The following is a 140,618-nucleotide window of genomic DNA, read 5'->3' on the forward strand; positions in this document are numbered from 1 at the left end:
GTATTGACAGACTTCCTTGCAGGATTTATGCAAGCAGTGGATTGAGGCCATCTGAGCCTGCAGACCTCCTGCCAGGGCATATCCTGGATTAAGGCAGGAAGGTGGAAATAAAAGGATGGAGCCCTCCTCCCATGTGGGGGGGATTTGCCCATATCTCACCGGTGATGCAATGATGCTCTGTAAGTCATTCACCCAGGACAGCTTCTTATCCTTAGGATATGCTTGGGATAGCCTTAGGAGATACAAAGTTCGAGAGCAGGGGACTCAGTGGAGCACGGAGCCTGTATCTCTTCAGCCACTGCTGACCCCAGTGTTTGCACAAGGAGGAGCAGAGCCCTGTTGCAATGCCAGCACTATTTGTGGGGTTATTGCAGTGAGACTGCTCCCTGCCCCTCCAAAACCTGTTCCAAACCCCTCGGTCCTGTACTGTGCCAGGAAATCTGGGATATGGGGAACACGGTGGACAAATGGAGGAGGCAGGAGTGCAGATGGGGCAAGGCTGAGCCATGTGTCAGCCCAGCGCCCAAAGCTGGGATGAGAAACCCATCCTCCCCTGCAGCAGAGTGCTCTGGAGGGGAGGAGAAGGGGTGAGGAGCCACTACACACATCTGAAGCATTACTGTTTGCATATGCTCTTCTGTGAAATCAGGGATCAAAAAGGAGCCTGTCCCAAAATGGAAGTATCTCCTTATAATAAATGTGTAATCCGTATCTAATATCAAGAAGGGATGGTCACCCCCATCTTAGTATCTGCAAGCTTGGGGTACTGAAGCTGTGGAGTCTTCTCTGTGGGTGGTTTTTTGTGCAAATACAAGGCAGGAGATGTTGTCTGTAAGAATCAGCCTGAAGTAAGACAGAGAGTCTGATTAAGAAGTGCTCAATAAGTCAAAAACATAGAATCACAGAATGGCTTGGGTTGGAAAGGACCTTAAGATCATCTAGTTCCAACCCTCTGGCCATGGGCAGGGACACCTCACACTAGACCATGTCACCCAAGGCTCTGTGTGCTACCTTTGTTTTGCTTGGAGAGCAGAAGAGACTGAAGAGGAACCACTAGCAGAGCTGTAGCACTTTGGGGGTGCAGATAGCAGAGCCGCTGCATAAAGTGCCTTGATACAGCAGGAAGGGGGACAGAAGAGGGGAAGAGAAAAGGGAAATGAGCTGCTGGGAGGGGGAAGCTGCCACGATTTGCTTCTCTCAGCAAATGCTTAATGCCTTCTGCAGGCAAGGAAACAGCCCTCCACCGCTGCCCTTCCCTGGCCCACGCTCACAGCAAATAGCAGGGTCATAAATCTGTCAGTCCCTCAGCAGAGAAACACCTCCCTCTGCATTCCTGTGCGGACCTGCAAAGGATTATTAGCTCAATATCTCCCTTTGAAATCAAAGTAAACCTCCAGAGCTCCTCATCTGACCCTGGCAGTGTATCAGGTCATAGAGCTGCACAAGTCTCCCTATAGTAACAGATATGATATGATGAGATGATACCATTTGCAGTAAAGAAAGAGTTGCATGAGACCCCTGCATCCCAGTTGCATGGGAGATTCCATCCCAAACATTCCCACCCTTGTTTTCAAGCCAGCTGAAGGACAGGGATAAAAAAGAGGTTAAAAACTAAAGGGGAGTAGCTCACCTCTAACTTATTCCTGAAAAAAGAAGTTTACCTTGCCATATTAGATTCCTATGTCCCCTGCAAGACCCAGAACATCAATCGCACATGTTCACCACGCTCTCTTTAGGTAAGAAGAAAGCTGATGTGATGCCAAATTCCTATCTCAGTTTGGTAACTCTGTTAAGCTGCTCCTTATTACTCTGCTTACAGACCTGATATGCAACGTAGCTGGTTTGGGTTTTTGTCCTCCAGCTCCACCTGCACAGAGCAGGAAAATACATACCCATTATCTTGTTACCCTTTGTCATCATCAGAAATCCATAATGACTGAGGCCCAAAATACATTAAAAGCCTTTGAACTGATCATTTACAGAAAATCACCAGCGTCATTGCAGTTGGGTATTTCTAGGGGTTAGTGGGTGTCACGCTGCATGATGCATTTTATGATACAACCAGGAAAGACAGAAGAGCAAAGCCGGAATATCCACACTGGTATCACATATCAACACTGTAAGAAGCTCTATTAGGAAACCAGAATTTTCTCATGTACAGCCATGGTGAATATTAACAAACACATTAGAACTGATCCAAGTTCTGGCTTTTTGCTTTGTTTGGTTTGCCAAACAACAACAACAATTCCGTAAGCAGAAACAGACATCATTTCAGGCATGATGTATGCGTGTGCTTTGGGAGAATGAATGAACCCCTGACATTACAAAACCCATATTCAGGTCTCTGGGCTGCTCTCATTCAAACCACTGGGAGGACCAGGAGAGGAAGCGGGATCAGGACAGGTTTCAGTAATCTCCCACCACTTCCAGTTTACCAGCATTAGGAGACTTTCTCTTGCCCTTCCACCTCCGCTTTCCCACTGGCCGTGCTCTCGGGCTGGGTTGGGGACTCACATCCCTCCTCATTTACCTCTCAGCCCTTCCCTTCCTACAAAAGCCACCACCCCTGTGCCTGAGTTTGAGCCAACAGCACTGGGTCTAAATCCATGAGCAAAATCAGCTCATGGAGCTCATGAGCCCAAAACCCCACATTATTTGGTTTGATTTGGCTTGTTTTGGAGGAGGTGGGAAGGAAGTGGGGGAGCAGCACCCTCCAGATTCCACGTCCAGCTTTTCTTATTATACATGACACAGGTTTGCTAAGGCATTTCAAAGGCCGGGTCAGGGTTTCCAGCAGCAAATGTGCTTTAGGGAGAAACATTAAGAAATAAAAGATGAAAAGCAGGCTCAGAGGAGAGGAAATCAAAGCATGTGGGAAAGATCAAGGGGCCAGAGCCATGTACTGCGACAGCTGTCAGAGCAGAGGTTAAAATCACAGCGACACTATATTGCAGAGAAGAAACCCGTCATGAGAAACCCATCAGCTTAGATTAGACTTCTTTCCTCTAACACCTTGGTGCATCTCAGAGAGCAGCATGGTTTCTTTAAATAACCTACATGAGTTATATTGTCCTGTGGGTTAGGGAAAGCATTCGGGATATGTAAAGACTCAGCCTGCACTCAACCATTCCCCCTCCCATGCTGGAGCATGGGTGTGTGTGCACCAAGGACAGACAAAACCAGTGCTGCTCTTGCTGTGCCCTCCTCCAGGAGAGGGAGATGATGGGGGAGCCCACCACGAGCCCCCCAGCATTTCATCCTGTAGAACAGAGGAGTGGCAGCACATCTTCTCTGGCTACATGTCCATATGTACCAGGCGAAACACCACTAAAATGATGGTAGCTTTGTCTAGCACCCAAAGTGAGTCTCCAAGGAACACCACTAGAGCAAGCTGGGCTCCAGATGCTTCTTTATAGCTGAATATATGCATTCCTCCCTCTTGGGGTTTAAGACCTAACTAAGCTTTGCAGTCAGCTTTGCAAGAGCTACCCTTTCTCGCTGTCCTTGTGACGAATGATGAACCTTTGAAATTAAATAGCACAGCATTTGCATGTTGGAGGGCAATATAAATATAATAACCATATATAAATATAATGCACTCAATCATGGTTTCTTATTTATCTGCCTGTCCTTCAGAGCTGAGCAAGGTGTGAGCTCACACCCTGCCAGGCCTGAGCAGACAATCCTAGGATATTCCACTCAAGGAAGGGTTTTTTTCGCTTGGCAATGACGGCTGTTAATGAACCCACACATGGGTGAGAAGATGGAGAGCTGCTGATGCTGCATAGGAGGGCTCCCTCCACCTTCCTGCATCCCTGCTCTCCCTTCCTCCAGACCTGTGCCACTGCGATTCCACTGATTTCCAAGTCTCCCATCTCAGTCCCCTACAGACAGTACCAGTTTTTTGTTGTTTTTTAGATTCTATTGACAAATAATGCCTCTAACCACGCAGATCTTAGTGAAATATTATGCCCATTATCTGCATGTGTAATTCTGCTGATTTGTTGGAAAATCAAGCTCCTTCATGCTGATGGCAGAATTTGTCCTTAGACTGAGAAATGATGGCTGAAGGGAACCGAAACAATAGGATTCAACAAGCATTTGATTCCAGAGGGTTTCTCTCCAATGCAATTCCACAAACAAAACTAACGATGATGATAAATGACGTAAGTGTTAATATTGTATCTGAGAAGAAGTTAAATTGCACAAGCCTCAGGAGCTAAAAGAATGGTTTAATTAAAATCTGCTTGTGTCAGCCTTCTCCTCTATGTGTATAAGCAAAGCCTGCCGGGAAAATCCTCCTGCATGAAAGACAATTCCCTCCAAAAACTGGAGAATCCCCAAAAAGTTATAGTCAGAAAAGTAAGAGGAAGCAGTCGCTTAAGGCTACTGGCTTCATCCAGAGCCCTGATAACTGGGACCAGCCCCTGCTGTCCCTGGGGCAGGGGAAGCAGGCACCTTCACAGACCTCTTTGTGTCTCCCCTCTCTACTTCTTGGGGCTCAGGATGGGGAGATGCAACCTCCTTCCCTTCCTGGGAAGCTTTTAAACACCATTCTGTGAGTGTGCATGGCTCCAGGGATGCTCAGCTCAGAAGCCAGGAGTGCTCAGAATAATGATATTTGCTTCGATACCAAATCACTGTTAATTTTATTTGCTTCCTGTGCCTCCAGCATGTTCTTGCTTTTCTCAGCATCCATGAGGACTTGGAACATGCTCTGGTTTTTAAAAGACAGCAGTGACTATCATCGAACATTGGGTGAACATCAGGCATGACCTGCTGCAAACCATCTCAGGTGAGATGGGGAGGGAAGAGACAGAACATGTGCCTGCAAAAAGCCCTGCAGAGATGGGGGTGAAGGAAGGCAGAGCAGACCTGCCAGGTCTTGCACTGTGAGGAAACAGCTTTTATTGAATGGGCTGTGGTGCATGGGGGAGAGCAGATGAGCTCTGAGGTGCACAAGCCCTCTCCTGTGTCTACCTATTGCTGTTGCAGCTCCGGTTTCACCCCATGGAGGACAGGCTGGAGAAAAACACCAGCAAGTCATGGCCAGGAACCAAAGAGGGGTTCCTGAAACCCAGTAATTTCCATCTATGATTATTTCCTCTAGGCCAAGAAATGCTAAAATCATATAAGGAACAAAACATTCCCAATGTAAAGCTGAGGAGCAGAAGAAGTTATGGGAGCGACTAGGGTCGGTCTCAAAGAAGCCACAAGCAAAGGGACCAAGCCCACCTCAGCCTCTGCCTGGGGCTGGCAGCAGCACAGACCCAAAGGATGTGAAAGCCTGAAGCAGCAAAGGTGAATCCAAAAGGCTGTGGTATCCGCAAGAGGATTGCTTGAACCTCAGTAGGCTTCTGAGCAGGAACAGTTTCATTTGACTGGGGACACCAGAAAGGCCACAGTTTTATGTGAAGAGTCTGAGACATGTCATGATGGTGCATGGCTTCAGCTGTTGAGTTTGGGCCAATTAACCTTGCCAAGGTGAGAACCAAGGGAAGGGGAAGACTTCTAAGATGACACTGCTTTGTTTTGTAACCCTTTGCTAAGCTAGAGCAAGACTCCTGGAAATACCCATATCCAGCAAACAGGAGTCATGCCAAGAGCGTTGGTGCGACTGAGAGTTGGTGAGACTTTCAGAGAGGATCTTGTAAACACACAAGTTTTCTTCTCCTGCTCTCCTGCCTCAGCTGTACATCTACCTTTATGTATTTCATAGACAGGTTTTGACCGTATTTGATAGAATAGTTAGGGTTGGAAAGGACCTTAAGATCATGAGACTGCCACTCTTTGTTTTCAGAAGCTGTGCATGATTTCAGACCAGAGGATCTTAAGATCTGGGACTTGATTTCACACACTTTTCTGTTGAAGAAAGTTATAATACCAGATGATATACTGCTGAGTTCTTGCACAATGAAAACAAACTTGTCTTGAAATGATGAGATTGCAACATCTGAATTGATTTGCATGATTATATTTGGCTGAAACAAGAAAATATCTGTTCTGGTGGGGTTTTTAATTATTCATTTGCAAATGTCACAATTAAAAAAAGCTGCAAAGAGTGGAAGTTGTGTGTAATGGGAATTGGGTAGTAATAGCATACTGAATATTAGATGCTTCTGCCAAAGGATCACATCTTCCGGGGAAGCTGGAAGAGAAATTCTTATGGACATCCTCCAGACAGTGGAAAAAGATGCAACATGAAGGACTGAATTTCACTTGAGTTTTGAAGCTGAGTAAAGAAAGGCAGAACTGAAACCAATTTTTGCATTGTAAGACATATTTGCTTTTAACCTCTAGAAAGCCACGTTTCATCTCAGAAAGGAGACAGCTATAACCAAGAAGTCTTTGCATACAAAAGGAGTGGTCTGCAAGGTCTGGCAGGTCTGCAGAGGAAGCTGGCAGCAGACACAAGAGCTTTTAGACAGGTTTGTGGAAGCAGAGGAAGAGTTTGATTTAATATTAGAGAAAGACCTGCCCACAGAGACATCCAGAGAAGATGAACACACGTTACTGTGGTCCTCATAGGGAAGAAGATAAATTTTTTCTCACACAAAGTCTGAAAATCCCCCCACTCTGGTGGGACATGGACCTTATCTAGTGCAAGGATCAATATTTATGTGGATCCGTCGAGTTCTCACTTTTCCTAGTGAAGACACCAGTCAGTCACCAAGAAATTGTATCAGCCATTTGAAATCTCACTGAGCTGAAACCTGGACAGCAGAGTCACACTGCATTTAATTGCTTTACCTTTGTTCCCCAGAAGGATCCAGATGACACACCTAATTTTTCAGTAATACAAGGTCTTCTACTATTACTACTTTTTGATGCCCAATTTTGGTTAGCTGGGATTAGTTCCCATAGATGCCAAGTGAAGGGCTCGTGTTCCTCAGCGGCAAGAAATATCTGTCCAAATTTCACTTTAGGTACCTAAAAATGAATTGAATCTTTTGGCACCTAGCTACTGTTTTTCATAATATCCAAAGAACAGACACAAATCCTGTTACCAAACAGATCAGTTGTTAGATATTTTTACCCATCTCTACCATTATGATCTGAAATTGCGGAGAAAGGAACACATGTTTTATGGCATGTCAGTCTAAATATTATTCAACAACATTACCCACTAAATTATTTGTTGGCTCTGTTATATGCCTTTGCTCAGCTTCTCTTCTCGGAGCCAGTACAACAGCAGGACTGGAGGCAGCTATGTATGTGTATAGGTGTAAAGACTGTTCTGTCCCTGGAGAAAGCATCGTCTTGTCAGGCACAGCGTATGTCTGCTTTGTGTCAGGGCAGGAAAGCTAAGGGTCCCTTCTGCTACTGCTGTGGCATTCTCCTGCTTAATTAAAGAGTTACAAAAAAGGGCTGATTTAAACAGAGCAGCTGGAGAGCTGTGACCACTGGTGTATGGAAAAGAGGGTGACAGAACAGAGATGCATTCAAAATGTAGAACTGGTCCCAAATTACAGGAACCTGCCATTATTCTTGGAGGGGTTTTAGTCTCCATGTGGAGTCCTTACCCAAAATAAAGCTTCGTGTGCGTGTTCTGAAACCTGTAAAGCTCAAATAATAGCATCTTGTATCTGATGCTCAGGCACTGAAATCAATGACAATGTCTATCGGGAGGGACCCCAATCATCAAACACTTAGGCCTGGCTGTGCCCAGTTGTCTCATTAGGCGAACTAATGGCCCAGATGATTTGGGTTTTCTGACACTGCTGGCACACTTCTTTGTGGTCTAAATGCTTCCATTAAAAATAATCAAGAAATAAGCCCTTTCTTCTTATGGTTTAGATAAGACTTTTCTAAAGTTCAGTATGTAGGCATGTTGGCTAGGGAGAGGCTGAATGCTCGTATCACTGTGTAGCTGGACTATTGCCAAGCCATTGCCTTTCAGATATGTATTTTGTGTTGTCATCTAGCCTCAGTGTATTAGGTATTATTATGTCTCTGGATACAACAGTCCCCAACCTATGGGACTATGGGACAAGCAAGAAAAGCAAAAGCAAAGATAAACACCGTCACGTCTACAAGGAATGGACTCTGGAGGTCCCAAAATAGCTATTCTGCTATCTATTATATTTGAATATAATGATATATATAGTATGTATATATATACTTATATATAAATAAAATCTATAAAGTTTTGGATTTCTTGAGCTCTATGTCTCTGAGCAAATATACACTCATGTTTATGGAAGACTTGGTTCTGATTCACAGGCAGAGTCCCCAGGGTCCTACAGGCTGCAAAGTGACTTCCTGGGATCTGATGAGCAGTTTGGTGCTGTATCAGTCTCCTTAGGAACAGAACTCTTATTTGGCCACTAAAACTAACCCCAAACCACTATAGCACAGGGGATCCTCAGTAAATACAGTGGTCTCAAGAGGCAATCAAAACTGAGCCAGGATTCTGATCATCTTCTCATGCTCATCTGTTGTCAAAAGCTGGAGCAAAGGGCTGCCACAGCTGATAGGGGAAAAACAACCTCATGGTTAGAGCTAGACTCCCAAGGCTGTGGAAGCCAAGCATGTCACTCTGGCTGAGGTTATCCTGTCTGAGCTCTCTGGTTGGGAGAGCAGTCAAGTCTTGCATGGTCCCAAGTTTTAATGTGGTCCCTGTGAAGCCATGTGTCCTTTCAGGTACCCTGAGCTCAGCCCTTCTTTCCTAAGGAGAATCATAGGATCACGGAGTCACAGAGTACTTTGGGTTGGAAGGGACATTCAAAGCTTGTCTTCTCCAACCCCCCTGCAATGAGCAGGGACATCTTCAACTAGATCAGGTTGCTCGGGGCCACATCCAGCCTGGCCTTGAATGTCTCCAGGGATGGTGCATCCATCATCTCTCTGGGCAACCTGTGCCAGTGTTTTACCACCCTCATTGTAAAGAATTTCTTCCTCACATCCAGCCTGAATCTCCCCTTTTAGTTTAAAACCATCACCCCTCGTCCTGTCACAACAGGCCCTGCTAAAAAGTCTCTCCCCATCTTTCTTATAGACTTTCTTTAAGGGACAACACTAATTGCTGTTTTCCACTTGGACATTGAGAAGTTGGCTGTAACTCTTTGGATATGGCCATGCAGACAGTTACTTATACATCTAATAGTCCAGCCATCAAATCTGTGTGTCTCCAAATGAGGGGCAAGAATTTTGGGGCGACCATACCAAAGGACCATACCAGAAGTCCTGGTAGATGACAGTAGCTCTTCTCTTATCCATGGATGCAATCACTCCATCAATAGAAAGCCACTTCTATGGCCACTAAGCAGGCACGTTTTGCCCTCGGTGCAGCCATATCAACCTTTCTCTTCTGCTTTTGCTGCTGGAGAGGGGTGGCCATGGCAGTATCAGATGGGTAGACTGCTCAGCAGCCAGGCCTGGATTGGTAAGAATGCACAATATTGACAAAGTTTGCTTTACCAATGACATGGATGCTGTTGCTGAGCCACAAACAGCAGAGCTGCGATGTGTCAAGTCATAAATAACTCATCATGAGGAAAGTGTGCACCGTCTGGGCATGGAGCCATAGCATTCATCCTTAGATACGCATTCAAATCAGCTCCATTAGGATCATATTCTTCTGTAATTACTCCATTGATTCAAACTGCATCTTATCTCCCCCTGAGAGCTGTGAACACCCTTTAATTTACTGAAAGGCAGAAGGGAGGAGAATGCTAGCATAACATCCATGCTGCATTCAGGGCGAGGCTGTGGAGAACATGCAAATGGGGCATGAAAGCCTACAAAGGCTGAACAGCACCAGTTCTGCAGGTGCTAAAGTCAGCAAAAGCAAAAACCTGAATGCTAATGGGTTGCCAGTGTTTACTTACACAGCAGCACCCCAGGACCCTCGTGCTCACCATAAGGGTATGAACTCTTCAGTGACCTTGGTCTGTTCTGTGTTGGTGATGAAACCCAAAACCTGTCAAGTTTCATGCAGTCTCCAATTTCCTAGCGGAGGTTTCAAAGTGCTCTTGTTACAATATCTTGTTTTCAGAAGCACCTTTCATGAAGCTTTACAAATTCTCCTCCTTAATCCCCTTTAAGTGAGGGTCTCGTGACTTCTAAGAGCTCCCTGGAAGCTTCACTATTTCTATTACTATTATTGTTGGCACACAGGAGGCTCATTACTACCAAGAGCTGCTGGAATAGGTTTCGGGGTGAGAGAGGGCATGAAGGAAGCTCTTAGGCTGTCCTTCATCACTCTGCTATGCAGGAGTTGTTGCAGAACAGCAGCTGAAAGCTGCGTGATCCCTCTGCAAAAGAATAACCCAGCTGACGCAAGATGAGAAGTGAAGGGGTAGGAGCTAAAAGAAGGAAAGAAAGGAGAAGAGCTTCTTGTCAAATAAACTGCACCATTTGGGTTAGGGTCACATCTGGAGTAGTTACCTATCAACTAAAGCAATGCCATGTGAGAGATGGAAGGGAAGATGCTGATGGGGAGTCCTGCAGGCAGAAGAGGGCTGGTGGTGCTCGCTGGTCTGTGCAGAGATGTGCTAACCACCCTGCTGTGCATCAGGATGGGACACAGGGTCTCTTTGACCAGAACTTGCTACTTCTACTACTAGGATGGATTTTATTCTGCATATGTGCAGGCCACAGAAGTAAATGAGTTGTGTATTGGCCCAGGATGAAAGGCTGCACTGCACAGTGCCATTACCTCTGCGTTTAGGTGGGAGTGGAAAGCAAAGGAGAAATGTAATGAGAAAGTCTGGTTTCACTTAGGTGCTGTTTATATTGAGAGTCAAGAACTCCTGGCCCACACACATGCTCCCCATTCAGCTGCCAGCTACAGAGTCAAGATTAAGAGGAAGAGATGAAGGGAAAGCATTATAGTAGCATACACTACTAAGAGAGAGTTTGGTGGTAAAGCACAAGGAAACAGTCAAAAGAAAATGAATCCTTTCCAAGGACTCTCTAAAGCTTCTTGGAGGGCTCTTGCCAAGTCACCAAGCCCATAAACTCCCAGCTGAATTTGCCAAAGTGTTAAAATGTAATTTAAATAAATGACAACATATTATTTGAGGTGCTAAGCTCCTGCAAGCACTGAAGGAGTCAAGGGTGTTAATGTTTGTCTGGCAACCACAGTGCATACCTGAGTGCCCAGTTTGAGCACTTTGAAGGGATGGGGTTTACCCTCTGGATTTGATCTGCTTAAATTAAAGCAAATTTGCACCAGAGTTAAGTTTGGAGAAAATAAAGGTAGCTTTTGGTTTCGTGCTGGAGAAAAGACTGTTTCCATATAACTCCCACAGTCACAGTGATACAATGATGGCAATCCTCTTCTAGTGAGGGGTAGGGTGAAACCTTTACAAAGGTAAGCAAAGGAACCAGTTGAGTATCAACTAGCTGCCATTCACCAAGTACTGCTGTTAATTTCCTGCTCGTTTTTAGCTGCTATCTGGTCATCAAAATACCTAACAACTCCCACAGTGTACTTGGAATGCTTCCTTTAGCAGCGGACACTCAGGCCCCCGGGGTCATCCAGCACCCAGAGAGAGCTGAACACAACCTCTCTTGGCTGTTTTCCCAGGAGAGCACAAGCAGTGCCAGGAATTCTACCAAGGATTGTGACCCTAGGAGCTGGTACTACGAAACCATGAGTACATGTGAGTCGGGCTGTGAGAAGTCCCATTGTTTTCAATGGACTCTTCATATTTTCCATATATTTATGGAGTTCACCTATAGGGTATTACTTCAGTGTAGGGCTTCACCTAGGCAGCTACTGATATGTTTCCTCCATCTGAATGTCCTCATCTCTTGCAGTCCTGTATCTCCATTCACTGAGCACTTTTCCCCCCTGTAAACATGTCATAAGTCACGATCAGGATGTGTTTTACAGTTGATCTGTGTGGTTATAAACAACTGTGCAAGGTGTCAAGCAGGGAGGAATCAAGCTCTGAAATCCTTGATGTAAAGCACTACTTGAACCCCTTAGACATACACCAGACCTATAAACTGGCCAGAGAAAGACCTGAGGAACAAAATGAGGATGATAATAGACATTTATCTTCTGTGTGGGGAGGGGTATTCATGAGGTTTCTTTTCAATTTCACAGAAAGCTGCAATCACACCTTTGAATTTGGGAGTCTGTCATCATTATTTTCCCACTCAGATCAGTTCTGGTCCAAAGCCTGGTAAAGACATTGTGAGTCAATATGGTACCAGCGTATTGATTGTTGATGTCCAGAGACTTGAAAATGAACTTCACTGGGTCAAATCCACTCACTAGCTTCTCTAGCCGAACAACCTGACTAGGGATCACAAAGGTGCCAGTGAAAAAGAGGTGAAGTTATGCATTAAAGGCTTGAAAGTAGCTATGAGGTCCTCTAAAGAGGTCTATGTACCCTAAACATATGACTGACATTTTAAATAGGAAATAACAGGTAAGACTGACTTCAGTGAGGCTCCCCAGACGCAGTGGGAAGCACAGCTCACTTCATCAGTCATATCATTCCCAGGATCTCTCATTTAAGGTCCCAGCTCCTGACTTTCTGGTGTCTCAAACAGCTTGAAAGGGAAGAAATGATTCCATGATGCAGTGGATGATGTTTGGGTTTTCTTTTGTTTTGGAAGAAAACCCAAGCTGAACTCTACCGCTAGTAGAAAGGGTCACTAATATGCTTTTGTCGACATGAAACATTTATTGGAGCTGTAACACAGTTGCTGGTTCAGAACAATAAGGCTTTCTCCTAAGTTTCCACCCCAGAGTTTATTAGTTGCTAAAATCAGACTTGGAAATAAAATATGAGAAAAATATTCATGTTTTAGCTGAGATTGAAAGACTGAGCAAGCAAGTTTCCGTGTGTAGTTCTGGCAGCTTTGATTTATGGCCTTGTAAAGTCTGATAAAGACCCTCCAGGCAGCATAAAAAAACACAGAAGAATTAATTCTGTATGTGTCAGAATCAGGACAAAGATGCTACACAGGGAGAACTTCACTGACATTTAATCATGTTTTATTACTGAAGCAAGCTCTAAATATTAAAATGACGATCAGTCATTTACAAGCACATTGCAGCCACAGTGGTTCGTGACCAAACAAGTCCAACTCAATCTCTTTGGTAATTATATTAAAATCTAATTTTTGTGGGGATCATGTTTATATGGGATTTAAGGTTGGCTCCATCTGGAGCAGATGCAGTCTTCTCATAAAAGGAATAATTGATCAAATTCTGGATTTGGTTTCATGCATGCAACTCCATTGTAATCCAAAATATGTGACTACGTGTCCCAGTGGGGAGGGTCAGCTGGAAGATCTTGTTAATTAGGATATTATGTGCTCAGATTAGAATTTTGTGCTGCTATTAGAGAAAAATAGACTGATCTGCTTGAAAGGGATTACACTGACAGGTAGACAGCAGGTCTCTTGGTGATGGAAGTTCTCAGTGTATTTGTCATTAGCCCCTTCCTGATGTCATTTTGAAAATGAAAGACACAAAAGAGTATGAGCATTTTACCTGACGTTACTTCAGCTTTTGTTGAAGAATTGGATGCAAGAACATGAATTAAAAGGCTCCTGAATAGGACTGTGAGATTCTTGTGCTGACTTAGCATGTCTGCCTTTTGCCATTTAGTAGTGATGTGTTTCTTTACTATATAGATTTCAGCATGATTGCATAGGAAAGAGGAAAAATTTTGTCTGTCTTATAGCCAGAGAAACTGAGATACAAAAGGAAGTTCAGGTTCATCCAAGGAGGATGGAAAATTGTATCTTCTCCATTGGGCCTCATTGACTCCTTTAGCAATGTCTGGACATTGTTATTTCAGGACAGGAGTGAGCTCTGCTTTGGGGACTGAAACTCCAGCCCTTGTTCTAAGGCAGCCCAGTGCTTTCTTGTCTCATTTCCTCCTTCCCACCATCCCACCAAGGCCACCTATACCCTGCTCATGGAGATCCTGTGCTCCTCTTTCTCTCCTCATGGCATGTATATTCCCACAGCCCTGCATTCCAGTCATAGAGTCACAAAATCCCAGACTGGTTTGGGTTGAAGGGACCTTAAATCTCATCCAGTTCCAAGCTCCTGCCACGGGCAGGGACACCTTCCACTAGAGCAGGTTGCTCCAAGCCCCTGTGTCCAACCTGGCCTTGAACACTGCCAGGGATGGGGCAGCCACAGCTTCTCTGGGAACCCTGTGCCAGCGCCTCAGCACCCTCACAGGGAAGAACTTCTTCCTTATATGTAATCTGAATCTACCCTCTCTTAGTTTAAAACCATCACCTCTTGTCAGTTTAAAGCCATTCCCCCTTGTCCTATTGCTACAGGACCTTGTAAAAATTCCCTCTCCAGCTTTCTTGCAGACCCCCTTTAGGTACTGGAAGTCCCTTCCCATCAATGTATACCAGATGTCCTGTATACCCCCACTTCCTTTTCTCTCTATCTGATGAGCAAAGGCAGGGTGAAGTGGTGGAAGAGCAGACAGGAGCAGAAGGAGGGGAGAAATAGTCACAAGTGGTGTAAAGCCAAGAGCACCACTGGTTGAGCTGCTGTCTCAGAGACAGCAGAGACACCTCAGTCTGATTGCGTTTCCTCATGCTTATAAGCAGCGTACATGCAGCAAGATCCATACATCATACAACCACAGAAACATTGACTGGATGGAGCCTCTTGAGGTCTCTTGTCCAATCTCCTGCTCAAAGCAGGACTTATGCCAACACTATGTCAGGTTCAGCCAAGTCTTGAAATCCTCCAAGCACAGCACCCCCATCACTTCTCGGCGACCTCTTCCTATGCTGCACTACCTTCATGGTGAGAAAGCCTTTCCTTAACCTTCCAGGTAAGAAACCCTTTCCTAACATCCAACCTGAACCTCCCAAGAAAGGCAAGTGAAACTGCAGAAATGTGTTGGTGTGGGAGACCTTGATAGCATCTGGTCAGGATCCTTCAGTGAGAGCCGGACAAGATACACTTACTCCATCCCCATATAATAGTTTTCTTCAAAATCTCACATGAAAGATTGATCCCAGCACCTCCACAGTCAGCTCTGCCTTTTACACTGAAGCAAATTACTGCTCTCAGGCAGCTCCAGATGTTCCTTATATTCTACATAGGGGCTGTGGTTGAGGGCAACAGGACTGAAACAGTGGTCTACAGAGCCCCCAGCTCTGGTAAAAGCAGCATAACCCACCTGGAAATCCTGATTCTGACCACGTTCTTAATTCCAACAGATTTATCTCATATGAAACCAGTCTTCTTCTACAAGAAGGACTGATATCTTTGCCAGACACACTATTACCTGAGTGCGAAGGGGAAGTGAGGAGAGGCACTCTGAATAGATGTGATTTGGCAGGGAAATTGGTAGAGGAATGGGCTAATAAATACAAGCTGTGGTATTAAAAAGTTGAGTCACACATATGGCTTCTATTCCTCAGTGTTTATCAGGGAGTGAAAAGTGTGCGATCTCCAGTTACCTAACCAAGAGAAAATGAGAACAGTGCTATTGGCCCATTACTATTCATTATTTTAGTAGTATCAATGGCAAAATACCCAACTTTTTCATCTTCTCGTTCAGGCAAGAACAAAGTGAATTCAACAACTCAAAACTTTCCTGTTTCCTCCAAGCACACACAAGCTAAAAATAAGGTGGAAAAAGGATTCCGTGGTCACCAGTGCGACAGTCTTGAGGCAAAAATGCAGCATTCACTCAAGTCAGTGGGAAAAAAATGCCTGTTCATTTCAAGGGATTTCGGATCAGGTCCAAAATAAGTAGGGATCACCAAAAGATACGAAGATGACTGAATGAAACATACTGTGAAAGTGCTCGGTATTGTTGCAAATGTCCCCTAAGGCTTCGGATAATAGCACAGGAAAGCTACAGCTGTCATATTGTATTATTTTAGTAAGAACAGCCATTAGTCCTTCCTTGCCTGTGTGGCAATCAATGCAAGATAAATGCTCCTATGGATTTTTTTATCTTCCCTGTTCATACTTTGTTAAAGCAAGCCAATTCTCTTACCTTGTTGCACAGTGACTTCTAGGGCACTCACCTTTGGCACGTGGATGATGGATGGTCTGGGGATGTGAGTACAGAGTGCAATAACATCATGGCTTAGCTCCTTAGCAGCAAACACTGGTGACTCCGTGGTGGCAGACGCTGACTGAGCAGCAGTATGATTGCTAGAATTGCTGCTTGCAACCTTCTGTTTTTCAGAGCATCTGATGCCTTTGAACATCTCCTCGCTGTCCTTCTCTCCTCCGTGCTTGATGCTGCTGGCTGCTGGAGCAGATGGCTGCAGGCACACTGCTGAGGTTGCCTCCGTCTTCTCCTCCTCCATGGCTAGAGGGCTTGCATTGGACTGGTCAAATGGAGTGTTTTCGTGTGCATTTCCAAAGCAGGTGAGCAGGGCTGAGCAAGGGAAGGGATGCATCTTGGATGACAGGTTATCGGATCCACTTAGCCTGCTTTCCACATCCGCATAATCAACAGGCTGCATTCACATCCAGAGGAGCACCCAAAACGAAAGCCCAGACATAATGTCATTCCAGCCTTCTAAGAGACAGCACCCCCTTTCCTGCTGTCAGGAGCATTCGGAAGTGGGATGCTACATCTTCTCCGTCCTCCACCCAAGTCAGCCCCCTATCTCCTTGCCACCACCCCCTGCTATTGTCTGCAAGGCAAAGAAGAGCAGACACAATAAGAACGTTTGCAAGCCTTGCATGCTCTTCTTCAGAGCTGTCAGCAGCTTAACAAAGCCCTCACAATAGCCCCATAACCCTGGCGGGCTATGGTTACAGGAGCGGATGCTACAGCACCAGGCAGTCCTCAATCAATAGTGCTGCGGCCTCAAGTTACCTGGTGAAAGAGGCATAAAGATAATGTAGCCCGAGCTCTCCAGCCATAACAGCATCAACACATGTATCAGTGTCATCATAACAATAGTATAACTGGCTCCAGTTACACCACTCAGGTATTTGTAGGCAATAAAACCCCAAATCGTTCATCTATCACTGACTTGGATCTAAACGTGCTTTCAGGCTCTGGCTGAGCTGCTCATCATTAAGAAGGGAAAATGAGTGGCTGGTCAGGGAGGTGCAGTGTAGGCACCCCATGTCCTGCCCAGCACATAATCCTATGGCACAGGCAGGATCCGTCCCCACAGCTCCTCTTCCAGCCATGCAGCATCGCCTCTCCCACCTCCTCTCAAAGGCACCTGCTGTTCTCCCTCAGCCCCTTCTATTCCCTTGGGAAAACCAGGGAAGCATCCTACTAAAACTCATCTGCCATCCGGTGGGTGTAAAGGAAGACGTTTCCTTTTCCAGTGTGCAGTGGCTTGATGCTGCTGTTGCAATACAAATATGTGAGTAGTGAGGGAAGGAGGGAGAGTTTGTGGTTACAGCATTTGCCTCCAGAAAATCCCGGTTCCTTCTTTTTTTGTGCTGCCACAGGCTTCCTGTGTGATAGTAGGGATGTTATTTGATCTCTATCTCCATCTGTAAAAAGGAGGGGAGTAATCACTTCTTTTTTTCCACCCACTATACATATCCTGTCTCTTTTCAAAAGGTTATAAACTCTTGAGGGCGGCTTGCTCTTATTTGCTTTTAAGCTGCTGGTACAAAAGATATCCAAATGCAAACGTGGCATCTACCTGCTAATAGCACCTCAAGAGAAATTTTAGGTTTCAATCATCTTTCCCAACAAACCTATACTCTTACATCTCCTTTTCTAGCCTGTTTTTTTGCTAGATGTTGGATGCTTGTCGTACCCTCCCTGTGGCTGTGCCTTTCATCTTACTGCAAGGCTTGACACTGAGCAAAAATGCACTAGGAAGAATATATTAATCTCAAATACATTAAGATCACATATTAAGAAACTCATGTTTCCAGTAGCTCATCAGGAACCAAAGTGCAGAAGGTTGACGGTTAAATTCCCATTGGGTCAATTGTCAGTGCCCAAAGCAAAACAATCTCAGATCCCTCATCCCCAGTTAACCTCGAAGTGCTCTTTGGATCTCTTCCTAACCAACATGTCTTGTACATCAGCTGGTCTCAATGGCTGGTGTTGGGTTTTAGAAAGGTCTGAAATGGCCTTCAGCTTGAGTAGCTATGCATTTTAAGCTGCAGGGTCTCTTCTGTCCTGCATCACTCCCTGGTTTGTAAATACTACTGGGGTGGGGTGAAGGCCATACAGCTCCTGGAGTGAGAAACATGTACCTCGTGACCCAAAAAAGCTTGAAAAATGTTAGGAGAGGATCTGACAGTGCTGAAAGAAAATCAGAGGGGAAAAATGTGCTGAAAACCTGGAAATTAAGTGAAATGTATTATCTGTATTACAATCATGGAAGAGGATGATTTTGGTTCAGGGTCCATCTTTCTTCAGTTAAGGTGAAAGTATCAGCACCAACCTCAGTATTTCCGTTCAGCAAGTGCCAGGGGACAAAAGGCTGGCTGTGCTGATATGCAGTGACTTCGTCTTGCTTTGCATCCATCAAGGTGGACATGGATGCCTCTGGAAGTGGATCCATTGCAGTAGATCCATCTTGCACCCACCTGGATGTCCTGCTCTTCTGCACAGCACTATCGGTGCCTGCTTTTGGCAGCAGGTAGATAGATAGATAGAAATTCAGGTGGGGCTTTTTTTCCTCTTAAATTTTAAATCACTTCAGTTCTTTTCTGGATTTGACCATGGGTGCTTCTTCCCCTCAGTTTCTAACTTATCAAAGGTAGATAATAGCACTTCTCTGACTCATGGATGTTAAAACATTGTGAGTTGTGAGTATCAGAGCACTGGAAGCCTGACAGGATCAAACTCTCCAACCAGGGAACGTCAGAAGCAGAGGAAGCACCCACAACCCTGGGTATCTATTTGAGTCTTACAGAACCATTGAGGATGTGATGCTGGACCTGCATCACAAAACAAGATTTCCCATGGGATTTCTGGTGCCTCCATTCAGTCCTGGTCCCAGCAGGACAACAGGCACAGGAGAAATGTTTTCCAGAAACTGCTGAAATATTCATACCCTTGGAAGAAGATCAGTTTGAGTCTAGACATAAACATAAGTTTAGAAGTGATCTTCTTTCTTGTAAAGCAAGTCCCTTCTAAGTACATTTCCCTTTACTAATCCTTAGGCTTCATGAAGTATTATCCTATGACGGGGCTAGATATGGTACTGCTTGGATACATGATGTCTTATCACATGAGAATATTGACAAAGTCATTTCACCATGACTGCATTAAACAAAGGAGCTCAAGTGCTATCAGCATGTCCCGAAGATCATGGATATTGATTGCAAAAAGGCTTTGTAGACCACAATGGCTGAGATTTCAGTAGTGGATAGACACCAGGCTAGGTACAGACCCATGCACAGGGGCCAGCTGAGCAGTGTAGATGGCACTGGGCACATACCAGACAGGTTTGGTGGCTGTGAGAGGCCAGACTGAGAGGCAGGACTAGACAGCCAAAGAAATAACTGCTTTTATGTGGGAGCAGCATTTGGTGGTTAGTTGGGAATAGCAATTTCAAAGTGATGCACAACTACGACTTCGGGCAATATGACACATCTTTAATTACACAGAAAGGTGTCCTTGGAATTAAAATAACTGCTTCAGCAAGTCAGTCAGCCAATGACCTACATTCGGTTCTCTCCAGGCCTTCAGTTAGCCATGCCAGCCTTTCTTCAGCTCTTTCTGAGATCCTTGTGAGTTTATAGGGATGCAAAGACTAGCCTAAGGTCACTATGCAGCACAGATGAATGCCTGTGTGAAGATGGGTTGTTCTAAAAATCAGGTGTCTGCTTGTATTACCTCTGAGGAGGGAGAACAGTGTTCTATGAGAGCCACAGAGAGAGGCTTTTTCAGTCAACAAAAAGGGCTAAATTCTCCATTATAATTCCAAGAGAACTGATCAGGACAAGGGTAATTAACCCACGAGTCTAAAGAACAACATAAGAAACCTTCACAAGCCCAGAATGTCCAAACTGAACCGGTGGTGACATCTAAGAGGTGATAGCCATGAGCCCCAGCAGTTAGACCTGGGCCCAGTCTTCTCACAGCCTGAGGCTAGTTGGTTTTGGCTTAAGCCCATCACTCCAGCTAACGCTAAAGACACGACTCAAGGTTTCTCTCGTTCAAGCAGATCTCCTTGCACCAATCAGCCAAGCGTGCTGACTATATTTTTATGGGTGTTGAGATATTCTTAGGCCAAGTGACAAGACTCGCTTTATCCTCCCTGAATTTGCTCATAAATTAATGATGAGGTGCAATGTACTGGCTTAACGCCTCAGCAAGTTGGACATGTCGAGTAAATGGAGAAGGTGAATTTCAGCCAACTCTTGACCTGTCTTCAGCATTATTCCTTCAAGAGATATTTTTCCTTCACGTGGTTGATATTATACTCCTTTGTCAGCAGGAGACATGGGGTCAGATTTAGCTCAGGTGCCTCATGCTTACAGCAAGGACAAAGCCTAGCTGAGCTGCTTATCTTACTCTGCAGGAACCAGTTTTACAGCATGTCATCCTGTTTTTGTTTTTCTACGTTGTCCCTTCTCTCCTCACCACTGAGCCCCTACAGCAGCACTGACTCTCTAAACATCTCCCAAACCCATGTCTGCCTGATGAGGGTTGGCAATGCTCAGTGTTCCCCAGCATCTCTTCTTCCTCATCCTGCCATAAGCTCCAGCCTGTGTCTGCTGCCTCTGTGCTGCCTGCAGGAGTATGTTCATTGCACTAAAGTAAGTTGTAGGTTAAATCTGAGCGGGTGATGATCAGTAGAGCTTCACTGCCTCCAAGTTATGGAGGTCTGAAAGGGTGATCAGAGGAATTAAATCTGGTCTCTACCTATCTCCTCTACCTCCTTTCAGGCTGCCCAAACTTCAGCTGAAAACCACCTGAGCTTCTGGCTTCCCCTACTTCACATATACTTTCTATATACACATAATATGTGTTCTATGGACAAAAGTGAGTAGGATGTGAAGAGGTGTATCTAAACCATGAAATACAGCTAGAAGCAAATTGGCACTACTTAGATGGAACTTAATAGAAGGGAGTTAAGACAAGGGCAATATGATGGCAGAGAGACCAGTTCATAAGGGAAGGTTTAAAGAGCTCAACTGAACATGCAACAAGAAACCAGTAAGATAAGCAATAAGATAAGATCTCTGTGTTTATCTGAGAAGCATGTGGATTGAGGTTAAAAAAGAAGCTGATTACGGCAGCCAAAACACTCCCTAATAACTTCAGAGTTTCTTTCGTCTTCTGTTTTACCTGCTATTAGGCATCACTGAGAGTAGGTGACAGGGTCAGTGGAACCATTAGTGTCATCCAGTTATGGCAGAACCTGTGTTTCTAGACAGGAAAAATATACACTTATTTGCAAAAGAATTTATTTAATAGTAAATCAGTTTTTAAAAACACACAGGAAACTTTTTCAGTTGTTTGATTAGTGTTTTTTTTAACTAATTTTCTGAAATTTCTAAATGTTTTGACACTTTTAAGACATAATCCCAATGTCTGATGTTTGAAGAATTCCATCTAACTCAACAGCTCAAAATGGCCCTTTCTGTCAAAAAAAACCCAACCCAACAAACCAAAACCAGATCAAACAAAAAACAATATTCCGTTGGAAATCTGAATTCTGAAGATTGCAGAACTGTTCAGTCCTGGAGGCTGCAAAAGCCTCCTGCCTTGGAACACCCAAAACCCAACAGGACTGATGATCAGCTGAAAGTAGACCCTGGTATGCCCCAATCTGTCTTCAAAGGAAGGGTTATCATTTTGGGGGGCTGTGAAAATGTTTATCCCATAAGGGATTCATGCTGGCCACTGAGTAGCTGGGGAAAAAACACAGGCAAAAAGTAAACCTAGCTGATGAGATTGCAGAAGGCTGGAAATGAAGGGCTAAACTAAAGTCCTTTTCAACAGATTGTGTTGTCCTACTGCAGAAATAAACACAGGACGATTCCCAAAGTTGGATGGATGGACACATAGAATCATAGAATGGTTTGGGTTGGAAAAAACCTTAAGACCATCTAGTTCCAACCCCCTGCCATGGGCACTCTTAATATTAAAGAAAGTCATTGTTCAGGTTTTCTGGTTTTGGTCATGTAAATTGTATTCATACCAAACCAAAGTCCTGGGCCAGAAAGCCAGAAGCTTTTGTAAATCAAGACTTGATTCTGCTGCTGAAATGGATACAACAAAGACGATGACAAAGCTATCTTCCTGCTGGGCATCAGTGAAAGCTGGGAAAATCTGAAGGCTGCTTAATAAATAATTCTATTGCAATAAATGCTACCAGTTTCTGAGGTGGATTTAGAGCCTTGTTCTTATAGTTGATGTAACAGCAATTGAAATAAAACTTCTGTCTGAGCACAAGTTGTCCTTGAGACAGGAGCAGAATCTCTTCTGTCGGTAGTTTAAAGGATTCAATATTAAAAACCATATTATTGTTCTAAAATGTCCTTTCATGCGCTAATGACACTTGAAGCTTTTAAGCCAGAAGAACATTTTAATATAATTGACACTTTGTAACTGATCAGCTTCATTTACTTTCTGCTCTTCTCTCAGTTACACAACCAGCCCTTCCAATCTCATACATTACAGCAATTTTCCGTTTTCACTTTCACCCACTAATGTTAACATGGCGTGACTGCGAGCATTATGTAAAACAAAAGAGCGATGACAGAATACTTCCTTAGCCTCAGTGGTTTTACTTCATGGAAAGAATCCTTTTGAATTTACAATAAGCACCCTAGCCTCCGTGCGGCCCTTTTAAAATAACACAAACCTGCCAAATAGCCAATTTTTAGCAATCACCCCAAAAGCCAGGAATAAAAGACAGGGGATTATCTTGTTTGTGACTTAGAATCACAGAATAGTTTGGGTTGAAAGGGACCTTTAAAGCTCATCTAGTCCAAAACCCCTGCCACGGGCAGGGACACCTTCCACTAGAGCAGGTTGCTCCAAGCCCCTGTGTCCAACCTGGCCTTGAACACTGCCAGGCATGGGGCAGCCACAGCTTCTCTGGGCACCCTGTGCCAGCGCCTCAGCACCCTCACAGTAGTCCTTATGTCTAATCTGAATCTACCCTCTTTTAGTTTAAAACCATTACCTCTTGTCCTATCGTTACAGGCCCTGCTAAAAAGTCTCTCCCAGTCCAGAACAGGCTGCCCAGGGAAGTGGTTAAGGCACCACCACTGGAGGTATTTAAGAGAGGTGGAGATGCAGCACTTACAGACACAGCAGTGATGGATTAACGGTTGAACTCAGTGATCTTCAAGGCCTCTTCCAACCTAAATGATTCTATGATGCTGTGATCTTTCTTATAAGCTCCCTTTATTTACTGAAAGGCTGCTCTAAGGTCACCCCTTAAGGAGCCTTCTCTTCTCCAGGCTGCCCCAGCCCAGCTCTCTCAGCCTGGCTCCAGAGCAGAGCTGCTCCAGCCCTCGCAGCATCTCCGTGGCCTCTTCTGGACTCGCTCCAACAGATCCTTGTCTGTTGTATACTGAGGACCCCAGAACTGGATGCAGGACTGCAGTGGGGGGTCTCACAGAGTAGAGGGGGAGAATCCCCTCCCTCAACCTGCTGGCCATTCTTCTTCAGCCTGGAAACATATCTTAGATACAGCAAGCACATCTCTGGACCCTCATGGTCAGATCCAGTGCCCTGGATCCATCATCCCAGCCATTTGCTCTGCTTGCACAGGTTGGCATATGGATGCAGCAGATTGCCAGATGCCCTTTTGGAAACGGGTGAGACAAAGGCCACTTTCCCAGTGGGGATTTTCTCAAACAACGCTGATTCTTCCAGCTTCTGCATCACTGGCATGGGAAAGGGGAGGGTCTCAGCCTTCCCTTCGCTGGTCTGCAGCTGTGTTACTGCTCCCCACAGCAACAGGCAGGCTCTGCTCTGGTATAAACAGAACTGCTGGCCAAGCCCAGGCTGGGGGAACATTCTCTGGCTGTCCCCTTCCAGTTGCACACCACAGATGGCTAATTAGGATCATGGAGAGAGGAAATCTGCTCTGTGGCCTTCTGTGCTGGGAATGGGCTCTTCGTTATGCAGATGAGATCTATCACTGTGTAATTCTGTCTCTACAGCATGAAATACAGGCAAACGGAGGGAGCCTGTGCGTTGCAGCGGGAGGACAGCACAGCATCTGAGGCTCCAGCACAGTCCCGTCCTCAGGGACTGACAATCTGGTTTTGGGCATGGATGAAGCAGAGAAATGGGGCATGCAAAAGAAGAGAGCGATGTCTGGGAGAAAGCAAGCTGCGCTTCCAGGTTCTTTTAATTCCCACTGATCTCTTCTTTGAACTCTCCCCCTATCCACCTAAACAATATCATTACTGCTATTTAACTTCAAGGCACCATCATTACCTCTCACCCTTAAAATTGCTTTTTGCTGTATGAATATGCTAATTACAATGTGACAATTACCTCTCAGTATAAATTCACTCAATTCCTTTGGCTGTGTCACTCCTTAACTGACCAAGTCTCTGTGGCTAACAGAAGGATCTGCAGATCTGGGAGCCACGAGGAACCGTGCCAGGTACCCTGTGTCACATATGGGCCGCGCAATCTCACTCTGAGATTTCTGATGCAGGGAGAAGTACTTGTATTTCCTTCTCCCTTCACAGAGGCTTGAAAATACATCATCAGATATGATTTCAGTCATATGTTGTTCTTCGTGTTCTGTATGCTTGCTGAACAAAACCTGGTCTTCATCTCAGCGCAGCAGTGATTTGAATTGACCAGAATCAATTTAAAAGGGCAGCACAATGAGGTATGTTAAAAGTGAATAATCGCATTTTGGTTTGTATTTCCCTGTAAATCTTTGGGTGTTCTGTGGAATCACTGCAAGAATGTTAACGTTTCATTTACACAAAGAAAACCTCCGCTTTTTCCTCCGTATAAAGAAGTCACCTTTCTTGCTAAGAACAGTTTCACAGGAGAAAAAGAACTTACCAAAGCAATTATCATCTGACAAAATGATTACTTTGGTAAATGACCTTTCTTTTTTGGAAGCCTATTTTTAAAAACTCTGACTAAAACCTGCACTTGTGATGGCCTTGACCAGAGCTAAGTGATTAATCCAAACAGAGTCCTCAATCATTCTGCTACTTTCAATTTAACGTTGGCTACGTCTGCACAACACTTGGCTTTGTTTACTTTGCAACATTCTTGTTTGATGCTTCAGAAAATGGATAGTCATGCCTATGGCCAAGATCCTGCATTTAATCAAGAAACAAGATCACAGGATTGCAGAAAGGTTGAGGATGGAATGGACCTCTGTAGGTCATCTGGTCCAACCCTCTGCTCAACCTACAGCCAGCTGCCCTGGGCCATGTCCACATAGTATCTCCAAGGATGGAGACTCCACAACCTCCCTGCATGACCTGTACTAGTGCTTGGCCACCCTCATAGTGACAAAGTGTTTCCTCATGTCCAGAGGGAATCTCCAGAGCCCATGGCCTCTGGTCCTGTCACTGCACCACTGGAAAGGACCTGGCTCCATCCTCCTTTCACCCTCCCTTCAAGTATTTATATACATCAACATGATCCCCCTGAGCCTTCTCTTCTCCAGGCTGAAGTCCCAGCTCTCAGCCTTTCCTCATAGCAGAGATGCTCCAAACACTTAATCATCTTCACGGTCTTTCACTGGACTCTCTCCAGTATGTCCGTATCTTTCTTGTACTGGAGAGCCCAGAGCCCAGCGTTGTGCTGTCTGCCTGCATATGCAATACAGGCAGTTTCTGACCAACAGGCTGAAATCCATGTGTGTGTTGATGCAGTGCACTTGCTTAATGTTTGCTTATGGTGCCTGAGCTAAACACAGATGGTAGGGCTTGCTATTGCCTCTGCACCGGGGTTCTGCAGGCATTTCACTGCCTTGGCTCCTTGCTGAACCACCACAGGCGACGATCCAAAGGCATCACTGCAATATCCTTATACCTCATTATCCAGAACTCCAGGCAGTGGGAATGGTGACCCTGCTACAGAAGTTTTAACAGAGGGTTGTCGTTTTTACAGACACTGGGAAATTTTCCTAAGCACAGATGGCTCCTCATCATGGTGCCATGAGTCCTCTCTCAGCTGAGCCTGCAAGATGGTGTGTGATGGAGCTGTTGCCATTTAACCTCTGTACAGCTTCCACACTTCAGCTTTCATTTGTTTGATCGAGTCCTTAAACCTCTTTTCTTCTTCCCAGCTCCACGACAGGCACATGCACAGCTCAGTGGTGCAGCTTCCCACTGCTTGACTTGCCAGGGTTGGTTTTGCTGTCTGCCTCCGGCTGCCTGACTAAACAGGCAGGAATTCCCATCTCAGTGCCCACAATGCATCTAACAGCTGCCCTGCTCTCATTGACTGCTCTGATTTCAATGAAAATGGTTTTAAATAGCTGCTTCCCCTTCACACCCACCCTTCGACTTCATGGCAGTATAATCAGGTCATGATAAACCACAGCACGGGTGTGTTTGACTCTACCTTCAAGAACAACTATTTGGCAGGAACAACAGTCACGGGTGCATTCAAGGTGCTTCACACTGGGAAAATCTGGCCATTTAGTTCACATGCCTCAGATTTGTAACAGCCAAATTTAAGGTGTGACTGTTAAAACCTTATTGCAGGAAAACGTCTTCTGAAGATGGGAGGCAACAGCAATCCAGCATGTGATTTAGGTGTGAAAAAGCTGAGTCGAGCAGTTGTAGGGTTGTTAAAGGCTGGATGAAGGAGTTGGTACTGCTGTGGTTGGAACTCCTGGTTCCCAAAGGCATGTGAAAATGCCAGAATTGCAGATTTCACTTCAAAAACATGTTTCTGAGCCCCTGGGCTTGTAAAAGAGTATCTGAAGCCTTACCTTGGGAGTAATCAGTAATGCACTGACTGCTATGGCCCTGAGCGGCTTCTAGCAGGGAGGAGACAGCAAGTGCCCTTCAGCAGGGAGGGAACAGATCCTTCATCATGGCACAACACTGTGCTATCAAGGCAGTGTACCACACTACATCCCCCTTCTGCTCCGTAGCCCCCATAGCAGACACAAAGGATCACAGTATTGGTGTCCCACCAGATCTGGCTGCATGGAGCATGCTGGCGAGAGGAGCAGCAGGGGCTGCTGGGCTCTGAAGGGAACCAATACAACACATCTCCTGTGCCCAAAGGCACCTCATGCTGCTGCTCTGACCCTCCAGAGCTGCTGCTGCACAAAGAGAAAGGGCAGGCACAAGCAAAAACTGTTAAGGTGGCAGATTTTAGCAAATAGAAAAAGATGCCAAATTTGTCCAGCCTGAAAGCTGCTCAGTGCCCCCCTCCTGCTCTTACCCCGCTTCATCCAGGATATTATTTCATCTGGGATAGCTACCAATTTCATAGCTGCATTTTGAGATCCATTGCAATTGCCCAGGTGGCAGAAATCCCTCTGTGGAAGACTGAGGGGAAGCATTGTCCATGCTTCTGACATGGACCCGGATCTCTGCCCCGGCACTAATAACGCTGTTAACTTCCAAGGAGTTCTTGGCTCAGCTCAGCACAAAGGCCACCTCCAGCGCTCCCTACGAGAGATGGCTTCACCTATAGACATTGGCTATGAGCACTGAAAGGGAGGTCAGATCCCAGCCTGTGTCCTTTTGGCAGAATCCTCCTTTTATGGCTCACTTGCCAGCAACAGTAACTAGTGTTTCACAACTTCCTTCTCCACCACTAGCTCTATTGCAGGCAGACAAAAGGCTTTCTCTTGGCATGGGATGCTGGGAGACAGAAGGCACCTCTTTTGCCAGAGTCTATGAAACGGTGGTCTCAGCAGTAGGGAAAAAATAGCTTTTCAGGCTGCTGAGTTTGCTGGCATCAGCAAATGTCAACTTACAGAACAAGACAGCTCCAGAACGCTGTGGGCTGATGGCAGCTATTTCTGCATCAGTTGATCGGGTGCAGGAGTCCCACCTGGTACACAAAGCATTTCCACTCCCCTGTTTTGTCCAAAGGGAATATTTCCCTTCCTAATTGTAAAACTGCTACTGAAGCATGTCTGTGACTACTTGAGTGCTCTTCCCTCTGAATGATTTTGCATAGGAACCCCCACTGATGGAAACTGTTTGGGCTCTGCTGAGCTCATTTGACTCATGGCAACTGCAGGTCTATCTTTATGTGCACACTTGGCTCCATGCTCACTCCACAGGCAAATAAGTCATAGCTGAGCAGACAACAGGTCTTGAACCAGGATCTAAACATCTGTATATATTTATATATAAATATTTTTGTTACTGCTGAGCAGTGCTTACACAGAGTCAAGGCCTTCTCTGCTGTTGTCCCTAAGATTGCAATACTCCTCTCCCTCATACAAGAACTGCACTGGTGGGCAGACGGATTCAAGCCCTACAATTAGCTAAGGATAAGCCAACTGGTTTGTAGTGAAAATATAGTGCTTTAGTATAAAATCTATTGAGAGTCTTTATGGAGCACCTCCCATACGGAGACAGGCCAAGAAAGTTGGGGCTGTTCAGCCTGGAGAAGAGAAGCTGTGTGGAGACCTCAGAGCAGCTTCCAGTGTCTGAAGGGGGCTACAAGGGTGCTGGAAAGGGACTTTCATCAAGGACTCTAGGAAAGCACAAGGGATGATGGGTTTAAACTTAAACAAGGGAAGTTCAGGTTAGATATAAGGAAGAAGTTCTTTACTGTGAGGGTGCTGAGGCACTGGAACGGGTTACCCAAAGAAGTGGTGAATGCTCCATCCCTGGCAGTGTTCAAGGCCAGGTGGGACAGAGCCTTGGGTGACATGGTCTAGTGTGAGGTGTCCCTGCCCATGGCAGGGGGTTGGAACTGGATGATCTTAAGCCCTTTCCAACCCAAACCATTCTGTGATTCTATGATTCTATGTGCTTATCAGAGCATTTCAACCACATCTGACAGATTAGTTTCAATGTAGATCTCCTTTTCCTTTTTTCAAAGCAGATGCATCCAAATAACTTACAAATACATATATATATATGTAATTATCCATCCATCTATCTGTCTACCTATGTTTGTGACAGGAAATAGTGAAAATTCACTGCAAAATCAAACAAGACAGGCTCGATTCAGTGACCTCAACACATGTATCTAGAGCCATTTCAAACTCTCTCAGCTGAGACATGCACAAAGCAGCTGAGGCACAGGACCTCAAGGAAATGCACATCCATCCAGCCCAGCTCAGCATCCCAAATGGCACTGGGGATGTATGCTCAGTCAAGTGATTCAAGTCCAGGTTTTCCACACAAGACAAGGCTGCCAAGGTTCAGATGTGAACTTTTAGGCATTTATTAGTTTGTATCATAAGTTTGCTTTTTACCAATTTTTCCATTGCATTTCACCAATTGTGATCTGAGTCCTTTTTCTACCAGTGTTTGATGTGTCACTGAGCTACAGGAATAACAGCATATTTCAAGGTCTTCCAATGCATGAACTAACTTCTTTCCTAAGTACTTGTTTTATTTTGGTCCTCCAGCTAGTCGAAAGTAAGTCTCATGTTTTCCACAATGGGTCAAGTTACCAGAGGAAGGTTTCTTCCGGCCATTCAGGGACCTGCTGCCAGTCTCAGGCTTGGGGACCAGCTCAGATCCACCTGTCAAGGATGAAACTATTCAATCAGGACTCAATCAGTATGTCATAACCTGTCCTGCCTCCAACATCTTTCATGGTATGAGGGTGCCTGCGCAGCGCAACCCAGGATGGGAGACAGCACGTACCTTCCTGGTGGGGTTGGAAGGGATTCTGCTCACTCCCACAAGGGGCACAGGGTCTTTTTGAGGTAGAAACACAATGAACAAGCCCTCTGCTTTCCTTTTATAAGCCGTACCATGGCCATCTGCTGATCTTCCTGCCCCTTCATTTTCTGTACTTAAAATTAAGCTCACAGGCTCTACCTGTATACATGACAATATTCCTTTAAATGAGTAGAATGTCCTGGGGTACTAGGATTTTCTGGTTGTGTTGTTATCTATTGTATAAATCCCTGGTTTCAAGGGGTTTAAAGAACACCAAAATAAGAATAAGAGAGTTGAGAGCTCAAATTCTCTTGAAATCCGCTGAAACTTCAGTTTAGCAGCGTAAAATGAGGTGGAAAAGACCTTGGATATCTATAGATTTTGGCAAAGTATAACACACCAAGGTGGGAAGAGATGTATTTAGAGTAGGTCTCTACAACTACCTGAAAGGAGGCTGTAGTGAGGTGGGGTCAGTCTCTTCTCCCAAGTAACAAGCGATAGGACAAGAGAAAACAGCCTCAAGCTGCGCCATGGAGGTTTAAACTGGATATTAGGAAAAAATGTCTTCACTAAAAGGGTAGTCAGGCATCGGACCAGGCTGCCCAAAAACATACCAAAAAAGCACAAACCCCATGATTTTTGCTAAACTTCAATTTTCTAATAGAACTGCATTGGGAATCATAGAATGGTTTGGGTTGGAAGGGAGCTTAAAGCTCATCCAGTTCCAACCCCTGCCACAGGCAGGGACACCTTCCACTAGAGCAGGTTGCTTCAAGCCCCTGTGTCCAACCTGGCCTTGAACACTGCCAGGGATGGGGCAGCCACAGCTTCTCTGGGCACCCTGTGCCAGCACCTCAGCACCCTCACAGGGAAGAACTTCTGCCTAAGAGCTCATCTCAATCTCCACTGTGGCAGGTTAAAGCCATTCCCCTTGTCCTGTCCCTACAGGCCCTTGCCCAAAGCCCCTCTCCAGGTTTCTTGTAGCCCCTTTAGGCACTGGAGCTGCTCTAAGGTCTCCCCTTCAGGAGCCTTCTCTTCTCCAGGCTGACCCAGCCCAGCTCTCTCAGCCTGGCTCCAGAGCAGAGCTGCTCCAGCCCTCGCAGCAGCTCCATGGCCTCCTCTGGACTCGCTCCAAAAGCTCCACGTCCCTCTTACGTTGGGGGCCCCAAAGCTGGATGCAGTCACACATCGCGTTTTGTCAAGAGACTTCAGCAACCATCAGCAGACTGGGAATGCATTCATCTCCTAGCCTAAATCCTAGCAGAGCTTGGATGCAGCTCTTGCAATGTGGCCAGAGAGATTTAAAGCTGCCCACATCAATACATCTTGTGCTTGCGAATTACAAATGCCACTAGTGTCAGGCAAGCTTAAAATCAATGGGGAACCTCATATCTGCTCCAGTTGGGTATTGATTTAACTATATTGACTTAAATTCAAAAACAGTAAATCAACACAGCTTCCTAGCATTGACATAAAAACACAGGTTAAGGGTATTTCTATCAGTGTAGCTTGTCCTAAGAAAAACGATTCATTTTTTTCGCCCAGGTTTCCCTCTGGATATGGTTGGATGGTCACAAACAGGCAGGTGAGTTCCTTAAGACATACAAAATGCAACAGCATCACTGAAAGGAAGAAACCTCCAGGAGAGGCTGGAAAACTGGAAGGCAGTACATACATACCACTATGTCTTGCAAAGCTCAGCTGTCCTGTTTGCATATCCCCTGTGCATAAATAGGAATATGAATTCTGCCAGTTGTCTGCCAGTCTAAAATGAAGTAACTGAAGCCACTTGCAGCAGCAGTCTGAGGTTAAATTAAACCATCGTGGGACCTGAAGAGGACTGGATTCCGTGCCAACCTATAGTGGAAATTCCTTACTGGGTCTGAGGCAAAGAATATTAATAAGAAAATCAGAAGAGTGGATGCATACAAACAGTAGCAGTGCATAGGAAGAGGCAGGGTGTTTCCTAGCAACACCAGCTTGAGGCTGCTTAGTTTTGGTTAGCATTTTCTGACTAATAGCTGTGATTTTTATCTGTACTGCTTCTCACTCGCCTACCTGTGCTGAAAGAGAGAGAACAAGCAATAGAGAGCGTAGGATAGGATCCATCTGTGCTAGACTACATGTCTGAAGTGAGGTCTCTGCGTGTGAGGGACCTGCCAGCACTCTGAAAGCTGATGGGCTGAAAGCATCTCTTGAGATGCTCATTTCTGCCATGTGTGAAGTAGCTCAGACCTGGACCTTGTGCTTCAGGCACCTAAGCTGGGGCACATGAGTTCTCCACTGTGTTTTGGCACTTCCCTCTTTCCCTATCTCCATTCCATGTGCTCCAGGAATACCCCGTGGCTAATTCTGCTCTCAGTATCATCAATGAGAGACCCTTGACTTCACTGGTAATAAGGAAGAGCCTTTTTATTTATTTATGGATTTTGTCTGTGGCTTTATTTACACCATGTCCCCAGAGAATCATGTAGGAAACCAGCTTCTGTGTGTGTGTGTCTGTGTGTATGTACAGGTCTTGGCATATCGGGACCTCTGCTCACCTATTGCAAGGTAAATAATTCATGATTTTATGTCTGTTAGTAACCTTTTGGAAAAAGCCTTGTACTGCTTGGGTGCTACAAAAGCAATTCCTAATAAAAACTCCAGACATCCCTTTAGACTGTATCTATGAACAATACAGGCTTGATACCGGTGTCAGCTAAAGGTCTGACCTGGGATTTCTGCAGGAACACCTCAGGACCATGCCTTTAATCAGGCTCACAAGCTCTGTTTTCTCCATACAGACCCTGCTCACTTCTCCCCAGCCTGTCAGTGCTTCCAGAGCTCAGCCTCTCTCATCCTCCTGGAGAGCTCCTTGTGTTTTAAGTCCAGTTTCCTTTCTGCAAGAGGAAAGAATGTGAGAGATGCTTTAGAGAGCACGTAAGTTTTCACGTTGCCCTTAACTCCTCTGTGCTGCCAGAGAGGAAGAAATCCCCCACTTCATGCAAATGCTGTAACACTGGGGGTGGTGGAGTCAGGGGGGGCAGCTGTTGTGCCCCAAATAACATGGGTTTGCAGTACTGTGCCCTCCAGTGATCTGTCTGCAGAGGATTTAAAGCCAAGGACCAGGGCTTTGCCAGTCCATGGCATCTCTAGACTTGATGGCACCAGCTCCTCTGCCTCACTTCTTTCACCACAGTTTGGGATCTCCACAACCTTCCCCTCCCCAAGAGAAAGGCTGTAGAATAAATCTTAGTAGACACCAGGGAAGTCACGCAGGAGAATGAATCACAAGAAGTGTCCGGCCATGAGAAAAGCTCATGCCAGCCCTTGCATTTCACTAGGACAAAAGCAGCAGATCCAGACATGAAGCCACTGGAAATGCGGCTTCATTCAGTCCATGGGACTGGCTGTTTCTGTCCTACATTCAGTTTTTATCTGCCATGAAAAACTGCTCGGGTAAGAGGAAAGCAAGCAGGGTTTTGGACACACAAAGAAAGCAGGACCTGATTTAGTGAAGAGGGAAAAGAGATTGCATTTATTCGGGTTATTTAAGACTCAGCTTGTTAATAGCTGCTCAACTCGAACAAGCAACCTCTCTCCAAAGGAGTCAGCGCTGCTCCTCCTGCACTGCAGAGCTGGGAAGGTGCCATCACAGCCGTGAGTCACCCGGACAGGCCTCCAGCAAAGAGGCTCTGGCTGGGAGGAAAGCATCAGCACCAGACTCTTTCCTGGCTGTAAGTAGATGAGAATAGGGAGTAAAGAACTATTTATTTCCCTTTCTGCTTAGGTTTAGAAAGGCTAAGGAACAGAAAGAGTCTGCGGGCAGGGACACAGAGGGATGAACAAATGCGACTAGACAATGAGACCCCAAAGCCCAATAATTTGCTTTAAAACCTCACCCTGCTCTATCTGAGCTCACCAAGATGAATATCTGCTGTCTTAAGCTTTTCACAGATGTTCTGGGTTTGCATGGCAAGGTTTTGGTAGCGGGAGGGGTACAGAAGTGGCTTCTTTTGGAAGCTGCTAGAAGCTTCCCCCATGTCCAATAGAGGCAATGCCAGCAGCTCCAAGGGGGACCCACCACTGGCCAAGGCCGAACCCATCAGTGATGGTGGTAGCACCTCTGGGATAACATGATTAAGGGGGAAAAAACCTGTGCAACTGCAGCTGGAAAGAGGAGTGAGAGTATGTGGGTCACAGAATCATAGAAAACCATGAAGGGATCTCAAGGAATATCTGGTCCAACCCTTCTTGACAATGCATGACCTAGACTAGATGTCCCAGCACCCTGTCCAGCCAAATCTTAACAGTGTCCAACACTGGGGCACCCACCACTTCCCTGGGGAGATTATTCCAATGGCTTCTTCCACCTTTACCCATCTAATCTGTTCCACCCGGAGGCATGATGAATAAACACTCTTCAGCACAAGAGGAGGAAGATGAGCCACTGAAACCTCTGCATATCGCCTGGCCAAACTGATTCACTAAACTGTTTCTCTAAACCCCAGGGAATTCCTGTTGGTTTGGCTCATTTCTTCACTCTTCATTTGATTATACCTGTTAGTTCTTTGAGCAGATCTTGTCTTTTTGCTCTGTGGTTGAACAGCACTCAGAGGAATAACCTCTGGGTATGAGAACAGGCCAGGGAAATCCCCAAATGATAACCTGGGAAAATCCAGAGCTGAAAATGCAGTGTATCCCTTTCTTCAAAGGGTAGGCCTGCAGAAGAGATTGGTGCTGCAGATGTGTCTGCTGAGGTTGTCCTAAAACTGCTTCTTAGTGGAGTGACACTTGTCCCTTGTGTGCTACCAGAAAGCAGCATGCCTTCTGCAGCAGCTCTTCTGCAAACACCTTGGGATTCCCCTCCTGCTTCCAAAGAAGTGAGGAGTCCCTGCAGCACGACTGGTTAATATCAGAGTGTGGAGAGACTTTACAACGTGATATAATGTGAAGCCCATGTCTGTGCTGAATGAGAAGTCCTTCAGTCTCTGTAAACGTGTAGCTGTCCACAGAAGTGACAGCTCTTCTTGTAGAGGCAGCTCTATGGACCCAGGTCATTAAAATCAGAACATCACACGATACTAAATATTGGGTGCCTGCAATACCTCTGAAGCTGTCACCAAAGGAAGAACAGTGCAGTTGTTGGTCAGCATTGCAGCCTCTCTCCTCTCACCCCTGGAAAGGTGGAAGGGGACTTCAGTGCATCTGTTCGGTCATCTGCTGATGAGCTGCCAACAACTGTGTTAATTTTCCCCTGTTGTAATGGCTGTTTAGGGCCCCAGCCAAAGACCAGGGAAGCTGCTGGACAGAGTCCCATCGATTTCAGTGGCTGTCCAACAGCATGCAGCCATATATGCCTAAAATTAAACACAGCTCCTCCAAACTCACTTCACACAGGCCACAGGACTGTCCTCTGTTACTCGTAATTATCATTATTATTGTCATGACTGGATTGGAATTAATGCCCATGAGTGCAGATGGACAGATTTTTATTGAACACAAATTGTGCCATTTAACTGGGATTTGCTCAGAACTTGAAACAAAGGAGAATGGTTCCAGATGCTGTTCTTTTCCCCTTGCATCCCACAGCTGCTGACCAGCTTATGGGGTCTGCAGTGAAATCTGAATTTCTTCTTTTAAGTGAATTGTAAAATCTGTCCAAAAATTCTTCACGTACTGCAACAAGAACATAAAAACCTTAAGCTGAACAGCAGAAACTAGTAAAGCTTCCAAAGGAATGTTAACAAGTTAGCTAAAGATGGGGATCTTTAACACTCAAAAGCAAAGATATGACTGCTCTGTAGTTTAAAAAGAACTCTAATTTCATCTTTTAGCTTTATAGATAATGGTGGGTTTGTGGGAAAGGAAATTGTTCTGTCAGCTCTGCATGTATCCCATTAACACTTCCTTAATAAAAGGAGCTCAGAATCTATCACCACTTTGATCTCAGTTCAATAATGCTAATCTTAGCCTAGGTTTTAACATGGACATTTAATTGTGTTTAATCACCTTCTGTGAAAATCAATTTAGTTGACATGATACTGACCAGGACTGGTCAGCAGAGATAAGGAAGAGCTATGTTCCAGCTACTCCATCCTATTGCACTCACCTCTAAGCAGGCAACTAATTAATGTGGTTATCCTCATAACACCCTTGGGAAGAAGGGAAAATGCTACTCTTGGTTGTTGGGGATTTTTTCAGATGAAGAACTCAAGAAACAGTAAAAAGACTTCCTCAAGGTCACACAGTAAATCTCTGGAAGTGTACAGAATGAACATCTTGTTTCAGTCTGGCACCCTTATGCCTAAATCAGCTCTATGCCTAAAATTTAAGACATCTATTACTAACTAACCTGATGCTGATCACCACTTATTTCGATAGTTGCCTCTCCTTAAACTGCCAGTTTAAACACCACTCAGTTCTGTATTGAACTTGTCCTGCAGAGTATAAACTCCACCCCAGCGCTCAATGAACACCAAGTTTTCCACCCAGAGCATAAACATGAATTTGAGGCATATTTTACCATGGAGCTTGCCTGGAAAGCTCTGGGATTGCCTCACGGCACCCTTTGTAATTCATGTCATAACTTAGGTCTGCATTACTAACCATAACATTTTATATTTCCAGAGCATCCTCCAGCTAAGGATCTCAGTACACTTCCCATCTACTATTAAAACCTTTCAACTTTCCTGCAAAGTGAATTTGACATCATTTAGGGGGGTGGAAAAACTGGGGCATGGAAAGGAAAAAGGCCAAAAATTTAAAACAAAGTTATTTGAAGACTTTTTTATTATTTTCCTTTGAAAAAAAAAAGAAATATCATTTGTTTTTATGTGTAAAGTTCTCAGACTTGACAAGAGTAATAAAGTTATTCAGCCAACTGTGACCATCATAGATGTGCCTAGAGATGATAGTGCCTGATACAGTCTACTGCAGTTCTCAAAACAGCAATGAGAATTTCTTGTTTTATTAGCACAGACTGTCCATGCAGTTATCTGTGGCATGTTTTGTTCTTACTGTAAAGAAAATCATATATGTTTGATTTTCATAATAGCCAACAGAGCCTTGTCAAAGATGACGTGTGCTAGTTCTCTATTCTAGCTATGAAGTAGGTTTGCTCTGTTTCATTAGCCTTTAGTGCCTCCTTACTCCTGTCAGGAATAACCTGCAATAGGCTGAATGGCAGCAAAGAAGAACCAAACCAGATCCACTTGGATGAGGTTCATATTTTCAGTGAGATGTTGCTGTTAGACAAAGCTGGAGTCACTGGTTAATTCCCTTGGGATACTTCAGCATGGGTCAGCAGCTTGACCAGTGAACACTGATCAATGCCCCAGGGACAGGCTGGAGGTTTGGCTGTTTCGGGTTGTAAGAAATTCAGACTTTGTGATTCAAGTCTGTGATGTGGAGTGCAATAAAGGATGCTTTATTTGGCAAGCACTTATAGGTTTATAAGGAAAAGAGAAAGGAAACTAACATTCTTGATGTACAAGCAAAACCAAATAGATGTTTAATATGTTTTATGTCTTCTAAACTATAAAAAAAACTTTGATGTTCTCTAATAAGCACTCTGGTGTAAGTAAAAAAAGAAATAAATCTGGCTTCAACTTCCCTGCAAACCTCCTGAGCTGCCAAACAGACTAAATGCTGCGGGTGAGTTGTAGCACTGCAATTACATGCTGCGTTTATGCCACCTACAGGCGCTCACACCAGCTTTCCAACAGGTTTGCCTGCCAAACTTGTGTGCTTCTTTTGTGGACTGCTGCAAGAAGACTCCATAGCAGTAAGCCCTGACCCATGCAAACATTCTGCTACTAAAAATTAACACAAGTCTTTAACTAATCTGATCCACTGAACTTGCCTCTTTCCTATCATTTAGGTACTGTGATTATGAAGTAATGACAATACTGAAATCAGCTTATCCAGTACCTTTTGTAATGGGTGGCAACTACTAGAGTAACCTCAGAAATCGCCAATAGCCAAAATCCAGCAACTTTGGGGGTGATACACAAACAAACCTCCCAATAGCATGTACTCCTGTGCCCAAAATAAGCAATGCAATGAATGATGATGGTGTTATCACTTCAAGGAATTTAGGCAATGAGTTTGAAGAGCCTTTTTTTAATGCAAAAAAAAATATATCTTATGGATGCTTCTATGAAGGCAAGCGATGAGATGGAGGTTTTCCAATAGAGACGACAGTATCTCCAGTAGGACTGCAGAGTTGCATGCCACGGTCTTGGAGAAGAGTCTATTTAGGTGGTGAGGCACTGACACAGGTTGCCCAAAAAAGTTATGAATGCTCCATCCCTGGCAGTGTTCAAGGCCAGGTTGGACAGAGCCTTGGGTGACGTGGTCTAGTGTGAGGTGTCCCTGCCTGTGGCAGAGGGGTTGGAGCTGGATGACCTTAAGGTCCTTTCCAACCCAAACCATTCTGTGATTCTATGATTCTATTTTCAAGGCTGGGGAAGTGCCACCTGGGTGACCACTGTCCAGGTCCCCTCACTACTGGGGTCCTCCACAGCTCTGCAGAGAATCAACCCCACTGCCTCTGCGCACATCCCCAGGCTGGAGACAACCACAGGCCATGGTCTTGGAGCTGCCATCTCCAGCCTCCTCAGAGCTTAATATCCTGAGCTTTAAGTCAGAACATGCACAGGATAATCAAAAGAAGTTCTCTCATCCTTCTTTCCTCACCCCAAGGGACATTTTAGAGTTTATACTATTTAACAGTGCAAACAGTCTGTTGTTCAATAGAGATACTTGCTTCTACTTTAAATAACTCTCAGATGTTACTGCCTTTTTGTTCTAATCTCTGCGATTCTTTTACAGTCTGCAGCTACAGGCAGTGCTGAGGCATACATATCTGTATTCAAGGCTCTCAGGCTGCCTGGGAGCAGCTCTCAGTACAGAAGGAACTTGGGCAAACTCAGTTGTACTGTGTCTGATGGTGGCTGCTCTGGTTTTTGGATGGCTGAGATGCGCCACAAACAAGGAGAGAAGGGGCAGCTGTGATGCTGTGAGGGTTTGTGCCACTGCTTTGTCAGCTGGGAAACAATGCTGAGAGGTTTCTGCAGAGTATTTGGCTAACTCAGAGGTGAGTGTGTTGCAGAGGGAGCATGGTGGGATTGTTTGATGGAGAGCTGGACTTGTTCAGCCTGGAGAAGAGAAGGCTATGGGGAGGAGACCTTAAAGCAGCTTCCAGTACCTAAAGGGGGTCTGCAAGACATCTGGAGAGGGACTTTTTACAAAGGCCTGTAGTGACAGGACAAGGGGGAATGGTTTTAAGCCAAAAGATGGTAGATTTAGATTGGCTATTTGGAAGCTCTTCCCTGTGAGGGTGGTGGGACACAGGAAGAGGTCACCCAGAGAAGCTGTGGCTGCCCCACCCCTGGCAGTGTTCAAGGCCAGGTTGGACACAGGGGCTTGGAGCAACCTGCTCTAGTGGAAGGTGTCCCTGCCTGTGGCAGGGGGTTGGAACTGGATGAGCTTTAAGGTCCCTTCCAACCCAAACCAGTCTGTGACAAGGAAAATCTTTATTTCAGAATGATGCAGTGAGGTGGTACTGCAGGGCGCTTAGATTCCCTATGGAAATGAGAGGCAAATGAGCACCAGACCTGCAGCACTGCTGTCATCTTTACTGTGAGAGGCCACAAACACGAGGTGCCCTGCTCCCCATTAAGGCATAGAGAGCTGCTCTGCGCCCATAACAGAGCCACACAAAATCTGAGGAGCCCAGATGGCCAGGATGAAGTGAATTCTGTGTGAATGATGTTAAATTCCCCCAGGATTGATTATATTTTTCTTGCCCTGTGGTAATGCCAAGATGGATTTCTCCAGTAGAAGTACAACATAATGAGACACCGAGCATTGCTTTCAGACACTGCTCATACTGGGTTAAATTATGCAAAATCAGTGCTTCAGCTTGACTGCTTCGCTAATAACCACAGCACTGGGGTAAAAAACATATTTACACCATCTCCATGTGCTTCATTGCCTAGAGCTAAACCATGAGAGATGTTACTGACATAAAACACACCCCTCCAGCACAGGCTCTGTTCGCTGTTCTCCATTTTAACCCCTATTTTCTGTGCCCAGGCAGCCAAGAAGGCCAATGACATCCTGGCCTGTAACAGCACCAGTGTGGCAGCAGGGCCAGGGCAGTGACTGTCCCCCTGTGCTGGGCACTGGTGAGGCTGCACCTCGAATCCTGTGTTCAGTTCTGGGCCCCTCACTACAAGAGAGACATTGAGGTGCTGGAGCGGGGCCAGAGAAGGGCACCGGAGCTGGTGCAGGGCCTGGAGCACAAGTGTGATGAGGAACGGCTGAGGGACCTGGGGGGTTTAGTCTGGAGAAGAGAAGGCTCAGAGGGGACCTTATCGCTCTCTACAACTGAAAGGAGGATGGAGAGAGGTGGGGTCAGTCTGTTCTCCCAAGTAACAAGTGATAAGAGCAGAGGAAACAGCCTTAAGCTGTGCCAGGGGAGGTTCAGATTGGATATTAGGAAGAATTTCTTCACCATGAGGGTGCTCAGGCATTGGAACAGGCTGCCCAGGGCAGTGGTGGAGCCACCATCCCTGGAAGCGTTCAGAACACGTGTAGGTGAGGCCCTCACTGACATGGTTTAATGGTGGACTTGGCAGTGCTGGGGTAAAGGTTGGACTTGATGATCTTAAAGGTCTTTCCTAAGCAAGCCCATGACTCCCGGGCTCACATGGAGCTCACAAGCTCACACTCCACACCCCGACATGCAGCCAGCCCAGCCCCGCCTCTCCCCCGACCCTCCGCGGCCCCTACCCGCCACGCCGCCAGCGCCCGTAGTCTGCCCCGTTGCCATGCTTGATGACGTCCCCCCTTTAATTTTTCTCATTGGCTGCTCCTCCTCCCTCTAAGCGCGCCTCTCCGTGATTGGTTGAGGGTTGAGCGCTGCGCGGGTTTTGATTGGCGGCGGGGGAGGAGAAGGGAGCGGATTGGGCTGGCGCGCGGAGCACTGTGGGGCGGCGGGCTGTGTGGAGAGGGAGGTGTTCATGGCGGCCATCGGCGTTCACTTGGGCGCCAGCTGTGCCTGCGCTGCCGTCTACAAGGTGAGGGGCCCGGGGGGAGCGGGCGGGCCGCGGTCACCTCTGGTCCCTCGGTGCGCAGCCGGCTCACGGACGGTGCCTGTGTCCGCAGGATGGTCGCGCCGATGTGGTTGCCAACGACGCCGGGGACAGGGTCACACCTGCGGTGGTTGCGTTCTCGGAGAGCGAGGAGGTGAGGCTTGCGTGGCGTGTGGTGGGGTGGGGAGGGAGGGAGGGAGGGACGGGAGCTCGGCGCTGCCTGGTGCTCGCTTCTGTTTTCCCTTCTGTTCCGTGCAGGTTGTTGGCTTAGCTGCAAAGCAGAGTAGAATAAGAAATGTTTCAAGCACTGTAGTGAAGGTGAAGCAGATCCTGGGGCGGAGGTAAGAGAAGGGGTGTGAAAGGGAGCGTGAGGAGGGTGGTTTTCTCTCTTAAAGCAGGTCTGTGAAGTGTGGTCTCAGCACTGGTGTTGAAGGCGTTTTAATCTGGTGTGAGAGTAGTGACAGGAGGGTAAGTCACGTCTATAAAATTCATTTCATTATGAACTGCTCATTCTCTATTTCACTCTATGAATAAGGAGATGTAGGATTTTATGTCTGAATTTGCCTGTGAAAATCAAATCGTGAAATTTAGTCATGAGTTGCAAATACTCTTTTGATATACACTAAAGTTTCTTAACTAGACCGTCTTGTTATCTACATGTTTTTCTGTGGCTGAAACGCACTGCAGTTTTATTTGCATGAAACCTTGCATTGCTTTTATTACAACTGTGAAACACATTGATGTAACGTCTGTTGTGATTCTTTAGGTAGTGGAGCTGTGACAGTTTGTGCTCGCAGGTACAGTGATACTGGAACTGAACTTCTTGGTTCAGGTCTAGCATCAGATATGACAAAACTCAGTGATAACATGGCCATGTGTTAGAGCCCGTTCACTGAAAGGAGTTGACAAAATGATGTTCATTCTGATGTGTTTCTCAGCACTTTTCAGATGTGTAACTTTACACAGGTCATAGAGGATTAAGGATGGTCGGTTTATTGCTGTCACATTATTTCAGTGAAGGCAACAAAAATGCCACCAAAATCTTTCATAATGATTATTTGGGATAGCAGGTTAAAACAATGTGTTGGGGTTTGTTTTCCCTTTTCAATGTTTTTTCAGTCATTAGTTTGGGGAAGGGAATTTGAAAGATACCAGCAGTCAGAACTATTAGTTTTTCTTCTCGTATATAATTGCATTCTTGTAGTGGAAACGGGAATTTTGGTTGAAGCAGAACTTCATCTGCTGTAGATGTTATAAAGAGCATCAGCAAGATGAATTTGTGCAATTACCCTTGAGCATGTGATTGATTTTGCTATTTTCAATTTGTCTGGACAGCTCCGGTGACCCACAGGCAGAGAAATACATTGCAGAAAGCAAATGTTCAGTGAGTATGATCTATTTCTTTTCTGGCTTTCCCAGAATAGCTTGTATCATCTTATACTTTTGTTGTTGTTATTCGTGGCAGGCCATGTTTGTGTTCTGCAGTGAGGTCCATTTGCTGCTACATAGAATATTCCTCTTTATAAAATAGAGAACTTAACCATGTTCTGAGATCTGCCACCATAACACAGTCCAACAGAAAAATTATCTCTCTCTGCCCTTCCTAAAAGGGATGATTCTTAATATATCTGGGTAATAACATCATGGTGCTTCTTAGCAGGCAAGTACATTTTGTTCTAAATATTGGCTTTGTACTGAGTAAAACTTAATAGGAAAAGGAAGCCTGGAGTCAAATGCGGTTCATGTGAATGTCACTGTCATGTCTGATGGATAATGCAATTTATTTGGTGATCATTGATAGCAGCTTGGAAGCATTTATTCTCTCGTCCTAGAGTTCAAACACAGAAAGTATTTACACACTCCAGTGCTTTTTACTTTGAACAGAAACTAAATTAAACGTTACTTTTTGTTAGAAAGCAGGTTATGTGTCTAACAAAGGTATGTTGCTTTTGCTTACAGGTAATTGAGAAGAATGGAAAACTTCAATATGAAATAGATAATAAACTTATTACCCCAGAAGATGTGGCAAAACTGATTTTCAGTAAAATGAAAGGTAAATCATAAGTAAAATCATAATGTTTTAGTTTAAGCTCTCCTTATATTTTTAAGATGTGGGGTTTTTTGCTTTTAATCAGTGTGTTCTGCCTGTGTTTTTAAACAGAAACTGCTCAGTCTGCATTGGGCTCAGATGTGAACGATGTTGTTATCACTGTGCCATTTGATTTTGGAGAGAATCAGAAGAATGCCCTGGGGTAAGAGGATTAAGGTTTTTCGTGTTATTTAACATGCCTAGAGCAGACCAGCTGGCAGCTCAGCAGTGGGAGTTCTCCTGCTAGACTCCGGTCAAAACATTGGGATATTATTTGAACTGGGAAAATTTGAAAGCAGGAGATTAAATCCTGACTTTAGAAACTTTCCATGAAATTCACTGTTGTATCCAAAATGAGATTCTGAATCAACTAAAGTGAGAGGGAATTTTGGTATCGTCCAGGATAGAATGTCATTTCAGATGTGGATCTTCAGTGTCCCCTGGGAAATGCAAATAGTTTCTCAGCCCCTTCCATAATTTTCCATCCCTTCATATAACACTCACCAAACCAAGTGGTGTTACATGGCTGTTGAGGACTGTTTTGTCAGAGAGCATATAACAGAATACACAACCAGTATCCTACTTGGAAGTTCTGTTTGGAAGACGTTCTGCTGTAAAAGTTCCTCTGTGTGAAAACAGAAGCGGACTTTAAGCTCTGAATAATCATAAGCTGTTTCTTGCTTAACTGTCAGGAGATACTTAAAATGCATTTGAATCTGTTCATAAAACATTGGTTGCAGTATGTATACTGAAATTAATGAAACATTCTATTGCTTTGGTGTACAAGTTTAAAAATGACTTCAAAGCGGAGAAAACAACTTGCAAGAAAACATGTAAAGAAAATGTGAGAAGCGAGGTGCGGTGACTTGATTTGGGAGTAAAATCAATTTTTATAGCATGATACCTATTGAAATAATGTTCCAGGAACTTTTAAAACCACATCTGAAGAGAAGTTACCAAGTTTGATTGAGTGTGGGTTTTCTCGTCTTGAAGTTGAGGGGGGGGTTGCTGTTTTTATGGGGTATATAGACTGATACATCAGCGTTTCTTTTGACAATGAGCGTGCAGCAGATTCAACTACGTGAGGAACACTGTAGCAACTGAACATCTCGATACCTTTCTTTTCCAGTCACTTAGCTTTGTTAATACAGTGCTGTAAACAAGTTCTGAGTCGGTGGCATATGTAGTTCAGATGAAATCTTAATAGCATGCACAACTAGAGTGAAATCATTAAAATAAAAAGAAATGTTCCCTTATCGCAGGGAAGCAGCTGCAGCTGCTGGATTTAATGTTATGAGATTAATTCATGAACCATCTGCAGCTCTCCTGGCTTATGGAATTGGCCAAGATTCACCCACTGGGAAAAGGTAAAATCCTGGTATTTTACTTCTTAAATTGAAGCTGCTGTACTTAAGTCCTGAGAAATCTCGAATGAGGGAATGCTGTGTTGCCTTAGCAGTCAACACACAATTAATGATTGGAGGTTTGGTTTTTCTCTCAATAAAGCCAATAACAATTTAGAAGCTGTAAATCCAGAGTGGTTTAAATACCTTTGTTTTGTTTTTTAAGAATTGTCTTTAAAGATTTATCCCCAGATTCTGTCTTGCTCTTTAATGAGCTGATTGGCTTGAAGAAAAATCCGTCCCTTCTTAAACAGATCTGGGCATAGCTGGTTTTTGACTGAGGGAGATGGGGTCATTTTACATACACTAGCAGAACTAAAGCGTTGTTCCTGGGTTCAGAGGTGCTTTGGGTTTCCCTTAGGAGTATTCAGATAATTCACATGATTTTCAGACTCCCAAAGACTGCTGTCAGTTCAACCAGATGGGTTTTGTCTTGGCATTTTTTACCCTTCACATACAATTCTTGCCTATAGCCTTGAATGTAATGTTCAATTCTCAGTTGTATCACAGGAAAAACGTTGGCTGCTCTCACTGTATGAAATTCTCTATAGGGAACATTGTCAAGTAGTCAGTAGTACTAAAATGCATTAAATACACCCCAGATCAAATTCTCTTGACAAAACTGATTAAAACCTGCAATACATTATATGTCAGTAATGTTTTTAGACAGTGTATCAAAGTTAACATAGTTTTATATGGCTTATTAATGCTAATTTCATGGGTTTTTTAATATGACAGCAATGTGTTGGTTTATAAACTTGGTGGAACATCACTTTCTATCACAGTCATAGAAGTAAACAGTGGGATATACCGTGTGCTTGCTACGAACACAGATGATACCATTGGTGGTGTTTGCTTCACAGAAGCTCTAGCACAACACTTGGCTTCTGAGTTCCAGAGGTAGGTATGAATTCCAGGCATGTTGCTGTTAGGACAGGAACTTTGATGCTTGCTTTCAAAAAGATCATGTTGTCAGATGTAGCAGATTGTCTGTGAGTGAAGTGGCTCAGAGATACTAAAGGAACAGTCAGTTGTTGGGGGCTAAGGAGGAAGTTTGAGAAATACTTGAGTTTGGGTTGATGTTGCCTGAAGTTGGTGTTCAACTGCAAAGGCTCAGCTATGAACCACTTGGTGTTTCAGGTGATGTATGTGACTACAAGCTGCTTATGTCCGTTCAGTCACAAGCTTTTGGGGTGGCAGGGAACTCACCTGTGTGGGTTTTGTTTGATTTTCTTGTTGGCCTGAGGGACCACGAGGGGCTTGGGTCCTCAGACTGAAGTCTGTGTGGCACATCATCCTGTGATGAGCAAAAATGAACAGATGCATTACCATTAACTCCAGTGATCTCGAGGTGGTCGGTTGCATACTACCATAGAAGGAGACTGTTTGCATGAAACATACTACTTTGTTGAGGTGCCTCATGTTCAGTGTTCTCTTTCTTCTGCTCTGTGGTTAAAATTGGTTAACTTGCAGCTCTTTTCTAGCTATTCTTTGCAGTTGTGGGGGTTGCTCAGCTGAGAATCTGTTCAGAAAGACTCAAATCTATATGCTCAACACTAATGCCCAAGGTCAGGGTGTCTCTGCACAGTGTTCTTTGGTTGAAATTGAAAGACACTTATTTTTTTATGAGCTTTAAATAGTGGCATTGTAGGTAATACTAAAATGTCTACAGAAAAGCTCAATAACTTTAACCTGTTTGTCCTTTCAGAAAGTTACCCTGATCACACAAATTCCTGCATTTCTAAACTGATACCTCTTCTTTTTTTTAATGTAGGTCTTGTAAACATGATATTAGAGGAAATCCCAGAGCCATGATGAAGTTAATGAACAGTGCTGATATTGCAAAGCACTCTTTGTCAACACTGGGAAGTGCAAACTGTTTTGTGGATTCATTGTATGATGGATTGGATTTTGATTGTAATGTGTCCAGGTAAAGTCAATCTTGAAACTACTGCTCTATATAAAACTATTATTGTGGTTTAACCAGGACATCTATGCTTGAAATCCTTCTAGGTGGTATCTGGGATGTTCAACAGGATTTTATTTCTTTGATGCCATTAATTTTAGGAACAAGATAGAAGATCAACTTGCTTTCTTTCAGCTTTGTTTCATATTGATGGTTCTGTAGTAGTTAGGGTAGTAACACTAACAATATTGCCATAACGGGTAGAAAATAAAGTACAGAAAGGCACAAGGAGGCCCCATCTTTGGAGTCTGGTTGTTGATGAAAGGGGAGTAGATACTGTCATTACTCAAGGTAATTCCACCCCCTTACTGGTTTTGTTATCATAGAATGGTTTGGGTTGGAAAGGACCTTGAGATCATCCAGTTCCAACCCCCTGCTATGGGCAGGGACACCTCAGACTAGACCATGTTTCCCAAGGCTCTGTCCAACCTGGCCTTGAACACTGTTGCTGTTGGGTTTTCCTTAAACAAAGAAGGCTTTTGGACTCTTTCATCTAAGTGAGCTCCAGAGTGATAAGAGTCATGGACGTCTTGATTTTGCCTCTTTTTGACAGCTGGAGTAAAAGATGTTCTATGTCTTTTTGTTCATACTGCTGCGTCCTACTCTGAGCCTCTTCTCCCATGAGATGGTCTCTCATTGAGTGAGATGTTCAGCTAATTTCGTTTGCTCCTCCAGCCAGCAGCAGCTTTAGCAAAGTGAAACAGACTGTTCAATTCCAGAAGTGTACATCCACTGCTGCAGCACTTGGAGCTGGTGAAATAAGGCACAGTGTATTTGCCAATGTGAGAAGCAATACTGTGTAATTTGTTCTGGCTCAGTGCTGGGTGAGGATGCCAGTCCCATGGACTGGAATTTGACTTGCTGTATTCACACAGGGTAAAACTTCCTCTTCAGGCTTGAAAGAGCCTGAAACAAGCACAAATTTGGTTTTCAATTTGCTTACCCTACTGCTTGAGTGCAAATCAGGACACAGCTTGATTTGCCTCTGGAAATTCAAAAGGCACATTTGCTTCTTTGTGTCTCCATTTTAAAGGGAACAAAGCAGTTCCAGGATTGTTGCTTTTTTCCCACATATGGGTCAAGGCAACAATACTGGGTTTTGTCAAAACAGTACTGGGTTTTCTCTCAGTACACCAAAGAAGCATGAATGTGTGTTCCACGTAGGTGTTGGTGGAATCAGTAGCACAGATGTTTTCACAACAACAACAAAAATCACTTTGTCAAGATTAATAATTGCGAAATAGCGATTTAAAAAAATCCAACTTTTTAGTACCTGGTATAACTAGAAAACCAAAGTATATTCTATGTATTAATCACAGAATGGTTTGGGTTGGAAAGGACCTTAAGATCATCCAGTTCCAACCCCCTGCCATGGGCAGGGACACCTCACACTAGACCATGTCACCCAAGGCTCTGTCCCACCTGGCCTTGAACACTGCCAGGGATGGAGCATTCACCACTTCTCTGGGCAACCTGTTCCAGTGCCTCAGCACCCTCACAGTAAAGAACTTCTTCCTTATATCCAACCTGAACTTCCCCTGTTTAAGTTTGAACCCAGCACGCCTTGTCCTATCGCTGCAGTCCCTGATGAAGATACATTCTTTCATTTCAGGTATTTGTCTTTAATGGATGAGATTACATTGATTGAATCTTTATTTTTTTTCCTTGTAGGGCCAGGTTTGAACTTATCTGTTCCTCGCTTTTTAGTAAATGTGTAGAAGCCATTAAAAAGCTCTTGCAGCAAGTTGGATTTACAGCAGATGATATTAATAAGGTAATAATAGAAATCGCTTGTCTGGAGTATGCTTTATAACTCCACAAGAAGAATATTTATGGGGCCTGTTTTCTTTGCAGACAGAGGTAATTTCATTATGTGCTTAAGTATTTTTGCTCAGATCCAACAAAGTATATAGACTCAAGATCTTTAGAACTCTTATCTTTGCTTTGATTATAGGTACCTGAAGTTAAGTATAAGGTAGAGTTGGAGTCATAGAGTCAGAGAATGGTTTGGGTTAGAAGGGACCTTAAAGCTCCCCCAGTTCCAACCCCCTGCCATGAGCAGGGACACCTTCCACTAGAGCAGGTTGCTCCAAGCCCCTGTGTCCAACCTGGCCTTGAACACTGCCAGGGATGGGGCAGCCACAGCTTCTCTGGGCACCCTGTGCCAGCGCCTCAGCACCCTCACAGGGAAGACCTTCTTCAAAGTATCCCATCTAAATCTCCCCTCTTTCAGTTTAAAACCATTCCCCCCTTGTCCTATCACTACAGGCCCTTGTAAAAAATCCCTTTCCAGATGTCTTGTAGGCCCCCTTTATGTGTTAGTAACTGCTCTGAGGTCTCCTCCCTTGAGCCTTCTCTTCTCTAGGCTGAACAAGCCCAGCCTGTCTTCATAGCAGAGGTGCTCCAGCCCTCTGGTCATCTTCATGACCTACTCTGGACTCACTCCAACTGGTCCACATCCTTATGTTGTTGCTTCCAGAGCTGGACGCCTGTAAGAAGCAGCTTGGGGAGACTAGTACTGCATACAGTTATCAAGTAGGAAGGTGTACACAAGACACAACCTTATTTACTCCTTCCTCTAGGTGCATGACAGAAGGATGAGGGGCAAGCAGCACAAGTGACACCACAGGGAAATTTTAGATACTAAGAAAAGAATTTGTGAGGGTAATCAGAAACTGAAATAAAGGCCTGCAGAGTCTGTGGAATCTCTATCCATGGAGTTATGGTCCTGAGCAGCCTGTAGTAACTGCTCTTGTTCTGGGCAGGAGTTTAGACTAGATGACTTCTGGAGGTCCCTTCCAACTTGATGTTATTTTATGACTTCAACTTTTAAAAATGGAGCTTACTTCAGTAAGCTGTTCACTACTGTAAGAAACACATTTTTCAAGACCCCATTCAAACTTGCAAGCTATTTCTTTTAATTTCAAATACAGAATAACAGAAGTCAGGCAAAGATGGCATCAGTTTTTCTTCTAACACCTGCATATGGTAAAATATCCCAGAGCTGTTTGCATTTCTGTAGTGCACATTATGACCTGTCTCTTTTATCTGTCAGAAGAAAGATTTGAAATGATTAAGGCATGTTTTCCAGGTAGTCCTGTGTGGTGGGTCTGCTCGAATCCCAAAGCTGCAGCAGCTGATCAAAGACATTTTCCCAACTGTGGAATTACTGAATTCAATTCCTCCAGATGAAGTTATTCCCATTGGTGCAGCCATAGAGGCAGGAATCCTGCTAGGGAAAGAGAATCCTTTGTTAGAAGAAGAAGCACTTATTGAATGTTCTGCCAAAGATATTCTTCTTAAGGTAAGGCTAAAATGATTTATCATAGAAAGTTTTACTGCTACAATGAACGTAGAGCACTACTTATGCATGACTGATGTTAGAAGAATGGTATTGTTTTGTTGTTAATAATTCTACAGATTGGCTGTAGATCAGCAGTGCAGTGAGTCATAACTTCAGTTTATTGACAAAAAAATTGACAGGAAAAGCTGCCTGATTTTAAGGGGAGATAGATCGTGTCTTTGCTGTGTTGTAATAGCTGGTCTTTCACCTTTATTTATGTCAATTGCATTTATGTCCATTTTTTCACTTGCTGTGTTGATAAATGTGGCAGACAGAACGAACCTTGCATTTCTTTTCTCGTGGAGCACTGCTGTAACACTTCCAGCTCAGTCAAGTACTTAGACAAAGCATGAATTATCTTTTGTTTTCTTTTTAAAGGGAGTAGACGAGTCAGGGGCTGACAAATTCACGGTGCTGTTTCCATCAGGGACACCACTACCAGCTCGAAGGCAGCACACCCTGCACGCTCCTGGAAACACTTCCTCTGTGTGCCTTGAACTATACGAGTCACTGGGGAAAAGTCCCATGAGTGAAGAAGGTAAATTTGCACAGGTGAGTATATGCACATTCACATGCACCTTTAGTATCAACCAGTTTGAAATCGAGTAGATGTGAAAAGAAAACCTGCATCTTATCTCATCCCTACCAAAGCTTCTGGTTACAATATTAGAATGACACACGTCTCATTGGAAACGCTCTTTAAGCATTCTTCTATAAACGTGTTATGAAGTATTGAAGCTCTTCCAAACAAAATCAAAGCTTTCCTTTTGAGTTTCTGAATGTCTGGCTGTGTTTGATGTTTAGCACCACTGTAGTGAGCTCACCTGGGTGACCTGTCGTAACCAGTCATTCCAGTAGCACACATCTACAGCATTCTAGAAATAGAGCTGCTGGAGGTGGTGATTTAGCTGGTGTCTGTACTGCTGGTTACTTCTTGATCCTTCCAATCCAATCTTGATCCTTCCAATCTTCCTAGATTGGACAGGATCTTGGTATTAAAGACCACATTTGATTTGTTTCACAGTGGTAAGATGATATGATTAAATCCTCACCCAATATAATTGCTCAGGAGCCAACCTATTGGGAGAATATGGCTTGTTTGAAATGGTGACAATGAGCTCACCTTGGCCTCAGGACACTCAAAGCACTGGGGAGGGTCTAGATGGGCTTGAAATGGATGGAATACTTGAGAAAATTGTTATTCCACCTTAGTCCTGCCCAAAGATCTTCAAGGGGATAGGGAAAGATTGTTCCCTAGTAACTACAGAACTGATCCTAAGTAAAGGAACATGCTCAGCTCTTACTGTAGTCTGTGGGAGTTGTAGGTTGTATTTCCAGTTGTATTCCAGCTATCGTGGTGATAGATCCTGGAAGAACACCACTGAAACTGTAGTGCAGGTAGCTGGAAATACAGAGATTTGCACTACAGGTGAACAAAGTCCACCAGGGCATGCTTTGATGTTGAATTATTAATACGAGCTGCTAAACAGAAGGAATTGCTCACCTTGATTATTGCGTCGCTTCCATTAAGGATTGAGTTAAATTCTAATCAAGTTCTTTTTTGGTTTTAAATAGATTGTACTCCAGGACTTAGATAAAAAGGAGGATGGCCTACATGATATACTGACTGTTCTCACTATGAAAAGGTACCCCAAACACTTGCCGTTCTGCTGCTTAACTTCCTGTGTCACACTTCTGTCAAGCGTTCTTTTCTCTTGTAACAGAAGGCTTAATTTTGTGTCAAGAGATTTCAGGGTCTCATTGCTTACAGTGTCCTGTGGCTTAGCAGGGGTAAATTCTGCAGGTACCTTCTGCACGTTCATTGTTGGATTCCTAAAGAAATAACACAATTTTAGGGTGTATTTTTAGCAGCTTTTGAAGTGTTGATCAGTTTAACCATGCTTGAGAGCAGTCAGGATCTCAAACTTCCTGTGGAAGGGCGACAGGTAGCTCTGAATGCCCACATGCTGAGATAAAACTGAAGCAGAATCTGTATTAGTTGTTAATGAATCCATGAAGGACCTCTCATGTGCAGCACTCATCTGTGATGAGAACCTGTGGCTCTGTCCTTTCATAGGCAGGGTGGTTAAGCATGAGAAACAATGCCACAGGAAATAAGGCATCATAAATCTACTTTTTACAGAACTATCTGTTTATTACAGGGAAAATATGAAGTATTTCATGGCAGGGTGGGGAATGGGAATGATATTTAAGGTAAGAAAAATTTCTTCAGGACTTAATGGGAGTGCTTGTACTCATTTGAAATAGCCTCAATAGTTTAAAGATAGCAGAAGGTGGAACTCAGAGTACTCGGAGCATGTTTGGCCTTCTGAAGACTGCCCTAAAGTTCACATTGCTTTTCTAAATAGCATGAAAGTTCTCTAGATGGTGCCAAAAAACTAAATCCCTCTTTTCTGCTTGAGTTAATAACACTTCATTTCCTTATGGTAACTATCAGGTGTATTAATGCTCTACTGATAGACCTCACCTCAAATACCTTGTTAGTCATACAGAGATTTGCACTTAGCGTTGATAAGAGCAACATCTTGGGGATTGTAGGTGCAACTGTGGAGTGCAGAAAACCTGCATTATTATAAAGGAGAGGGGGTTTAGTATTTATTTTTTAGTACTTGGGTTTTAGTAATATTTAGTATTTAATAATGAGGTTTTAGTAATATTTAGGTGAAAAAAGACGGAAACTTCACTAGAACACATCTATTTCTATTTAAATGTGATGCGTGATGTCTAGGTGAAGTAGGATTCAGTACTGTCTCTAATTCTTGGATTTTGAAAATGAATGTTTTCCCTGCTGAAGGAGATCCTTGGTATTTAAAGACTGCTTCTGCATCTTAAAAGTCGAGTTCTCATGCTTTGTGAATATGTGCTTATTTGCTGGTGGTTGTTTCTCAGAGTTCTCAAGATGAATATTTGGAATAATATTACTGCATATTCTGTTTACAAACCTGTGCTAAATAAACTTGGTTACAATATTTAAGCATGTTCCTGAATCTGTTCCAACATCTGCAGAGAAGTTACATGCTTTAATGGAAGGCAAGTAGTGCATATCTAAATACTCCATAAACTAAACTCAGTTTCAACTTACTGAAGCATGTTCTTCCCTATATTGATAAATGTTCTTCCTTTTGTCTGCATGAAGACTGTTATTTATCCTCTCTGGAACATGCAGGAACATGCTATGTGTTGGGGTAGACCTAAACATACCTTTCTCGTTTATGTAGGGATGGCTCCTTGCATGTTACCTGCACAGATCAAGATACTGGGAAGTGTGAAATCATCACTGTTGAAGTGGCATCATAGTCTCTTTGGAAAGGCACCAGTTTTCCAAGTCGATTGTTGTCTTTGGTTGGCTTTTCTGCCAAAGCACTGACTCCGAGGTGGCATTCATGATTCTTACAGGACTGTAATACACTGAAATAAAACATTAACTTGCCACAAAGTCTGTTTAGAGGGGAAAGTGTGGTGCAAACTGTTAACCAAGACATGCAGACCGTGAGCATTGAATTACAGCACCTGGCTTAAAAAATGCCAAGGGCAAATCCTTTTGGTTCAGCAACACGCACATTATGTAGTCTAAAGGTTTTTCCTTAGGCTAATCAAGTCACGTACCAGTTAAACCAGAATATCTGTGAATTTAACAGCACAGCATTGAACCAGTGAGAGCTGGACTGCTGAGACTCCACTCTAACTGTACCAAATTCCACTGAGATCCTGTGTGGTCTCGATGTTGCCTGGAACAGGGGGTGATTCCTGTTTGCGTTGGCCTCCTGAGTGGGCTCTGGGATTTTGGTTTTGTTTGTTTTTCTGGAGTTACTGTAAGATGGATTTGTGGTGTTAACTGGAAAATGTGTGTAAGGGTTATGTGTGCTTATTTATGTTATTAATAAAATACAATTTTTTATGCAGATCCTGGCATCCTGCATTCTCTATGGCGCTGTTCTATTCCCTGTGTCACATAGTTGTTTGGATATAAACTGGCAGCTTTTCTAATTTAGTAGTAAGGAGATGGAGCAGGCAAGTGTAGGTGTGGGATTTGAGGGTCTGAGATTAATGGGCAGTTAATGGGCAACAGTTCAGCTCTGAAACTGGGATGTTAGAAGGATGTGGACCTGCTCAGGCAAGTCCAGAGGAGGCCATGAAGATGCTGTGAGGGCTGGAGCAGCTCTGCTCTGGAGCTAGGCTGAGAGAGCTGGGCTGGTTCAGCCTGGAGAAGAGAAGGCTCCTGAAGGGGAGACCTTAGAGCAGCTCTAGTGCCTAAAGGGGCTCCAGGAAACCTGGAGAGGGGCTTTGGACAAGGGCCTGTAGGGACAGGCCAAGGGGGAATGGCTTTAACCTGAAAGAAGGGAGATTGAGATGTGCTTGATTGAGGCAGAAGTTCTTCCCTGTGAGGGTGCTGAGGCGCTGGCACAGGGTGCCCAGAGAAGCTGTGGCTGCCCCATCCCTGGCAGTGTTCAAGGCCAGGTTGGACACAGGGGCTTGGAGCAACCTGCTCTAGTGGAAGGTGTCCCTGCCCATGACAGGGGGTTGAAGCTTTAGGGTTCCTTCTGAGCCAAACCAGTCTGACTCCATGTTACCTAAATCCTCAGAGACATAATAGAGCAAGGGTTGCCTGAATGGATTTGGAGAGACCAGTGTTCAATTACCCATTTCCTTACAGCCTTCCCAAATTGCCTTATGTTTGCAGAATGTATATTTCAATATTCTCCAATAGATACTGCCTTGCACAGATCTGAACCTTACTGCATTCCAAATGCCTATATTGCATGTCTTACCAGCAGTATATTGATTGAACTTGTGAGGCTTCCTAGAGCAGAGGAAGTGCTGGGAAGCTCCTGCCTCTTAGCCCACGGCCTTTGATATCTGGAAAACAAGCAAACAGCTCCCCCGCTCCTGTGCGAGCACAAAGGGCTCTTGCAAACCCGCGGGACCCTCCCTCAAGCGCCGCTCCCGAGCCGCGAACCCGCGGCCCCTCAGGGTGTCGTTGCCGCCAAAGCCTTTTGCGTGTCTCGGTGGGCGGAGCCGCGCAGGCGCGCCGCCGCGCTCTGCCCCCTTCCGGAGCGGGGCGGAGCCGCGGGGGTGTCCTTCCCCCCTCAGGATGGAGGGCTGGCGAGGAGGTGAGGGAGCGGCTGCGTGCGCGGGGGGCGGCAGGGCCCGGAGCCACTCGCTCCCGCTTTCCCTCCCCTCCTTCCCCCGGTGGCCGGGCAGCGAGGTCTACCCTTCTCTCTGAGCGGTGGGGGCCCTGCTGCTGGGCTCCACTCGGGGCCGTTGCCGCCTCCCTCCTTCCCTTTCCCCGTCCCGCTCTCAGCCACCCGGCCGCGCCCTCGGGGGACTCTGCCCTGAGGGAAGGCGGGGGGCGCCTGAGGTAACTATGGAGGGCGGGGGGACGGGAGAGGCGCCCGCCGCTCCCTGCGCCCGGAGGTGAGCGGCGGGGGGCGGGGGCGCTGAGGCGGGAAAGCCCCGCGGTGCCCCGGCCGCGCTGAGGGGGGGAAAGCACGGCCCTGCCGCTCCGCAGCTCCCGGGTCCCGCTCCGCGCTTCCCTCCCTTCTCCTTCCCCTTCCCGGCCGGCGGTGTTGGCCGGGAGCTGGCGCGCTCGCCGGGCGGATACGCCGCGTCCCTTTAAATCCGCCGAGCTGACCAGGCAGCCGGATCCTTCTGGAAGAGCGCTGTGGATCCCTTCTTTTCCTCGTCCGGTCACCATGGTTGCGTCGCAAGTGCTCGATTCCACTTGACTAACTGCAGATATTTGGCGGTATTACTGAAGAACGTGGCCGTAGTTCAGTTACGGGATGCTGTAATGGCAGGAAAATTGCTTGGTTCTTAGTGCAGCTTTCACCCACGGAAGTCTCTGCCCTCCAAAATGTTTGTTGTTCTTTGTAAATGTAAGTACTGAACAGAATAAAGGTGCAGGGAGGGAGTCGCTGAACGTGTTTCACTTCACCCGTTAGAGAAGGGTTGAGTGTGTGAGACGCTGTAGTTGCACAAGAGACTCGTGGACTGCTATCACCAATTGCAATGTGGGGGCTCTGGGATAAGGCGTAATGATTTCCATTCAGCCGAGACATTAAATAGGATTCTCTACCAATTTTCTTATTGTAGCTTGGTATGTGCCATGTCTAGCTTCACTTGAGACCCTCCAAGAATTATGTAGGAAGGAAAATCTCAGATGTAAATCCATTGGAATCACCAACAGGAGTCTAAAGAATTATGAGGTGGAATATTTGTGTGACTACAAGGTAGAAGAGGTAAGAGAAACACAGACCAATTTGATCACTCTTTCAGCTGAAATTCGGAAGCGAGCCGAAGGGAGCTTTGCTCATAACATAAAGCTGCAGGCTTGTGAGGACAAGGCTCTTGCTGACGTTGAATGAAATATCTTTTAAACTTTGAACTGTAAACAGAAAGCGGTACAACTGCTGCTTTTGGCATGCTGAAGGAAAGGTCTTTTTGTTTTCTGAAGCTCCGGAGATGTTAAGAGTTATGAAATGCTTCACCTTTGCATATCTAGAAGTTAAGCAAGATGCTGATGCTTTTAGCTTGTAGCTTGGTATGTATCACGATGCTTCTCCTTTATTCGCAGGTAACAGTCTGTATTCCTCGCTTGCCTGTTGTAGTCTGTTTGATGAAGAGTTAGGGCCATGTGCTGCAACTGGATTCCTACGGCTCGATGGTGCCAGTGAAATTCAGTCTCAGGATTTGGCCTTATTACAGTTATTTGGCCTTTTTTAAAACAAGTACCAGACGTATTATATACACAATATTATGTGTTTTGAATGGATTACTCTTTGGGGAGGACAGTTGATATGACAAATGGTGTTTTTTAAGAGATTTTCTTTCTGCTAAGTTGAGAATTATTTCTATGTGTGATACCACTGTGTTCTGCTTGTGCATACGAGTTGTACAGCTAAGCTGGCATAACCTTAACAAATGAGCTGCCTCCAGGTATGCTGTTAGCAATCAGAGTTCATCCCAGCTGTTTATTTTCCCTTAGAGATGATACGTAAAGTGTCCAAAGTTGTGCTTGAAGTTAATGTGCAAACAGAAAAGTTGATTTTTCTTTCCTTTTTCTCCCCAAATCTAATTGCTATGGGGACATCAAGGCCTTCTGCACTGCATGCTACTGCTTAACTCCAGAGCTCTTGTGTTTGTCTGTGTACTCTGTGATGCTGGATTGCAGCAAAATGAAACGTGGCTAAACTTGTGTCTGTTTCTGTATTTCAAGGGCACAGAATACTATCTTGTGAAATGGAAAGGATGGCCAGAATCTTCAAATACCTGGGAACCGCAGAAAAATCTGAAATGCCCATTGCTTTTACAGAACTTTCTTAGTGACAAGAACGAATACTTGTCTCGGGTGAGAGAAGGCAAAGCACTGAAAGTGAGAAACCATGTTAAAGCTTTGAATCCTGTGGTTGCAGATTACATTGTAAAGAAGGCTAAGCAAAGAATAGCTCTGCAGAGATGGAAAGAAGAACTCAACAGGAAAAAGAATCATAAAGCAATGATCCTGGTAGAAAACACTGTGGATCTCGAAGGCCCTCCTTTAGACTTCTACTACATTAATGAGTATAAACCTGCTCCGGGAATAAATGTGATAAATGGAATAACGACTGGCTGTGAATGCACTGACTGCCCTGCTGAGAAGTGCTGTCCAAAAGAGGCTGGATTTATTTTGGCTTACAATAAACAAAAGAAGTTGAAAATCCAGCCTGGCTTGCCCATCTATGAATGCAATTCCTTTTGTAGGTGTGGGCCTGACTGCCCTAATAGGATAGTACAGAAAGGTACACCCTATTCTCTTTGCATCTTCAGAACTAACAATGGCCGTGGTTGGGGAGTCAAAACCCTCCAGAAAATTAAAACCAACAGTTTTGTGATGGAGTATGTTGGAGAGGTATGTATTTATCTTATCTACATGAGTTATTTACAGTAAAGGGAATGTTGGGAGAAAATCTTCCTGAGCTTTCTCTCAGTTTTAACACTTCCACATAAGTCTACTTTTGAGTAGAGAAAGACAGTAAATAGGCATTGAAGTCTGCAAAATTACATTGTCCAGAATGTTCCTCCATTCCAGAGCAATCGTGAAACGTTCAATGTAAAGAGAATACTTAGCCCATATGTCACTAAAGAATTATTTTAGGCTCATGCCCTACTAGTATTTCTAAAAGCAAGTCCTTTTCTTTCATGGCAGTCATATTCTTCATCCTTCCCTCATCATCTTTATTGCTGGAGTTTTTGCTGTCCCCAGGCACAGTCATTGCCAAACTCCCCACCCAGTGTGTCAGTCCCTTCCTGTTTTGTCTGAACTTTTAAGGTAGTATATCCAAACATACTGATTATTTCTGATGAGCAGCAAGAATAAGACTTGTAGTGTCAACGTTACCTGTTTACTCAATCTCTTACTAGTTCAAACAGAACTGTAACATTACAAAAGACTGACCTCAGGTTACTCTTGAGGTTCTGTACTGCCCTATGTTTATCTGGTCCAACCTCTGCTCAGTTTCAGGGCTCCTGGCAGCCTCTCTGATCCAGTCTGCTGGTGTTTCTGCCACAAATCTGCCTTGCTACCAAGTCGACTCAAAAGAATTCCTTCTGTCCCTTCGTATAAATGTTTATGGTCTTAAATTGTCCTGCCTCCTCCCCCAGATATTCTCATTTCTCATGGTCGTAACCTCTCTTGTGAACTTGTGCAAGAGGTCAAAGTATTTCTGAGGGGTTAATGCAGAAAGATAATGGTGTAATTAATTTTGTTGCTTAAAGGAAAGAATGTGTATTTACACTTTCACCTAAATCTGCTTACTCCTTGCTTCTAAGTTCTCAAATCTGATCTGTCAGAAATATTTTGAGGGTTTTTTTGTCCGATTCCACCACATTTTGTATCTGTCTTGCTGCCAAATTGCGGTTCTTTGCTGAACGACAGCACATGTTGCTGCACAACACAATACATGGAACAGGCTGCAGATGAAGTTTTTTAAGCTGTTGCTGCTGTCAGAAGTGGCTGTAGTTCTCTTCTCTGGGGAGTTTGTGGATTTCCACCTTGTGCTAGTCTGATTGCATAGATTCAGCTTTGTCTTGTCAAAGTTGTCATGAACAGGATCTTTCATTGCAGCCAAAAATAGCAGAAAGATGCTTCTAGGGAGGGAGGAGATGGAAACTGGGCTGTAAATGTGACTGAGTTGTAAAGACTGATACCTGTCGATCTTTGCCTGTTCAAAGGGAGAAAGTTACATGAAGTAAACAAGGCTTTCTGGGTCTAATGCAAAAATTGTGCTTATAGAGACTTCAAGCAGAAAAAGTTGATTGCATCTGTCATCATCAGAACTCTTCACAGAAGGTGCTGATAGCTTTTTTTCCCCAGGACAAGGTAGTGCTCTGCATCAGCTGTAGGTAGATTACATCCAGAGGAGCCTCAGTCACTAACCAGTTCAGCTGCATGCGCATATTCGTTGTTCATAGAATAGTTTGGGTTGGAAGGGACCAACCCCCCTGCGATGAGCAGGGACATCTTTCTCTAGGTCAGGTTGGAGATGCAATGCTGTTTCAACATCAAAAAGTGACTGTGGGATTCTTTTACCAAGTAAAAACTTTTCTAACTTGACTGTGATGCTTGTTTGAATTTAGTAATAGTTAATAATATGATGCAGGTTTCTTTTTTTCTCTCTCTTGGTTTTTTTTAGGTGATTACAAGTGAGGAAGCAGAGAGACGAGGCCAGCTCTATGACAACCAGGGAAATACATACTTGTTTGATTTGGACTATGACTCAGATGAATTTACAGTAGATGCAGCTCGCTATGGAAATGTGTCCCACTTTGTGAATCACAGCGTAAGACCTTGTTTTGTACACTAAGAATTTGGAGAATTACCCTGATTGTGCCAGAAATATCTTCTCCTGCTGTAAACATTTTCTTACCGTAGTCACAGTGTTTTGGAGTAGTTTGTTTCACACCAGCACAGTCTGATCAGGTATAAATAGGAATATTTAGCCTTAGTGGGACTACCTACAGCAAGCTGGGAATGAGATGCTGCCCGAAGTGGGCACCTGGTAGGACAAGGCTTGTCACTGAACACAACCAAAACAGGGCTGGTCTGGGTGTGTTTTCTTCCAAGGAACTGAAAGAACTTAATAAAAGTACTTAATAGAAGAATCAAAGGTGACGGGAATTGATGCGTTATTGTGCAGCAGGGCAGGAGGCTGGGGCTATGCTGAATTTCATCCTTCAGACATTGGTAGAGGGGAAAGAAAAGAAGATGGCTATGCTTTCGTTGATATTTCTCTCCTGTAGATACCTTTTTCCCTCAAACTTAAACTTGCCAGAGAACTCGTAAGTAGATTTTAAACAGGACATTTTTGTAGTGTTTTGTTTTGTGTTTAACCGAAGTACCTAAAGCAAGAAGGCTCAGCTGCATTTGTAAAGATTCCTGAACTAAAAAATGTATTATTTCTCACAAATATAATGTTTGTGAGATATGCAGTCAGTGTTCTACAAATGCAGTAAATTCACATCTTCAGCTGTGAGCTGATGGTGCTTGTATTTCATGCAGGGAATTGCCAGGGAGAAGGATGAAGAAGAGTTGTAGATGCAGCCAGTTGCTCTTCACTTTTGAAATGGGAGTGAAGTATTCTCGCTCTAATTGTAAAATGTCAAACTTCACTTCTGATTCTTCAGTGTGAGATACATTTTACTGTTAAAGAGCAAAAAAGCATGCAGGGTTTAAGAGACTGTCCCAGTGACTACTGATGGTGCTGAGGCGCTGGCACAGGGTGCCCAGAGAAGCTGTGGCTGCCCCATCCCTGGCAGTGTTCAAGGCCAGGTTGGACACAGGGGCTTGGAGCAACCTGCTCTAGTGGAAGGTGTCCCTGCCCGTGGCAGGGGTTGGAACTGAATGAGCTTAAAGGTCCCTTCCAAGCCAAACCAGTCTGGGATTCTGTGATTTCTGACGCTTAATCCAGAGAAAATGATAAAGTGGTTTCCTGCTTAGTGTCCTTGACCCTCCTCCTGCCACCCAGCCCACAGTAGATCCTTCAGGAGCCAAGTAGGTTAGCAGCTGAAGGTAGAAATTCATGCATAGTATGAAAAGATTATTTCTGGCCTGGAAGCAATGTTTAAGCCTAAATACAGATGGGGAGTGTGTGGAGCTTGAAACAATTGGTGGTTTTTTCTTTTCTTCCAACTTTCATCCTTTTTATGGGTTTTGTAGGTGAATACTGACCTCTGAATGGAGCTTTAATTGTTCTGTCACTTTGTTGTTCTCATCTTTTGAAGGTATCTTCGTTTGGGTTTTTTTTAATAAGCTGTTGCATATAGTGTCTGTGCTGTGTAAAGGCCCTTCTTGAAAGGACTCGACTCTCAGCTGTGAATGGTCTCCTTCAGTGCTATTTCAAGAATGTGATTTGTTGATTTCAGAACATAACTTCAGACTTCGTTCCATCGCTGAGAGCAGAACCAGTTCTTCCTTTCCTGTGACCGTGGTTTACTTCAACGCTTCAGTGAAACTCAATCTGTGTTTTTCCTAACAGAAACTACATTAATTTTTGCCTTACAGTGTGACCCAAACCTTCAAGTCTTCAACGTGTTTATCGATAACCTCGACTTGCGTCTTCCTCGGATAGCACTGTTTTCTACACGAACCATCAAGGCTGGAGAAGAGTTAACCTTTGACTACCAGATGAAAGGTCTGCAGGCTTTAACGCTGTCCTTGCAGGAGGTTTGGGGCAGTGGTGGGCTTTGTTGCAGCTTGACTGATGATAGTATTTTAGTGGGGCACTGCATCTCCTTAAGACAGCGCTGGGGATTGTAGAGCAGCCATCACGCACTGACATGCAGACAAGATTGTACCCAGGAGCTTTAGCTTTTGGCTCCTTCAGCACTCTTAGCTCACAGCAAGGGGCTGTGGTCAGGATGCCTGCCAAGGCAAATTACAGGAATGCTCAAAGCAATGGTCAGCTACCATTAAAAACCCCTTTATTCAGATTGATACTTCAGTTAAACTACGAAGTAATCTGCTAGTTACAGAGACAGTAGGAGCAGCTGAGTTGCCTAAGGCACCATAGGTTTGTCTCTGGATTCTGATGTCTGTAGGCCTGGGTTGGGGATGTAGGTCCTATGGTACAGATGTTTAGGATGGAGGAAGTACAGTCCAAAGTTGACTGTTGTGTGGTTATGCAGAGACTTCAGGAAAAAAAGTTCTTGGCAAAATGACTTGGCAAATCACTGTGAGGGTGCTGAGGCGCTGGTACAGGGTGCCCAGAGAAGCTGTGGCTGCCCCATCCCTGGCAGTGTTCAAGGCCAGGTTGGACACAGGGGCTTGGAGCAACCTGCTCTAGTGGAAGGTGTCCCTGCCCGTGGCAGGGGGTTGGAACTGGATCAGCTTTAAGGTCCCTTCCAACCCAAACCATTCCATGACTTCATTATTTTTTTCCAGTATAGTAAAAACTTCTTGATGTTTAGTGGCAGGGCTGTCAGTGTGTGTGTGTGTGTTGGACTTTGCATGCAAACCATTTATTCACGATGTAGTGTTCGCCCTGCTGTTTTGTTTCCAGAGAAGCATCACTGTACCCCAGAGCTGTACCTCATTCTTGTAGAAGCTCTCTTTAAGAACTGACAAATTGATCTGGTTAAATCCTTAAAGCTCCTCTTTTTTTTGTGGTGCCTGTGGCACCAATGTTCAAGGCAGGCTGCACTCCCAGCTGCTCTGTGTGGGTACAGACCTGAGGGTGCAGGGCTTGAGTTTGCTGAGCTTTGGATTCTGGTGCGTGCACTGCGTGTTGTATAAGTAGCTGTAATGTGGGTGTTGGTAGAAGCAGAGTAGAGCTTCACACAGAATTCTTCTAAGAACTGGGGTGGTCAAAGGCTTGTTGAAGCCATTTGAATACCTTCGTGGCTTCCATCTGTCTTTCAGAACGTTCTGATTTGTGTTTATCATCTGTGTTGCAGGTTCAATAGATCTGACTTCAGAGTCCGCCGATGGTCTTAGCCCATCCAGAAAGAGGATCAGAACTGTCTGTAAATGCGGAGCTGTGTGTTGCAGAGGGTATCTCAACTGAGTTCGGGTATCCAGAGCCACAAATACTTTGTTCTCTTTACAACGTGTTCTAAGAAGACTCTTCTTTCACACACATATATTCAAGTATTCTTACATCCCGTGTAAATAAGTACAGTGAAGACAAGGCATTATGTTTGTAAGTGAAATGGCATTGGCCAAAAAGAGATGCAGTGTTTCAGGCGAATAGAAAACTGATAATGGGGATTAAAATTTGGCTTTTCTAGAACTGTTCTTTTTAGGAAGCAGGAACATGTACACTGAGAAACCTCTTTAAAATGTACCTTGATTGGAATACCGGAGTGTGAGCTCACAGCCGTAGGCCGATGGGGAGCTGATGTCAGCAGGATGAAGTGACGTTACCTTGAGAAGTCTGGAGGTGTTTGATTTGAATCCTAACTAACTCATAGCTGACAGTTCTTTTGCTGCTTTTGTTGTACAAAGAAAAGCTTCATGAGATCAGCAATAACATTTATGGCACTGAGGTGGAGGATTAAGGGCAGCAGCCATCAGACTTGTGTCTAAGTGAAGCTTCACAGGAGCACAACCTGTAAAACGCCATTGAACTCAGTGCAAGTCAGGCAATTGGTTTGAGCAGATTCCAGATGTAAGATGAAGGTCTTGAATGTTTTTAGGTGACATTCTGTTATTTAGAAGTTTTACATGTAAGAGTTTCTTCAATTGTTATGTTCTGATGTTTAGGTAGGATGCTAGAGGAGCTCTGCAGCTCTACAGGGACTTTGTGAGCACTGGACTATGGGTAGTAACACAAAAGCTGTCTGTTTGCAGTCCTTGCTGAAACAAATCACTGGCTGCAGTTTGGCAATAGATAACAGAACAGGGAGAGCAGCCCATTGTCTAACAAGGCTGATGTGCTCAGTTATCCCTTAGGTGCACAAATACCCTGGGAGTTGATTCGTACCTGCAACTGGTTTTGATTAAGTTTTTACATACTGTGACTTTTTTTATCTAGTGACAGACTTCTAAGATACTAGGCCTGTTTTTTCTTGTTGCAAAAATGTTAACTTCAGTGAAGTTAGACTAGGGGTGAGTTTACCCATTTGCTGTAGACATTTGTAAGATGTTCTTGAATGTAAAAGGCTGAGAAATGTACTGTTCTTCGGCTGTATGAGTTGTATGAGTTTTTTTTTTCCTGATCATCTTCAAAGTTGTCTCGATCTGTTCGTAACGTATGCAAAGTTTTGCTTGGCTTCATGAACACAAAGAGCAGTTGAGGTAGGTTATGAGGGGAGTTAAAGCCAGGGATGATCCAAGTGCTTTATTCTCATGGATTAAAAGCTTGTCAAACTTGCACATTGCTTACAAATCATGTTGATAGGGTCAGGCAGAATAACGTTGCTCCATCCATGGATGCTATGTATCATAGGTCAGCTCATCACCTTTATAAGGTGCACGGCTGTTGGCTCAGGTGAATGAAGTCAAGTACCCAGCATAGAACTGTTTACTTCATTTGTTAGCAAATGCCTTAAATTTCACGTTAGTTACTAGCACTCCAAAACAAAAAGCATGTTGGTTGTTCACTAAGAAGCACAGTTGATCTGGTTCTTTGGCGGACAGTGGAATTTTACACACTACTGGCCAAAATCAGCTCTGGTTGGGGTGAAGAGCGTGGGCCACTGAAGTGCTGTGTCAGTTTTGTAGTCTACAATACAAAGAGAAGTGTGTTGAAATAGAAACTTCATCTGTTTAATGAACAGGAGAAAGTTGGCTTAGCTTTGAGAAGGATTTGATGGTACCAGGCTCACCTGTATCCACACGCTTGGATCAGTGCTGAATCCAGTCAGTTTTTGTCATGCCACATCCCGAACCATTTCTTTTTAATATATATATATAAAGTGGAATGTGGAGCTTTAATGTTAGCAAACTCGAGATGATCTTCTATCATTTGGAGTCATTAGTGCTTTCTCTTGCATGTAGCCCAATGGAGCGATGCATTCCACATGGGTGGAATCTGCAGCCTTCCCTGTCGGTACAGGATGGCAAGAAATGGATTCCTTACCAAATGGGTTTTTGGCCTCCTCTGTGCCAAAGGACCCGGGGCTGGTTTTTGACACTCTATCTGTGCCCATGCCCAGTTTGATTTAAATCCTGCAAGTAAATGCATTTTAAAAGATGAAATTGGTAGTAGTTGTACATGAGTTCAGTGGCTGCCTTGTCCCCAAGGAATTTGTGTTACCACCAGCATTGGAATATCGCTGCTGTTCCCTGAGGTTCTGTGTTACCTCTTGTGTGCTAAATAAAGGCCCATTAATTTATGTCCGGGCGGTAACAGCAGGTTGTATTTATCTGAAGTAAACCCACGTCTCCAGTTTAGAGCCTTGAGCAGTATTTTGTACTCACATATTCCCAGAGCATTCGGATTGCGATCAGTGCATGACTTCAACAGGACACTTTGTCTCTTTTAAAACTCTTCCTCCTCTTTTTATGATTTGGGGGGGAGGAGGGGGGGGAATTGCCAAATTGGAAAAGAAGAAAAAGCTATTTTCAGTTCCTTAAGGAGCCTAAACCAGCCCAGCTTCTGTCCTTGTTCTGCTTTGTGGTCTGCAAGCATCAGCAGGGCCTCCAGCTCAGGTGTGTAGATGTACCTCTTGGAGGCTGGTCACCTGTGAGCTCACCTCTCGCTGTTCTTCTGTTGGCTTTCCTTTTAATTTCAGGTGGGTCGCTTGGTTTTTTTTTTTGGTAGCAAAACTAAAGCTGCAAGATCACCCTAAGAAAAGCTCTTGTCTATTTATTTAATCTCAAAAGTTAAGTCAATCTGTTGGTTCTTTCTAATGTATGGTTTAGGACTGTGTACATTAGAATATGCAGTTTGTAAGCTCAGGAACATTTTCTTTTCAGAATGTGTGATCTCTAGTATTGCTATCTTCCTCTAGGTTTTGATAAAATAAATTAAATTTAGTTTTTCTCTTGGTGTTGTCATTCTTAACCCCAAAAAAAAGAATCATCTTAGCCTGTCACAATGAGCTGGAGCAGCGGGATTTGGTTTAAGACTGCAACCTCTTAATTCCTGTACCCAAATCTTCTAGCACTCTGAGGACTGTAGTAGAGCGACGGTGAGGAAGTCATGTGTTTCCTATTCAGTTTAGGGCTGGTAAGAACTGGTGTAAATTTACACTGTTGACTTGTTCCTCTACCTTTAAGCACACTCTCAGTGCAGCCCTCAACTTCCATGGATCAAACAGACAGAAGCCCATGGAAGAAGTTCTGCTCTGTATGACTTTATTCATGGAGGTCACTACAACAGCAGGTTCACTCGCTCAGCCTTGGTGATAAAACCAAATTGATAGACTCCATTTGGAAATGAATGTTAACAAATCCCTGGAATGGAGGGGGTGAGGGGCAGCGGAGAAGCACATGGACTGGAATGTCCATAAGACAATACAGACATGGTAGCAATGTTTCTTGGGTTGCTGTTCCCCATAGCAGAACACTGCTGGTGAGATGGCAGGAAGACGGGAGACAAGGAAGAGCTGTCATACTAAAAGTCTGTTTAATTCTTTGGGACAAGATGACTTGTTCTGGCACTGTTGTTGGCACTGCAGTTTAACAGAAACCTGAATGCCATTTCTACTTCAAATGCTAAGAATTCCAGCAGAGTTACTTACGATGGCACTCGTGCATGGAGAGTTGATAGTCTGGATTTAAAAACCAAACCTGAACATGTCTGAATGGAGTGAAGGCAGCAGAATGGTGTAGAAGAGGTGAAATCTGGTGATACAAGAGCCTGAAGTAACCCAAGAGCCTGTCCAGGATGACAGGTTACCTGCTGGTGCTGTGTGTGGGTCCCTGAGCAGGCTGTGGGACCACAGGGGTTTACTTGTAAGTCATTCTGAACAACACTTCAGAACGAACTGTGGACAAGTTGTTAGGTTTTAAACCATTGACAATGTGTGTAGCACCTCAGTCAGGAGTTCAAAGGGATGACAACACACCTCAGTAAACAGACTCCTGGAAAAGAACTATTTGATTTATTAAAAAACCCACTTTTTGGCAATTCTCTGGGCTGTTCTGCAGTTGATCTTAAAAGTAACTGCAGTGAAAACTCAGATTCAAGCCAAAGTGTAACTATTGCATAGTTTTGTGTGGTCATACCTGAAAGATTATGTATTCCCACAGTTAAAAACGTGGTGTTTCATTAAAACCTGGTATCATTATCTCTCAAAGGCAAACTCTTAGAGCTCATGATAAAAGAGAAACACTGAACTTCATCCAGTGTTTAACCCTTAGTTCTGTCTGGTCCATTTTTTGGCTGCTTGCAGTTCCAGAGAACTGAAGCTCAGGAGATAGAAGGCTTTCACATCCCTCCCAGTATCCTTCTCAGTAGTTCATGGAAGGAACAACACAGTTACACAGGCTGCAGCTTCTGAGTTCTGACAGTAAGAGGTTCCTGAAACCATTGCCTGAGCAGCTGCAGACAGTAACCAGCATGAAAGAGAAAAGCAAGTCAGGGTTTAATAAACTCCAGCATTTGTTACCACGACGTGATCAGTTCCTCGTGTCTTCAGGAGTCTCTTTTCTCACAGACTATGCTTTCACCTGCTGCCAGCTTCTTATACAAACAGCGCAGTTTTTCTGGCTGAGGCGCCTCAGCATCAGGAGTCAAGGGAATTTCAAAGTCAGAGGAGCTCTGGGAGTCCCTCCTCAGCTCCAGATCTGGCGTCCTGGAGTTGTCACTTACTTCCACCACCCCATCTCCAACACGAGTGGTGCCAGCATCTGCATCTTTCTCAGTGTCTCTGCTTTTCAAGACGCAGGCAACATTGTGGGCACAAGATCTATTCTGACTCAGTGGCTGGCAAGGGCTGTTGTCAAGTGGACTGTATTTGGTGGTGTCCTGTGATACAGCAACTGTCCTGCTCCCACCTCTGCTGTTGTCCAAGGCGTTCCTCTCTTGGGTGGTAATGAGCACTGTGTCCATTTGGCTGTCCCAGCCCTGGCTCCCCTGCTCTGATATATGTGTTGACTGGGAAGAGTTTTGGGAGGAGATGTGTGTGGAGTCGCTGACGCCATCTGAATCACTGAAGAGTGACTGGGAGCCACCAGCGTCTGCTGAGGAGGGGAAGTTGTCCTCAATATCAGAGGTTTCTTCTGGTCTGTCACACTTAAAGAACGTGTCCCAGCGAGGGACATCAGCATTGGACTCCTGTTGGTCGCCGGTTACCCCATTGAAGTTTGATGTGGAAGTGGCATCTGGCTCCTGGGAGAGAACTTCAGCTGTATTATTTTCAGATTCTTCTTCATCATCTTCATCATCATCATTTGATTCCTCACAGTCCATGAAGTCTACCCTGAGGGAGGTGTCAGTTGCAGTCATTTTATAACTTTCTGTGCTCTCATGATTGTTTCCTTCAGCATTTTCAGTCCGTGCTGTGCTGGGGGGCCTGCTCTCTCCTCTCTGCTGTTTTGGAATCTTAGGCCTTGGAGAAGTTAATTCCGAATCAAAGAGATCATCTTCATCTGCCAAGAAAACAACAGGGGAAAAAAAAGAACCGCTTGGAAAAGTTCACATCTCTGCTAAAATTTAGTTGAGACCAAAGTTTTAACAAAAATTCATTCAGTATAAATAGGAACAAGTTCTTTGTCCCAGATGAAGACCCAGCAGGACATGACTGACCATGTTTGCCTTGCTGTGTCTTGCCCAGCGCCTTACGAGAAAGCTGCTTGTTGCCATCCTCTGTGTGAGTGGCAGCAGCTCAGGTGTCACCCTGGTAGGCACATCTATTCAGGCCTCTGACATGTTTTGCCAGGACAACATCACCCATGCAGACTTGGTGTTTCAGCAATAGCCAAAGAGAACCCAGCAGGCCCAAAGCTGTCTTCTGGTTCCCAAGTGACTTCTCCAGAGGCTATGCACAGCATCCACTGACCACCCTAAGTTAAAAAAGCTACTAGGTGCTAAAAAGCAGCGTGAGAGAATGAAGAAGAGCAATTCCAGTGATACAAGTCAGAAAAAGTTTTCCTAGGTCTAGGACTGTGGGATTGAACTCTGCCAGCAAAAAAAAAAGGGATTTTGAGCATTAAGTACATCTTAGGATGGCAAACAAACAAGTGTGTTTTTACACAACTAGTGCTTTCTCACCCTCCTCAAACCTAGGTTAATTTATGTTTCTCCTTTCTAGCTGTTGCTTTGAACAGACAGACCATGATGATCACCACAGCTTTTGGCACCTCTGCTTAGTCTTGGACTTTCAGTTAAGGCACAGTAGCACCAGCAGAAACTTTACCTGTATCAGATAAGTCTCTCTTGTGGGCTCTCTTCAGTGTTCCTAAGGGCTTGTACCTCGGTTCCACGTTTCTCCTGTAGGACCTGCATAATGGCTTCAACCTGAGGTGAATGAGAAGAGCAGTTAATATTTAGAACTTGGCAGATACTTTCAGGAGCAAAAGTAAATCTTTTAACTTGATCTGAGTATCTCTTTTCTTATTAAGGAGGAAAAGGACCATCCTCATGGATGGACTGAGCTGCTCTATGTATGGGAGCTTTATAAGCTGCCAACTTGTGTAGCAGCCCATGAGACAGGGCTCTGTGACACTGTACAGGGGGCAGGAGTTAAGAGAAACCCTCTTTAAAAGAAACTTCTGAGAAGCAGCAATGACAAAGAGGTCACAGAATACAGCGAGGTGAATGTGCATTCAGATTCCACCCAAACACAGATTAACAGCAGAAAAGCTTCTATATAGATATGAGTAGTGTGTGGAACACAAACTCTCAGACTTAGCACAACCTACAAGTGTTCTATCTGAACTATCAGACAAGCAAAAGGCTGTGGCCTGCTTGAGAGGCTGGGCTTCAGGAGAGCTGTCCTTACAAGGACAGAGATTAACCACCTCTATCCAGCAGCCACTTGTCACTTACAGTTCCATAACTTTCTCTTCTGTCCCACCCACTGGCAGCACATTGGGATACACGTTCACAGGCTGGATGTAGCTCAGGAAATCCTTAATCTGAATTCCAGAAAAGAAGTTTAATAAGTAACATCAACATCCAAACCAACCAAAACTCCTTTAACTTTTTTCACCAGTGTATACTCAATACTACAAATACACAAACCTCACTGTATGAAGAGTGGAAAGAGAAACAAGCTCTGTATGTACTCTCCCCAGTCCTAAAAAAACAGAGGCACAAAAATGAGGTGACTGCTCTTCGCTCTCAGTCAACAGGCAAACACAGCCTACTCTTCTAAAGTCATTTTGAGATTCAGTTACACAAGCCTCAGGCAAGATACACAGCGCCTGAAACAACAGGTGTCTGTACGGCCCAAATGCTCACCTCACTATTACATTGGTTTTCTTGATCCTTTCTCCAAACCACATAGTGGAGGGTTTGATGATGATTAAATGCAAGGGGGTTCCATTTTGGCAAGTGATCCCACAGGGCAGCCTGTTCCATCGGAAGCATTCATCATCCTGTAGAATGCAATACTAAATTAAGTGTGATCCTACATTTTTCCACCAGAAATTGAGCAAGATAATATCTAGCCCAACAATATCTGCACCGTTCCGACTCCTTTGATGCAACTGTTGTTGCATCTTGCTTCTACAGCTGGATTCGGAGCACCCCTGAGGAGGAGGACTTGAGGGTGTTGGTCAATGATAAGCTCCCCATGATCCGGCTTCAGTGTGTGCTCGCAGCCCAGAAACCAACCATGTCCTGGGCTGCGTCAAAAGGAGCGTGAGCAGCAGGTCAAGGGAGGGATTCTCGCCCTCAACTCTGCTCTTCTGGGACCCCCCCTGCAGTCCTGTGCCCAGCTCTGGGGGCAACAGCACAAGAGGGATGTGGAGCTGTTGGAGCAAGTCCAGAGGAGGCCATGAAGATGCTGGAGGGCTGGAGCAGCTCTGCTCTGGAGCCAGGCTGAGAGAGCTGGGCTGGGGCAGCCTGGAGAAGAGAAGGCTCCTCAAGGGGAGACCTTAGAGCAGCTCCCAGTGCCTAAAGGGGCTACAGGAAACCTAGAGAGGGGCCTTGGGCAAGGGCCTGTAGGGACAGGCCAAGGGGAATGGCTTTAACCTGAAAGAGGGGAGATTTAGATTAGACATTAGGAAGAGATTCTTCCCTGTGAGGGTGCTGAGGCGCTGGCACAGGGTGCCCAGAGAAGCTGTGGCTGCCCCATCCCTGGCAGTGTTCAAGGCCAGGTTGGACACAGGGGCTTGGAGCAACCTGCTCTAGTGGAAGGTGTCCCTGCCCGTGGCAGGGGGTTGGAACTGGATGATCTTAAGCTCCCTTCCAACAAACCATTCTGTGATTCTATGATACTACAGTGCAGCCGACAAAGTAAATCAATCAGAAATACCAGCACCTTAAAGTGCCATCTCCAGTTCTACCTGCACTCCTCCAAGTTGGAGCCCTCAGCTTGACAGCCACCCTGGAAAGGGAAGGCTGCACACTACAAGCATACTGCGTGGCTGCAGAAAGCCTCATCAGAGCTGCTTTTGATATATTTAAATGGGATCTAATCTGTCACTTGTCTTACTTCATTTGAAAATACAACTTTCAAATACAATTCTAGCATCAGCTAACATATTTCCCCCCCCCCCTTTTTTAAAGTGCTTACTGTTCTTTACATGAAGCCACCACTAACTCTTCCAAAGCACCAAAACATCAGCACCCATGACCAGTCTTTCACAGGAAAGTTAGCAGAGGATCTGCAGACCAATACCCACCCGGGGATGTCGGCAGGCGTGAATCTGAGTGTGTCGATCTGTAGTTACATGGTAAAGGATTTCTGGCATGTTTCTGAACATATCAAGTTTGTTCATGTGCACCTAGAGAAAGGCAGAGTTTACTCTTAGTTAGCTCAGTGTGTTTGCCAGGCTGCAGCTGGAGCAACTGTACAGATGTGGTTCTGCTCTCAAGAAATGCTGGCAGGCATTCAAACAACTGCTACCCGCTAATAACATCCAAGCAGAGAAGCATTAGCCAGAAGTAACTTAGACTTCTAGACTGAGCAGAACATACCTCCTCTGCTGAAGAGGAATGAATATTCATCAGAGTCAGAATATATCTGCCAACTATTAATGTCATATGTAAATGAGAAGGCTTTTATCATTCACAAGATTAAAGGGGGAGATAGAAACACCGAGCTTGAGAACGGGGGATTAGCTTCTCCCTGGAGAGCCCAGATGTTCCAGACTGAATCAAGCAGTTAACTCATTTTGAGCACAACTGCAGCTTTTTAAGTGAAGTTAACGAAAGCAGGAGCATCTTTCACACAGAGCAGTCCTCTGAACAGCCATTTCCAGCTCATGACTGGCCACTGAGGATCTGCTCTAAAGCAACAATGATAGAGAAGTTACCTTCATCCCTAGTTCCTCACTGAGGTTTATGAATAAATATTCATAGCCATAAGCAGCTTTGCAGTTCAGCCACACCACATGGTTGCGAGTCAGGGAGGTCCAGCTTCGCACTAACTCCAAGATCCCCTTTAAACATTCCTCCTGAAGGGTTTAGAAAAGGTTGTGAATCCTCTTTGAAGCTACTCTGGTAATGCAAACTGGCACTGCCTTGTAGGACTTGCCTGTCAAAGGGATGGGTAATTAATTAAATAGCAGCTTTAAGGACCTTTCCTCTCACAGCTTATTTAGACTTACCCTGCTTGGTATATGATAAAACTTGGGATCACAGAAAGTAGTGTCCAAATACACACTCTGGATGTCTTTTACTCTGAAAGAGAGAAATGTGGCATCAGAGTGAGCGTTGTATCACAGGACTAAGACATAGCACTTGCCTCCCTCTTCAAAAGGAGGCAATTCTTCCTCTTTGTTACAAAGAGCAAGTCAAAAGGGGCTTGTAACTGCACTGCAAATATATTTGAGAATAAAGAATGATGGAAAAGAATATATGACTCCTGAATTGTCCATGCCTGTGTGATCTTTTATTCTCCCTAAGTCCCATGAATAGCTCCAGTCTCACCTGGTCCCTGAATGCAAAAGCTCCATCCTGGCTGCTTCCCCTTTGGCGAGCCTGAAGTCCCCTGTGTACAGCACAGTGCCATTTTCACCTTCAAACAAAAACCTGCACACACAAACACTCTGGTCAAACTCAACAACAGAAAGCATTAAATACCATGTGTTCATTTGTTACCTTGCTTAGGGCAGCCTACACGGCTCATGTATGATACAACAGAGATACTGGGCTCAATTTGGTCCTAGAATGATTTCAGATAAATAATTCAGACTCACTGTGTCTGGAAAATAACATGTGGAGTATTGAAAGGACGTACATGACTGATCCTGGACAGTGACCAGCTGGTAGGAGTGTCACCTCTATATCTTCTTTCTGGAAGAGATGGGTTGGCATTACTTTCACACTGTAATAAATACCAGGAGTACTTTCATTGACACAGTGAAAGCAATGCATTACTGCCCACAGCTTCTTGTAGCATTTAGCATTGCTTTTGAATGAAGAGAGTCTCTTCACATTCCAGCAACTCCTGAAGAGCAACAACCATCCTGTCATGCCAGAAGAGATGACAGAGTATTGCATGATACTCATAAAAGCAAGACAGGCAGAAGACAGCCTAGTTCCCTGCTTCCTGGTGAACAAGCACAGAATCACAGTATAGTTTGGGGTGGAAGGGACCTTTAAAAGTCATCTATTCCAACCCCCCTGCAATGAGCAAAGACATTGCTCAGAGACCCACTGAACCTGACCTTGACTGTTTCCAGTGATGGGGCATCTACCACCTCTCTGGGCAACCTGTGCCAGTGTTTCACCACCCTCCTCGTGAAAAAATTCTTCCTTATACCTAGTCTGAATCTCCTTTCTTGTAGGTTAAAGCCGTTACCACTTGTCCTGTTGCAACAAGCCCTGCTAAAACAATTATCCCCATCTTTCTTGTAAGCCCCTTTAGGCACTGGGAGCTGCTCCAAGGTCTTCTGGAGCCTTCTCCAGGCTGCCCCAGCCCAGCTCTCTCAGCCTGCCTCCAGAGCAGAGCTGCTCCAGCCCTCGCAGCATCTTTGTATCCTCTGGACTCGCTCCAACAGCTCCACGTCCCTCTTGTGTTGTTGCCCCCAGAGCTGGACGCAGGACTGGGGAGGGGGTGTCACAAGAGCAGAGTAGAAGGGGAGAATCCCCTCCCTTGGCCCGCTGCTCACGCTGTTGGGGATGCAGCCCAGCACAGGGTTGGTTTCTGGGCTGTGAACACACATTGTTGCTCATGTCCAGCTTTTCATCCACCAAGCATCCACCAGCATCATGGAAGTATCTTAGGATACACTTTGCCTGGAGATGCTCGATGAGACCTTTAAGTCCTGCACTTAAAGCTTGTTAAAATAAGCCAGGAAATTCCAAGTGAAAAAGTCACAAGAGCAACAGGTAATTTGGAGATCACCAATACCCTGGGAAGACATTACCCCCCAGAAATGCTATGATGGTAAGAAAAAGCAGGGAAGAATTCATGTGGCTGCACATCTTGGAGAGAAGGGGTACATACACTTTAAAAACAGCTTGTCCACTTGGATGTGACAGTGAGATCTGTTTCCCATGCTCATGTGAGCAGTGTTACTGCCCATAACAAATACAGGCATCTGCTTTTTGTGTAACGTACCTCACCAGATGTTTCATCTACTAAAGAAATCTGAGTTGGGGTTTCAACTTCCAGTGCAACCTGTAACAAAATGAAGAAATTCATTACTGCATTTACTAAACATTTAATTTCATGGTTATGGCTTTGTATTCATTACATAGACGTCTTTAGCACTCATTGCAGCTAATGCTAAGCCTGTAAAATTGAGCTCTTTTTCCTGTAGTAAGTCATGAATTACCATTTCCAGTGGAAAATAAAAAGTTTCCTAAAAATGAAACGGAGACACCTCAATCAAGGTGTGCAAACCTAAAATGTCAGAGTATGCTGGACTCTTCACAGCAATAGCTCTTGTTTCTTGTAAGTCTTATTTCTGGGGGACTACAAAGCCCAAGACATCCAGTCCCAGAGCTCACCAGTGGCTCTTGCTAGGACCCATGTCTGTGCTGCAGCCCTTCTCCTCACTGTTCCTTATCCCCAGCAGCAGAACCCACAAACCACATGCAGCACATATTCTGTATTTGTGTAGGGGTGACTGATCTATAGACCACAATTAATGCCCTGTTTTGCCATATCCTCTGCAAAGTGAGTCCTGCACCATCCATGCTCTGTGGCCTTCTGCAAGGTTAGTGCTGCTGTGCAGGCTCCTCTCCCATCCTCCTCTTTATTTCATCTTTGTTTCAGACAGTATTTGTATATAATTCTCCCTCCCCCCCCAAAAAAAGCCAAAGTGAAAGGACAGTCTCCTGTCATTGCCCTCCTCTGGTGTAACCTCTTGGCCGAGTAGTATCCTCAGCACCTTGGGTTTCACTGCACCAGGTGGATTCACAAGACACCACGCTGCAGATTTCTGGGAAGCTCCATAAGATCCATAATAAAGACGGTAACATTTGGCTTCTCCAGCAGAAATCACACCACCAATCAAACCCAGAGCTTACTCCAAAACGCATGTGTGTGTGTCCAAAAATATTTTATACTAAGAATGCAAGCCACTGGCAAGACTTGATTTGTTTAACCATCAATACTAATTTTATAATCTACAGTTGCTGAAGCTGACTGAACTCCAGAGGCTGATCTAAATTCTGCATGCTCGATATTGCTCAGTAATTCTCAAAGTTCCTACTGCAGTGAAGCAACTGGCAAGTCTCCTTCAACCATCCAACAGGCCCAAGAGATGCTCAGAGTCCTTTTTACAGAGCCCTGAATCATGTTCACTCCCTAAGTCGTTGAATCTCCCAGTTTCTCAAGGCTTCATAACAAGTTATCTCCTCCCTCTGCTTCACAATTATATTATTACCTGGAACAGAACAACTTACTTCTCTTTTTCTCACCCAGACTTACGTCCCAGGTCCCACTCATATGAGTTTCTTTGGACATGGAGCTTACGACCCAGACTTACAACCTATTTAAGGAAACTCCAAGCCATAACTCCCCCAAGACAACAAGTTTCAGCTTGCCTGAAGTCCTCCTTGACCTTCCACTTGACTAGAAAACCCTCCTGTCCTTGCTTGGGGGATACAACAAAATCCTTACACTATGTGATGATGTGAAAAATAAGATGTGAAAAGAAACATGTTCAATTTCAAAGCCTGCATCTGCAAAGGGAAGGAAATAACTACAAGTCACACCCAGAATGACCACTGATCACTTGAAGTTTGGCTTCAAACAGTGGAAATTGAGGGAACTAATTAAGTTCTTTAGTGATTTTACATACTAAAACATTTTCATATTAGAAACAGTCCATTTTCCAAAAAGCAAAAGGAAAATAATAGAACTAAAAGATTATAAATAGTCCAACCAATATGAGACTTTAAATGAAGCAAAAGAGAAATGAATTAAGGACAGGAGCAGAGAGACATGAGCAAGGTAAGAAAATGAGGGCACGATATAAAGACCAATGAAGAACATTTAAAGCTGAAGTTGAGAGAAAGGGACAAATTCTGTGGAGGGAAAAATAAAATTAAACAGTAAACAGCAATAAACCAATCCCACATTGTATCAACAGCAAACTTAGACATTCCCGAGGAGGGGAAGCTCCCTCTTTCCTAGAAGCACTCCTTGGAAAGCATTGATTTAAAAATAAACAACTCACAATGTGATTCTCCCAAAACTTGTACTTCCAGTTAGTCAGCAGCAACTCCTTGGTTACAGGGGAGCAGTATAATTTAACTTTCAAGCTGTGAGGAGACAAAAACCCACAGATGAGTGTTTTTTATAGTAGAGGCAAGGAACAATCTAACGACACATCAGCATCTAGCACCTACAACATCAAAACACGTGCTCAAACCCTGGTCTCATCTGAAGAGACCTGCAGAGCCATAACCCTGCAGGAGCTGTTCTGCTCCAAGCTGGAGTGGGATGGAGGAGTTCCTCCACCTCGTTGGTTTCCCCTGGAACAGGCATTTGGGACAGTTGGCATTCAGCAGAACACACAAACTTCCTTTTGCACAGTGCACCAAGCGACCTAATGAGCAAAGAGACTCTCTGGCTTGCATATGAAGATACACAACATTTACACTAACAAATTAAACAGTGCCTAGGAACTGACCCACAACTTCTCTAGGCCCATTGCTATGTCTGACGATCCTCATGGTGAAAAAGAAAAGGTGTCCCTTCCTTTACACACTGCCAAGAAGACTGTGGGTCCATCTTCTCTACCCCCACCTGCACACACTGATTGTCTACTACTCTTAAGGCTGAAGATATCCAGCTCTTTGCCCCATGTCACACTCCAGCTCCAGACCAATGTGGTGGAACTGCTCCAAAACACCAACGTTGGTGTTTGTCCAGGGTTGGACTCAGTACTCTAAAGTCTCACCAGTGCTGACCAGAGGGGAATAACTGTCTCCCTCAAAACTGCTACCTGCTTGCTCATACACTTCTGAGTGCAGCTGGCTTCCTCTGTGAACAGCACAGGCACAGTGCTGTATCCACAGACTGACCCACTTCCAGGGAACAACAGCAGGGATCCTCATGAAGTTCAACATGAGTCAGGGCAATGCCCAGTATCAATAGAGACTGGGGGTGAATGGATTGAGGGCAGCCCTGAGGAGAAGGACTTAGGGGTGCTGGTGGATGAAAAATGAGGCATGAGGCAGCAGTGTGCACTTGCAGCCAGAAAGCCATCTGTATGCTGGGCTGCATCAAAACAGCATGACCAGCAGGTTGAGGGAGGGGATTCTCCCCCTCTATTTCACTTGCATGAGACCCCCCCTGCAGTCCTGATCCAGCTCTGGGGCAACAGCACAAGAGGGATGTGGAGCTGTTGGAGCAAGTCCAGAGGAGGCCATGAAGATGCTGCGAGGGCTGGAGCAGCTCTGCTCTGGAGCCAGGCTGAGAGAGCTGGGCTGGGGCAGCCTGGAGAAGAGGAGGCTCCTTAACGGGAGACCTTAGAGCAGCTCCAGTGCCTAAAGGGGAATTATAGGAAATCTGGAGAGGAGCATTTTGCAAGGGCATGTAGGGATAGGACAAGGGGGAATGGCTTTAAACTGAAATAGGGGAGATTTAGATCAGATATTAGGAAGAAATTCTTTACAACGAGGGTGCTGAGGCGCTGGCACAGGGTGCCCAGAGAAGCTGTGGCTGCCCCATCCCTGGCAGCGTTCAAGGCCAGGTTGGACACAGGGGCTTGGAGCAACCTGCTCTAGTGGAAGGTGTCCCTGCCCGTGGCAGGGGGTTGGAACTGGGTGAGCTTTAAGCTCCCTTCCAGCCCAAACCACTCTGACTCCACGACTCCCCGACCCACAACAGTTTCCTTCCCTTATTTCGCTCACGCTTTGCTTTGACACCCTCCCCCCACCTCAGCGTCCCACCCTGCCGGGCCGGGCCGGCACCCCCCTGCGACCGCGGCACCCCAGGGCCGGTCAGGTCAGTCCCGCAGGTCCCATCCTCCCCTCAGCACCCCGCCAGCACCCCATATACCTGCCCTCCATCCTCCTCCTCAGGGCGGACGCCCGCAGCCCCTTCATGTGGTCTGTGGAGACAGGGCACGGCCATTACTGTGTGTGAGGGGATGGGGATGGCGGGGGGGGGACTGGGGTGTGCGCGGTTGCCATGGTGACGGGCGGGGGCTCACCCTTGTGGCAGTGCGACAGGAAGTAGGCGCGCGCGCGCAGGTTGTCGCGGTCGAAGCGGTCGATGGACACAGCCGGGTACTCGCGCACGCGGCCCCCGAACCGGCTCATGGCGCCGCTTCCCGCTTCAAAGCCCCGCCTCTCCCGCGCTCTCAGCCAATCGCCAGGCGGCTCCGCCTCCTGACAGCCTATCAGAGGGCGCGGCGGGAGAGGAGGAACCGGCTTACTTAAAGAGGCGACGGCGGGAGGTTGCCTGGCAACAGCGGGCGGCGGCCGTTAGCGCCGTGAGGGGAGAGCGCCGCCATTGCGCTTCAGCGGGGCCGGACCCGAGAATAGCCCCTGTTTGGCGGCCCTTACACCGAGGTGGGTCGTTTTAAGGCCTAGGCAGCCGGGTTGTGGCGCTGGGAGCGGGGTGGGGGTGTGGTCACGGCGGTGACTCAGGCTTGGAGATCTGCTTGAGCGCCCTGGCAAATAAGAGCTCTCGTGTAAGGTCTGTGGAAGTCGTTGGAAACCTCTTATAGGCTCTCCTAGGATCTCGGATAGGTCCTGTGTATGCTGGCTTGCGTTAAGTGGTTGGAGAAACATGGCCATCTCCTCTAGCCCAGGACCTCTCCTGCTCTGGGATGCCTGGGGCCCCTGCCTGGGCTGAGGGATGCAGTTGACGCTTGCCCGTTTGCAGGCTTAACCCCTAACACAGCTGAGCATGTGTTAGAGACAGGGCTGGTCACACAGGCTGCTGCAGATGAGGTGTTGCCTTCAACAGCGCCTCCATACAGTGCTCGATAAAACATACAGACAAATCCCTTTCCTCCTCTTCAATGGATATCCATCACAAGTTCACTAGGTATACACACACACCACTCAAGGCTCTCGAGCATGTGTGTATCTGTAGATCCTCTGAGCACCAGCGCAGCCCCGCTGTCTGCCCAGCACCCCCGCACAGATCCCAGGCCCCCAGCCTGGTTCATGTATTCCCCACTTGCCTGCTAGTCCAGTTGATGATCACGAGCAAACATGCACTCACACATTCCTCATGTACTCCATGTTCACAAGTCCCTTTGGGTGTACTTAATACCCTGGCCTGGACCTGAGGTTCCCCCTGCTTGCTGGCTAGTCCAGCTTAAAGTTTGCTGGTAAATATGAATATGCACCCCAAGTATACCTGGATTGAGAAAGAGAAAGACACTCCTGCCCAACACAGGCTGTGATCCACAGTCATGCTCCTACTGCTGGCATAGAGCCCCTCATTCAGCCAGCCCTCCTCCAATAGTAGACCTGTTTAGGACACATACTGTTCCTGCTCCAGTAGCTGGAGTTGAAGACCCCTGCTCTCTCCAGCAGCTGACACCACAAGCTGGTGTGCCCATACCCTTCATCTGGCTCCAGGAGCTGGCACCAGTTTTTCACTTACACAGGTCACACCAGTAGCTGGTATTTAGTCCTTGCAGCACATACACGCGCAAGGGACACAGAGCAAGATTACTCGGAGAGATAGTTGGGAAAATATTTAATATGAAGATACAAGCAGGTAGGACAGACTGTGATGATCAGGGACAGGGCTCAGCCAGGCAAGTACTGACTGGCCCTGTTCTACCCATAACTGGCCTCCTTTATACTCCTTCCTGTCTATTGCCGTCTTTGTTCCTCCGCGCTCCTCTTCCCCTGCACATCCCTCCCTGGTTTGTACAGCTCTTATCTATTCCTGCACCCCTCTGAGTCTGGGCTCGCCCAGATTTATAGTCTTACCAGTTGGAAAGTCCAGGCTGATCTTCCTGGGAGTGATGCTTGTAGTTTCTCGATAGCCCATTAGTTAGTGTGAATGGTGAGCTTTGTTTCTTTTTATGGTCTCTATGTTTATTTTTTCAGGTCTGTGTCTCTGTAGATTTTGGTTTAGGGTTTCCCCTTTCCCCTTTAGTTTTCCAGCTGACAAGGTCCCTGATCAGATAACCTTGCTGGAATAAACACTCTCGCACTCCCACATCCCCCCATCAGTTAGTGTGACTGACCAGGTTTGGTTCTCATCACCACCTCCCTCATTTGCTGCTCAGGTTTGTGTCTCCATATGTTCTTATTTTATGGTTTCCTCCCTTTCTTATTACCCCTTGTTGCACTGGAAAAAGTCCTTGACCAGACACCCTTAATGAAGCAGACACTCTCCTCCCACATACCCTTACAACCTGTATAAGCATTGAGGAAACTGCCATCTGCCAGCCAACCTAATTAGGATTCCATAGAAATTATGCTGTGATTAACATTAAAAAGATGTTTTCCTAAAGCCAAAACAGAGGTATTTGAAATCTTAGCATTTCCCCTAAGTTAAGGCAAACATTGTTTTCTTGGCAAAGTCCACTTCACTATTCAACAATCCCCTTTCAATGGAAAATGTTAGAATCATGCTGAATATTTTCTTACAGCTCTCTGGCATTCTTTCATTTGTGTGTATGGCTGCTGCCTTTGTCCCTTCCCTGAATTGCAGGGAAGGCTGTATGGAGCACAGCTCCTCTCCTTGTACAACAAACCCAGCTCTATGCCTGGATCTCAGACACACTACCATAGACAAGGAGTTGCAGTTTTAAAGAGCTTAAATAGCAGACTTCAGGTATTGAGACAGCACTTTTATTACTTGAAGTCACCAAGCTGGCACTTTAAATGTATGACCTTGAGAGAGATATATATATTTTGAGCAGGAACACCTGTGGACAGACCATCTGAATTCATGATGACCGAGGAAGTGCCACACATATCTAGCTGTCTTGAAGAATTAGATGAATTCAGTATATCCCATAAGGAAGTACTTAACACTTAAGTTACCATAAGACACTTAAATTCATTATAACTTAGCATTTATTAAGAACTAATGTTCTTGCTAATAATATTGACTGGCTAAAGTCCCAAATTGACAACAGTTCTCATCAGACATCAATAACCATATACAAGGCATGAAAAAATGCTGTAATAGATACAAACGAGCCCTTTGCAGCAGGAAAGAAAGAAAATTATGTTGAGATAGATATCTCAGGGTCTATGCTATGGACTTAGAACAAGGATATCTGCTCATCATGTTGATTTATATGTGACACCTCATAAATGGGGGAGTAAACTTATTTTGTCTTTTTCATAGTAAATGATTGCCTTCAATTCCAAAATGCTGCAGAGCCTGGTAAAACAATGTTTGCAGTGCTGAACTGCACTGAAAAGAGCCCTTGTGCATTTTTTTATTGATCTTTAATAAAGTGTGTGCAGTAAGAGATGAAAGGCCCTTTCTTTGTGTGCTAATGGCTCTCATACAGTGAGATGACAGAGATGCAGGCATCTGCTATTTCCACAGTATGATTACAGTCATTCTTGATAGAATTTTCCCAACGGTTTGTTGGCTTTTTCTCCTTCTTTGAAGATACCTTCCTAATGATGAAGCTGGAGTTTGGTGACATTGCAAAACTAGGAAAGGACTAATTTCTGATCGTATCCGCTAGGTGTGGTAGTGTTCTCTCTATAGTAGCAGAATAAGATATACTCAGGAAAGCAAATGCAGTGAAATAGAGATATAAGAAGTCAAATGATTCATATTTTTTTAAAAGTATATTTCAAACACATCCCTGCTGAGCTGCCACTGACTTTGCAATTTTTTCTTTTTATTTTTTTTTTTTTGCTTCTTTTATTCCTTTTTATTTGTTTGTTTAGGGTTATTTTACAGGTTTTCATCTTGTCCCAGTTCTGCTCTGTTCAGTTTTAGCAGTTGATGAACCTACTTACAATTTTTCAGCAGATTGAACAAGTGGGTTTTGCATGAGGAGGGAGTCAGTGGAGATTTCATTGGGCAAGGGTATAACAGGATGAATTTTGGGAGGTTCTGTGCCTTGCCTCCTTATCCAGTTTATTTAGTAAGACTTCTGTGTTATGTCTGCTGTGGCCGTGTGACTGGCACTGCATTTCTCCTTTCCTCTCCTCTCCCATCCTGAGTGTTTGCTGTTCCCCAGTAACAGCCCAGCTCTTCATTTTGTAGTTCCCAGTTTGATGTCTCTTCATTTTGAAGTAAGAAAAACCTGAAAAACTGCCTGCCCCAAAGGAATAGCAACTGCAAAGGTGTGAAATAATAATAATAATAAAAAATATACTGTATTTTATGTATTTTTAATTGATTAATATACACAAATACATTTTAGGTAGGTGAAGTCGAGGTGTATGTAGCATCTAGATGAGTTGGGTTTGTTGGAGATCAAGTAGTGCATTTCATTTGATCCCAACTGCTTATAATGTGTTTTAACCTCAGACTTTGAAGGGAAGATAATATTGTCCTGTCTGTAATTCCTTTACTTAACAATTTTGCTCTACCCACTCTTGTATGTCCCCAACAAAACCGTTTGCTTCAATATTCTCTATTTAATTTGTAAAAATCTAATTTCAGGAAAATGTCTGAAGTTTCTGGAGTCATGGCTAATGCTGAGATCAAACCAAAATTTACACATCGTGCCAAGAAATGGTCGGATGGTGTAGAGAACTTATACAGATTCCAGCAAGCTGGCTACAGAGATGAGATTGAATATAAACAAGTGAAACAAGTTGATATGGTAAGACTTAGAACTCTGCAAGGTTTATTACTTTAAATTTCTGTCTCACTTAAATGATTAAATAAAGATGGAGGTGCTGCTTCTTTCCTTTCATTTAGGATTCCGTTCATTCCTTTCATTCCTATCATTTCTGATGCCGTTTTTTCTCCAAGGTCTGACTTGAATTCTTGAGGTGCTATTAGCTGCAGAATAACTTGGGTCACAAAAGTGAAACAGAAACACCACCTAGCCTGTGCTTTTGTTCCCCATCTCTTATGCATTTGGAAGCATTATCGATTTCTCTGAACGGATGTAGCTGCTATCTAAAAGAATAATTCAGTTTTGAGGAAAGGAGTGTATCAAAGTGAGTTCTCTGTGAAGTTTCCCCATTACTCTGCCAATAGAGCTGACAGGAAACTCACTTGTTGTCCGGGACGTCAGTCCTGTGTCATTGCTACCCACTGCAGTTTTACAGTTGAATTGTGTGGTGGCATAATCAGACTTTGTGCACACTCACAACTTGGCTGCTATTGAAACCATCCACAACAGAAATATTTGATGCCAACTATTGTAAAGGGAGCTGTGACACAGGCTTTTACCAATGGAGAACATCAAGGCCTTGGTCCTCCGCTCGCTACACTTGGTGGCAATTCTCTGTAGCACTTCAAATGAGCTAATGGGTAATGGCTATTACAGATATTCAGTGGCTACCTGAGATTCAAAATAGCAACCAAGAGCTTTGTATGTCAAACAACATATTGTCTTTCTTAGAGCTCTGGAATTTATCTTCCAAAGCAGCTATATTTCATATAGTATGAAAAATCCACTCTTAAAAGATCTTAACATAAGAAAGAGCAGAATGTTCCTAAAAAGTCACTAAAAAGTTACTCCTTATCCAATGAACTGAAAACACAACAAAACACTGGTGTGCATAATAAGATACAGTTCATTATTTGGTTGTGGGCTGGGATACCACTGTAAAGGCTGTGGTGTAAATTCCCTTAACTGTGCAGAAGGAAATCCTGTAATTGGTGTGGTAGGATCAGCCTGTTTGAGGTTTATGGCAGGTCATAACCACAGGCAATTAAACCCTGATGGAAGTTAAAGAACACCACTTACTCTCTAAAACGAGCATGAATTCTATTCAGACTTGCCAGGATCTGGCAGTGCTTCTCTTTCAGCTTCTACATCTTGAAATGTCTTTGTTTACTCCACATTCTGTTTCCATAATGCAGCTGTTACTAATGGTGCAATTATAATATAGATGGAATTAATATTAAGGCTGTTATCTTCAGGTGGAGAATGCAAATAACTCGGCTGTATGCCTAAAGTAATAAGCTAAGTGATGAAACTACCACTTCTGGCACTCTTCAATCAGAGAATGCTCTAATGTGACAGCCTCGTTAACTCTGCCTGGAAGAGAAATAAGATCCTCATTACCTGATTTTTAAGGTTCAATTGGATCAGAAGTAGTCATAGGTGTTCAAACTGCAGACAGGTACTACAGCTGTTGAACGTACAAGCCTGTTGAATGCTCAAGCCTTAAAGTTTCACATTGTGGAACACTGAAGAGCATCAGGATAGTGCTGGTTTCCTGCAGGACTATCCTGCTGTCTATGAGACCATGATACATATCACTCATTTTATTTGTATAAAATTGCTAAGCAGCAGCACATTTTTCATGGTCAGAAGGATCCCAAAGAAACCCTTAAGCATGTGTCAGTCTTCAGAAGTGGAATCTTTCAGCCTCTCGGATTACTGAATAACTGAATAGTACCAATGGTTTATTCCTAAAGAAGGTATTGTAAGAGCTTTGACTAGTCCACTTATTTAAATTACTCTATCAAATATTCTTAGATCCTTATTTCTAGACTTTTCTGATCATATAATTCTTAATCATATAATTCTGATCTATAATTCAGACAAGAAAACTGGTTTTGACATCTTGTTCTCAATCTTTTTTTAAAAGTTAAGCGAATTCATAGCAAAGTAGTCAATAGATGCAAATGGGATTATACCCTATATCGCTTGCAATATAATGCACAAACATCATCTAATGTGAGCACATTCAGGTGAATGTGTATCCTTTTCATTTATTCATAGGTAGAGTACTGGCCAGAAACTGGATTCGTTAAGAAACTTCAGAGAAGGGACAATACGTTCTATTATTACAACAAGCAAAGAGAATGTGAAGACAAAGAAGTCCACAAAGTGAAAGTTTATGTGTATTAGTTTTAGTTTTGTTCTGATTTGCTCGTATTTTCTTTTTATAAATCTGCTTGTTAGAATCTGAAAGTAAATGAGATTAAACAATCCGATTTACCTGGAGTGTTGGTGTCCTTCTTAGATAGAAGGGGGAATACTGGAAATGCAGGGAAGCCTGGAACTATAGACATAGGAATTCCATTTTTTTCCTGCCATAACCAAGTCTTATTATCCCTCATTTTTCTAGTCACAAATATTTTGACATCAAGGTAAAAAGCTGGTAAATGAGCATCATATATTTGGTTTATATGATGTGTAAAGTCCATTATAAGTACAGGCAGCAATCTTTATTCAAAACAGTTCAATCCTGTTGACACTGGCTACTGTCAGCCATAGTCTCTTGGTATAGCTGAGGGTTATGAGACTACATAGGGCTAAAGTAAGGCCCAAATGCTAGCTGAAGTTCCCTTGGAGAACAGCAGGAATAACAAGAGCTTAGTGAAGGACACTGGACAGTCAAGCAGCAAGGACCAGGGCTGAGCTGCTGATTTAAAAACTGGTTATTGTGATAGAAAGTCACAACAAAAATGTCCTTTTGAGCAACAGGTAAGGGATCCCCAGAGTATTTTTGTCAGCTGCAAGTGCTAATTACTGGAGGAAGAAGCATTAACTGACATGGCAGCATATGCCTTTCTGGGGGGGATTTACATATGGTGGGATCAAGGAGTGTAAAACTGCAGAGAGAACATGAAATCCATACTTCGTAATATGTCAGGTTAGAGAACTTACACAGATGGTATGTGAGGTTTCTGGGCAGAACTCATCTAACTTCAGAAGTCCCATTGTGAACATCTACACCTGATCTTGTCATTTGGAAACCTTTTGTTCTGAATGGGGAGACATTTGTTCTGCTGGGCACAATTTGTGTCTTCTAAATGTGGGTATGTAACCTTTGCTTTGAACACATTGCAGTGACATCAGCCCTGCAGAAGCTGTCCGTGTGCATGCTACTCAGATGCTTGGAGAACTCGAGGTACCATACTTACCTTCACTCCTTGGGGAATTGAAGTAAAATACTTCAAGATGCCAAAACTGGGTAACTGACCATGAGCATAGTAGTACGGGCGCAGTATTCAAAAGATCTCCTTGATGACAGATGAGGATGATCTAGTCACTTTATTTAGACTGCCCGGGAACTCTTAACTAATTTGTATGAGCCCTGTTAGAGGAATGACTGAAAGGTACTCAGAAGCAACTGTGAAGCTTTTTTTATTCCAGGCATGTTTTAATGGCATATAAATAGAGTTACTGCAGTGATAGAAATAAACCATTGCTACAGTAAATTTCACATTAGATTTTCATGATGATTTCTTATTTGGATTGCTCTGGAGATACTTTTTAAGAGAAGACTTTCTGCATACTTTGCCATTAAATAGTGGGAACAGAACAATTATCAGGATAACCCATCTCTTTTGTCACTTTTAGAGAGTGGATGGCACTTTGTTAACTTCATAGATTCCTACAGAAAAAACCTTCCAGTGGACATGGAAAAAGCCTTTAAAATCACAAAAATAGATGTGTTTTATACCCAACTCAAATGTATTGACAGAAATCACTGCTATTGGCACACGCAGAATATGTGAGAAGGTTTGGTACAGCCATTTTCTCAGTCTATTGAAAAGACATAGTTGTTCATTCAAGAACAGGAATTAAAACTGCAGGTAACTTGTTTGGAGCTTAACTTTATTTTACAGGAAGACTTTGAAAACCTGAAACTAATGTGAAAGATTATTCTGGGCTTCCCTTATTTCACCTGACTGCAGCTCAGTGATTCTGCAATACTGCTGGATGCTTTCTCTCTTGTATTAGGTTTTAAAACAATGAGTCTGCATTTCATACAGCCCGTGGAGATTTCATTTCAAAGCAGTAGCAGGAGAATTCATGTTCCACTTCTGAAATGCTGATTCCGTACAAGTTGGCAGATTTTCTCACTTTGAGAGAGTGATTTACCTAGATTTTATTACTCAAGTTTTTCAGCATTGCCACTGTCCTCAAAGCTTGAAGCTGACTGTGATATTTAAAAGACTAATGGGGTGAAAAGCATCATAATTATTGCTGGAGACCAGTTTACAGACACAGCCTTTGTCAGGGCATGCTGTATTTTGGAGTTCACTTACTCCATTAGCAAAACAGCAGGTTTTATATTGGCAGTGACAGTTTTGGTTTGGAATTGTCCATTGCTATCCAGTTTATAACCATATTTCACCCCAGTTCATGCTAAATTACTTAAAACCACTCTCTTTTTCTAAAGACTGTAGCTGTGTAATGGCTTTAGCTACGAAGCCAAAGAGGTTCCTCTCTTTAAAAAGAAACTGGTAAGGGGTCCGTGCCTGAGTTCAAGTGTGAATGTGATCACAAGATAACATTAATCCAGTATAAGGTTGTTTGCTTGAGTTAATTCTTAGAATCACAGAGTGGTTTGGGTTGGATCTACTTAGTCTCATTCTAATTCACTTGATGGCTTTGTACAAGACAAGAATAAATGCTTTCTGTGCCTGTTGAAGCTCATAAAAGGAGGTAAAACAAACTTTTCCAAGACCTACTTTTCAGGCTTTGTGTTTGACAGCCCCAAGTGAAATGGCAAGGCTGCAACCTCGCTGAATTCACCCCCTTACACTGGGGAAATAAAGGCTGCTTTAGTGTGTTCTAGGCTGATTTTCCGTGTTTGCAGCCTTCACTCGAATTCATTATGGAACAGTGTTGTCTGAAAGTGATACTGTGGTTATTTGATTGCTTTGCAGCCACAGCAGCTCAAAGCATCCTGCCGAAAGGCAGTTCAGACATTTCAATTTTCACTCTGGTACCTCAGTGGAGTTGTCTCTCTGGCTCTGAAGACAGTTGGACCTCAACCCTTTGGTCGGTTCACAAACATGGTGCCCTTGTTTTAAGGTGTAGAAAATGATTGACTGGCTTCAAACTCCCTAAAGCCAACTTTCTAACTCAGCAGCCCTCGGTGCTGCTGTTCCTCACGTTGTCTGCTACAAGTGAAGTCCCACTGAAAGCAGCTGAAGTGGAGTTGCCTTATGGTCTTTGCATAGAACTGTTAGCCCAGCTCCACTGGGTTTATATTTATTTGTAGGAGCTGCTTTCCTAGTATCCTGCCTGTGCTGAGCACCTCTTGGCAAGCTGTAATTACTTAATAAAACATATTTTCTTTCTTGTTGCAGTTGAGAATTTGCATTTACCTCAAGTCTGAAGCACAGCAGGCTCTCGAGCAGCACTTGGGAGGGTGGCTGGTGAACGTCTGCTGTCAGGAGAGTTCCAGTTGGCACCAAGAAACTCCTGCAATGTAACTTTGAACAAACATCACCATTTGTACAAATACTCTGTGCAGCCAGTGTTTTTCATGTCTCATTGCTGGGATAGAGTATCTGCTAGCTGATGCTTTTGTGCCTCTTTTCCCTCCATATTCTCTGCCTTTACAGCACTCCACACTCATAGATCCCTCAAAAACCATGTCTGATGCCCTCTACCCATCTTTGGCTCAGACCTCAAGTCGTCTTCTGCTCACCAGCTGGTGCAGCTTGATGTTTCCTAGCACATTACATGCACATGGGACTACATAAGGAAATACAGACACATCCTGGTTGCTGCGGGTGCCGGCACTTACACCCAGAGAGAAGCATGTACATCACCATCTCTCTGGTGCTGGCACCCAGACCTGTGGTCCCTGTCACCCATGGCCCCTTCTCCAGGGGCTGGCACACAGGATAGATGGTGAGATGACACTGAGGACGTAACTCAGAATGGGGTTTAAGAAGAAGACAGGCCAGACTTGCAGGGGAACGTCCTGCCCAACAGCCATCTCATGTATCTCAGCACTCCAACCTTCCTCCTTGCTGTCTGCCCATACTTTTCCACCCTGGTCCTTCCCCTACACATCCCATTGTAAGTTTCATGCAGTCCACCAAGCTCCCTCACACTTAATACTCACACTAATTATGTTTCCTCCTTCTTATCAGTTACAAAATCCAGGCTGACCCTCTCCAAGGCTGAAGTAGTTCTTTTAATGGCCCATTGCTCAGTGCCTGATGAGCTCTGGCCTCCCTTCATCTCTCGTCACCTGCTCGTTAATGTTTGAGTGTCTGTGTGTTTAATTCAGTGTTTTCCTCATTATTTGTTATTTCTATGATATAGAGTAATCCTTCACCAAATAACTGTCTGATCCAGATGCTTTCATGTCTCACATGCCCCTGTGCCAACCTCCCTGAGGCAGGCTCCATGGCTGCAGTGTGGAGGATGATGCTGTGTGGGGGCACCTACACAGCAGGACCTCTGCAGTGCTGCTGCAGCAGATGCCCAGGCAGCTCTAAGGACATGGAGACAGAGGGAAGGGAATGCCTAAAAACAGGAGTAGGAGGAGGATGGGGGAGAAAGAGCACGAGTTCAGGGGAGGATGAGCGTGTGTAAGGAGTTAGCCACAGATGCATCAGCATTTTGCCAGCAATCTTGTACTTGCTGAAGCCTCCTCCCTTGCTGGCAGCAGCTCAGCTTTTGCTGGCTGGGGAAGCAGGACATGCTGCAGATGCTTGTCCTGCCTTGGCAGGAGCATTTGAATGCCTCAGCCAAGGGGAAGGTGTCCTGCTCGGGTGGGTAAGCTGTGTGACTTTGCAAGGGGATGGAGCAGAAAGGAGGTGGACTGGACACGGTGAAGGTTCTTTGCCCAGGGTGTGCAAAGGGTGTGAGCTGTGCTGCATTGTCCTGGGGAGCATCCTTGTGCCAAATACATGATGGTTTTGAGGAACAGCCAGTGCTGGGATGTGAGCGGGGAAGCACATGGGCTGTGGGTGCTAGGAGACAGGATGCTGTGTATGGAGAGATGGGCTGGAGCCAGGCACGCTCGATGCAGGGGTGTGTTGGGCAGTGTTTCTGGAGGGAAGAACCTGGTGGCCCTGCAGATCTGCCTGCTTCCATGGCTCTGGTCTCCTGAAGCTACTATAGAGAGCAGAACTCTTCCTCTGTAGCCCTGCTCTGCATCTGCGGTGGGAAGAGCCTCGCAGCTCCCATCCTAACCTCCCTGATGGATCCATCTTCATCTTGTTTAGCAGGAACTGGAGTCACAGCACAGAGGAACCCTGCTGCTTTCCATTGACTCCTCAAAAAGAAGGAGGTCTGTGTACCAAGGGCTGAAAGTCACTGTTGTGAGGAGATGCTCATTAAAAACATGAAATATCTCTGCGATACCCTATCACTTACAACTTTGGTCTCAACCAGTGAGAAAGATACACTTGAAACAATGAAGACGGAGATTTATTTAAAATGCCATTGGGTTAATATTTTGTCAGACCAGAGCAATATTTCAACAGAGAAGAAAGATTTATGCATCTGAAGGATGAGTTCAGAAGAGGTGTTTAGAAGAGATATTCATTGGATATTGCAAGCAGATTATTGAGAGTTCAAGGCAAGAGAAACAGAAGAAACAATAGAAGAGCTTAAGAATTAGCATACTTAAGCAGACAGCAAGAAGACATTAAAATGCCATTGGGAATCTCAGTTTAGGAATAGCTTCTCTGTTATTTACACTTTCACCATTTGTATCCATCAGATAGGAAAAAACCTGCACCAAATGTTCACAATTCCCGATTTACTATATCAGAGCACAGCAGCAGGATCCATCTACACCATCTGTAACTGAGGAGGATGTGCAGCATCACCTCCTAAAATACAAACACTTTCAGTTGAGAAGCCCGGGATCATGTACACTTGCAACCTGAAGAGCAGTAGCTCAGGGCTTTCTAATTCACTAATTGTAGATCCCAACAAACTTTGGGAAATGGGAGAGGTGCCAGAGGACTGATGGAGGGTCAGTAGGACCCGGTACTCGGTGATAATGGGCTGATACCCAGTAGTGGGGGGTGATACTAGGCTGGATAAGCAGCCTCTAATCAGGGATAAATTAATGAAGTGGTTACATGGGGACTCTGCCAATAAGGAAAAGTTATAGGAAGTATTTTCCTCTGTGCTCTGCTGACCAGATGTATCTTGTCTGATATGAACTACCACCGGTAAGCCACAGGGAAGATGAAGAAATAGGCACTTTGTAGGTTTTGTTTCTGGAACAGCTCATTTTACTCCCTGAGGACCAGCACAGTCCCTCACCGCTATCATCAGTCTCAGCACATAGTTACCTAACTATGAGCAGTGGCTGGTGCTGCTGGGTCCCACCCCTCGTGGGAAGGAGCCCTCCCCCTTCAGATCCATGAAATCTATAAAATTCCATAAAATATCAGCTCTGGTGTGCAAACAGGATTAAGTTCCTACATTAATTCACTCAGAGGCTGTAGCTCTGCAGGTTTTGCATTGCACAGCCCACGGCGAGGAGAAGGCAGTGCCAGCTGGAAACGTCTCAGCACAGGAGGCAGCAGGCTGGGTTTCATGCAGGTGTTTTAGTCCCCCTGCGGCTAACCACTGTTTAATGCAGCGTGTGCCTCAACGATGAGAGTTTTGGGAAGGAAACCCCTATCTCCTGCATGTGCTTGGGAAGATGCAGGAGTCACACAGACCCTCACTGTGGTGGGATCACCTCTCCTGGCACAGCAATGCATGCTTGCTGCGGGCAGGGAGTGTTTTCCACATCGCATCTCCGCAGAGAGCACCACAAAGCCCTGTATTTCAAGGATGTGGCCGTGCCAAGGGGACCATACACACGTAGTGAGGAAGGAGATCTTTCTTTCCTGTTCATCCCACTGTGGAAAGCTTTAACAACAAGATAGAAAACCTGCAAAATGGGGAGGTGGTATTGTTGCTCTATGTCCTTTTGGCTTTAAACTGAGAGAGGGGAGATTTAGATTAGACTTCAGGAAGAGATTCTTCACTGTGTGGTTGGTGAGGCGCTGGCACAGGGTGCCCAGAGAAGCTGTGGCTGCCCCATCCCTGGCAGTGTTCAAGGCCAGGTTGGACACAGGGGCTTGGAGCAACCTGCTCTAGTGGAGGGAGTCCCTGCCCGTGGCAGGGGGTTCGAATTAGATGAGCTCTAAGGTCCTTTCCAACACAAACCAGTCTGGGATTCTATGACTCTATGATTGATTTTTTTCCTCTTGAAAATACAGCCACAAACCAGATTTCCTTGTGATGTTACTGCCACCCCCCCGGGCTCACAAGGGATGCTGTTCACAGACACAGCAGGGGAGAGGCTGGTTTCACTGCTCAAGCTCCAAACAGAAACCACCAGTGTCAGTTCAAGTGTCTTTACTCTGCTCTTCAAAGGGCTCTTCTGAAGCGGGCCCACAGGTGCTGCCCCACTTAGAGTCTGCCTCCAACCCGAAAGAAGAGCTGCACGTTGGTAAATTGCTTATACACGTATCAGAGGCTCAGAAGGGAAATTTTCATTATATATGCATATATATATATATAAAAATGTCGTGGTTTAAGCCCAGCCACTAACTTGGAACCATGCAGTCGCTCGCTCACTCCCCCCTTTCTTCCTCCCCCCGCTCCCGGAGGGATGGGGAGGAGAATCAAAGGAGTGTAACTCCCACGGGCTGAGATAAGAGCAGTCCAGTAACTAAGGTATAATACAAACCCACTACTGCTACCACCAATGATAATAACGATTAGTGAAATAACAAGGGGAGAGGATACAATTGCTCACCACCCACCGACCAATACCCAGCCCGACCCGAGCAGTGATCTGGGCCTTCCGAGTAACTCCCCCCGGTTTATATACTGGGCATGACGTGCTGTGGTATGGAATACCCCTTTGGCTAGTTTGGGTCAGGTGTCCTGTCTCTGCTTCCGCCCGGCTTCCCCTCCTCCCTGGCAGAGCATGAGACTGAAAAGTCCTTGATCAGGGTAAACATTACTTAGCAACAACTAAAAACATTGGTGTTATCAGCACTGTTCTCAGGCTAAAGTCGAAAACACAGCACAGCACCAGCTACTAAGGAGAAAAAAGACTGCTATAGCTGAACCCAGGACAATAAATGAAGCATTTCTCTACTTTAAGAGATAATTCCTCAAAAATAAAAAATCTTGAAGATGTTTTTCTCTAAATCTTCTTCTATCAAACACTGCGACTCTTTCAAGTTGAGATTTTGAGGCATGAAGGAGCAGATGGGAGGAGGGCTGAGGCTTGCAATGAATCCATGAGCGCCTGCCTCCCTCTGCTGACAGCATCCCCCAGACCTCTCCTCGACTGCAACCGACGGAAGGCCGGGATAGCTTTTCCTCCTCCTGTTGGGATAATGTTCCTCCCCATGTCCACAGCAATGAAGACAGCATCCCTGGAGCTGGTGGATATGGGCTGCCCACATCAGCCCCAGCCCTGCAGTGCCAGCATCTCAGTTCCACAGTGCAGCGTTCCCCCATATACCACTGGAGCTTTCTATTAACACCAGAGTAAAGCAGGAACCCTTGTTTAAGGGAAAACCTCCAAAAGCTGTAAGGCAGTGCCTCAAAGAAAGTTGCTATAAGCTGAGAGAAGCAAGCAAGGACCTCTGGCTGGCTCATGGCTCTTCCTCTGGGATGGAGGAGCAACGCTGGAAGTCCTCGAGCTGGTTCTCCCTGTCATGATCTGCCATAGCCAGGTGACCCTTCCTATAGAGGGAGACAAACACAGCTCTTCTGGAACAACAGAGCAGGATCTCAGTGTCATGAATGTCAACTTTTTCCTCTCCCAGAGCATTTCCTCGGCTTGGGGGCTGACAGAGATGAGTTTAAAGTCCATTGTCATGAAGAAAGTTTGTTAATCAGGTTCCTTTTGGACTTTGAAACACAAGTGAAAACAGCTCCTGGGTTCTCCAGGAATTCTGGCTTTGTTTGAAAGCTCCAAATAAAATCATATCCTTTCAAAATAAAGCACGCCAAATAGAACAGCCAACGCGCCATCGCGCTGGGAGCTGAAGGCTGATTTAATGGTGCAAAACCCAATTACCAGGCTGTAATCACTAACGGCTCTGTTGGGAAGCTGAAATCACCACGGGGAAGGAGACGGGAGAGTGGTGGCTACTGGAGCTGTGATCAAGATAAATGGCAGCAGAAAGCCAGTGCTAACAAAGAGTTAGAGAATAAACTGATGCATTAGGGAACCCAGCACAGGAGATCGCTTGAAAGGACACACAGAGCACGAGCGAGCTGGGTTGGTGAGGAGCTGAAGACAGCGTTGCCTGCACGGATGAGTTACAGACCTTCACCTTGGGACTCCAACAGCCAGCTGATGAGTGACGGAGGCAGCAGCATCAATTGCAATGGTGTATAATTAGCCTTGGGACGGATTACAACTCTCATATATGTGCTCAATTAAAGCCCAGAGTACAGGAAAACCCACATGATGGCCTTTAGGATAAATAAAATATTAGACAGGAGAGAGTTTTTTTACGAGTCTGTGGTGCTGACGTTCTGAAAAGGCTCCAAAGCTCTCTGCAATTTATGGGCCAAATCCACTTCTTGGAAGCAATTCCAGGACTGTTTCTGAGAAAGGAGAGCTGGAGCTCAGCATGTAAACCTTGGAACTGCTCTAAGAGCTGTGACAAATGTGAAGCGCCCTAAACAAGAACAAGGGAAAGCACATTATGTCCACACTGTGCAGAACAAACCTCTGCAACGCAAACCCACACAAGATTCGTGTTATTTCCTCCATCGAAAAGCAAGTTGTTTTTTATTTCAGACTTGAAAATTGTATATACATTTCACTGAAGATTGATATACTTTAAATTATAGAGAGAAGTGAGCCAGTGTTATGGGGCATCAACACTGTGGCAGTCATGGATGCACTTGTTTTGAACTAGATATCAGCAGCTTGTCTTTATTCTCAGACAACACAGCCTGATCCCGTTTTTGCAAAGAAAAAACAGACCCACAGTTTGTATGAGAAAGGGAACAAATCACCAAGCAAATGGGGCAAATCATTTCATCATCTGCCCAATTCCACCATGTAGTAAAGAGGGAAGGGAGGATCCCCTAAGCATGCACACCAAATGCATCCTATTCCATGGATGGAGGAGGATCTGCTGCCAAATTGATTTTTCCCAGAGTTTGTGCTTGTGTAAAGAGGACTTCAGGCTGGAAGGGATGTCTGGTTTCCAGTGCCAATCCCCTTTCCCTACTTTATACTATTTTCCACAAGTCAATGAAAGTCCATCTTTAAAGCAATAGGATTTTCTGCTCCCCACAACTCTGCCTGGAAGGTTGTCCTAGACATGCTCTCCTTCGACTGAAACTCCACAGTCTAAACACCACACTACAAGTGCATCCTTCACAGCCATTTGCTTTTGTGCCAACATAACCCATTAGCTTAAACATTTTACCTCACTCTCTACCATTTACTCCTCCCTGTGCTGTGTGTAGAAACCACAGGTCCCTTCCTGGCCTCCCTTTCGCAGGGCTAACCAAGCCAAGCTTTTCAGTCCTCCCTTGGAAGACAGGCCCTTGTGCCCACCGTCCCACTGCTGAGCTCCTCCCAATGCCTGTTTCAGAACAAAACAGTCATTCCTGAGCTTGCGTGTCCACATGGATGAACAGATTCCAGGTGGGATCTCACTGGCACCTGTTACCATATAGAAATCACTCCTTTTTCATAGCACCACAGAATGGTTTGGGTTGGAAAGGAAGCTTAAAGCTCATCCAGCTCCAACCCCCTGCCACGGGCAGGGACACCTTCCACTAGAGCAGGTTGCTCCAAGCCCCTGTGTCCAACCTGGCCTTGAACACTGCCAGGGATGGGGCAGCCACAGCTTCTCTGGGCACCCTGTGCCAGCACCTCAGCACCCTCACAGGGAAGAACTTCCTCCTCATGTCCAATCCAACCCTGCCCTCTTTCACTCTAAAACCATTGCCCCTTGTCCTGTCACTGCAGTTGGTGAGTAAGGAGTGAGGAAGGGAGCAGTAGGAAGGGAGGTTTTCTGTTTGTGTCCTAAAGAGGTTGAGTCAGGCACAACCCACCCGCCTTGGCCAGAAATGTGAAAGGAGTCTTGAAATGAGCTAAACAACAGACACACGATTTTATTTGTCTTTTGGAACCCACCAACTGTAAACTGTATTTCTCAGTGCCACTGGTTGACATCTTCACCTCATCTATTAACCATTTATTGATACTGGTTTTGTTCACATAGAAGTTTGTGCTTTCCACTGCAGTTCGTCTGTGTTTTGGATTTGTTCTCAATTATGGGTAATTAGTCCCAACAGATGTTGGAAGAACGCTGAGTCCCTGTCACACAGAGCCCTATCTCAAAGTCTAGACACAATCATAATGTGGGGACACCCCCAGTCGCTTCCCTTCAGTGTCCCATCACGTCCCTGACCCTCGGCATTTAATCCCATCAGAGCCAGAGGCTGCTCAGGAATAAACCAATGCTCAATCACGAGCGCACAAGCACCAGTAAGGTCTCTATATGTCAAGAGCACTTGGCTGTTGGGAAGCCACATCCGTCACTCCATGGGATTTATTGTCCCGAGTGGCTCAAGATGACATGGAGAGCCTCTCCACTGAGCCCCAGACCCTCCAAACCAAACACTGAGCATGGGAGCAAACGCTGGAGGGGCACTGGAGGTCTTGTGGCTTCCCACCCGGTACTTGAGCTCAGGATGAAGTCAGCTCTTGCTGATCGTCCAGCCTTGCTCCAGTTTAACACCTTTTGCCTTTGAAGTTGCGGTGCTTTGGTCTTCAAGTGTGTTGACCGGGGGGCTGAGTGGAGATGGAGTACACAGGACGTGCCCTGAGGCCCAGCACCCAAACCACTTCACATCCAAAGCACTTCACATCCAAACCGCCTCACATCCAAACCACTTCACATCCAAACCACTTCACATCCAAACCACTTCACATCCAAAACACTGACAGGTTTTGCAAGGACAGTGGTCACATGTCTGGGCTGGGAGCTCCATCCAGCCACAGGCAGAGCCCCATGGGGACCTGGGTGCTGGAGGCAGCAGGAGCTAGACCCCAAAACAGGACAACTGCATGGACAGTGGGTGTCTGCGGCTGGTTTTCTCCTTTCTGGTCATTTTACCTGCAGGTCTTGCCTCTGCATCTTTTATACCCAGCACGAAGGAAACCTCCCTGGTTGTATCTACTGAATTCCACTGATGAGCCAGGTTGGAGCAACCTGCTCTAGTGGAAGGTGTCCCTGCCTGGGGCAGGGGGTTGGAACTGGATGAGCTTTAAGGTCCCTTCAACCCAAACCAGGCTGGCATTCTATGAAGTTGTCTTTGGGGCAAGAAGCGCCTGCAGAGGGGTGTGAAGGCGGGACGTGGTTGGGGTCTGCAGAGCAGGAATGTCTCTGCACTGCCCAGGCCCGGCCCAGGGACGGTCACTCCCATGCACCCAGTTTATGGAGGGAACACATGTGTGTGTGACCGGGAACACCGAGTGAGTTCAGCTTCAGCTCTGCCAGAGGTGGGTGTTTGTAACAAAAGAGAGAAAAAATAATAGGGGGAAAATAGGAAAAAAAAAAAGAAAGGAAAAGATAAATAAATAATCGTTAAAACAAACTGAAATAAAAATTAAAAAATAAAACCCCCACAAAAAATAAAAATAAAAATAAAATAAGAATAGAGTAAAATAGAATTAGAGTAGAATAAAATAAAACAAAATAAAGTAGAATGAAATACACAAAATTAAAACGAAATAGAATAAAATACAATAGAATAAACTGGAACAGAATAAAATAAACCAGAAAAAAAAAAACCCCAGAATAAAATAAAATAAAATTAAATAAAAATAAATTAAAAATAAAATAAAAATAAAAATAATAAAATAAAATAAAATAAAAAATAAAATAAATAAAATAAAATAAAATAAAATAAAATAAAATCTTTAATTTCCCCAAATGACGGTATCATCCCCCAATGTCGATATTCGCTTAAATTACGCAGCTCTGTAAAACCATCCCATCCCATCCCCCACAAGACAGCCCCGGGACCCCAAATAAGCCCCGGGACCCCCAGACACGGCCCCGCTGCCCTGAGCCCCGCTCCCCTCCCGAGGTCCGCAGTTCCCGCGGACCGATCCGCGTGCCCGCGCGCAGACACGCGCAGCGCTCCGCCCCCCCTCCCCCCGCAGCTCCCCTCCCGCTCCCGGTCGGCGCACGCGGGGGGGGGGGAGGGGGCGTGTCCGTGCTCAGGGAGGGGGCGTGCCCGTGCGCGCGGCGGGGGCGCGCGGAGCGGCGCGGGCACGCGCGGAGGGCGCTGAGGCGCAGCATGAGGGCGCGCCCCCCGCCCCCGCGCCATGGAGGGGTTCACCGGCCGCGGGTACGGCACGGGCGGGCCCGACAACCGGCCGCTCTTCGGGGAGACCTCGGCCAGGGTAAGCGGCGGCGGGAGGCGGACCGGGACCGGCCGGGACAGACCGGGGCAGCGCCGGGACCCCCAGCACAGCGCCGGGACTGCCCGAGACAGCCTCGGGACCCCCAAACACGGCCCCGGGATAACCAAACACAGTCCCGGGACCCCCAATACAGCCCTGGGACCCCTCGACACAGCGCCAGGACCCCCCAAACACAGCGCCGGGTCCCCCAATACAGCCCTGGGACCCCCAATACAGCCCCGGGACCCCCAAACACAGCAGCGGGACCCCCAGTACAGCCCCGGGACAACCAAACATAGCGCCGGGACCCCCAATACAGCCCCAGGAACCCCAATACAGCAGCGGGACCCCCCGAGACAGACCAAGACCCTCTAACACAGCCCTGGGACCCCTCAGACACGGCCCCAGGACCCCCAGTACAGCCCCGGGACCCCCAACCACAGCCCTGGGACCCCCAACACAGCCCGGGAACCCCAAACACATGGACCCCAGTGGACATCCCTTTCCAAACCTCCCCCCCCCAGCCCTTGTGGGGAGCGGGGCCTCGGGGTGCAGAGAGCGCCAGGTGAGGGGGGCCCCCAGGAGGGGCTGGGGTCACCCCAGGCTGTGCCCCCCCAAACTGGGGCTGGGGGGCTGCAGCACCCTCAGCTGCGTCTACCTGGGTCTGTGGCCTTTGCTTTGCTGGGGTTGGGGATGGGATGGGAATGGAATGGGAGGGGGGTTGTGTTTGGACATTCCAAGTGCTTGGAACTGCTGCTAAAATGATAATGTTTAGTAAAAATATAAATATAGTGATTGCAGATGAATTTGGGGGTGAAACCGGGGTGGTGTGGGATGGGAGGAGGACAGGCAGCACCCCCGAAAGGATGAACGGAGCGCGGATGGCCCTGATGGGGAGCGCTGGTGGTGAGGGCGCCTCCACCGGAGCAGTGCCCTGCTCTGGGGATGTGTTGGTTGGTCCCTGATCAGGGGTTTTGGGCAGTTTCCAGGGATGGGGACTTCAGGCACCGGGATGTGCCACTGGAGCCGGGCAGTGGTCCCGGCGGGCAGACCCCAAACTCTCCATCCTAGGTCAGGCCTTTGATCCCTGACCCCTCTCTGTATCAGCTCACGAAGTAAGTTATAAACATGGGATGGGAATCCCAGATCCTGGGCTGGAACAGGGATTGTGTCCTGCATGTCATCCCCTCCTGTGGCTGGATTTGGAACCCATCGTATAGGCCCAGCGGTGGCCATACCCATGTCTGATGGACAAGAGGTGGTTTCATCCCGGAGTCCCTGGTGTTGGTTAGAGATGGATGGATGCTGGAGAGATCCAGAGCTGGAAATGTTCCATCTTGGGAATGGCAAAGCTAAACTTTGCTGTAAAACAGGAGCAGGTCTGCTGGGAGAAGCGTGTCTGCCCATGCCTGGGCTCTGCTTATGGGTCTGTGCAGGCGATGGCTGGTGCTGGCACACCGGGACCCTCTGCTTGGGCTGGGCATGAGGCCACGGGGATGGGCAAGGGCAGTGTGTGTGCCCCAGGCACCCAAATCAGGGCTCTTGCACCCTGGCCAGCGTTTGGAGATGGATGTAGGGATGGGATGCGTTCTTCTTGCCACCCTGTGTTCTCCTGTGTCTCCAGGCTGGTGGCTTTGGGGCTGTAGAGGGAGCTGGGCAGCAGCACTGGCCTCTTCGCCCTGCCATGGTGCGGCTGCTTTGCCCTCCCATGCCGGCTGCCTGGGGCTGAAGTGTCAGTGGGCACTGAGGAATACAGCCACTGGCTGCTTTGCCAAGCCTGGGATTTCAGGATCAGTGGCTCTAATCCCCGGATCCTGAAATACCTCCTTCTGCCGGTGGTGCGTTTGGGACAGTGTAGTGACTGCAGGTTTAAGCATGGGGAAGGGGATGCTCTGACCTGCAGGGACTGGCTCCCATGGGATCTGTACCCAATCCATCACCCGGTGATGTGAGATGAGGGGTTGCTGTGCTGGGGGGATGCTCTCTCCAAGACCGCATAAAATAGGCAGAGAGAAATGCTCTCTGGTCACCTGTGGGTCCAATTCCCTCATTTTCTCTTGTCAGACCAGCCTCTGTCCATGTAAAAAGGGTGAATTCTCCCCATATATTAAAATTGCCACCTTCCAAGTCTCTAGTTAATTAGGAGAGACCTAATCATAGCTGAGTTTCTGGATGGTGTATCCTGTCTGTAGGTGTGTGACAATGTGTCCATCCCTCTGAGCTTCTCTGTGGAGAGCTGGTTGTGACTGTGCTCCCTGGGTTAGCTGTACGGGATGCTGACCCACTGCTGCTCTGCAGCCAGTTCCTCGGCTTTCCTGCCCTTTCCTCTGCTCTTCAGACCCCATCTCCCCATGGCACAAAGGGAGAAGGGACCCAGCTGCTCACCTCCTGCCACCCAGTGTCCCTGGGGTGCTGAGCCAGAATGCAAGCTCTGATCCCCCTCCATAAAGCCACCTTGGTGGGCTCAGCCGGGTCTGCAGGGCAAGGGCAGAGCAAACCCGCTGTGCTCTGCTGATATCAGGGTTGCTTTTGGGGGTAAGGACCCCTCCACAGCCCATCTAGATATAGTGACATGGATTAGTGGTGGCCTTGGCACTCCTGGGGTGTTGGACTTGATGATCTCAAAGGTCTTTTCCAGCCTAGTTGATTGTATGACTGTATGAAAGTTAATGTATTTCAGTTTAGGTGGAGGAGCCCAGCTGAGCTGTCGTGACATGCTCCCATGGAGGTAGTGTGCTTGCATTTGCCTGGGTTTATTTCTCTTAGCTCATTTTTTGGGGTGGTGGGTACCTTGTACATGGCTCCATGGGGCTGCTGTGGCATTGCCAACACTGCCTATGGAGATACTGGGGAGGAAAAGGTGTTTGTGCCTGGCTGGTGAGGACCTTGGCGCAGGGGATGTTGGTGATGGAGGTGGGTCACTTCCCACTGCTGCAGACACCACCGTGCCCCCATGGCTTGGGGTCTCTGAGCTGTAGGAGCACAAATGGTCTGGTTTTATGCTGGGGATAAACAGAAGAGGTTTTAAAGAGTCTGCTGGTTGTGGTCCCTTCCTTTGGGGACAAACACGGCCAGGACACAGCATCTGCCTGTTACTGAACTGCAAGCTTGGGCACCTGAGCTCCACCAAGCCTTAGGTCAGTGCTGGTGGTTTACAAGAGCTCTCTGCCTCCTCTTTGCTCTCTGCTTTCTCCTCCTGCCATGTGGCACTTCTTCATGACCTGGGGCTTCTACAACTCTTCCTCCAAAATGCAGTGCTAGGAGGGAATATGGGTGCAAGCCCAGGAGGAAGGAAACCTGGGCTGCCCTGCCTGCTGGCTGGGGTGTCTTGGGCAAGATGCTTTCACTGCTTGAACTCTTTTTCTCCCTTTTCTTTAACCATACCCAACTAATAATATAACTAATGAGATAATCTCAGTATAATTATTGAAGTTCTGGGGTTTTATTCTCTGCACATCTTTCCTGCTGTAGGTGTTCTTCTAGTGTTTTATTTGGGGTGTTACACCGACTGCATGCAACCCAGTCTGACTTTATGTTTATGCTCAGAGCAGCACCATGAAGAAAGGGAGGAGGAGGTATCCCAGCAGGGGTGGGAATGTTCTCTTGCATTAAGTCATTTCTTACTTCAGTGAGTGCATCATTATGGAGTCCTGCCCTGAGCACTCACACAGCCTGGTGTCATGGCTGGTCCCTGTCCTGATGCCAACCAGGGCGGGATTGTGATGCTGACACTGAGGGATACCTCTTCCCAAAAGGTTGTCTCTTCCCAGCCAAGTATTTTATACTCATGGGGAACAGAAAGAAGTAGGGGAAAGTAGTAGATCTGTCCATCCTGGCAGGGCCCTCTGAGGTGTTTTCAGGTCTGGTATTAAGGGGGAATGTTTGGGGTGCAGGGAACACTGCACCTCCTTGCCACAGCCCACAAATTCCCACCTAAGACACTATGAAACTATTAATTCTGAGGCTAAAATAAGCTTTTTTGACAACCTCCATCTGTCCATTCCCACTTTTTAAGAAGGATTTGCAATCTATTATCTCTTGGGACGCAGCAAAGAAGCCAGTTGCCAGTGAGCAAACCTGCTGCATGAGGACTTGGTCCCTACAACTGAGCTCCATGGAGGCAGAGGGAGGGAACCCTACCTGCGTGGCAGAGCTGAGCAGGGAGCCTGGTGCTGCTGGGTTTCACATGGGTCCTGGCTGATGCCATGCTCTCAGTGTGGTTGGTTACCACTCTGTTCTATGTGGGGTTTTTTGACAAGTGTAACCATCCTCTCTTTTCTTCAGGACAGAATCATCAATCTAGTTGTTGGCGGCTTAACGTCCTTGCTGCTTGTTGTAAGTATCCCCCATCCTGTGTTTCGTGCCTTCCTTAGGAGACAGGCTAAAAACCAGAGTTCCTCCCCAAAATGGGTGGCGACACTTCACTGACCCAGCAGGCTGTAGTCTGGGGCCCAGGTCGTCCCTTTGAGGCACATCCGTGTTTTGAAACTCCTTGACAACAGGAGAAGCAGAGTACCTTTCTTCAAGCCTTGTCTCAAGATCCATCTGTACAATAAAAAGCCCCAAATCCATGGGCAGATTGTCCATCCCCAGCTGGACGTGAGGCTGGGTGAGATGACAAACTGCTTATGACCCAGCAGAATGTGTTTATTTCTCTTTACTTCCTTCTACTTCCCTCTATTTATGGTTTACAGAAGTTTTTCCAAAGCTTGTCACTCTGTCCTGAGCTCTGCTTTCCCCAAGCTTTAAAGACAAACCCAAGGCCATGGTGACTGGAGAGCACCAGTTCTGTGCTCCATGGTAGCAGTATTGTTTGAGAGCCAGGGTGCAGGGCTCTGGTAGGGAAAGCTGGGGTGCTGTGTGATGGAGAGCTTGGCTAAGGGATGCTCCTACACAGGCAGCGTGCACCCGCGTGCCTGCTGGCTTGCTGGGTGCTTGGAGGATGTGTTCCAGCAACAAGCCAGAGTAGCAAAGCAAAGCTTTCAGTGTTGTTTTCCTCCAGAATGTTGCATCTCCTTCCAGCTCTTCATGGGTGGGAGTTAAAGAGCAGGGAGGGATGCGCAGAGCTGGATGTGAGCGCTGTGGTACCCACCATCCTCACTGAGAGTCTTCATCTTTATTTTCCTCTACACAGGTCACTCTAATCAGTGCTTTTGTCTTCCCGCAACTACCTCCAAAGCCCGTGAATGTATTTCTTGCTTTCTGCATCTCCTTGTGTTGCATCTCTGCTGGCATACTTGTGAGTACCACCACGTTGGCTGTGCGAGCTTATGAGTTGGTGACTTGAGGATGAATCTGCATAAAATCTGCTCGATGTGGTGCCACCTTCTTTTTTACACTCTCCTAGAAAGCCTTCCTGCCTCCATAAAACAAGCTGGCAATGAAAGGGTGGTAACACTTTTCTATTGAGTGCAGAGTAAACATGTGGACTAAGCCAACTTCTGCAGAGCAGAGTGATGCAAGACTTGTCACCTCTGTGACAGTGCCATCTGTAGCTGCCAGTGGGGATGTGGAAGTAGGAAGCTGGGGAACACTGGGATGGCAACGCAGAGATGGATTGTGCTGCAGAAGACTCAGGGTGGAGCGAAACACTTGAACTCGAAGTGGTGGGGCCAGCCGGGCACTTGCAGAAGTCAGGCACAGGGCATGAGTTACAGTGGTGGGAAGCTACAGATGGTGGCATTTCATCGGGGTAGTAGCACAGGTTCCTCTACTCAGCACTTTCAGCATCCCAAGAGAGCTGGTCCCAAGCGTTGGCAAAGGAAACTGGCTGGCCAGAGTTCAGACAACAGTTTGGGTTGGAAGGGACCTTTGAAGACGTAGTCCATGGGCAGGGACATCAGTGGCTCCTTCCTCTGCTGTAGCTTTTCACACTTGGAGCACTCCTCTTCCCCCTGCTGTGACCTGGAAGAGTCACGGCCCTGGGCCCCTGCCCCTCATTGCTGGGTAAGCTGGGAAGTTGCTCTGTGGTGCCTGGTCAGTGCGTTTCTTGTTCATCCATGCCTCTGCCCAAGGTAAGACAGTGCAGTGCAAACCCTGTTTGTCCTTATCGACCAGGGTGTAGCCAGTTTTAAGTGTTTAAAAAAAACCCAATTTACCCAACAAAGCTGACAAGACAACCCATGTCTTCATAGCTAACCTGGCACCTTGGTTTTGCAAACAAAGCCTGTTTTGGGGAGAAACACCTTGCCAAATCTTTGTGTGCGTGTTCCACAAGCATGCTACGAAAACTTAATTTAATAGTTAAGAAAATTAGCTGGATTCTACACCTGATTTTCTCTAGTGAGGTGAAGCTGGGTTGTTTTAAAGGCAAAGAAAGGTCTAAAATTTGCCAGTTCCGTTACCACAGGTTGTTTCCTCAGGAGTAGCTGGCCTTTTAAAGTAATCCAGACTCCTCCTCTCTTCTAGATCTACTGGTATCGACAAGGAGACCTGGAACCTAAATTCAGGAACCTGATTTACTATATATTGTTTTCTATTGTCATGTTATGTATATGTGCCAACCTGTACTTCCATGAAGTGGGTAAATGACGGACATGGGGAAGCCCCAGCAGTGATGCTGCCGTGTCAGACCGCTTCCAGCTCAGCTCTCAGCTCTGCTCGAGACGTTGACGTGAGGACGATCAGCCTGAGAGGAAAGAAGTGGGTTGTGCAAGGATAAATCAGTACATGATTTTCATGTAAATGTATATGTAATGTCCCTCTTGGTGGGGAGAATTATTGCCGTAAGACGTGACATTCTGCTTTTTTTTGAAGAGCTCCTGTTGCGCTTGATGAACATTCCAGTTGTGCTGATGGTTCAGAATGGCACAAGCTTTTTCATTTTGGAAAAACAAAACCCCTGCATTTTTTTATTACTGTACAAACCAAACTGCAGCATTGCAAAGGATCTGTAGCAGTACAAATAAATGGGCATCTTACAGTTCCATAAGACAAATACTCTTTATTTCGCTGAAACTGAATATACGGTTATTTCTGTTCCCTAGGCAACCATTTGAAACTACAACTTTTTTTTTTTTTCACATTAACAAAACCACAGACTGAAAAAAACCAAAAAAAAAAAGACCCACTTTTGATTATGAAGAGCTAATTACAGAAATAATAAATAAAATAATTTATACATGAGTCTTTAGTTTCTATAGCTTTTTCTCTCGATCCCGAGCTAATAGGCTGCTGCTCAGCCTAGTGTCTGTTTCAAACCCTTGAATGCAGGAATTACTTGGCTTCCTTTGCCTTGGGGCCCTATGCCCAGCTTCTCACAGAGCTGTTTCTCCAAGACTTTGCCACCCTGACACCACCCTCCACCTACTAACTTGCTGCATAAATCACCTCTGGAGAGGTGGCTGGTAGTGTCGTGTAAACAGCGAGAGAGAGACCAATGTTCCAGCCTACTCACAACAATCTTCAAAGGAGGTACAAGCTTGTGGGGGAGGCTGGTGGGTCCCGGTAGCTTCCCTTTCTCACAGGCCTTCCCTTTTGATCGAGCTTGCTGTAGTGATGAAGGAAAAGAAAAAACAAAGATTTTCCATAAGTGATCTTTCTGAGCTCTGCCCGTTGCCAGCAACGGACTCCTCAGGAACAAGCAGACCTGGCAAGTCCCATGAGCTTCTGTATCTTCTTCCTAAGCCATGGTTGCACCGATGAGATGGGAATACAGAGCATTTCTTCATGATGCTGCCCATGCTCCCTGAAGTCTTTGATGGAATACATTTCCTCCTGAAATGTAACAGTCTCTTACTCCATGTATCACAAGAGTCAGTAAGTGCAGAAATCCTCACCCATTCTTCATGAAACATGTGCAAAAACTAATCCTTGCTGCGGCACTAAGAGGCTACAGTCCACGATCCTTGTGTCCGGTTTCCAGATGTGCAGTCTGAGCACATCAGTAACGTGTCAGATCCGAACTGACCACGTGGATGCTACCAGCGAGCACTGCAACAGAGGTTCTTTAGAACACTGAGACACCCTGGCTGAGACGCAGTACATGAGGCTTCAGCTGGCTGCTCTGTGACCCTTTACAAAGGAGGTAACCAGCCTGAGCAGAGAAAGTGCACTGTAGTCATTCCACACTGGAAGTTTCTGTTTTAAGGACACAGACTGACTCCTTTCTTTGGAAATGTGGCACAGGGTTGTAACTGATTTCACAATGCAAACATGGTCAATAGAAAATGGACACAATTTCTGCTTCTCAGTGACAGCTCACTAAATCTTCAACATCCTTTGAATCTTCTGAGTCAGGACTGCCCAATGATGAGCCAATAATATGTGACCCATCTCCGTGATGCTGCAGGATAGGATCTGTCAAGAGACACAGTACATCAGAACTATTTACTGTGCCATTATAACAAGATATAAAATACACGTAGGAGACAGAAAACGCCACCTGGAATTTTAAAGAACTTTAAGCAATGTTGCTCAAACTGGGCAGTTCTCAATTTCCAGTTTCAAGGTAAGATATGACTAACACAGATGCAACCAGTGTCACATTTGCACCCATGAGTGACTACTGTATCAGGCCTAATGCTGACCCTCTGATGGCTCTACAAGGAGATCCCTCCTCTGGAAAGGAGTATTTGTTAGGTGCAGCAGTGGGAGAATGTATCTGTGCTGCTTGCAAGCCTGAGATGACTCTTGGCCCTGGGAAGCATGGCGCAAGCTGAGTGCTGTGCAAACACCTCCTGAGAGCCCAGCCCCTCACCATGAGAGGCATCAAGTGCGCTTCTGACGCCTCTGGTTTTCTCTCAAATAAGAAATTTCATTCAAGCACCAGGCATGAAGAAATGCACACTAAAGAAAGAGTTACTTATTAGCCTATGTGTACTAATTCAAGGCTCAAGGGTGATGGAAACGGCTCAGCAGCAGATGAAGCAACTGCTGTTCCAATGCTTTTCCCCAAGGTTAAGTGGGGTTTTCTTCCACTTCTGCTGATACCAGCTGGGTAACCAACTTGCTTGGTTTCATAGCAATGACATGGAGAACTCCTTAAGAGAAAGCAAGGATCTAGAAAGTGGTGTTTACAGGAACTCTCAAGTGCCATTTATGAATCCTACCTCTGGCATCGACCATCTGAAAGGAACTGTCGTACCTGTTAGAGTTGTCAGGGGCAACACTGATTCGTTGTCTATATCATCCGTTGTCTGGATAAAACCATGGGAAGAAGGAACAATAAGCACAGCCTCGTCATCTATTGTAGGCTGATCAACTTGTTCTTCTATCGTTGGAGAACCCAGGTCCTGCACAACACAGAAGAACAGGATGCTCTTGGTAGCATTAACAGAAAAACCTGCCTTGCTCAGCCACACTCCAGAGTAAGCAATAGACTCCCTGGATGAATTCTATCTCATTAAATTGAAATGTCAGCACCTGAGCTAGTTTACTTCAGCATTTATAGGGCATGTTTCATCCTAGTGCAGGCATCTAAAACAAGATGAGAAGAATTCTAACTTGTGAGCAGCACGAGGGCAGCAGAGACTGCAAGGTGGTGATAAAATGTTCCCTTTTAAGTCAAATGTTCTGTGTACGAAGAGGAATAACTAAGCTTCTCCACTAATTGCTGCCTAGATGTTCTGAAATACTGAAGCATACCTTTAGAGTACTTACCAGCTCCACAAACACAATAGCTTTATCTGAAGTTAGTATTTAGTTTCACAACTTCTACACCTGTGTCAAGTTTTAACTACTGAACACGGAGCTCAAAAGACCCATTTTAATCGCTGTGCCTTGCCTGCCCCGTCACTTGCTGACTGCAGGTTGGCTCCAAACTTTTTTAGCTGAACTTCATGACATAGAAAAGTTGTCAACACACTGATTCTTTCCAGGTACAAGTTGTCAGTACCCTTTGGTCTCTTCCAGTCCTGTAATAACTGCTCCTGCTGCCTCTTCCTGGGCTCTTGTAGTACTGGAATGGCAATAATACACCTGGCTTACTCACTGCCACACCACACTCTGGCAGAATCCTGGTTCTGCAAATGCAGTGAAGACATCATAGATAGAACTGCCAGAATAAGCAGAGGTATTTGGATCCCAGTTTTTGTGTGTAACATGCTTAAGGTTTACGACTTTTAAGGTCCCTTCCAAGTCTAACCAATCTATAATTCTATGAATCACTGATATAGAACGCTAGCAGATGTTGCTGGCAGAATGGGAGGTACCTGGACTTACCACTCTCTTCACAGGGAGCAGGAAATGTCTGGGAGAGGTTACAGCCCTCTCTGTTCCAGAAAATCCTTCAGCTCTTCCCCCTTGTGGGGTTTCTTTTAGGAAAACTTGTTTTCCTACATAGTTTCACAGTATTTTTGCCGAGGCACCTGCCTGAAAACCCCTTCCCCAGTGCTGCTGAAGAGGAGCTGCCTACCTGCGCCGCAGCTCAGTGAACTCGACTTGGTCCCACGTGCACCCATTCATGCAAGGTGCTGTATGCCTGACCTGCAGAAGCAGCCTTCTGCAGAGCACACAGCAGGACCTGCCCGTGATAAGCAGTATGCTGCAAGGCTTGAAACTGGTAAGAGGAGGCGTGAAGAACTAAAGAAACCATTGTGGCAAATGGGCATCTTTCCCAGCCAGAAATAATAAAACCCTGCAGCATGACTGCCTGCTTCCCACCACCCACACCCACAGTGACAATACTGTCAAGGGCATAAAAATAACACTGACTGAAAGCAAGCAAAATGTAGGCATGTCTTTCTGGAGTAACTTTTCCCTCAGAGTTACTCACAGCCGGTTCACTGTTTCCTAGAATTTAAATACACATGTCAAACTTGAATCTGACTAGAAGTGTAAAGCAAATTAGAATTACAAACTCAGCTTGTTGTATTGTATAGAAAAAAAGTTTAGTCGCTCTTTATATTCTGCTTGCCAAAAGTGATTTCTACAAAGTTGAATTGGGAAGTAGGTTTATAGCAAAAGTTCGCTAATTCTACCTTGAGAGGCTGCAATTTTAAACTGAGAATAGAAAGCTGATGGGCTGTTGAGAATCTCATCACAACTATATCAACCAGGAGACAAGAAAGAGGAAAGTGGAACAATAATCCCCAGCTTTGGATGTATTCAGGATTCAAATGCTTCTGCAGTAGCAGACTGGTGAGAAGTACAAAGATCCTCCTCTTTGTAAAAGCATAATGGATATGCAGTGTCTATTAGAAACTTTCTCAAAGCAGCAGCCTAACAAAGCCAAAGCCTATCAACAATGGATTTTCAAGTCTGATAAAGCAGAATTACAGCAGCTGTAGAGCACTGTGGTTTAGAGAACACGATGGGGTATTTGAATCCAACTCATCTCTTCCCACAGTCTAACCTGCTCAAGCTTCTAAGGAAAGTATTTTCCAGCTACTAAAGAGAGTTATCTTCTTTGTAGCATCTCTATTTTCCTTGACTTACTCATTATCATAGTTCCAGCAACTGAAAGAGGGAGGAATTTAGTATAAACAATCCAAATACCTGAAATCAGTTGGACAAACTCATCTCAGGTGTTGGAGTGGAATAAAACTGAGGCCAGAGAAATAGCTTAAATGCTTCCAATTCCAATTTAACAGATATTTAACTGGAGTAGTATGTTTCATAGAAGTTCTTAAAAATGGAAACCGTGGTGCATCTCTGTGACTAGTTTCATAGAGCAAAACCTAAATACGCTACCTCACCTCCCTTGCTCAGCAGGCTATCTGCCTGTAAACTATACGGTGGACAATTAACAGCCTAGTTGAAAATAGCAGCATCAAATAGTAATCAGATGAAGGTGCCACTAATATTCCCACTCTCCACATCATCATATAAAAGTACTGAGTAGTGAAGCAACTCCACAGCTTGTGAGGTATTCCATGTTCCCGATGAAGTCAGATATAAGCTTTAGTGCCAAATTAAATGCCATCGCTTTCACACCCATAACACATTAATGAAGCTCAACGATAGAGGATCTGAACAAAACACTCACAGAACTATGAGGTACTTGAAATCATTGACAGATTTCATATAAAGAGCTTAATGTAAAGGTTGAAGATGCAATGCAATTATTATCCATGCAGAAAGAGGGAAAATATCAAGTATCATGTGCTCCCTTACCTCGGTAACGTAAGTGCTGGGTAAATCAGAGTGTGAATCCTCTTCCTGTTTCAGGCTGGCATCTGAAATCCCCTCCTCAGTTCTTACCATAACTCCATCCATCAGTTCACTACTATTCCTGCTGCTGAATTTGGAGGCCTCCTCTTCATTGTAGGCTGACTGTTGATCACTCAGCTTGGACTGATGGATATCATCCGGGAAGGTATTTGTTCCTAGGGTGTCGGGAGGATCTGTCAGATGAGCCGACTGAATGTCTGAATCCACTGTAAGTTCTGCCTGAGTGACAGAGGAGGAGATATCTTCGGCAGCAACGGTGCGGATTATGACACTCGGCGTGTGGCACTGCACTGTGACATTGTCACTTGTATTTAACAAATGCTCTGGCTGTAAGCAGTATTGGCAAAAGAGACACAAACAAAATCCACAAAGAAATCAGAGCCTTTCCTCCAAGTATCTTCAAATCTTACAGCAAATAAAAGCAAAAGGATTCAAAGAACTCAGTACTAAGTATAATTTAGAGTTTTTCATTTATACTTTGCCTAGAAAGGTTGAACCAGATGATCCTTGAGGTCCCTTCCAATCTGGTATTCTAGAATTCTATGATATATATAATAATATGTCACCCAGATCATATGCTGACCTTCCCTGGCCTTCAACGATGAAATCTGTAGACTGAATTTGGTGTCATCTGTTCTTTAAGTCACAAATAAAGGAAATAAATATGAAAGAGGCAACTGTTCAGGTGAGGATCACTGTAGATTCAAAAGATCAGAGTTTTTTCCCCCTGAATTTTACATCACTTTTGTTATTCAGTCTCCAGTTTGCTTCCCCTTCTCTCCAATAAAAAGTAATACTGTCATTACTGCACAAGTTTTGTGAACGCCAACATTTATTTGCGAGAGTAACTGGAAGCTGTAACAGGAACCTGTAGCGTTTTGTTTCACTGGGGAGCAAGCCACTAGATGGAGACACCCTGTTCAGCCACAGTAAGCACCAAGTTGCTCCCTAAGCTGTTTTGAAGCAACCTAAGTTGCTTTTTTAAAAGCAATACACAAAAAGACATTCTCACTCTTCAGTATCTGAAGTGAAGTTAACACTGTTCTGACTTAAGAACTGCTTTTTGAATTTCACACGCACACACAAAGTCCTGCATTATTCTGTTCCCCTCCCTGCACTGCCCAGGCTTTTCACTGCTCAAAATACATACCGATAAGGCGTGAACTATGATCTGTTCTGGGGACGCTGGAGCAGCAGCAGCTGTTAGGGTCATGGTAGGACTAGTCGTCAGTGTTAAAGGAAGGCCCTGGCTTGAGCTTGTCTGTAGTAAGTATGTACCTGGTGTTCCAGTCGGCTGGAGATGGAAAGACTACAGAAGACAACACAAGTTTAATACCCAAACACACTGCCTCCCTGGGCCATGCTCAGAGCATGTTTGCTTACATGAACTAGCTACCTGTAACTCTCCTGGAAAACAAACAAATCCAATCCCTACTGTTGTATGGCACTGAAAAGTAGAAACTCATCCACATGCTTCAGCTACCAAGACATGTATTTAAGGCTAAGACTGTATTACGCCGTACAACAGCAGGTAAGAAGGGAACAAATTCAACTTACTCTTAACACTGAGATGAAAGAGAAACAATGTTAAAAATTACAGTATAATACAACTGACAGAATCTTTACTTGCTGGGAGCTTCCTCTGGCTCTGTTACGTCAGAGTTCAAGAGAAAAACAAGTACACAGGAAAACTTCGTAGCAGTAAGGCATTATGATTTAAAGCATTTAACTGTACTTCACATTTGATTTCATAGCCCTAATGAATGACACTTAGAAGTGCATTTTGCTCTGAACTTTTAAGTTTTAGATCTTGTAACCTTCTCTTTCTACTTGAGAACTGGTTCTTCAAGAAATGCACAGTTCCTAAGAAGTAGCCTAAGAAGTAGCTGTGCTTAAAAGAAAAAAGCACAGTAACAAATATCAGTTCTGTTACTTACTGGAAGAATCTCAAAGGTCTGTAGCGTTCCGCTGTTTAGTGTTATTGTCTCAGAGTCAACAGTAGCAGCAGGGGAATCAGTTGAGGCTGCAAAATGAGGAATAGAAAGAAAGAAAAAGTATGTAAGCCAAAAGGTTTCAGCCTTGTGGAAAGCACAACGTACTATAATTGTTACGTAGCAGGGTACTGTTAATTCCAGTAAGAGGAAAAAGAAAACTGGCTGCAATCCTAATGACAAGGTTCTCTAATTGGTACCCAAGATACAATACTATTTAAAGAGGGCATTCTAAATCCAAAAGAGTAAGAGAAACAAGGTATGGTTTTAGCGTGCAGAGATAAAAGCAGACAAATAAAGTCATCTGTCGTGATCTAACTACTCTTGTAATGAGATTTATAAGAAGTTCTGGTGCAATGATATCCTTTGCATCATGTATTCCTTGTTTTAAACTGATGTCAGAGGTTTTTTTGTTTTTTTAAGCTTTTCTGCCCTCCACAGTATGTCTGCCACTGCTGAAACATCAGATGCGCCCCAAGATATCTGCCACCCTGTGTGTTACAATTGCAGTGTACAGAAGCCGTCAGTATCCTTACTACAAGTGTGTAATTATTTATGCAATTATCTCCATTAATTCTAAAAGTAACAAAAAGAAGCACTGAAAACAGTTTAGATATCAGATAGTTCAAGATTGTTGCATCCGAACATCTTGTACCCAAAGATTTATGATATATCAAAAAACCTATTCAGAACCATAATTATGGTTAAAAATCTCACAAGTTTTGGGATGCTGGAGGCAAAGTAATATTTTGCCTGGGATTAATTTAATACATATCCAAAAAAAAAAGGGCAAAAAAGGGCAAAAGACCTACATGACGACAGCAGTGCTGCAAGCACTGGAAATCCGTCCATCTCAGACTCTGTGGCTTCAAAATAGGATCATTTTGGTCTCATAAGAAAATAAAAGCTCCAATTTTGAAGCTTTTATTGTTATAGTGGCATGTTCAAGGTTTCCTGCTGCAGATTTCCTGGCACCTAGTAGCAGACAGCTGTAAAATGTGGCCTGTTACCTAGGCAGTTATGTTCATGAGGTTTACAGGAATTACCCCTTTGAAACTTTGAGCCTTCTATCAGATGCAGCTGAAAGCGGCTAACAGGTTCAGCTCTCATGGGACTGGCAAAGACACAATACAAAATTCACTTCGATTACACAAGCAGAAATTCTTCAGGAAAGCTGCCGGAAACGGGAAAAAGGCTTGTGAGGCAGATGGGGCCAACTGGCCACTAGAATAACCACTACAGGATTCAATTCTGAAAGGACTAAAGGTTACAAAACACCAGCACATCTTGCCTGCTCATCAAAACCCAACAGCTTTGGCCAAGCTGGGTTGAAAGTCTGAGACCACTGATGTATTAAGATAAGTGAAAAGTTCTCGGCTTGGTGTTGTGGGTCACTCTAATCAAAAAATAAACCAGATAAGATGAAACTGGCACTTAGTAAGTAGATTTCGGGAGGCTAATGTAATGAAATTATAAAGAGAAATTACTTTATCAAATGCCTATCCAGTCACTGTCTGAAGAATCAATTCTTAACCTGATTGACTAATTTTGCAATCAGCAAGACTGAAGCACTAAGTTTTCCTAATGACAAACAATGCAAACAGCATACAATGGAGACCACATGCTGCACATGGGGTGACTCAACTGGAGTGACTAGAGTCATTAAGTAAGATTAGTTACAAAAGCAAGCAATAAGCACTACAACCAAAATAGACCTGGTAATACACGTTTGATAAGGAGCAAAGTTCATCCTTAAAAGCACAGGAGGCACCAACTTACAACACAATAAAGTGGTCAGAGCAGATTATCAGCTGAACATTAGTGTGACTCAGCAGCTAACACCTTCCAGAGTGTTTGTGCCCAGAAATAACTCCATAATGAAGAGAAGGACTAGGAAAAAACCATTATATGTCTTCCCTTGAGTGTCCTTCATCAGAACTTAGGGACAGCAGTGTCTGTATTTTACAAAAGGAGATCTTGTACATGATATTCATTGTTCTGGACAAGAGCTACCAGAAGAAACTTAAGGAATAAACATACATCCTGCATCTTCATTAAGAGGCTTGTGTACTGAAGCCTTTTCAAAGAACAGGTCATATGGCAAGCTCCTGTGTGCATGTACACAGATAGCCAGCTACAGCCCTATGTCCAGGTGCTCCAATTGCAGCTTCTTGGTCCTACTGTCACAGGAACACCTCCACTTGCCTAACAAAGTTAGAAACAGGCAAATGGAATCCAGAAATCCTTAATCTGAAGTTATGGCAAGACCAAAGCGGACTTAACAGAATTCTTTATGACATGCCCACACCTCCTTCACCATCTTAACATAAGAAAGTTGTAAGTTTCATTAGAGGACAGAGGTGTTAGTTTCAGCTACTTACAGACATGGGTAATCTGGACTGGAATCTGCAAAGCTGCCATAGGGCTCGGTGCGTTGCCTGCGTTCTCCTCTAAGCGAGCCACTCGAATCTGCACGTGCTGCACCCCCGAACTGGGATTGGTGTTTGGTAATCCACTTCCAGGTTTGTTCTCCGAAAGCTGGTGCCCTGGGTTGTTTTTTTGGTTCTCATGGAGCTGTTTAAGACCCTTTATAAGCACTGAGAGAAAGAATACTCATGCTAAAGCATGCTGAAGAGGCACACTTGAAATGCTGCATGTGAGATTTATCCACAATGAAACAAGTAACCAAAATCATAGAATGGTTTGGGTTGGAAAGGACCTTAAGATCATCCAGTTCCAACCCCCTGCCATGGACAGGGACATCTCATACTAGACCATGCCACCAAAGGCTCTGTCCAACCTGGCCTTGAATTTGGAACCTTACAGAGGTACATGAACTAGAAATTTAGTACATGCATAAACCATATTTACAGTCAACTACTGGAGTGAACTTGATTTTCTCAAGGAACCTAAACATTTTAGGATGCTTGGGGAAAAAATGAAAAGCTCCTAAAATTTTGGAGCTCTCCAAAAGCATGGATGGTATATCCCCAAGCTACAATCGAGTGTCACTAGTTGTGTAATGCTGCTACCAGAAAGAAACCCTCCGATCTTACAAAACATGGAAGCGGATTTGCTCAAGAGGTGTCACTGATAATAGGGAGCAAGAGAGAATTAATATCACAGTGGTTAACCTACATCTCTTCATCTGTACATGAAGTGGCCCACTGCTACAATAAACCCACCCACCTTTCTTGCCTGTGATCACTTCGGACCCACTGAGGGACCAGCTGACATATACAAAGGCAGAGGCCTCTGTTTTTCTAGCATTCAATACAGCAAACTGCTTCAACATCTCCCACTCTTGACAGCATGACATTTTGTCTGGGAAAAGAGAGTGGAGCCTGTTGATTCAGTGGCATATTTATGTTATTATTTGGTGCAACAACTGCCTATTAACATATGGTAAGCGTAACAGGGCTATCCTCTCAATTGCAGCCCTGAGGCATGACTAATATATAACCACAGCAATGACCACAGAAAAAGTGTCCATTAAATTAAACCTTTCATTATAACCTGATTAATCCCTCTGATTTTTTTTCCTCTCCCCAAGTCAGAGAAAAGAAGGACTGAAGGTCATGGAGACTGAAACCCCCTTTGGCCAGGCACTAGTTTCTCCAACAAAGAATGAGAAAATGCTGTGAAAGGTGTGTATTCCCAATTCCTCCCCTCCTCCTTGCTGCATAGCTCGTAATAGATCTACTTTCTGCCTACTGCTAAGGTCCAGCACTTCACACAGATTACATTTTAACATTTTAAAGGTAACAGATCTAACCTGAGGTGATACTGTTAGGCTGCAGATACATATCCTCTTCCACCTGAAGAGGTCACTGCCCTCCATACCAAAGATCATCATCATCATCTGAGATCTGCCAGCTGAGCTGCTTATACACATGCTCTCACTTTAGCCCAAGTGAGGTAAGGTGGTATAGAACTAAAGAGTAGATTTTACATCAGCTTGGTTTGTTTCAACTGAAACACTTAAGGACTGCTTGTAGGAGCAATCCAGCCAGCAGATCCAAGGGGCCAGTAACTTCCAGCAAAGGAGCAATGTGCTCTTTGGCCAGCAAAGCTGTAAGTAGACAACAAAATGCAGCCTTATTCCTTTGCCATTTGTGAAAGGAGCTTTCAGAAGAGAAGTGTGCAAGTAGTACATTACCAGGGAATGAAACATCTTTGTGGTTTGCAATCTGTCTTTTAATGGTCCACCATTTACTCCGAAGCCACTGTGGTGAGCGGACACTACTCCATCCTTCAGCTAGTAAATCCCAATTGATGTCATTTTCATCAGAAACTTCAAGTTCCGCTATCCTGGCAGGATACAGAAAATATTTACCTGTTAGAAACTACCCTCCAGCCTGGAAGGGGTGTTGCAGATCTCTGGTCTTGTCACACGTAACAGCAGCAAAATGGCATGCTAGTGAATAGTCCAACAGAGCTCATGAATCGACACAGGCTTCCAAGGCTCCACGCTGCCAGAGGTCAAGCAGAATCATAAACAACAGAAGATGGACTAGACCTGTTAGATGATCCAGTCTATCTCCTCGCCATGCAGGATTATTCTCCCTATTTACATCGACATTAGGACTTTGATCAGATTATTGTGAAGCATTCCAAATGATGGTCTTTGCATCTTTTCTCTTTGGAAAGCCATTCCCCAAACACATTTCCAAGGCAGGAAACGCTTCCTGAGATTCACTCTGAACTTTTAACTTAATTAATTTCATGTTATGATTATTTACTTCTGTTTTCTCCTACAAAACACTCATCCATCCTTAACATAGATTTTTGCCTCCTCTCAGGTGCTTCTTAGCCAAAGTAGATGAAGTTAACTACAGTATAGAACAGTTCCTCATAAGTTAATCTCATCGAGCTCTCCAGGTAAGGGACAGTCTTCACGTAATTTTGGCAGATGTTATGCACACACTGGATTCTACCAGAATCTGTTTGAATACTACACCTATCTTTGGGCTGCCTCCATCTCATCTGTATGTGAAGCATATGAACGAGAGATGAATAGTGAGAGAGGAAAAGATTTTTATGGAAGTTAGGAAAAGTTCTCTTCACAAACCGAGCAATAGCACTCAACACTTCCTGACTTACAAAAAAAAGGAGGAAAAAGAAACAAGCTACCAAAACCAACCCTGCAGGATGAGTTAAGGATACCTGGGCAGACCAAACCAGATACCATGTGTACATAAATACTAAGAATTATAATCAGCACATTCTGAAATGTGGAATCAGGTTCCTCATTTGAAGTTCATGTCAAACAACCTCAGTAAATTAGTGGATATTGCTTTGTAAATAATGCTTAGATTCCCTGGATGCCTTGGCTTTTTATTCCCACCCAAAACTATCAACCCATAAAAATCCACTGGCTAAAAAGCCCGAGTTAAAGGCATTCAAAATGGGAGGAGGACTGGAGAGAGCAAAAGATTTCCAAGTTGCTTTCAGGTTGCCAGTTTAAACATAGTCAAAGATGTTGATATTCAATTAGTGTTTGGTGGCCTACATGAAATTAATTTGCAGTCTCAGTTTAGTTCTTTGTAGACATGATGTCCACATCACAGAAACCACCACCACATTTGCCCCTTGCTGCTCATCTCAGCAGAGAGGCCAAGGACTGAACGGGCAGGGAGACTGAACTACCCTCCAGTTAAGGGTTAAAGCGCACTGGTGGGGCAACGTGTGGGAAGCTTGCACGGTTGCTGCCTGTGCTGTACCTTTTCTGTGGAATAAAGAAGACTTCAGTCTCCAGGGTTTTCAATCTGACACCTTTCACGAACACTAACATTCACTAAAAAAACAAAAAACAAAAAATACGTTCAATAATAAATCTCTGGGAACTGTAAACACAGCAGTGATTTTTGGTGGGTTCTAGAGCTTTTAGTGTCTAAGAAACCAGCAAAACGGACCCCAATGGAATCCTGCTAGCATCATGTATTACAAACCTTTAAAAGGAACTGAAATAACAAACCTCAAGATGAGATTTATTTCATCTTCCTTGGTCCACTCAGTGCCCCCACTTTGTTTCCAGTTGAGATAGTTGAGCCATTTAGATCGGCATTGCTTTTCAGAGCGCGTCCCGACCCGTTCTGCCACAGCAGCCCACGATACACCTTGTGTGACAATGTCACCTGGCTCTGTGCTTGTTAGCTCGTGCACTACTTCTGCTAGTCTTTTTTCTTCCTTCTCTGTCCACTTTCCTGAAAGAGAAAAGCAGCAGATGCTTTGTTCTGATCCACAACATATCAACAGACATTTATGTTCAGTGCCTAACACCTTATTCCAGATACAAACATTGACTTGTGACGAAAATGTAACTGTTCTTACTTACTAACAATATATATCAATTCTTCGTTAGCAAACGCATAATTCCACTGTTTTGCTGCCAAGTTCCTTTCTCTTCTTCTCACAGATGAATGAAGCCACAAACAACTTAGCAAGATACTGACCAAAGCAAACTGGTCCAAGTTACGTGAATTGTGTTAGTTTAAATTATTACATGAAATACATAATTACATGAGGTCTGGCTAAATTTTCCTTCCATTTGAATATATACACTACAAAATAAACAGTAATTTACTCCTAAAGTGCATTTGTTTCTTAATTGACACCAAATATACAGTGTATATTTATAATCATCAAACACAAGGGCAATTGCTTTCTAATCCACCTCAATAACATATGCTCCAGTGGCACAAAGATAGGATGGATAATGGATTGCAAAAATAAACTGAGTGTTCTGATCTTTAAGAAGTGAAACTGAAGAAACCTATAGCAAACATGTTCTATAGATGTCCCCAGATTTCACACTGGAAGTTCCTCAGTTCAGAGTGACACATGTCTGAGAACACCAGTGACAAAGGCAAAGGTGACAAGTTTTAACTAGAGGATCCATCACTGACACCAGCATTTACCTCACCTGTGTTGCAGGTATCCTTCATCAGTCTACATCGATCTTTTACAGACGAAGCACTTCTCCCCAGGGCAGCTCCTATTGTGGCCCAATCGTTTCCATGCTTTACTCTCAGCCTAAACAGAAACACGCTCGTTAGCCCTCTATCCAGTTATGAGATTACCAAGGTATCAAATACACTTAATAAAAAGACACTCTAATAAAAACCTGATAAATGTTAAGTTTACGGGCTTAGAGACAGAATGGGGGGTCACTCTGATACTACAGTATTAATGTTTTCTATCATCACTGCTAATTTTTATGTCTTTCAAGAAGCCTTTTGGGCCAGCTAAGCCACGGGATACTCATAAAATGCTTAATATCTGTCTTGCAGGAATGTTCTGAGGTTTAATTACAATCTGAATGTTTAGATAAACAGTCAACATCCATTCCACACAAGTTCCTCAAGGATTTTCAGGTGGAAAGGAGATCACTTGAGAAACCTAAATAATGCCTGATGAAAATCCAGTCATCCTACAATTTAAATGAAGTAGAACACTGCATAATCATGTTCATAATTTTAACTGTTATTTTCCTCCCGCAGATAACAACAGGTTGCTTAACATGATGAGCCATGATTACTTCTGACACATCTGGAACTGCTGGCAGCTTGCAAATGACAAACAAACTAAACTGATCCAAACATCTCCATCAATGCAATGAAATACATTCCCTTCCTGCCTTCATTCCAATGTGGTTTCTTCAAACAGCTCAACCCTGGAAAGCGGCAAGAGCAGATGAAGCCTGCAGCCCCTCCTTGATCTATCAGGTTCAGAGTCAAAATCAAAGAGCCTTATTGATTATGTATCTAACACTTCACAGGGCAGATCCTACCCTTGACTTGCCACTTTCTTTAGAAATAACCTTTGCATTTCCCTTTCTCCTCTGATTAATTCAGTGACTGCTATTTTCTGATAGAGTTGGAGCAGTCAAATCTACTTGTAAATTAACCACTTTTCAGTGATTTCATGTAACATAACCTGCAGAAACTGCTCAAGCTACTAAATATAAACAAGGTATATAAATAAGGTAGCTTGACCTTGATAATAAAAAAGACTTACTCTTTAAGCTTTTCAATTTCCTCAGGAGTATACCTAAACAACAGGTAAATAAAAAGACATGATTTTAAACATAAAGCATACAGCAGAAACAGTTTTGTTTTGCTACACATAGTACACATTTAGTTACACGAGATTAAGGAATTTCAGCTGTAAGAAACAATCTGACTGAAAGAACATGAAGAACAAATGTCATTTTCCACATTAGTGCATTTCTCAGGTGATCTGCTCTAACATTCCTCTCATTTGCCAGCAAAATTCCTCATTCTTGGTGATCCTACTACCAAGAATGGAATCAGAATTCTGTGTATTAGTGTCTCAAATAAACAGCTGTTTTTTAACCCCTCCTGTCTCAGTTCACAATCACCCTACAGCTGACTGTCCACTAAGCACTGAGATTGTGTTTTTCATTTTCAACTACCTTTAAAAACTAAATTCTAACGTCCTCTTCAGCACTTCTGAATGGTGCCATACCCACTGATACCCACTGCTTTACAGGTGGGCAAACTAGGGGTACAGGGAGGAAGATCAACTAGCTCAAGGTCACAGTTCTAGAAAGAAACTACATCTCAGCAGATCTGCGCTTGTGTCAAAGTCTTCTAATCATATCAGAATCCTCTCTACATCTTTTAAGTTGTGAATCCCATCAATTTAACACAATTATTGTCAAGGTTGATCTACCAGAATTCAGCAGAGTTGACCTGTGCTTAAGAAGAGCTGGGTCTGTTTGGCTACAGTCTCGTGTGTCACATATAACATGTCAAACATTGAATACATGACCCTCCTCATACCAATAAAACCATGCAGCATTAGAGGTTTTCATACTTTCCAACATGATTTCTGTCATCATACATGCGAAGAACTCTTCTATAGACAGCAAAGAGAGGCCGATTGAGACCCCAAGCTATTGTCCTGTAGAAATCTTTTCTTTCATCTTTTGACATCTCAAATATAATTTCAGTGGCATCTTTTATTCCACGGGCCTAGAAGAAAGCATTTAAAAAAACAAAGAGAAAACCACAAACAAAACACCTTAGAGAAAGTTTCCTAGAAATCAAGAAGCAGAACACTTCAGAAGTGATGCACATACTATGATGCAACTTTCTATGTATCACAAATACTACAGGCCAAAAGCTAAACTGAGTATGAACTAGCTACCTCAAGTACAAACCCTTGAACACAAGGTTTGGGGTTTTATTCATTGCAACAGAGGCCACATAGACACAGATGCTCTGACTTTAATCCACATTTAAAACGTGTATTTTAAGGTCAAAACCTGCATCATCATTTAGAAAATCATGGAAAATATACTGTGGTGGAATTAGCCTGGGGTCATAAAAAGGAAGGTTATCAAATGGCGCTATATCCCTTTATTACTTATAATTTTAGGTATTCCTTATCTGAAAGGAATTGTTTTTCAACTAAACTGCTTTTCTTGTTCTGATGGAAACTCAAAGTAAGTTTGATAAGCATAGAGGAGGTAAGTATAAAAGGAGAGCTTTAGTTCAACTTCAGCTTCAACTAAAAATCACTGAATTTCATTTATTCAGAGCAAGAAAGCAGATAAATGGGAAAATAATGAACAAAATGAGCTATCAGTAACTCTAACAAGTTATTTAGCTAGCTTAAAAAAAAGTCTCTAGATTAAAAAACCAGTATTACTTATGAATGACTTTGTGGCAGCAATTCTAATACACGTGTAGGTAGGCACACTTTCTACAAGTAATACTGAGGTTTTTATACCAATGAAGACTAAATTCAGGGCTTTTTTTGATCACAAATGAATGATGGTGAACCTGTAACACCCAGGCTATATATTTTCAGCTTTAAGGACTCAGCTCAACTATTCTCAGCTGTAAGCCTAACACAAATATGACTTATGGGCAATTATCACTGTCAGCATGTTGACTGCAGGCCTATTTTTACACTGAACTCTGTCACTGATATATTAAGCAGATCCAGACATTCTATTAGTGTAGTAAACAAATACAGATATGGCATCAGAGAAGTCTAGAAGTTGTATTCAATGCTTTGTAAGGAAAATTATCTCTGCTCCTAGCACTGTATTTTTCCTCTGTCTCCACCAAAGGTTTTGTGAGTGATGTATATTCAGAGAGAGAGATTAAGCCACTTGAGCATCCTGACATGAAATTCTAAAATGGGCCATATTCAGAACACAAATTAAAAGCAATGTTATACTCACTGGTCTTAAATCCTGTGTATGGATACAATTTTCTTATGTATTTCAAATGGGTAATGACCATTTCTATTACAAATGAAATTTGTACTACTAATGGGTAGTAACCATTTCTACTACTACATTTCATTTGTAGTAGAAATGGATCAGAATCACTAATTGCATATTCTGGGAAGTCCTAAAGAAAGCTGGTTTCCAGCAGGAGCTGCATCACCATGCCAACTAGCAGATAACATACTCTAACACATACCTTTAAATAACGCTCAATGTTACTCATCAAAATATCAATTTCTTCCTTGGACCACATCCCTTGCTTCCACTTATGGCCTGAAAGTAGAAATGACCAACTAATTACTGAAGTGAAAGCAAAACAGCAAGGACAGAAATATCAGAAGATATGACCCTCATTACTGCAATTAACAAAGAAAAGAGTAATTTTAGCTACTTAAACTAACTAGAATTAATTTTAAACAGATGCTATTTCAGAACTGATAAACAATCCCTAGTAACTGTCAACTAACGTTTAAATGTGAGTCAGACCACTCTTCAAAAACATGCACTTTTGACAAGACAGAACATCAATTCCTCTATGTGCTGTGAAGTCACATTTTCAGTCTCTCTCTTCAGTCACAAGTAGAAAGTTTCTGTCTTTAAACTGACACCTGTAATTTCCATGCACTCAAATGAATCCAGAAGCTGGGATTTAAATTTGTGACTCATAATATTACTTGAGGAATTAGCAACAGCATGGGGTTCTTATATGCCTTGCCACTTCCCAGCATGTCTGTAGTGCTACGTACTGTGAGTGCTTTACATGGAGATAAATGCTCTACCTAGTTTATTTTGACAAGCTGGTCCCTATCTGTCTCATTTTTATTTTGCATTGGGTATAACACCAGTGGTCACAGTTAAGATAAAGAATCATTGTAAGTGTTTCATCTCTGCCTATGCCCTTAGTAACTGCAATGCCAGCTAAGCTCTCAAAGCAAACCCGATGGACTTTGTTATTCAGAGAGAAATTTTCAAACCTGAGGTCTAGCAATAAAACATTAAAACATTCCTACCCTAAATTTATATACAGATTTCTCTTTTTTCCCCTCATACCATACTTAATATTAATGATCACTTATAATTAAGATTATACTGGTGACCCAGTTTACATACTGGTGTGTGCTGGCTACCTGCCCATCGCTGCTCAGAAAAATCAGGGTACTTCCTTCTCAGCCTGCTAATTACCAGAGCTGAGAGGCAGAACCCATCAAGAGCCTGTTTACTCAAATCCAATTATAATGGAAAGTCAAGGCATTATTACTAATTCCCTTGGAAGTGATGAGAGAAAACTCTTCCCTGTGTGCCTGATGGCTTCAATCTCTTCTTCCAAAGCTACAGGGACAGAACAATAATCTACTGCTGTTGCCAATTCACACATCCATCCAAGCACTTGAACTGATGCAAAGGGATACTACTAGTCTTTCCATGGAATAACCTGTAATACCCAGCTATCTTAGGAAAGGGTATATATTTTGCACTTCATGTGTTTGCACATGCATTGCAAAGGTTATTATAACCTGGCCACAGATCTTGAAAGAAAACATTATCAGGTGGAGATTGCTGTAAAATGATGAGCTCAGGCAACACACGTCAAACTCCCAGCCATTTTAAAGAGAGATGCACACTAGGATTCCTCCACAGCTGTGACAAAACGTGGAGACCCCAAGAACAGTTCAGCTAGTATGGATTCTCAAATGTTTTTCTGGGTGTATTTTACTGGAAATGTCTTCCTTAAATTATTAATCTCTTAATTAAAAATCACCATATGTAGTGCCCTCGTTAATTCACAACTAAATGCCACTTGTGATATACAGTCAGTTGATATGCCTGTGAAACAGCTAAAAATGCAGTTTCTAATATATTTAACAAGACACATATCAAACCCAAGGCCACCATGTCACATGAAAACAGTCATTTATTTCTCTGACAAATCACTAGAACATACTCCTCCAGTCACAGCTGAGAATGTACTGCTCCCAACCAAAGTCCTTTCCCACTGGCTACTAAAAAGATCATAATCCCTGTGCTTCTTCTCACCCTAGAGCACAGGAACTGGAGCAACATCATTTCTCACTACTTCCACCCAGCTGCCTCAGTGCTGTGATGCAAAGCAATCTCTTTGCTGCCTCATCTCTGCCTCAGCCCTTGGACTGAACACTGAATAGCTCTGAAGCTCTATAAATGTAATAGAGAAGGACAGAGAAAACAGGGAGAAATTATTTATTGGCTGTTATAAGCAACTGTTGGTGCACACTTGGGATCAGAGACTGGTCACTGACAGAGCTGCTTGGCTCCCTTTCTCTGAAGTTTCCATATCCAACACCTAGGTTCCCTGTGCCTCACACTCATTTTTTCATTGCCTCAGCAGGACACACGGCTCTCTGGAGTTGAACTCACTGGGTAAAAGACCATTTGCTTCTATGAGAGAAAAACATTTCTTTTTTTCCTAAAGTTTTTTAATAAAAAAGGGAGTTGCTTTGGACTGACTGAAAAGGTTTAAATCTTTTTTCCCCTAGAAAGAGGTAAAATCAGGTTAAGAAAAATAGTAGAGACTGAGGAATCTGGAGCGACAACATGTCTTCATTTGACACTAAGTTGTTTCTCTAAGTTTAGAAAGGCATTTCCCTTGGGGGAAAGAAAAAAAAAAGCTCTAAAGTTCAGCAACTATCACATGATTGCACAGATACATATTTAAAAGGGAGGAATGCCAATGGGTTGGCAGTTTTAGGAGTAGCAGTGATTATTTCAGGAGATCCTGTCTGCATGATCCCTCTATTTCTGAAGCAACTCCATGCCAGAAACTGTTTAATATGAATCAGAACACATAGCCCAACTATTAAACCCTCCTTGAGGGAAGATGTATTAACCTGAGCACAGATTTTTTGCCTGGTGTACCCCCCTCTGACTGCAGCTTCCTATCTCCTAACCAGGCAGAAGTGCCAACAGAGCAACCACAACTGTCTGCCCCAACTTGCCAACACATGTTATAGAATGAATCACAGAATCACAGACTACTTTGGATTGGAAAGGACCTTAAAGCTCATCCAGTTCCAACCCCCTGCCACGGCAGGGACACCTTCCACTAGAGCAGGTTGCTCCAAGCCCCTGTGTCCAACCTGGCCTTGAACACTGCCAGGGATGGGGCAGCCACAGCTTCTCTGGGCACCCTGTGCCAGCGCCTCCGCACCCTCACAGGGAAGAACTTCTGCCTAAGATCTCACCTAAATCTCCCCTCTGTCACTTTAAAGCCATGCCCCCTTGTCCTATCACTACATGCTCTTAGAAGTTCCTTTTCAGATTTCTTGTAGGCCCCCTTTAGGGATTAGAAGACTGTTAGAAGGTTTCCCCTGAGCCTTCTCTTCTCCACCTACAGAAGTCCTCTACCATGGCCACTAGAATCCCTGTCACCACTGCACGCATGACCCCTCTTCTTTGCAAGTGTTCCAACTTTCTTCTTACATACAAAGGGTAAGAGGGATGGTGATGACTTAACGCATTGGATCTCTCAGCATTTTTAGAATCAGTCTTCTCAAATACTTCACTAAAAAAGCCAGACCACAGATTATGTTATAAAACCTGCAAAATGTTACGAGACGTTTGGAACAGCTTCCCTTTTCACAGTGTGGGAGAACTGCATTTGATATATCCTACCTTTATTTGTTAGAGAATCCTTATCCTCTTTGGTTGTGAACCAGGCTTGACTAACAGCTGACACTTCTTCATTGCCCATTGGGGAGATTTCATCCAGCTGCTCATTCTGAAGAATCTTGAAAAGACCAACGTGAAATCACGCAGTAAGATCTCCAGTTCTATCACTCTGCATTTAGCACGGTGGCATGACTTGAAGGCAAATGAAACCAGCACACCTCGTTACCCTGCTGACTGCTCAGAAAGCGCCACTTTAGATATGGCATGAGAAATACATTCGCCTCTCTTAAAACATCTGAGTAAGATTTAGCATCTTAATATACAGATGTTGTGAGAATTAATGTGGTGACATTATTCATCCTGTTTAATGCACAGTGAATAGGAAGAGTCCCACTGGCTTTGGTGGAAAGAGGACTACGCCTAGCACCTCCAATCTAGAACTTTTAGACATGGTATATCCACGGTGAGAACTGTACGCACTGCTGACAAGACAAAGCATATTAGGCTTAATTTATAATCAAAGACTGACAGAAATAACATATAAACTTGTCTTCTATGCAAATCGCAGAGCATATAATTATCAGTGGAGGGTTACATCTATTACTTTTTACTGTATTGCTTTTTGTGCAGGAAGGCACACTGCAAATAACCGCTTTTGTACATAAAATGATTCAATCACATTTCTATGGAACAACACTTTACAGGCAAGATCCATGCTCAAATACATTAGTTTCATACAAAATGTTATTAATTTCATAAGCCCTTTCTGCTGTTTCCCTTTTGTTTCAATTTCAAATCAAACTGTACATCAAATAGGTCGATTCTGAAGTTTTACTGTACCTGAATCTGAGTAACAGTTCCTTCATTAATCTCATCTTCAGCTACCTCAGTAGTAGCAGTCATGGTCACCTCGAAGCTCTGATCATTTTCTGAAACTTCAGAATGGATAAGTCAGTTGCATACCTTACTCCTGTAACATTTTTATGCATGCTACAGATTTTATAAATTGCTACTTTTGCACTGAATTAGAGAGGCTTTATTCGATATTTATTTATTGACACAGTAAAATCATCAAAATTATTACCAACAGTTCCTCTTCATAAATTTAAATATGGGTTTTGAAACCTTTGGTTTTACACTACAACTAAGACCTACTGTGAAACATATAAATAAAAGGTGTTTGATTTGGTGCAAACATTTGGAACAGAATTAATTCTTCCTTTCCAGCCCTGTCTTTAGTGTTTTCCAATTACTAAAGGGCAATGTTCAAATCTTTCAGCTGCATTCTTTTTCCCCAATTTTCCTTCAACATGATAATGCCTTTACTTCTAAGGAGTTTCTACTAAGGTCCACCAAACAAACAGCCACTCTAGGTATTGTAAATCGGTATTTTAACTTGCTAGATCTGGTTTTGCCTCCCTTAGGGAGATTATACTCAACTATCTAATATTTAATCAACTTTCTTAATTCAGTACACAGCCTACCTTTTGTACAACAGTCTCTACCTTAAGAAGACCATATAACTTCATATTACAAACATGGTTTAGTGCAAGTGTCCCTGCCCATGGCAGGGGGGTTGGAACTAGATGATCTTCAGGTCCTTTCCAACCCTAACTATTCTATGATTCTATGATTCTATGGAAATACTAACTGTACTGTTTGATCATTAAAAAAAAATGATCACTTTTGTAGGAGGAGAACATCTAGTCTGTTGTTCATTCACTTATCCTTCAGCTCATTCAATGCACTGTGCCTGCAGGCCTCTATATGTAAGGCAGGCTTAGTTTACCAGTACTGTATAGATAATGATTGCTGCAAAATCATTCAAGGTTCTGAGAGGTAGAGACAATACTTATCTGTATTACTAAGATTTGAAAATAAAACATGCAAAATAGTCTAATGTGATCCAAAGAGTCCACTTTTAACCTTCAGTTAAAGAAACACATGCTACAGGAGTACATAAAGTTAAAAGACTTACTTGGAACTGCAACAACAGAAATGCATGGGGTGGAATCATCAAGGCTTTGATCATCCTCTGATAAGCAAAGCCTCTTGTGTGGAGGTTCAGTGCTGTCTTCAGAATCTACTTCATCAGCTTCTAACAACAAAAACACATGTAGGTTACTTTCTGTTAACAAAGTGCAGCTTTGGACAGAGTTCTGCTAACAAAGTGGACCAAACCGAAAGGTAGAAGCAAATGCAATAGGTTGGTTTGGTGCTTTACTACTGTCCAGAAACTTAGTGTAAGTTATAAGCAGCAACAGTTCACGTGCTTTCTTCAGCATGCATTTTCTGTGGGACTTTCATTGTAAATTCTGTCCACAGTCCATCACACACAAACCAGTCCCTTACATCTACAGAAATCTGGGTACATGCTGAGTTCTAAGAACCCACTTCCACTGAAGTAAGTCAGAACAGCTATATCCTTGCTGAGCACACACATACGTAATTCTGTGATTTACACCTAACTTGGTACTTTATCCTTCTTTAAACCAAAACAGAACTAACTGCAGCACAATAATCTTAATCCAAGTAGCTCACAGAATTTGGGGGCAGCTAAGTACAATGGTTGGATCAATGGAAAAAGAAGAAAAAATACTATGCAATACAATTCTATACCATTTTGAGGGCAATGAAGTATAAGGTTCCCTTCAGTGTCCTGAGTCAAAGTCACAGAGTTCACGGTTTCTACTGTCACTGTGTCAGACTCTTCTTCAACTGTGCTCATACTCAAACCTGAAAGAGCAATACACACATTACTTTTCTGCAGTCAGCCTCCCACTTTGACCATAACGCTACTTTCTTTATCTCAACCAACCAGCAGAAGCTCCCGCAGAGAGTGATAAAAGTCTGTCCTTTCACATGAAAAACTCCATGGTTTAAGACATTCACCTGCCTTTACTTTTCCTGCATACTTACACGCTGCACGGGGTAACATCAGACAGCTTCAGAGCTACTTTTCCAGCTAAAAATAGTACCCAAACTCCCTATTCAGGAGCATTTGCAGCCTATTTGTTTTAACGCAAACCTAGGCTATTACTTTTTCAGCATTTCTAAATTCTCCACATCTGATTCTTTTTGTCTCACTAATATTTGTTCCACTGCTCATTTTACTACTACATAATCTGAGAAATATTTTGTAATGTCATACTACCCACAGCTGCACTATTTACAGATTGCCAAGTTCCAAAGTTTTGTTCTCCTTCCGTGCATGTAACTAAATGTGAAGCCAGTATTTTTAATTTAGCATTGAAACAACACAAGCAACAGAAAAACTGGGTGCAAGCAATCACCAGGGTAAAAAAATACCTCAGAAAATAAGTTATCCAGGATAAGCAGCATACACTGAAGTCAGTGAACAAGGGCAATACAAAGTGCTTCTGATAATGTCATTTCCACTAAAAAAGCAATACAAAGAAACCCAAAGCTTGTAAGAATTTCAGTGTAAACTAAGCACTATTACTCATTTTGAGATAAAACTAAAGAACCCCCCCCCAAGAAGTTCTAATGCACCAAATACACAGAAATTAACATTTCCTGAAGGAGTGAAATGAAATCACATCTAAAACACCCAGAAGCTTTGCAATGATTTCACCAGGTTTGAGCACCTGGGTTCAGTGACTGTCCTTGGCAGAGACTTCCAAAAAGAGAATATGTTTCTCCTTGAAGTGCCAAGTCTCTTTAATGTGTTTTCTGTCTTTAATATGTCAACTGAAAAAAATTTCTTGCAACTTTTCTTGTGAAGCCAAAATAGTGTTATCAACAATTTTAACTTATGCTGTTCAAAAATCATTGAGTATAGCTAAAACAAATCACAGTTACATTACAAAGCTTCCTTGTACCAGGCCGGGATACCCATATACCCATACGTAAGAGGAATTTAAAACCTGGATTTTAAATCCCCTGTGTAATGTTAACAATATTGCTTCAGCAGGAAATGATTTAACTTTTAATCAGAAAATGTGTTCTTTGGTACTGAAGATTCCCAAGAGGAGTGTTTTCTTGGAAGGAAAAAACTACTGCCAGTCTTTCAATAAAATTACTTGTCACCTCTCAAGCTTGATGAAGGTTTGGCACATCTTTAAGCACATGTAGTGACTGATTCCTAGAATGAAGTGATGTTACCCTTCTGAACACGTCAAAAACTTCAGATGCCATTGACATTTTACAAATCTTTCACATCTACCATCAGCAACAGCTCCTTTGACACATGGAAGTGTAGGAGGCAAGAACTTCTACAGGATTCATCTGCTTCTGAGTTGTACAGGCCCTGTCCTACCCTTTACTAGAAGTGATGTTTGCTGCACGGCTATAGTACTGCCTTTGAGAACCAAGAAAGGCATCTTTAACTGTAAAATGTGAAGAAAGAAATCCAAAGTGTTATAGCTAAATTAGCAGACTGTAACTTCTTCAACTCAGTTCTGAGTTATTCGTTTAGTTTTTTGGAAGAGAACAAATCGGATCATTCTGGAGGGCTAAACGAAAAAGATTCTTTTTTCATGTTTGTATGTACTTTCTGAGTAACTTGTACTACTGGGAATGCTGTAGTAAAAATTCCCAAAGTTACCTGAAATGCCATGGAGGAGTTTTCTTTAATTTTACATGAACAGAGAGTGGTAACATTTATTTTTCTATAATAAGCTGAAAGCACCTATTTTCTTCTCGCCACTATAAAGACTTGAAAGAAACGAGATTTGCTTTTATAAAAGATGTTATGTCAATCATGTACTTCACCTAAACTGATCTAGAAGCAGTGGAAAGTATAGCTCTATCCAGAGCAGAAGATACAGAAGACCATTCCTTGTTTTTATTGAAAGAATGCTGAAAACTGAATACAGAGTCAGCAAAGCTGGGTTGTTCTTCCACCCGTTACTCAGGCCTTGCTGAGAAGCAAAGAATCTGTTCATTGGATTAGGCTCCCAAATCAAAACCACAGAGTAATTAGGGTTGTCTGTCTGCACTCTCTCCCTTGTTGGTTTGCCATGTCAGAAAAGGACACAGCATCAAAGGGGACGTGGCATTCCCATCACAGGTGGGGAAGAAGATACACCACAATCAGCAGCTGGCGTCAGCGCTTCCATACAATCACGGAAGGAAACCGACAATAGCTGAGGCACCACATCTAACGGCAGCACTGACACTCCTGATGGAGTTAGATGCCTACAGCTGTCAGCTTGAGCTCCCTGGTACTCCTTATAAAGCACAGAAACTGGGGACAGTACCTAGTTCAAGGGACTGTGACTTCCTGAGAAGCATTCCTCAATGAAATTCCTGGACTGAGCAGGGTTTTATAACTTTCTGCTAGTCTCCCAGGAACAGTATATCCCAACAGTAAGTGCAAGCTCTCCTGAAAAAAACAATGTTCTGTGCCAGATACTTGAGATTTAGCATATCTCAAGTTTTCTGAGTAAAGGTAATAATAATATAGGTAATATTATAGGTAATAATCATAACCAAGCCTTGATAAAGACTCAAGCCAATCCTTAGCCAAATCCTTGATTTGACTGGAAAACTTCCCACTATCCATTACTGGATATGGACTTGGAGCTCAACTGAAAACTGACTGCAAGGAACACAAGGAGTCAAGTCAAAGTCAAATGAGTATTTTCACCACTATTTTTTATTCATTAGACTACACAAATAGAAGAAACCCAAAGGAAATGAACATGCTCTTTCAAAATATACACCAGGACAGCTAACCCACGAATACATGAATTAGTAACTGAAAGATAAGAAACTGGAGTAACTGCAGTGGTTTTTCTTTGTGAATAGGAAAAAATCTCTGGAGCTCCTAAAGATAACTTCACCAAGCTGGCTTTTGAAAATGCATTGCTATTTAAAACAAAAAGCTTGCTTTCATTTTAAATGTGGGACCCAAGATCTTTAATCCTTGATCCAAATACATTCCTTATAGAGATACTGATCTACCACTAATATTTTATGTTCTGAAGGAGGGTGTTACCTTGGGAGAGAAGGGAGCGCTGCTGGATGCACATACGCCTAACAGTATGGAATGAGGTGAAGATAGCATCACCTTGAATTATTAAGATAGCACCTTAGAAATCAGTGTAAATTGAACAAGCTTTTTTTGCCTTGTTAGATATTTTGGGGGTCTATTTACCAAACCCAACATTTCTAAGAGGTGCATTGCAATTTTAAACAGGTTTCAACACACATCCAAACAGAAAGGAGAACGCTTTGCCTACAAGAATCATGTAATACAGAATTCCAATGTAAATTCTCCACTAAAGCCACATAACACAGCAGTTGTTATTTATTTGGGAAACATGCAGCAGACTTAGGCAGGAAAAAAAACCCCACAAAGCTGATTTTATACCAAGTTACAAAACATTTTAATGCAAAATTCCTGTAATGCTAAATCACCTTCATTAGGCAGATGGGTTCAATTATTCTGTGGGCTCTAAAAACTCTAAGAAACAGTGTTTTTACCCTTGCAGACAGAATTCTGTCATTATGCCTCATTATTAACTGAATGTTATGTCTAATATTCAATGGACTGTTGTAAATCTTACATGAAACTCTATTAAAGGCTGTGCTCTCTGCACTGGGCAAAAAGTAAAAGTGTATTCCACTAAATCCTGCAAGAAGCAGAAGTTGAAATGTATTAAGGGAAGTTTCCAGCTCTTGAAGCATTTAACTGGAACAATCACATAGAGAGCACTGGGATTTCAAGGCGTTCATTCCAAAGTAACACAGAGGAAACAAAGTAATTACAGGACCTCATATTTAAGCAAACCTGAATGTTTAGTGTGTTGCATATTGAGTCAATACTTCCAATACATAATCAGTTTTTACTGTTCAACTAGGGCCAATTCTCTTGTGCTGTCATTCAACAAAACCCCTTTTCTCCACACCGCTCAGATTTAAAATTCCACCACACAGAAACGATCTTTAACAGCTGCAATAAGAGACATAAGAGGGACCACAGTGATCAGGTGTCAAAGAGAAGGATGCAAAGACCCGAGCTGGAGACATGCAAAGATTTATTAAACTGTATCAGCATGAGATTACAGCTCTTCAGGAACAGTTACATTCTACCCATCAGTGGTATCAGTTTATTTATTCCATCACAGAAATGGAATATATGGGAGACAATGGACAAACTGTTTTCATTTGCACAGATCAGATTTTGGCAGAACTTGATGAGTTCCATCTTATCCATTGATATTTTAATAAAAAGCACTGAGCGTGCTTCAAATGTCACACAGGGAAGAAAAAAAAAAGGCAAAACCCCAAAGTTGTAGCTCTTTCAAAACACAGAAAGTTGCAAGTTTTCCTTTTCAGTTATAGAAAATTATCTCAGGCACCAAGTTATGACCATGGATAAATATCTTGATAAGTATTATAGGTACTAAAAAAAATATTCAACTTCTTCACCTTTACAAACAGGCAGAAATTTAGCATGCAAGAAAATATGAAAAGTTGATTGTTATCCTAAGATTAAAGCCAAAGCTCTGTTGCTTTCTGATGGACAGATGAGCACAGAATTAACGCTCATAAATTAGGGACTATTAGAATATGTTAAATACAATACAGACATGGAGGTTTTTGTCTCTTATAAGCCAGCTTCTAGAATTTTGAGTGGTTCAGGCAAAAATCAGTATTTTTTTAGGCATTCTATTTAAGGAGTTTTAATGTTCAACCTTTCTGGTAAGTCATAAAGCATCACCTAGAAAGTTTCCATAGGTGTCCAGAAAAACAAGCATGAAGTTGTTGTCATTATTATATTCACGCGGCTTGGTGGAAATGAGAATCTGAATCCCATCGCAAAGCCTACACCTCCTGGCTTTGCAAAGGGATTTTAACTATGCTGTCAAGAAGCCAACACACATCTGTGGCCAGAGCAGTGCTGGCAAAAGAAAACCCTTTTCTAGATTACTTCCAGCACATAACTTATAACGGCCAGGTGGGGCTGAACAATGGTGACTTTTGTGAGTAAATACATCCAACTACTACCTGTCAGCCGAAGAGGTAACTAGCAGAAGTGTAATACACTGCCCTGTGCCCTACCGAGAGTAGAGAGACCTCAAAAAAGAGTGAAAAAAAAGAGGGGGGAAAAAATAAAGGGGGAAAAAAAAAGCTTGTCTAACCGGAATCCTTTATTTTGGCAAAATAGAGCGTAACTCTAATGCAGAAACGCCTGGTAGCGCTTTTAGATGAAACCCCTGATCTTGGCAGAGTTAACACATTTCAGACTCGGCTTAAAAATAAAGCCCCAAGCAACCTGCCACCACAGCTCTCACTGGAAAGGAAAGATTATGAAACAAAACAGATAAAAGCCACAAGCTTCGGCTCTCCCAACCGCAGAGCCAGCGAGGGGAAATGGGGAGATTTAAACGCGTTCGTGCAGGCGGCCTTTTATTACAGACATGAAGGGGAAAGGAGTTTAAAGCAGAAATAGCAAAAATAAAAGTAACCAAACACCCGCATTTCGCTCTCCCCAGGCAGCCGAGGTTTGGTAATGTCTCGGTTTTCCTCTATCGCCGTCCAGCCGCCCCCTTCCACCTTTCCTCCCGCGCAGCGCTCCCAACGCCCGGCAGCGCCGCGGGAGGGCGGAGAACAACGGCCCCGAGGCCCAAGGGAGATGCCGGCGGGACGCAGCGGCGCGGCCGGCTCTGCCCCAGCCCCCGGCACTGCCCCCGGGGCGGGGCGGCGGCTCCGCGCCTCAGGGCCCGCCTCAGCCCCCCGCTGCCCCCCGGCCGCCAGCGCCGCCATTTGGTCCCGGGCCGGCGCCGCCGCCATTTTCCCGTCCTCTCGGCGGGCGGCGGTTGGTAGCCGAGGCCGCCACCAGCTCCGCTGCCAGCCCGGCCCGGCCCGGCTCGGCCCAGCCCGGCCGCGGCTGAGGCGCGGGGCCGGACATGGCCGCCGCCCCCTTCTCCCGGTGCCCCCATCCCGCCGCGCTCCGCCGCTGGCCGGTCGCTCCCGGCCCTGTCATCCCGCAGGCCCCCGCGCACTTACTTCCTGTTTTGGGTCCGGGCACTTGAGAAACCAGGATGGAGACTCCCAAGTACCAGGATGGAGGCGCCGAGCGGCAGCGAGCGGCGAGGGGGGGAGGCGGAGGCAGCGGCGGGGCACGGCGCAGGCAGCCTGCGAGCCCGCCGGAAGGGCCCGCCGCCCGCCCGCCCGGCGCTTCCGCCCCTGCCGCGGCGCCACAAAGCGCACGGCGCTGGGGCTCCGGCGGCGGCGGCGCCACAAAGCGCACAGCGCCTGACTGTCCTCGCTGCAGGGGAGGCGGGAGAGGTGACCCACTCCTCCCCACACGGGGTGGAGGGGAAGCCGCGCTTCCTCAGGGATCGGGTCGTGTTTCCCGCCTAATGACCTGAGGGAAAAACGAAACAAAAAAGGAAAAGGAATATTATAAAAAAAAGAAAGCCTTACTCGCAGCCTAGAAACCAACCGTGTCCTGGGCTGCATGAAAAGGAGCGTGACGAGCAGGTCATGGAGGTGATCCTGCCCCTCTGCTCTTGTGAGACCCCACTTGCAGCACTTTGTGCAGTTCTGGTGTCCTCAACATAAAAAGGACATGGAGCTGTTGGAGCAAGTCCAGAGGAGGCCACGAGGATGATCAGGGGCTGGAGCACCTCCCATATGGAGACAGGCTGAGAAAATTGGGGCTGTTCAGCCTGGAGAAGAGAAGCTGCGTGGAGACCTCGGAGCAGCCTTCCAGTGTCTGGAGGGGGCTACAAGGATTCTGGAGAGGGACTCTTCGTCAGGGGCTGTAGTGATAGGACAAGGGGTGATGGGTTTAAACTGACAAAGAGGAGATCTACATTAGACATTAGGCAGAAGCTCTTCCCTGTGGGGGTGCTGAGGCGCTGGCACAGAGTGACCAGAGAAGCTGTGGCTGCCCCATCCCTGGCAGTGTTCAAGGCCAGGTTGGACACAGGGGCTTGGAGCAACCTGCTCTACTGGAAGGTGTCCCTGCTCGTGGCAGGGGGTTGGAACTGGATGAGCTTTAAGGTCCCTTCCAACCCAAACCATTCAACGATAAAGCTGAGAATAAGCAAGCGTTTAGCAGTGTGCAGCTCTGGGTGCTTGCTGCTCATGGACTGGGTGCCTGCAGCCGTTGTGACCCGTGGCAAAAATGTGTTCCCTAATATGTTCTCTACTGAGCCGCCTCACAGGTAAGCCAGACAGATGAGGGCAAGACGGTGAGCAGAATCCCCTCCCTGTTATTTTATGTGTAAAAACTTAATTGTATTGTGCTTTAACCGCAGGGCCCCATTTCAGCTACTTCCCTTGTCTGGTGGACCTCCAGCCATGTCTTTCCACAGACCTTGAGAGTGTTAAAATGTGTCCCTGTCCCACTCTCAACAGCTTATCTGCAAACCTTCCTCGTGGGCTGGAGGGATCCTGAAGCCTCGGGAGAGGCTTGCAGAATCTGTTTGCCAGCAGGGTTGAGTTGTCCTAAACATCTGGTGCCTTTTATTACCTTAAAACACCCAAAACGCTTGCAGGGGGACTGGTCAGCACAACTGGGGAGCCCTGTGTGCTTCTGCAGCAGCAACTGGAGCGAGGCAAGGCAGGAAAGATGCTCCATCTAGTCTAGGATGTTGCAGATGGAGCTAGATGACCATGGTGGGGCAACTGCATCTGGCCTGTGAGGTTTCAGGTCACTGTGTTTGCCTCGAGCATGCTACAGCTTTGAGATACTGGGGTGAGCAGCATCCTGTCTGCCAGGGAGCTTCTGTGGAAGAGGGTGCAGCAAAGCTTGGTTTTGCTGTCTCTTACTCTAGATTAAAACATAGTCATAAAGATAAGGTGATTTGCACCTATGAAACAAAGGCGTGTAGCTGGGATGTGGAAATGGGCTAAGACTCAGAATTGTAATGGGAAGACAGGACAGGGTAGGGAGGAGATAACAGCACATAAAATTGTGGTGGTGGAAGAATGGAGATGAAATGCATGGCTGGGACAAGAAAGTAGCTGAGATAAGTAGCTGAAAGCAGGATTTATAGCATCTGATTTGGTCAAAGCACACTTAGATTGACTCGTGTCTGTGTACTTGGTCTTTCTGTCATCAAACCTTAGGGATCTCAAGTTCCACATCCAGTAGTTCGCTTCCAGGGAATAGTTTGTTTTAAGTGTCCTATGTCCTTAGGCACTGCTTGGCCAAAGCACAGGTACAGTTCGCTGTTGGACTCACCAGCCTATGATCTTTTGCAGCTCCTGGATTTTTTTCCCCAATATTTGCAGCAAATGAAGCACTGACCTTATATTTGCCTTCTTTGAAGTGCATCTCTGCTTCGTTTCTTTGTTTTGTTTTCAAGGTGGCTATGGGCTTGCTTTAAAAATAACAGGATATCACTTGGTTGAGCTGTACCAAAACACATCATCAGGAGGCTGAGCTCAGACTGTACAGAAAGTGATAATTTTGGCATTTAATATAAGTCCTTACCAAGTGAAAATTTCTAGAAAGACCTCATGTAATAAGCAGCAAACACAAAGAGGACTCCCTCTGTGCCATGCTTGTTCTCCCCATATGTTATCCCCTCAGATATGAGCATTTTTCATGCTGGGTATAAAGTCTTTCTGCTTATTCTCCTTTTATTTATCTGCATGTACCTTGAATAAAACAATATTTTAACTGCAAAATCTGTACTTACTTTTACATTGTGGTGGTATTTTGGTGATGTGTTGTTGTGAGATCTGAAGATGATAAGCTGCTGCTGCTGCTGCTGCTGCTGCTGCTGGATCACACAGCAGCATTTCGTAGACAGGGGCACCCGGAGTTGAATGCCACTGCCCTGTGTTCTGGTCACAGATCTGCAAGATGGTTTGCACAGTTTTGGGATTATGACCTCCGTTTGTGCCCCATTCCCTGTTTGTGCAATGGGAATAATACTACTTTCCTCACAGATACATGATACACCCAGACTCAGGAACATTTACTTTATATCAAGTTCAAGGTACATGTAGAAAAAGCAGTGACTGGAGTTCTCTGGTGTTTCATGAACAGGATGAAACCTTACTCTGTAACGGGCTTGTGTTCTGTGGAGTAAGTGAGATTCATGCGTCCTATCTCGTGTTAAAGGAAAAATTACATGCATATATACCTATGTAAGTTGATGGAAGAATCAAACGGAGTTTGCTATGGACCTAAGCGTCCCTTTTTTAAAGGAGCAGTTGGGTTTTTACCCATCCATAGAGTTTTTTCTCCAGAGGACCTCTGTTCCTGGGTAGCCACCAGGTGTCTCCACTGCAGTGTGCTCTGGTCCCACCAGTTGTATTCCGCAGACGGAACTTCTCCCTTTGCTGCGATGAAGTTAAAGCTAAATTAGCATTGCTCTGTATGACAGCATGCTCAGTCCTCATCGGGCATTAGTGGAAAAGTGAGACTGTGGCACTGCTTGATAAGAATAAAATGTGAGATGGGGGATCATCAGCATGCTGATGACTCACTGTAAATCCCAAAGGCAAAGCATGAACTTAATAATCCTAAATCTGATTACATGGGAGGTGACAGAAAGTACGGAAGACTGAAAGTTTGGCATAGATCCTTTTTCTTAATGGCAGAAGAATCTTATTCTGCAAGATTCAAAATGCAAAATGTAGAAGTTGTTAGAGAAGGCCTTGAACTGGGAGGCAGGCAGGGTGGATGATGACAAGATGACAAGTGTGGCTGGCCTTAGCAGCTTGCTTTTGAACTGACCCATAAGAGTTAGTATGGTGTAAATACGAAGTGACAGAGAGGAGTAGTAATCAATATAGGAAGACCTGGAGCAGATTTTAATGTAGGTGGAAGAGAAAATTACAAATCTTGATTGTATGATCAAATCCATGGGCATGAACATGTTCCTTACTGCCTTCTGTGTCTCAGGTTAGGGAGACAGGCATCCACGGTGGTGTGCAGCTAAGGGCTGGAGGATGGGAAAGGCTGGTGGAGCAGTCGCAGGGAGGGGTGGGTAGCACAGATGAAGTGACACAGGAATGTCCTCAGCTCCTCATGATAACATGGTGTCAGGGGTGCACTTCCTTGCCATGGAGCATCTCCAGCTACACGTCTGCTTAGCTGTCTCTTTACCTGCATCTCCTACTTTTGCAGCTGCCTTGCTTTCTCAGATCTGCGTGAGCAGAGGCTCCACATGCTTCCCTGGCCAGCCGGTGTTTTGGCACACAGTGGCTCATTTTCAGGGGTTTCAGAGCAGGCCATAGCCTCCTGCCATGCAGGGCACCTACAGACCCCGGCTGCTCAAACCCTGCCCCTTTGTGCCTCCTGCTGCTGAGGCAAAATGGCTTTCCACTCCCTGTGGTGCAGAAAGGGTGTGGATCTCAAGAAGTTTGATTTCTGGAGGTTTGTGTTATACATTAAATGATTAAATGCAGAAGGAACTGCTGATTTCAGTGGTGTGGGGAGGTCTTTGTATGCCTCTGCACTGGCATCAGAAGGAGCTTTGGTGCTCACCGGGGAATGGTCCTTCTTCTTCGCCTAGTGTGTGCCTTGCTTAATGCAGTCTGGTGCACTGGTCCCAGTTCAGACCCTGGACTGGCTTACTGTTCTTGTCTGCGATTTCATGGGAATATACTGTCACAAATGGTGCCTTTTTTCCCAGGTCGTTGCAATCCACAGCTCCTCATTTGGTGGCATGTGTTTATCTGTTGTGCCCACTTAGTGTGAGATGCTCTTTTTCACTTTGGGCTGGTAGAGCTCAACCACTGATGTGACCAACCAAATGTCCACTGCTGTAACTCCGTCCATTCCCAGTTGCACTGATAGGCACTGGGGTGCTGAGCAGCAGTTCCGGATTCACATTCCAAACGCATCTTCATGATAGTCATAAAAACTTTGCTCCAAGCAAAAGGCCACTTCACAGAGGACTCTCTTGTGGATTATCCCCTGACTAAGCCTTTATACATGGGTTTTTCCATTCTTTCCTGAGGAACTGTGTTTTGTTGTCACAGAAATAGAGATGTTATTCTCTAGGGCATGGTATTTCTGAGTGATAGAATCATAGAATCAACTAGGTTGGAAAAGACCTTTAAGATCATCACGTCACCCCATCACCCCAGGACTGCCAAGACCAGTGGAGGTAGTAGTTGGCACAAGCTGGAGGAAACAAACCCAGAGACAAAAATACCACTCCTCACTGCGCTGTGCTGCTAACAGTGTGATTCCTGTTTGTTTATGAGACTGTTGATGTTTACATAGATTTCTATCTGTATAGATATGTATCTAATCACATATGGGTCTAGCAAATATATTTGTTATTTATATCAAAATATATTTTTATATGTAAACAAGCTAGTATTTATATCATACTTCTTCATTTATTCATTCACAGTTTGGTAGGTGCTGGCTGTG

General features: G+C 44.6%; 6 protein-coding genes across 14 annotated transcripts; 4 read left to right on the forward strand and 2 right to left on the reverse strand.

The window, feature by feature from the left end:
* The first annotated feature begins 40,656 nt into the window (after positions 1 to 40,656).
* HSPA14 (heat shock protein family A (Hsp70) member 14) lies at positions 40,657 to 53,506 on the forward strand. 2 transcript variants are annotated; one of them, XM_030478503.1, is made up of 14 exons: positions 40,657 to 40,743; positions 40,832 to 40,912; positions 41,017 to 41,099; positions 42,094 to 42,142; positions 42,718 to 42,811; positions 42,920 to 43,010; positions 44,110 to 44,214; positions 44,989 to 45,150; positions 46,025 to 46,180; positions 47,888 to 47,990; positions 49,308 to 49,520; positions 49,938 to 50,111; positions 51,135 to 51,205; positions 52,799 to 53,506. In XM_030478503.1, the coding sequence occupies exons 1-14, from the start codon at positions 40,687 to 40,689 to the stop codon at positions 52,875 to 52,877; spliced, it is 1,518 nt and encodes a 505-aa protein (XP_030334363.1). In that variant the 5' UTR covers positions 40,657 to 40,686; the 3' UTR covers positions 52,878 to 53,506. The 2 variants fall into 2 exon arrangements, with proteins under 2 accessions (XP_030334363.1, XP_030334364.1); XM_030478504.1 differs by lacking the exons at positions 44,110 to 44,214; positions 44,989 to 45,150.
* Positions 53,507 to 54,622: 1,116 nt separating this feature from the next.
* SUV39H2 (suppressor of variegation 3-9 homolog 2) lies at positions 54,623 to 64,285 on the forward strand. 3 transcript variants are annotated; one of them, XM_030478509.1, is made up of 6 exons: positions 54,623 to 54,691; positions 55,674 to 55,819; positions 56,797 to 57,468; positions 59,252 to 59,398; positions 61,120 to 61,249; positions 62,511 to 64,285. In XM_030478509.1, exons 1-6 carry the CDS (start codon positions 54,673 to 54,675, stop codon positions 62,618 to 62,620), a joined length of 1,224 nt encoding a protein of 407 aa, XP_030334369.1. In that variant the 5' UTR covers positions 54,623 to 54,672; the 3' UTR covers positions 62,621 to 64,285. The 3 variants fall into 3 exon arrangements, with proteins under 3 accessions (XP_030334369.1, XP_030334368.1, XP_030334370.1); XM_030478508.1 differs by lacking the exon at positions 54,623 to 54,691 and adding an exon at positions 54,707 to 55,456; XM_030478510.1 differs by lacking the exons at positions 54,623 to 54,691; positions 55,674 to 55,819 and adding an exon at positions 55,828 to 56,121.
* A 2,298-nt stretch (positions 64,286 to 66,583) lies between these two features.
* On the reverse strand, positions 66,584 to 78,341 carry DCLRE1C (DNA cross-link repair 1C). 3 transcript variants are annotated; one of them, XM_030478505.1, is made up of 14 exons: positions 78,232 to 78,341; positions 78,078 to 78,129; positions 76,249 to 76,333; positions 74,181 to 74,240; positions 72,855 to 72,910; positions 72,545 to 72,646; positions 72,223 to 72,295; positions 71,929 to 72,069; positions 71,296 to 71,397; positions 69,908 to 70,044; positions 69,689 to 69,743; positions 69,494 to 69,582; positions 68,862 to 68,962; positions 66,584 to 68,094 (listed from the first exon to the last, which is right to left on the reverse strand). In XM_030478505.1, the coding sequence occupies exons 1-14, from the start codon at positions 78,338 to 78,340 to the stop codon at positions 67,139 to 67,141; spliced, it is 2,118 nt and encodes a 705-aa protein (XP_030334365.1). In that variant the 5' UTR covers position 78,341; the 3' UTR covers positions 66,584 to 67,138. The 3 variants fall into 3 exon arrangements, with proteins under 3 accessions (XP_030334365.1, XP_030334366.1, XP_030334367.1); XM_030478506.1 differs by lacking the exons at positions 72,855 to 72,910; positions 78,232 to 78,341; XM_030478507.1 differs by lacking the exons at positions 72,855 to 72,910; positions 78,078 to 78,129; positions 78,232 to 78,341 and adding an exon at positions 75,614 to 75,751 and having other exon boundaries at positions 76,249 to 76,327.
* Positions 78,342 to 78,438: 97 nt separating this feature from the next.
* On the forward strand, positions 78,439 to 89,195 carry MEIG1 (meiosis/spermiogenesis associated 1). 3 transcript variants are annotated; one of them, XR_003990704.1, is made up of 4 exons: positions 78,439 to 78,592; positions 82,635 to 82,797; positions 85,954 to 86,014; positions 88,209 to 89,195. XR_003990704.1 is itself a non-coding variant. In XM_030480580.1 (3 exons), exons 2-3 carry the CDS (start codon positions 82,639 to 82,641, stop codon positions 85,006 to 85,008), a joined length of 288 nt encoding a protein of 95 aa, XP_030336440.1. In that variant the 5' UTR covers positions 78,445 to 78,592; positions 82,635 to 82,638; the 3' UTR covers positions 85,009 to 85,104. The 3 variants fall into 3 exon arrangements, 2 of the variants coding, with proteins under 2 accessions (XP_030336440.1, XP_030336439.1); XM_030480580.1 differs by lacking the exons at positions 85,954 to 86,014; positions 88,209 to 89,195 and adding an exon at positions 84,880 to 85,104 and having other exon boundaries at positions 78,445 to 78,592; XM_030480579.1 differs by lacking the exons at positions 78,439 to 78,592; positions 85,954 to 86,014; positions 88,209 to 89,195 and adding exons at positions 80,946 to 81,027; positions 84,880 to 85,104 and having other exon boundaries at positions 82,619 to 82,797.
* Positions 89,196 to 98,098: 8,903 nt separating this feature from the next.
* TMEM243 (transmembrane protein 243) lies at positions 98,099 to 105,218 on the forward strand. The gene is made up of 4 exons (XM_030479218.1): positions 98,099 to 98,281; positions 102,566 to 102,616; positions 103,416 to 103,520; positions 104,690 to 105,218. Exons 1-4 carry the CDS (start codon positions 98,204 to 98,206, stop codon positions 104,810 to 104,812), a joined length of 357 nt encoding a protein of 118 aa, XP_030335078.1. The 5' UTR covers positions 98,099 to 98,203; the 3' UTR covers positions 104,813 to 105,218.
* On the reverse strand, positions 105,205 to 135,435 carry DMTF1 (cyclin D binding myb like transcription factor 1). Of its 2 annotated transcripts, XM_030479215.1 has the most exons (17): positions 135,275 to 135,435; positions 128,915 to 129,031; positions 128,274 to 128,393; positions 127,136 to 127,230; positions 126,299 to 126,413; positions 122,847 to 122,923; positions 121,225 to 121,382; positions 120,403 to 120,435; positions 119,309 to 119,418; positions 118,361 to 118,589; positions 116,543 to 116,694; positions 114,765 to 114,980; positions 112,330 to 112,415; positions 111,543 to 111,701; positions 110,336 to 110,719; positions 107,367 to 107,514; positions 105,205 to 106,579 (listed from the first exon to the last, which is right to left on the reverse strand). In XM_030479215.1, the coding sequence occupies exons 2-17, from the start codon at positions 129,021 to 129,023 to the stop codon at positions 106,470 to 106,472; spliced, it is 2,301 nt and encodes a 766-aa protein (XP_030335075.1). In that variant the 5' UTR covers positions 129,024 to 129,031; positions 135,275 to 135,435; the 3' UTR covers positions 105,205 to 106,469. The 2 variants fall into 2 exon arrangements, with proteins under 2 accessions (XP_030335075.1, XP_030335076.1); XM_030479216.1 differs by lacking the exon at positions 128,915 to 129,031 and having other exon boundaries at positions 135,275 to 135,411.
* Positions 135,436 to 140,618: the final 5,183 nt, after the last annotated feature.

The sequence above is a fragment of the Strigops habroptila genome, chromosome 3, assembly GCF_004027225.2.
Source record: "Strigops habroptila isolate Jane chromosome 3, bStrHab1.2.pri, whole genome shotgun sequence".
NCBI classification, from domain to species: domain Eukaryota; kingdom Metazoa; phylum Chordata; class Aves; order Psittaciformes; family Psittacidae; genus Strigops; species Strigops habroptila.

What these genes read in the sequence shown, in the direction of transcription:
- DMTF1 (XM_030479215.1), bottom strand. Translation starts at nt 129,023, where the DNA reads ATGAGCACAGTTGAAGAAGAGTCTGACACAGTGACAGTAGAAACCGTG. An exon ending in GAAATTGAAAAGCTTAAAGA is followed by an intron (nt 119,419 to 120,402) that starts GTAAGTCTTTTT and finishes GTTTCTGTTTAG; the next exon opens with GCTGAGAGTAAAGCATGGAA. An exon ending in CCAGCACTTACGTTACCGAG is followed by an intron (nt 107,515 to 110,335) that starts GTAAGGGAGCAC and finishes TGTGTTGTGCAG; the next exon opens with GACCTGGGTTCTCCAACGAT.
- DCLRE1C (XM_030478505.1), bottom strand. Translation starts at nt 78,340, where the DNA reads ATGAGCCGGTTCGGGGGCCGCGTGCGCGAGTACCCGGCTGTGTCCATC. An exon ending in AGGAGGAGGATGGAGGGCAG is followed by an intron (nt 76,334 to 78,077) that starts GTATATGGGGTG and finishes GTCTCCTCACAG; the next exon opens with CTTGAAAGTTAAATTATACT. An exon ending in TAGATGAAACATCTGGTGAG is followed by an intron (nt 72,911 to 74,180) that starts GTACGTTACACA and finishes CATCTCTTCCAG; the next exon opens with AAAGAAGATATAGAGGTGAC.
- SUV39H2 (XM_030478508.1), top strand. Translation starts at nt 55,435, where the DNA reads ATGTTTGTTGTTCTTTGTAAAT. An exon ending in TGATGGAGTATGTTGGAGAG is followed by an intron (nt 57,469 to 59,251) that starts GTATGTATTTAT and finishes GGTTTTTTTTAG; the next exon opens with GTGATTACAAGTGAGGAAGC. An exon ending in CCCACTTTGTGAATCACAGC is followed by an intron (nt 59,399 to 61,119) that starts GTAAGACCTTGT and finishes TTTGCCTTACAG; the next exon opens with TGTGACCCAAACCTTCAAGT.
- TMEM243 (XM_030479218.1), top strand. Translation starts at nt 98,204, where the DNA reads ATGGAGGGGTTCACCGGCCGCGGGTACGGCACGGGCGGGCCCGACAAC. An exon ending in TCGGGGAGACCTCGGCCAGG is followed by an intron (nt 98,282 to 102,565) that starts GTAAGCGGCGGC and finishes TCTTTTCTTCAG; the next exon opens with GACAGAATCATCAATCTAGT. An exon ending in GCATCTCTGCTGGCATACTT is followed by an intron (nt 103,521 to 104,689) that starts GTGAGTACCACC and finishes CCTCTCTTCTAG; the next exon opens with ATCTACTGGTATCGACAAGG.
- HSPA14 (XM_030478503.1), top strand. Translation starts at nt 40,687, where the DNA reads ATGGCGGCCATCGGCGTTCACTTGGGCGCCAGCTGTGCCTGCGCTGCC. An exon ending in AATCAGAAGAATGCCCTGGG is followed by an intron (nt 43,011 to 44,109) that starts GTAAGAGGATTA and finishes CCCTTATCGCAG; the next exon opens with GGAAGCAGCTGCAGCTGCTG. An exon ending in AAGAAGGTAAATTTGCACAG is followed by an intron (nt 50,112 to 51,134) that starts GTGAGTATATGC and finishes GGTTTTAAATAG; the next exon opens with ATTGTACTCCAGGACTTAGA.
- MEIG1 (XM_030480579.1), top strand. Translation starts at nt 80,946, where the DNA reads ATGATGACCGAGGAAGTGCCACACATATCTAGCTGTCTTGAAGAATTA. An exon ending in ATCCCATAAGGAAGTACTTA is followed by an intron (nt 81,028 to 82,618) that starts ACACTTAAGTTA and finishes TATTTAATTTGT; the next exon opens with AAAAATCTAATTTCAGGAAA. An exon ending in AAGTGAAACAAGTTGATATG is followed by an intron (nt 82,798 to 84,879) that starts GTAAGACTTAGA and finishes ATTTATTCATAG; the next exon opens with GTAGAGTACTGGCCAGAAAC.